Genomic DNA, 142,734 nt, shown 5'->3' with positions numbered 1-142,734 from the left:
CCCTTCTTTCAGGGTATGGAAAGCATTTTTTTTAAGAGGGGTCAAGATAACATGTTTTAAGTTAGGCCATAAAGTAAAGCAAATGGTTTGCTGCCAAACAATTTGCTTTTACTTTATGGCCTAACTTCAGTTTACATTAATTTAGTCTATGACATCCTGAACTTAGGACATAAAGTAAAGCAGGTAGTTTAGCAGTAACAGTGCACGAACCACCAACTCAAAAGTCAAAACCTTGTTCATTGATCAAGAGATTTGCGAATATTCTAAAGGTCGCTTTTGAAGAACAATTACTAGTATAAATTAGTTTAAATATATTTCAACAACATTCAATAGATTTATCCTTGACAAAACTTTGACAATTTAGGTCCAACAAACGCCCTAATATTATGAATTTAAAATAAAATCTTACGTCTAACCATTATAAATTCACAGGTTAATAATGCTTCGGTCCCATCCATGAATTTCAAAGGGAAAAAAAATTTAATTTTATACTTTATTCAGTCATTTAAACTAGACACTGATTCAAACCCTTTTCTTCAATTACTTCCTTCCAAATGAACCATTGGGTTTTTTATTCAACTCCAATCAGATCATTCCTAGTTCTTTAACAATGTGTCTCCATACCATCTTCTGCCTGCACTCATTTTACCAATATATATTTTCATCACGCCCAACAGCATCTGAATTGTCTTTCATAATCATAGAATTCTCAACTACGTAAATGAAACCCGAGGGCTATAGTTTATCCTAGCCACAAAAGAGATACAACTTTCCCAATTTTATTTAGGCTCAACCTTCAAATAATGAGCTTAATTTACAAGTGGAGTAAATACAGCTTCCCTAATATTTGTTAACACTGCTACACTAAGCATCCATATGACTTTATCAAATTCAAATAGCAGCAAATATCTTATGAAAAGAATTTTTAATGAATGCCTGCAAATAGTAGCTTGCACAAAGTGCCAAGCACCTGCAACCAATTTCCCTGTTTTCACACCATTGCTTACCCAAATTAATGAATGGCTTTATGAGGACTTTCTTAAAGAGAGGGGGCTGGGGATATGACACATAAAAGACAAAGATCTTCTGCATATATGGCCTAAACTGCATGTAAAATTGTAGTCACAATGGCAGTATCAAGTATAACAACATCATCAAATCCTCGTTGCAACCTCAACGTCCTGGAAAAAAAAATTTATAGGTATAGTGGGGGGGAAGGGTAAGTGAGTTCGAACCACAAACATGAAGCACCACAAAAGGTGCCCATTACCACTAGGCTATCACTTGAACTAAACCCCCTCACATCTAGGAAACAAGATTTTATTATTATTATTATTTAACTTGCCTCAGCCTTTTAAAACCAAAGATGCCAAAAATTAGTACCAGCCAATACCAATCAAAAAAAAATTTCCCCCTTTCCCTCCCCCCTGAAAGCATTGACTTAATTAGTAAATAATTTGCTCCAAAGTTCAAACCCTATCTACAACTGAAAGTTAGTATTGCCAAACACTTTTTTCACATGTAAAAAAAAAAAAAAATCAAATCTGTGTGTCATATGTTACATGCCAGGGGCCTTATTCATTCCTGCAAGACAAGCATTCAAAGCCTTCTTTATATTCTGTACTCTGGACTTGTACTTTGATCAAAGCAAGAAGAGTACGATCCCAAGCTGTTAAAACACAAACTTTCAAATCAAAAGATCTTAACTTCCTTAAAACTAAATTAAATAATTCCACATCCATACTCTAGTTACTTAGACGCTACAGACCGGATACATAGTTGGCATAGAACATGATACTACAACGGTATCCAAATCTTCCAGCAAGTAATAAAATTTATAGAACATAACAATTTTCATAAGAAAATCGGATTAAAAAACAAATAAGCGATAAAACATAATTTTCAAAATGTAATTGTTAGCTTCTCCACATACACATAAAACTATCCAAATAGAACCTCATTTGTCAAGCTCCATTGCCTGTGCAGCTTTAGCTTTTGTCAATGCTGTCAATTTGGTCTTCACTTTTCTCTTTCCCACTTGAAACCCACTTCCGCCCTTCTTTTTCTTGTCGCTACGATCAACCTAATCACATAATCAGCCAAAGACAAACATTTTAATTCAAATGGGATAACATTCATAACCACAGCATGCCATTTCAAATTAACTCATCTAACATTTTACTACAAATCTCATCAGACACCAAACTTTATCTATCAAATTCAAACGGACTAACATTCATCAAAAATTAAAAAGAAACACCAATTGTTTTATAATTTTGGAATGGGTTGCTCGGAAAACCCATAAAACAATAAAAAGTACACAATTTGAATAATGGGTTTTCCCAATAAACAGAAAAAATTTCGTTTTAACTGAGCTAATGACAGAAATCACCAACTCTGAACTAAGATTTTCACTTTAAGTATTCCAAAAAATAAATAAAACAATAATAATATTGAAATTAATACCAAAAAATTTAAAAGGAAATAAAGAGAGAGAGAAAGAGGGTTACTTTCATCTTGTTCTTCTTGGCTTGAAGCTTCTTGGCCAGCTTTTCCTTTTCTTCTTTCTCTCCTGATTTACAAAAAGCAAAAATCCAATTAGCAACATAATACAAAATATATAGAAAAATTTGGAGGAAATTGAAAGAGAGAGAAAGAGATATTTGGAGGTGTTATTACTTTTGAGATCGAATGCATACTGATTTTTTCTACGGGTGAGATTGTTCTTCTTCGACATTTTTGCCACACTGTGTCTGTGTATGCGTTCGCAACTTCTTTCGGTTAATTCGGACCAAATGCTTAAAACCCTAACCCTAGGAAATTTTAATAGGAATAGTTTTTTATAAGTTGCCATTTAGCGTGAGTAATAATTAGTTCTCTTTATTTGTCAGGCAAGGGCATTTGGTCTAGTGGTATGATTCTCGCTTTGGGTGCGAGAGGTCCCGAGTTCGATTCTCGGAATGCCCCCCACCTGCTTTTATTCTTGTTTTTTAATTTTTTATTGCTTCCACTGTTTTTTTTTTTTGAAGTTAGAGTAAAAAATTTAAAAAGTATATTGTATTCTTCTAGAAGAAAAGTTGTATTGTTATTGTAGAAATAGTAGGGCAAAATAGCAATTTAGCTATTTTTAGCATCACTAAAATTTAAAATGTACTCTGTAATGGTGGTGGAGTCAAAGCAATATTTTTTTTGACCTTGAAACGTAAAAAGAAAAAAAAAATTATTTATTTTGCGTCCACACTACTTTTCTTATTCTTTTTTATTCTTTTTTCTGCATTTCATTTTTCTCTCTTCATGTCTCTCTCCTCACTGCCTCTCCATCTGATTCTTTCTTCCTCCACAGACCCATCGCCAATCTGCACAAGCCCAGCCACCACAGACCCATCGCCGCTAACCCACGCTAACCCATCTTGGCCTCTCTTCTCTGTTTTCGGCATTTGTGCTTGTGTTTCGACGTGAACTTCGGGCTAAGTTTCAGGCTGTGCTTATGTTTCAGGTTTGTGTTTCGGTCTAATTTTTCTACTTTCTTTTTTTGTTCTTCTTCATTGGTTACAGTGGCGGGGTTGTGGCTGTGCAGTGATTTCTATGACTTTGATGGTGGTTGTGATTGTATTTTAGTGGTTGAATGAAATATTATTTTATTATAGTGTTTATATTATTTTATTGTGTTAAAAGTTAAAATAAAACCACTACTGTTGGATGTGAGAAGGTAAAATAGATAAAGTGACTTTTTGTGGTGCTAAAAAACTAAAAATTTGGCTCCACTGCTATAGATGCTCTTATCGACAGAAGGCCAAGGCACAAAAAGCTACATAACTAGGTTAGTAGGTTACCATCAAAAGACCAACACAAATTGCAACCGGCTAAAAGTGTCTAAATAGTCTTAATTTTTAAACTACATAACTAAATAGCTCATTTTTCAAACCATGTAGCAACGTGTTATTGTTTTTGAAACTCAACATTATTAATGTCGAGTTCTAAGTAAAGTTGAGTTATGTGCGTATTTTGGCACTTAATTTTTTTTTTTAAAAAAAATTGTGCAAAATTCGACATTATTAAGTGGTACTAATGTCGAGTTCTAAAAGAGTGTTATTTTGCTAGATAGTTTTTTTTTTTTTTTTTTTTTTTTTTTTTTTTTTTTTTAATTATTGTTTGTCTACATAGTTTAAAAAATAAGGCTATTTAGTAAATTTCTCCTTGCAGCTGGGGGATGAAATGCCATAAAAAGATATGATAAGACATGGATGCAAATGCTATGGAGAATAATACAAGACAACCAACTTATCACAATTCTCAATCAATTAAGCCATTGTTGAGAATATTCTTTGGATAGATCTATTGTCGAAGACACTTGTTCAATCAATCAAACATCAATTAAAGGAAATCAAAACCATCTAGTTTTGTCTGTTTTTTGTTGCATTTTGAACTTGTAATTTAGAACTTTGATAAACACATTACAGACACAATTAATACTCCATTGTCATGAAATTTTCCAATTTAAAATCTAATAGTTAATAGTTACTCTAATCCACCATTGCTCATTGTGAATTTGTGATTAGGCTGGGCTTTCAATATTGAGAATTTTTTCCCCTATATCAAGTGGGACAACAATCTTTTTTCCTCTCCCGGTCCCATATAACAAGTGGAAAAAGGGATTTTGAATATAAGTCGTCCATGATAAAGACCAAGTAATCTTACTCAGCCACAAGACTTTGGACATATCAATTCAAAACTTATTTGGTCAACAATTGGCTACAAGTTTGTGATAATAGTCCGACTTGCTTTCCACATTACAATTTAATGCCTACTGAGAAACTTTTGAATTTTTCCCCCTGTAGTTCTTCTTATCCTCCATGCCATGAGATACTCTTCATTAATTATTATATAATTTACTTTAAATACAAACAATTTGCACACAAAATATTCCATATTTTAACAATTAAATTTAAAATTAAACTTATGGGAGTTTTAATTAGTTCAATCGGTAAAATATTTTATTATTAATAATTCTACAAAATTTCATTTATTGTTGCGTCTTAATTTATTTGCAATAGTGTTAAATGTTTTTGATTTACACAAACCACAAAAAACATATATATATATATATATATATATTTATATTGTGTATCTATGTTTATTTTATATATAAAATTGGAATATAACATGTTTTGTGTCCACTTCTGTAACTTCCCAAAATGTTCAATATATTGTTAAAAGCAAAATTGTAGAAAAGTACATAAAAAAAAATAAAAATAAAAATAAAAAACTAAAATAGTCAAAGACACATCATATGGCAAAAGCTTGACTCTTTTGCCTCAATCGCAATTAATTTCTTTCATTAACTTTATGGGAGAATAGAAATTGCTGAGATGATAAAAAATGTGTATTTTTCACCATGTGTATTTGACAAAGAGGATAGAAAAGTGGAATGATAAAAATAAAATTACCATAGTACCCTTATAATTAAAAATAGAAGAATGAAAAACTGGTATTAATTTTGTAAATTTTCTTTTAAATACCATTTTCTCTTATCTTTTCTCCCTAATTTGGAGAGAGAGGAAAAAATGGTGAGCTCAAGTGGAAAACTCTACCTACCCCATTTTATTTTCTCTCTATTTTCGCCCAAGCAAACAATAAAAAATCTCATTTTTTCTCTCATTTTTCCTTTACCCATTTTCCATGAGCTTTTCAGTTTTCACCCTAAACCAAACATAGTGTTAACTGTAACAATTTTTAATATATATATATATTTTTTTTTAAAATCACCAAAACTAAAATTATTTACAATTATTTTTATCAACAAATATTCAAATTCTTAATTTTTAAAATCGAGTAAAGCCCTTTGAATATACGCAAAGCAGCATGTAAGGATACTAGCTTGAGAAGAACAAAGCAAACAACTAAAACCTTGACCTTAAGGCATTTATTTCGTCACATTAAAAGGATTGTGATCCGCTCAATTTTTTTAAAAAAAATAGATTAAAGCAACAGCGTGAGTCCATGTGGTGAAGTTTTTTGTTTTTTTGTTTTTATTTATTTATTTATTTATTTTTGAGAAACAAACACATACACACAAGGGAGAGGAAAAATAGATTCTAACATAAAGGCACACCACAAACTCCATTTAAAAGTCATGTTAACTTTTAAGAGAGGGTGGTCCATGCGGTGAAGTTAACTCTTTTTTTTTTTTTTTTTTGGGGGGGGGGGGGGTGTAGAAACTTATTAAATACAAAAATTTTCACAACAATTGAGTTGATAGTTTTTTTTAAAGATTCTCATTTGAGTCAATTATTGATGTCATTTTTTACCTATTAATATTAAATTGTCATCTCAACAATTGTGAAATTATTTGTATCTATAAACTTATTAAAATTTTATTCCACCAAATAATGAAATAACTTTTATCATAAGGATCAAACATCTTATGTATGTGTAAATTTATAATATATTACATTCTTCACCTTGAAATAGAACCTAACTTGTACCAAAGGCAAGTGAAGCAGGTCATTATAAAGTACTAAATTATTGGATTTTTTAAAGAGTAATGTTATGAAACCCAATGAGTTAGTCTAGCGGTTCAAAAAGTCTAATGAGCTTCATGAGGTATTAGGTTAAAAACGCATAGCCAACATCTTAGGGTCCTTCAAGTGATTCCTCCCTGTCATTTTCTTGTATGTGTGGAATGAAAGGACTACACATACACATACCTAGAAGAATAGTTAGGAACTTGAAAAAGTTTGGATGCTATGTTAGTAAAAAGATCAATGCTAAGTTCACAACTTGTTAAGATAACAAGTTGTGATTGAAATAATATCACTTTTTTATAGTTGTTATAAGTTACAGCATGTGAAAAAAGAGGAGGGGGGGGGGATTTGAACTCAAATTTTCTCTATACATGACTCCAAATAATGTCACCAAGTTACATGGCTATTGGTTGGTGAAACCACTTTTGTTATGCACCAAATCAAACATCTCATATCAACAATTGTGAAAATGGTCTAACTAATGGGTGTCCTAGGGCATTCGATAAGGAATCATTTACCACAACATGTTGTAGTTACTTTTCTATGCTTTTTATGACACATGTACACTTGTGCAACATGTTGTAGTTACTTTTCTATGCTTTATGACACATGTACACTTGTCACTCTTTTTTCTTGATCTTATAAAAAAAAGGGCATTTTAGTATATTTGATGCAACATTCAAAAAAAAGTAACAGAGACTAAAGTGGTTTAACAACATGTTTTCAGTTTTTAAATAACATCACACGTATTTTCATACATTTTTTCACCCACATGTATTTCAAAAAAATACAAACAACGTTACTAGAATAACGTTATCAAACGGCCCATGATCTCCGAAAGAAGAAAAAAAAAGAGAGTCATTAAGTAACTAATCTTGACTAATTTGTTGTAAATTAACAACAGATTCTAAAAATTTTTAAAACTAAAATTTTGGTTGTTGTTATTATCAAGTGTCTAGGAGCAGCCATTAACAAATACATTATGAAAAAAAGTTAGGAAAATTCTAGTGTGCTCTACATAGACTACATGATGATTATGGCAAATGAAACTCGAGCAGACGAGCGCGCCGTGTAGTGAAGTTCCTTTTTTGGTTGAAAAGGTCACAAAAATGGAAATGATTACGGCGGGAGTAATGGGAGCACGAGAAAAGACCGAATGATTAAAGACCTCCCTACTTTTCCTTGCCCGTTGGCCCCCCCAAAACCCCACATAGAAATCCAAATCAATTGGCGGTGCTTTTTTTTCAAAATAATAATAACTAAATTTTTACTAACAGCATTAAAAAAAACAAAAAACAAAACAAATGTAACAAGAAACAAACACAGTCACAAACATCTTCATGTGATTACTATTTATATTTTTATTCCAACAATTTTTTTTGAATAAAATAATGACCAGATTCCAGAACTTTGAATAATCATCATCGTGACATGTCGGTAATAATTAAGTTTGTCAAAAAAAGAAAAAGAAAGACCAAATCAAACAGCTATAGAAGAAAACTCAAACACTAGCTGCTGCTTCTTATTATTCATAGATCTTTTCAACCTCCACGTCTTCTCGTTTTTGGGTTTTGCTATTTGTTAATTTGTTTGAATTCTTTTTGTGGGTTTTAAGTTTTAGATCGAGAAGTTGAGGAATTATTGGGTTTTGAAAACTCTCTGAGATTTTTTTTTTGGTTCTTGTTTTGAAAATTTTTAGTGGATCGAGAAGTGGTTGGTTTAACTACTTTGATAACGAGGTTTTGAAGGGAAAATCTGGATCTTGTAAAGCTGTTGATTTGATCGGGGAAAAAAAGGTTGTGGTTTCAGTTGTTTTAATCGGATAGAACTGAAACTCAATCAGGGTTTTTCTTTGCAATTGGAGAAATAAGCTGTTTTGGGGCCAATTGGGAAGCTGAGGTTTACTGGGTTTTAGGTTTTGGAATCTGGGTCATCAAGTTTTTTTGAGTTCGGTCTCAACTAGATTGACTCAGTAAGGAAAGTAAAGCTTTCAAAGGTATTTTCTTTTTGGTGTGTTCTTTTTTTTTCTTTTTTTGTATTTAGTAGTTGGGTTATTTATGATTCTAGTAAAGAGTACGAACTGCAGTTACTGACTTAGTTAGCAATTAATTCTTGGCAGAAAAAGGAGAGAAAAAGAAAAAAGGCTGATAACTGTACAAAGAAATGGAATGTTTTTACTTTAACTACTGCATTGTGTTTATGGTTGCCAATGCAACCAGAAAACTTTATGGCAAATTTGCATATTGATTCAAACAGATTCACTTGGATTTTTTTTTTTTTTTTTTAATTTTTATATTAGTTTCTCATTATCTGATCATTTACTTAAAACCATTTGTGAATACTCAGAAGAATCTAATTGATAATGTGTTTGATCTGAGAGCAATTTGCATTGTTTGGTGCTTATCTCACTAATACAGAACTGTTAAATTTATTTCCAGGGCATTGTGGTTCTGAGGAATTTGAGTAGAGAATTGCCATTTCAACCCGTTTTAGTGTGCTTTTCAACCATTCAAGATCGGGAAACCATAGTTTGGTAGAAGCTAGCTATTGTTGCAATAAGGTTGAATTAGTGCATGTGAATCTGGGTTGCTTGGATGTGCAGCACTCAGTTTAATTACACAGATAGGTGTATCACTGAAAGGTTTTAGCCAAATAAGCTTCGATTTTGGAAGATGGGTTGTCAGTCCTCTAAACTCATGCCATGTTGCTCAAATTCACAAGTGAAGGCATCGGTTCTTGAAACTCCTGATGTTGGTGAGTGCAAGTGGTTTACAGTGTGGTTTGTGTTTTTTTGTGGAGAATTGAGTAGATGGTTGATGGACGCTGATTATTGTGTTTATTGCAGAGAATGAGGAGAAGAGTGAGCTCAACCAGCTGCCTGCATTCCGTGAGTTTACATTTGATCAACTTAAAAATGCTACATCTGGGTTTGCAGTGGAAAATATTGTATCAGAGCATGGAGAGAAAGCTCCGAATGTTGTTTATAAAGGGAAGCTGGAAAATCAGACAAGAATTGTTGTCAAACGCTTTAACAGGATGGCTTGGCCTGATGCCCGGCAATTTATGGTAGATTATTATTTACCTCTAACTGGGCATTTGTTGTTATTTTGTGTTATAAGGCTCTTCACCTTATGCTTCCCATCCAAATCATGATTTTTCCTGCATTAAATGAACACTTAGTGATGGGTCTGTTCTATATTGTCTTCAACACCAATGTTAAATTACAACTTCATTCCCCTGTTGCCACAAGCTTTTATCAGTTCCTTTGGGGGGTAATTAGCCATTTTCTATTTCTTCTTTGTTTATGGCTATATCATTTTGCAGCTATGAAACATGCCTTGTATATTCGGTGATCAAAGGCAATATCTATTTATATGTTTTCATAGAGCTGAATATGATAGCAGGAACAGTTTCATTATCTTTAGCTAAGTTGGTCCTTATAGACTTGTACTAACTCTGAAATTTTTTTTCATAACTGTAGGAGGAAGCAAGATCTGTTGGTCAGCTCCGCAACCAAAGATTGGCAAATCTCCTTGGTTGCTGTTGTGAAAGTGATGAGCGATTGCTTGTGGCAGAATATATGCCTAATGAAACTCTTGCAAAGCACCTTTTTCATTGTAAGTCTTTTGTATTAATGCGTAGTGTACTCAAAGGTTTTATATATTAATCACTTTAATTTTTAAAAGTGCATTGTTTGCCACCATATAGCCAACTCCTATGAAAGGAGCAATGTGATAAGGGTTGTTTAGTTAAAATTGCTGGCTCCACCACCAATTTTCCAAATTATTGTGATGTGAAATGATATGGTGCTATCTTCTATCAGGGGAAACACAACCTATGAAATGGGCAATGCGACTAAGGGTTGTTCTTCATCTTGCACAAGCTCTAGAATACTGTACAAGCAAAGGGCGAGCCCTTTATCATGACCTTAATGCTTACAGAATTTTATTTGATGAGGTAATTATTTTATCATTCCTCTTATTTAAAACCATAATTCTAGTTAGATTTGATATGCAGTCCTCCATTTATCTATTAGAATTTTGCAGGATGGTAATTCTAGACTCTCAACCTTTGGCCTGATGAAAAATAGTAGGGATGGAAAAAGTTATAGCACAAATCTAGCATTCACTCCTCCTGAGTATTTAAGAACCGGTATGTACCTTTTGCAAAAAATTATAATTTTTTGTTATATTATGTAGGGAAAAGTTAAAGGATGGCCTAAGGGCATTGGTTTAAGAATTAAACTTTTTATGGGAAAAGAAAAATAACTAACTTTTTTATAGCTTTTTATATTTCCCATGAAAGTGGTACTAAATTTTTTCTAAAATGGTATATTAACAAATGCTCTAAGGGCGCTCGTTAACAGGACCCTATTATGTAATATCATTTAATGGTGTTGGTTTTGAGTACTTGTCGTCATTTCTGTTTGTGCTCTTCTATGATGCAAAATCTATACTATAATCTATATTGTGTTTTGACACATTACAAAATACTATGACTTGGAAGATTTGATATTTGAAGACTAAATTTCATGGGCCTTGTGTATTGTAGGGAGAGTAACACCAGAAAGTGTAATATACAGCTTTGGTACTCTTTTGCTTGACCTTATCAGTGGAAAGCATATTCCCCCCAGCCATGTAAGTGCTTGTAAGTAATTTTTTTAAGAAAAATAAATGAAATTTTCATTAAAGTTGCGTCTACCCTTAATAATACTTGGAATAAAAATGTTATTAGTCTTGCACTTGACATTTTCTCTGATGTATTTAAAAACAATGACTAATTCTTTAGTGATTCGTTCCAGGCCCTTGACCTGATTCGGGACAGGAATCTTCAGATGCTGACTGATTCTTGCTTGGAAGGACAGTTTTCTGATGATGATGGGACTGAGTTGGTAAGGTTGGCCTCCCGATGTTTACAGTATGAACCTCGAGAACGGCCTAATCCAAAGTCGTTAGTGGCTGCTTTGACTCCACTTCAGAAGGAAACAGAGGTCAGTTTCTCAAGTAGTAAGGCGTTTTATTCTCAACCTCAAAATTGGAATATCAGTTGGCTGCTCTGGATGTTTTAATAAAAGTTTCTAAATAGGCTCTAGATCTATAACTTGGAATGTTGTAGAGAATGGGATAAGCTAGCTCTTGGAATATGTCTATCTGAAGTGAGCTGTCAACTAAAGATGAATATGACTGATAGGGTTACTGATGAGTTTTGAAACCTAGTGATGAAGATTATGACCTATGTAGTATTGAAGTCTTTGAGGTTACCATTATTTTGTCATTCCACTCTTTCTTGATTATATTGTTCAGAAACCTGAGATGTTAGTCAAAGGGCCCAACCATTGAACTTAAGATCCTCCTTATCCTACTGAAAGCTTCACCACCCCCCACCCCGCACCCCCCCCCCCCCCCCCCCCCCGAACTCCCCTCTCCTTCTAGCAGTTGAGTGCCACCTTCAAAGCTCCAATGTGAAGTCGTTTGTAAAACATGCAGACATGCTAACAAACTTGATTGAAGAACAGGCTTAAATAGACTGTGGGCCTTGCACTTGCTAAGAAAAGACAAGATACATGGAAGCCAAGACTTAGAATTAAAAATCTTCTGGTCAAACAGGGCTCTGGTACTATGTTATGAAACCAGTTCTCCCAAAAGCTTAATCTATTAAAATACGAGCCCAGTAATGTGTAATAAAAGCTTAAACTGATACATATTTTCATCATCATGGGGTCATGTCAGGTTACAGTTCTGTTAAACTCAATAACTTCAATGTGGTTAGTCAGGTAAGTCTTAGTTTTAGTGCCTTGATACACCACGAAGTACATTAAAATCAAGTGTGACACAGGCATTTCATTTGGACACATAAAAGAGTAATTTAGCTGAATTAAATTGTAAATTTCTGGTTGACGCGTTTCATGTAGCTGATTTTTGTTCAGAAACACTCCCCATTTGGTTGTATCAGTTCATAGAACTCCCTTTTGTATCATTGTGCTCTTTTTTTATTTAATTTTATTATTATGATTATCTTTGCTATTATATTTAATAAAAATTACTTTCCTATACAGGTACCTTCTCATGTCTTGATGGGTATTCCTCACAGTGCTTCATTCTCTCCTCTGTCCCCACTTGGTGAGGCATGCTCAAGAAGGGACTTGACTGCCATCCATGAGGTCTTGGAAAATGTTGGATATAAAGATGATGAAGGAGTGGCAAATGAGGTTCTGTATATGTTTCAAATGATAATGATTCATTCACTAGGGTCTTTTTTTTTCTTTTTTCCTTTTGCGTGTTTAGCTTTGTCTAAATTTAGTTTCTACTTTCTACAATCATTCTTGGGCATAGCAGGCATTGGAGAAGTTCTAAAGATGCTTGCATGGAGTTATTACTGACAATTTTCATTCTTTAAAACATTTCTGCTGTTTTAACTGTACCTGCTTATGTATCTGTACTCCTGTTGTCTCGGTCTAACATTTCTTATCTTATGTTGCACCACAGCTCTCTTTTCAAATGTGGACCGACCAAATGCAGGAAACATTGAATTCAAAGAAAAAGGGTGATGCTGCTTTTCGTCAGAAAGATTTTAGAGCTGCAATAGAGAATTATACACAGGTGATTTTCTTCTCCCCCCCCCCCCCCCCCCCCCCCCCCCCTTTTTTTTTAAGTGAGTTTTGGCTGAAGGGGAGAAATGAGAGATTCGAACGACTTCCCTTTCATGAGGCATGGTCTCCAGCCAATTGTGCTATCCCTTGGGCTTATACAGGCGATCTTGTTATGGGTGAATCTTCTAGAATATTATTTCTGTTTGGCCGGAGATTTTCTGGAACCTCATCACCTAAGTAGCAGTTGTTTCCAGCGTGATGCCAGTTGGGTGTCTCCTTAGGGTCTATCCTGTTCATAACTGTAGATGGATTATTCTTCTTGCTACTTAAGATGCATGTACTGGTTATAAATGTGCTGATGGTTTGTTGTTTAACTTGCAGTTTGTTGATGGTGGAACCATGGTTTCCCCAACAGTTTATGCACGCCGTAGTTTGTCTTATCTCATGAGTGACATGCCTCAGGAAGCACTCAATGATGCAATGCAAGCTCAAGTTGTTTCCCCTGTGTGGCACATTGCTTCTTATCTCCAGTCTGCTGCCCTATCTACACTTGAGATGGAGAATGAAGCACAGGCAGCACTTAAGGAGGGTACAATTCTTGAAGCCAAGAGGAATGCTACTGCTGGACAGAAGTGAAATTTGAAGTGAAGATTGTCATTCTCACTCTCCCCATTGTGGCAGTTCGCAGATGAAGATTGATTACCACTGTTGTTGATTGCATGGTTTTCACTTCCAGACAAGGCACTCATTCCATAGGGCAGTCATGTTCTAAAGATATATGCTCTTGAGGGTGTCATTGGATTGAAACTTAGGACAAACAATATTTGGATAGGTTTGGGTTTTGGCTTCTTTTTTTTTTTTTTTGGTGGGCTGGGAATTTTTTGTTATTCTGTTTACTATTTCTTCAATTGTGCATTTTGCCTCTCCCTCCATGAAAATGGAAAAAGAAAATGTGAAAAATCAGTGGGAAGAGATTTTACACAAGTTTGTAATTTGTGTATAGATTGCATGCCTGTTTTCTTCTTGCTTATGTAAAATCGTTGGGTTTTTGGATTGTTTTATTCTTTTAACTATTGTGGATGATATGAGAATCAAGATATTACCAAAAGTATTTGATTGATGGCTATTAAAAGCATCTGTGAAAGACATTCTATGTATTTCTTTCCCCTTCTTTTTTCAATCGGAAATTTGATTTTATCAAATAGACAAGCTGATGTAATTTTATGGAAAAGTCAGGCTGGACTAACATAAATCAAGAAAGGGCTAATGAATGTTGTTGAATTTTTTTACTATCATTAGTATTTAGATAAATATTGATTAACATTATTTTAGTATTTATTTTAACTATTAATATCGTACCAAATTCCAACCTATACAAATACAATGCACAATGATAAATTATTTCAAATCGGTAGAGGATTTGGAGGAGAAAATTCCTTATTGGAAAAACTTAAGTACGTGCTTACAATAACCCTAGTTTACAACTACAAAGGTTAGGCCCTTTTGTAGTTGTATTCTGATTATATAATGTATTATAAATCCAGTCTAAAATACTATTATTATTATTTTCGTGTTTGTTCTAATAAATATTACTGTTTACTTGAAAAAAAAAGAAAAAGTAAAGTACATAATTAGGATAATATCTAGGTACAATATATACTCTAAATGCAATATATTAAGTTCCCTAATTGAATTTTAATAGTAGTTATTTATTTATTTATTAAAATTGAATTTAAACAGTTGGTTGTATAAACCAATAAAATTCAAATAGTTTTAAATTCAAAATACCCAAAAAAAGGGAAATATAAGTTCAAAACAACAACACAGATAGTATTATCTTTTCATGGAAAATTTTAATTAAAAAAATAAAATACATTGTAACTTAAGTGAACACATGTTCTGAAGACTTACAAATGATGTATATCAAAAAATGTTTAACTCTTGGTTCTACAATAACAACTTTTAAATACACACAAACACTTTTCTCATCTCAACAGGGAACAAGGGTTTTTTTTTTTTTTTTTTTTTTTTTTTTTTTTTTTTTATATATATATATATATATATAGCTTTTTTTCATCGGGGAAGGAGGAGAAAAAATTATATTCTAAGCTTTATAATTTAGGAAATACAAAGCAAACTTTATAATTTCAAAAGGTAATAACTTAAATTTTGAATTTTCAAAATAAGACAATTTAGCCCTAATTTCAAAAAAAAAAAAAAATTGAACTTTTAAGATTTACGAATTAAACACTCAAACTATATTAATTCTTAAACACAAACATAATGCTGTTGCACTTTTTTTTTTTTTTTTTTTTTGAATGAGCTGAATTTAATTTATAACTGTTTTAAAAAAAACTCAATATTTTTAATTGTTTACTTTTTAAAAATCTTTAAAGGAATTCTTCTCCAAAAATAAAATAAAATAAATCTTTAAAAAATTGAAGTAACGTCCGTTACAAACTTACAAAGAAATAAAGTGTGTGAGCCTAAGAGCATCCACATCCGGATCTCAAATCTTATCTTATTTTACCATCCCAAAAAGTTACTTTATTACTTATACCATACCATTTTTCAATATACCCAACATCCCAACTTTTATTTTCCTATCCTACTCATTAAAATAATATTTTTACACAATAAAATAATATATCCTTAATCCCAAATAAAAACAAAAACCCAATACCCAAATAGCCTCTGCAACCAACTGCTGCTACCACCACCACGAAGAACATACCCAAACTATTCGTTTTCTTGAAACCCCAGAAACACCAGCCACAAACTCATGGCCATCCAAACCCAGAAACCCATAGATTAACAAAATTAAAATCAAAATCAAACCCATAGATTAACCCAAAACTCCAAACCCGCCGATCCTCAGCCCCAGAGCCACCACAACCCACCACGACCCGCCACGATCCACACCGATTCAAAAAAATCGGACTCCATTTCCACACACACACAAACGATTCACAAACACCGCCAACACACACAAACCCAGCAAACTCCATTTCCACCACGACCCACCAACACACACACACACAAACGATTCACAAACGATTCACAAACCCAGCAAACTCCATTTCCACCACGACCCGCCAACACACACACACACAAACGATTCACAAACACCGCCAACACACACAAACCCAACAAACTCCATTTCCACCACGACCCGCCAACACGCCAACACACACAAACCCAGCAAACTCCATTTCCACCACGACCCGCCAACACACACACACACAAACGATTCACAAACACCGCCAACACACACAAACCCAACAAACTCCATTTCCACCACGACCCGCCAACACACACACACACACACAAACGATTCACAAACACCGAAACAAACCCAGCAAACAAACCCATCGGAAAAAGGTGGAGACCCACCCTCTACCCAAACAAACCCAGCAAACACCGAAACCCACCATCAAACCCATCGGAACAAATCCCCCAACCCATCGGAAAAATTCACAACCACCGGACCTAAATCCAACCACCCAACGCCAACCCAAACACCACCCAAACGCCACCCAAATCCGACCCAAACCCAGCAAACCCATAGCAACTCAACCCACCAAAACGCCGGCCACCAAACCCAGAAACCAGCCACCATGTCAACACCACCAAACGCCGGTCTCTATGCCGAGCTCCACATCGGTCTCCACGCCGATCTCCACCGCGCTGACTTCCAACCACCACGCCCATCGCAGCCGCGCCACCAGCCTCGCCACCACGCCGATCTATAAATCCGATCAGGCGTGAGCTCCGATCTGGCTTGGTGATTTGGCGTGAGCTCCAAAAGAGTAGCTTCAAAATGGCGAGAGAGAGAGAGAGGGGATGAGAAACAGAGAAGGCAGAGAGAGAAAAGAAAGAGCAAAAATGAGAGAGGAGAGAGAAATTACCGGGTTTAAAACGGTTGGTGAGTATTAAAAAATTATTTTTTTTTATACCATTCAGCTATAGTACCATCTTACATTTGAGATGGTACTGTAGCTAAATCCCAAATTTAAGAATGACATATTGCATATAGCCTTCCCATTGTTGAGTAGTTTTGGAGCTTAAATGCCAAATGTTCCTAACATTTGGCATATACAAGCCCCACTGCTGATGCTCTAACACCCCTGTCCTGTATTTGGCCTTAGGGATCGACTTCGACAGTTGAACTCAACCCAGAACTCAGAACTCAAACAAGACATCAACAATGGAAGAAGCTGCGGCATCTCAGACCACACCAACACCAACACCAGCACCAACTCCAACTCCAACACCAACTCAAGCACCAGCACCAACATCAACACCAACACCAACACCAACTCCAACTCCAATTCCCACACCAACTCCAACATCAACACCGACTCCAACACCAACATCAACGCCAACACCAACACCATCAACAACGCCAACTCCAACACCAACACCAACACCAACACCAACAACAACTCCAACTCCAATTCCAACTCCAACTCCGACTCAAGTCCCAAACACAGCCCAGTGTCCCCCTCCAAATCCTCCTCCTTCTCTTCCTCCCAAGTCCAAGAAGAGACCACTAGACACTACTACTAGTGTTCATTTCCAGAACTCCAACTACTTTAAGATGCGCTCTATTCTTAGGGATCTTCGTCCTCATTTTCTCGAGGTGAAATTCTTCATACCCACTTGCTCAAAGCTACAAATTTACTTAGAGTTACTGTTAGTTCTTAAGATATTGTGTGATTTCATATCTGGGTTTCTTGTCTCATGCATGTTTGTGTTTCTTTTTTTCCTTTTTCTCTTTTAAGTACATATTGGCACTAATTGGGTACAGGATTTGTGATTGTATTGAAGTTTTCTAGTAATTTCGTTTCTGGGTTTCTTTTCTTGATGTATAATGATGTGATCTTGTTCTTCCTTTTTTGTAATGTTTTGTGTCTTTTTAGTACTTATGAGTAAGAGGTGGGATTGTGGGAATTTGTACAAAATTTAACATTTCTTATGTTAAAATTATGTGCTTTTGAAAAAGGTAATCCGGGCACTGTTATTTGTTATATTAATTTTTTTTTTTTTTTTTGGTGAATGGCTTAGAGTTGCTTGACATGGGATTTGAGGTTAGGAATGACATGGGAAAGTCTTGTTATAATCACAGTAAGGTGTCTTTCCTAATCGTGTGCAGAACCTTAAGTTGGTAAATTTTGATGAATTAAAAAACTGCTGAAAGTTGGTAAAATTCTCAGAAATTTTTGAACTTTTTTTTTTGGTTGCTGTGAACTTATAATCTAAACTAGCAGTAGGCATGCTCTGGTGATATATATGAAACGTGAAGGAAAAAGATCTATTTTTAGTTACTGAGAGATTCTGCTTATAATGTTTTACCTGGAACACTATGAGGATTGAGGAAGTAGAGTTTATTTTCCTTCTTTTGTTGTTGTTTGGCTTGTGTTGTGTGTATGGTATAATATTCATTGGCATAAATTTTGTTATTACCGTCTGATGCAGCCTTCAAGAAAATGAAATGATTTATGGTATAGTACCCTAGAGTATGCTTAATTATTGATTTAAGGCCTATTTGGAAACAGCAAAAAGATTGGTAATTTGATCTCAAATTTTAAACCACGTATGACATATGTATATTATTTTGATGAGTAATCAGAGGTTCTATTGATAAGAGGAAATTGCTTAAGTACACAGTGTGTATAAAAGTTCTCCCAATGCTTACGAGTAATCAGAGTTCTATTGATTAGAGGAAATTGCTTAAGTACACAGTGTGTATAAAAGTTCTCCCAAGGCTTACGAGTAATCAGAGTTCTATTGATAAGAGGAAATTGCTTGTACACAGTGTGTATAAAAGTTCTCCCAAGGCTTACAAGGGATCTATCAGTTTATATTGTACATTGACCTTGAAATGCAGTCTATATGCTTTTTGGTTATGCATTATAAGAGAATCCCCATCGTGTATACGGTATAAAAGTTAATTTCTCTAACCAGTAGGGTGGATAACTTTGATGTTTTGTAAAGTATCTTGGTTTTAGGCATTGCTCTTGAAGAAAAAGCTTTAATCTTTGTATATATTCTCTTTTTTTCCCCTATATTTTGTAATTAATCATCATCATTTCCTGTAATTGCTTACATGGCTGCATTGACTAATGGTTGTGTAGTTATAGTGTTGTTAACTATTTCCATTTCCCCCATCACTGTGCTCTAAAGTGACCTGTGTATTATTTCTTTTGGATTTTTCTCACATTCATTACAATAGATTGTGCATGGATGAATTGAGCTGTCAAGTGCTCCTGAGATTTTTCTCCCCGTTCCTTTCTTTCATTGTGGGATAACAAATACATGATCAAAGGAATTTAAGGTTCCTGACATTTCATCTGAGATATAGCCACTGTTGGCGACATGAGAGTGCTTTGGAACTGCTTCATTTGTGTGATAGATTTTATCAATCATGATAGGCCTGATTTTTATTTTTTTGATTATCATATTGAAGGCTCTCCGGACCCCTGACTTTCGGAAATGCAAGGCAGCTGATGAAATACGAGAACGTAAGCTTATCAAAACACTCTCTATGTTATTCACACAGGTGAACAGAATCATCCCTGTGTTTGTGCAATTTGGTTACCTAAACATTAACTCCATGTAAAAAGGTTAATAGAGGCATCTTCCATTTTGTGTGCCAGTCTCAATCTTTTAGGCATCACATTTTTATCTTTTTTCTGTAATTATAGTACTTTATCTTCTCTTATTCCAAATTAGTATCATCAAATTATTCTTTTAAATTATCTTTGCACAATAGATATGTAAATGAAAAGGTTTATTCATTTTGGCTTGGCTGAAGATCTTGAAATCTAAGCTGGTTTGTCACCCTGAATTAATGTTGATAGCGTAATGAGATGGATTTGCATCCATACTAAAGAGCCATTGGTCTTATTCATGACTTAGAATTACTGATCATAGAGAATGAATATTCTGTCCTGAGTTTCTTAGGCAGCACCCTTTCTTGTGCCCATTCACTTCCAGCAATTATAGAATCTAAGATTCCTGATGACAGAACCAAGTCCTTGAGATGTTGCCTGTTGCTATTTATTAAGGTGGACAAGAAGAATGTAATTTATGTTGATTCATGAGATTTGCTTTGCAATTTGCAGAGATGAAGCTTCTGGTGGAACTACACAAGGAGTTCACAGCAGAAACAGCTTCCTTGGGTAAGAATAAGAATGTGCCAGAAGGCCAAAACCAGGATGGTCAAAAACCACAAGAGCAGCCCAAGGATGTTAAACCAACAACAGAGCAGCCTCAACCAGATAGGGTATTTTCAAAACCGTCTGAGAAGCAGCGGGCTGAAGATGGTCGAAGTCAAGGGATACACATTGTTGGAGGATCAGCTTTTGGCTGGAACTTTGTCACTTATTCAGCCAAGGAACCGGCCTATTATGGAGAAACGAAAGAAACATTTCGATTGAGGAATCCAATAAAGTAATTCCCTTCACACTGTAGCTGGCTTAAGGAGTCTATGTGCGTGTGCGCATGCGTGCGTGTGTACACTAATTTATTCAACATTGACAGCTGAAACTTTGCAGAACCTACCCCAATGGATGTAATAATTTTATTGTTGCATATTTTAGGATCAACTAAGTTGTCATGGGGATCGGCAGAAGTGATAGCTTAGTATTTCTTGTTGTCTGTCTGTTTCTGTAATATTCTTTCTAGGCGCCCCTATTTCTTTCGTTAGTGTTCCTTAAGCGGCTTTGATGCATGGGCTTTTCTTTTAATGTTTTGTTTTATGCATATATTTGATAATTGGGGGATGAGATTTGAACCCTAAACGTTTGTTTGTTTGTTTTTTTTTTTTTTTTTTTTTTTTTTTTTTTTTTTTTTTTTTTTTTAACATCAAGAAGTGTCAATTGAGTTATAAAGTTCTTAGTGATGAAATTAGATATTATTTATATCTTTTCGACTTCTTTCGAGATAATGACCATCGCAAGCCACCAAGATTCATACCAGTGGTGTATGGCAAAACTTTGGAAAGACAAGATTGCTCGAGTTTTAAAAGTAGATGTGAAATCCTTAAAAAGATTGATTGCTTAGAGTTTTCAAAGTAGAAATGAAATCTTTAAAAAGTTTTAAAACAATCCAATTTAGGATCTTTCTTTAATTTACAATTTGATCTTTAGAGTTCCATAAGTTTGTAAAATGATTATATTTTTCCTTTCTTTTTTTTGGGGGGGGGGGGGGGGGGGGGTGAGGAGGAGGTGGTGGGTGGGGGAATACAAAAATCATACTATCAAGACCGAGACACTTAACACTGTTTTTGCATCCCCCACCAAAAAAAGAAAAAAAAAATTGTGGTCTCTATTTTTTTTTTGGAGAAAAGAAAAAAAAATTGGGGTCTTAAATTAACTAATTTGTGTATTTTGGAGCTTCAATATTAGGGAACTTAATGTATTTATTTGTTCCCTTATTTATTTATCTGTATTATGTTTAATATAAAATCAATTATTGCATCATAGCAATCCAACCTCTATATTATCTCGTTTCAAGAACCTTTTTCATTTTATGGTTTTTTAAACAATCCAATTTTAGAACATTAGTTAAGAGCAAAAAGCTTTGTATCTTAATGACATTGCTTGGTGTGGGATAAAATGCCCTTCCATTTAAATCATTCAATTTCTTCGAATTTTTAGTATGATATAAGGCACGTGGCATTTATTTGATTTTATGTGATTTACATAAATTTATTAAAACTATTTGTCTATTTCAAATGTCTTGTGTCTTACATTTTAAAATTGAAGGATTTAAATAGGAGGAAATCTTTTAAATGTGTGATGTTTCTAACAATGAAAAATGTATCTTGAATTAAAATAATAATAAGAAGAAGAAGAAGAAGGCTAAATTGCAAAATATACCCCCTAAAATTTGGAAGTGTTTGAGTTTTACACCCTAAAAAGTTCTAGAATTTAAATTTTACCTCATAAAGTTCAATTCTTTTTACATTAGCAGCTTATCTGTCCATATTTTTAATTAAGTGCCACATAAGTTTGCTACTTGTATTTAGTTTATTCAATAAAATGATGTGATGTCATTTTTAATGCTACAAAAATGATGTGGCATGATTTTATTGGATAAACTAAACACATGTGACAATTTTATGTGACACTTAATAGAATATATGGATAAAAGAGCTGTTAATGCAAACGAAATAAAAATTCAAGGGATAAAATCTAAATTTTGAAATTTCAGGATGTAAAATTTAAATTAATTTAAATTTAGAGATGTAGTTTGTAATTTAGACTTGGTATGAGGTAATTAGCTATAAGCTTATTTATAAAATAAAATGGAAGATGATAGCCACAATCAAGGGTCCATAGCTCAGTGGTAGAGCATTTGACTGCAGATCAAGAGGTCACCGGTTCGAACCCGGTTGGGCCCTTTATTTATTTATTTTTTAAGTTTAACTGCTGTGCAATTTTTTAAAGTTTCAAACCAGTCTCTCACGGTCACAGAGAGACCAATGATATATTGACACACATCGAGGTCGTTTCTGATATTAAAACCCAGCTTCTTCCAAAATCCTCTTCTTATCTAAAACCCTCTCTCTCTCTCTCTCTCTCTCTCTCTCTCTCTTTTACGGTCTTTAATGTGCAAAGTTGAAGTAGAAAAAGCATGGTGAACCCACAGACAGACAAGCTTGTGAGAAGGACAACTATGGTGGCCACTCTGACTGCTTCCTATTTTCTTTTGACTGCTGACTATGGCTCCGAACCCAATGTTCTCGACCCTGTATGTGTGTTTCTCTCCTTAAATCATTTATCTTATTTCCTTATTGTTTTTAGTCTGAGGGTCTAGTTGGTTGTGAAGAATCTATAGGAAAAAAGAGATGGAAACTTTATGGGAGACTTTACAACAAAAAAAAAAAAAAAGTTTGGGTTTTTTGGGCTGTTGGACGTATGCTATTCTAGAATATGTTAGCATACAAATGGAGCAAATGCCTTTGGATGGTTAAATTTTGAAGCTTGTGATGTGGGTTTTCTTTAATTTCCTTTATCTTGTTATATCTTGAATGCTTTCTTATCTGATATCATATTCATTTCTTAATTTCCTTTACTTAATTACAAATGTTTTTGCTTTTAATTTTAATTTTTCTTTGATTGTTTGTTGCAAAATCTGGTATATATTGGCTGAGTAAGATATCTTCCCTTTGCTCAATTTAGTCAATAAAAAGATAATATTGATTTCTATCATAATTTGTCTATTGTTAAGTTATACACGCACCTGATGGATCTTGAACCCTCTGATCTCACCCTCCACCTTGCCCATACAAGGGAATGCGGTGCTATTTTAGCTAGACTTTATTGGCATATTGATTCTCATCATAATGTGAATACTTTGATTGCAATACGCTTACATTGGGGGTTCTGCACCTGGCCTTTATAGAATACTTGACTGCAATGCTTCAATTATTGTTAGCCATGCCTTGTGGTATAGAATCTTACATTTTTCAGAAAAAGAGAAACTGAGTGCTAAGGTGAACAAGTGGCAAAGACAGTTTGTGTGGAGTTAGAATGGATGCGTCCATACAAGGGGTGAGGTGGTAGGAGGTTATTCTAATGATTTGGCTATGTCCAATGAAGACCCAGGTGAGGGGAGGATCATACAAGGTAAATGTAGAAAGAAGCATGGTGATCTATAGAGTATTAGTGTTCTGCCTAAACATCTAAGCTCAAAGCTCAAATCCCAAAGGTCCAAGCATTTTACTTGGCCTTGGCCGAACTAAAGCTCCTTTATTGAAGCATGCCTTGGGCATGCTTTTCTGATGCTATTTGAAGAATAACAAAGCACGCTTTCTGGTGCTTACTAAAGAAGTACAAATTTTGGATATGCACTTCTTTTTTTCTATTTATTTATTTTTAATCTTGTTTTGGCTACAAAAATATGAATTATTTAAATTAACTGCTTGACCTTAAATGAATTACATGGATATTTGATTTTTTATACCAACACAACTTCTAAGGTGTTGTACTACACAATTTTTTGCTTACATATCAAAGGACTCAAACGAGGATTATGTACTTTTCTTGTTCTGGTCTTCGCCTTTTAGATTTATTTTTATGGAACCGTATACTTTATTTTGATCATAGCTATCACAGCTATGTATTTTTATGTAGTACATGAGAATTGTATAAAATGTTATGATTAAACTTATATGACTAGATAAGTCATATAGTCCATTGATAATTGTTTCAAATTACCATATAAAAAATTTAAGAAATTGAAGTACCTTGTGTAGAATTTGAACTAACAAACTTTGTGCACTTGCACTATCCATTTGAGCCTACAGAAAAAATATATTACTATATCGAGTTCTTTAATTTTTTTAATTATTTTTTATGGATCTTTCTATTAGAGGTTATTACTTGTTATACATCATATCTGAAAAATGTGTGCTTTACTTCATTAAGCACTCTTGTTGTGCCTAGGTTCGAAGAAGCTTGTGTGCTTAAGTGTGATTGATGCTATTACCAATCCTGCATAGGATGAAAGATATGACCTGTTCTTAGTAGGTAAAACATAGTCTTGGAGTAGAGGACATAGTTTTAGAATTTAACGTTAGAACATCTTTTCTGGGATAAGATTTAGCAGTTTCTGTTCTATGAAGACACAAATCAGTGGAAGGATTTACATTTAAAGAGAAAACCAGGGAATTGGCAAAATGGTTATTGTGTGTAGCATGTTTGTCTAAAGAAATTTTTTTGTAAAGAAACTATTTGCATATGAAAAAGAAGCATAGTACTTAAACCCCCCCCAAAAAAAAAAAAGAAGCAGAATTGGCCCCCAGCCCTCCTCTTTTTTTCTTCTTCCTTGTATGCAGTGGAGAATGCATTGCAAAGTTTCATCCTGGCATATAAGAAATGTTACTCAGCTGGAAAAAAAAAAAAATTATCCTCAATTTGACCAGAATAATAAGTATGTGTGCGTGCATGCACATTCTTGCACAAATACAAACACCCAATCTTCTGGGTTATACACTTTTAATTTTTCTGGACTCTTTGTAAGGTGATTTTTTTTAGCCTTTTGTAAAATTACTTTTGACTACTGCATTAGGGGTAAGAAGTAAGAGAACTATGGATTACTTTTGGATTTTTATTTGTCAAGTTGAAAAATTTAGATCAGTGCGTAATCTATATTCATGAAATAGTAAGTAGAGCATGTACAACAGTGTAGACCAGAAAGTTAACCCTGTGTTCCATATTGTAGAGTAATAGCCATATTGCTGAGGCAATCCTTCAGCTAATAAAAGATAATGTATGTGGTTGCTTTTATTGTTGACAAGAAATTGATTTATCTATTTAATTGTAGCGTGGTTAACTCATACTCATACTATGATAAAGATTGGTATCTTCTGGAGTTTGTGATGACACAAATTTGCAATGGCAGATTAAGAAGGTGATAGTGTCAGCAGAAAACACTGTGAAAGAGTTCATATTTGGAACAAAGAAGTAACTTCAAGAGAACCAAATGGTGAAGCTGGGATCCAACAGTGCAAAGGAAAATTCTTAATTGATGGGCAGTTCACTTTGTATAGGAATATCATAGACTTGAGTAAGGATTTTACAACCTGTGTTGAATTTTTGAAAGTTGTAATGTGGGACCTAGTTTTTTTAACACACGTTTTATTGTTTTGGAAATTTCATATTGTTGGGCCTCTTGCTGCAATCAAATACTTTGCATGATGGATGGTTATATACTTGTATTATTGATTATATAAAAAAAAAAATGATGTTCTCCAAGCTAGCTTGGATGGAACCTGGAAATAGCTCACGCTCAATCTAAGAAAAGCATGTGAAGATCTTGAGCCCTGCCAAAATCTGATATGTTTTTAGTGCTTGTGGTTGTGGGTTGCAACTTCAAAAAAATAGGAAGTCCCTGATATGCCACCAGGAGATGGACCCATTTGCATGGTCTTCACAAGTTGATTCCACAAAATTTTCTGTGTCTGTGTTGTGGTACTGAGGGGTTTCAAAGCTCTTCTTACTGATCCTGTTGTGGCAAGAACTACTACTTTGATCTAGTTAATTTCTTCTAATATCTCTTTGTGACCTTGTTTTGTGGAGATTTCATCCCCAATGTGACATTTTTTTTTCACGAGTTTATTGAAGGGATATAAAAGGTCATGCCCAATGCAAGCTCTCGCTTTTGTGGGGGTTTACAGTTAATTGTGTGAGAGCCATAACTATAAATTTGTTCAATGCATATTGTATTTGGTATCTAATTTTTTGTCCTTGTTAACGGATCGGTTGACATTGCAAACAATAAATAATTAGCCTCTTAACTAACAAGGCAGAATTTATCCCAAATTAAACACACTTGTATTGAATCTAACGACACGCATAAAGAAATTGAGAATTCAATCAATTGAGGGTGTTATATATATATATATATATATATATATAATCTTTGAATGAAATCGATCGAAATATTATTGCTAAGAAAATATTTACGAGTATGAATAGTATAATCTAGAAAACATGAAGAGGTGACCAACACAACCACAACCCTATGATAAAGAACTCTTCTTCATTTACAGAGAAAAGAGCATAAGATTTCCAAACAAAAACTCGTTGCTATCAATAAGATACAAAAAAGACTACGCAAATAACCTACTTTCCAAGCTAAATATCTGGAAGGGACGACCACTCACAAAAGTATAGAGGAAAACTTCCACAAAGAGCAACGAGAGACCCATGCAACATATTCCAAATCGCTATGGATACCACAATTGATCACCATTAATTGTTTTAAATCACTTCAGGTTGGTAGGACTTTCAAACATTTGGAATACATTGGAGTTGTAAATGACATTACGTTCTTCACTAAAAATAACGACTTCTTTGCAATGGCGGCTGCACAGAGAGAGAGAGAGAGAGAGAGAGAGAGAGAGAGAGAGCTATTTACCTCCCTGTGACACACTTGTAGTTCACTAGTTTTTCTTGCTTGTTTGCTTTTTATTTTTTATTTTTAATAAATTTCAAGAGACAAAAACGACAGTCGTTTTATACCTATGTTGACTACATATTTTTATCCAAAAAAAAAAAAAAAAACATTTGAACATGTGTAAAAACCTCCATCACAAAATAACCGTTTCCAACTAACCCATCTACTCCCTTCTCTTCCCTCTCACTCACTCACTCACTCAGTCTTTTTTTAAGTCTCTCTGAAACCCTAACATGCTCTCTCTTTGCCTCTCCTTCAAAGCCCTAACTCCCACAAATGACTCAAACCGCCACAAACCCTATCAAACCCATCTCCAATCTCTCTCTCTCTTCCAACTTCACCCCCAAAATTTTCCTCAAACCACACCCAACAACAACAACTACCCTTCCCTCCATTTTCAACTCCAAACCCAAAACCCTCTCTTTCAAAATCCACTCCTCTTCAAACTCCCCACTTCCTCCTCCTTCCTCCTCTGACACTGAGTTCCTTATCTCAATCCTCCACGCAATACCCGACTGGGCCGACCACATAAAAGAGCGAGGAATGCGAAAGAAACGAACTCTTTACAACCACGAGAACTGGATTCAACATAGGAGCTCGCTTCGCCATTGGCGCCACGTCTCGTCGAGCCTCTCCTCCCGTGTGATCCTATCTCTGTTCCCTCCGGTGATCGTCTTCACTTCCTTTGCGGCCATAATTGCAGGCTACAATTCTGCTGTGTCGCTGCACTGGTTGCCGGGTTTTTTCCCAGTGTTGAGGGCCTCAACGTTGCCGTACCAGTTGACAGCACCGGCGCTGGCGCTGTTGTTGGTGTTCAGGACGGAGGCTTCGTATTCGAGGTTTGAAGAGGGGAGGAAGGCGTGGATGAAGGTGATTGCCGGGACCAATGATTTGGCGAGGCAGGTGATTTCTGGGGTTGAGAATTCAGTCAATGCGCCGCTCAAGAAGGCGCTTTTGCAGTACATTATGGCATTTCCGGTTGCGCTTAAGGTTAGTGATGGACAGTCTCTGTTTAATTTGCTATTTTTGGTATGGTATTTTGCTTCTGTTCTAGCTTAGTGAGGGAAAGAAGTGATTGTATTTGAATTTGTACTTAATTAGAAGGTCTATTAAATTGAATTTTGAAGCAAGTAATGTACTGATGCAACAAAATGGAGAATGAGAGTTTTGTGATGAGTGATGACTTCTTCTTCTTCTTCTTTTTTCCTGAGTAATATGATATGCTGGGAAAAGGTTCAATGTTTTTTTTTTTTTTTTTCCTTTCTGTAATTTGGAGAATGTGATTTGGTCAGGTTTAGCTTGGTGATACAAACTTACTGATGTGAACAGTTTAAGTGCAGTGTCATTTGGTTTATGGCCTAGATGTTAGGCAAGAGCTCCAGAATGTGCTTGAAGTAGATGATCTGGCAATAGTACTCAATTCAAAGCATCGGCCACGTTGCATCATTGAGTTCATCTCTCAAAGCCTCCAGATGCTAAAGTTGGAGGAATCAAGGAGAAATGCACTGGTAATTCCCTTCTTGGGCTATCTAAGAGTTTCCAAAAGTGATCCCAGGGCTTTTCCTGTTTTGTTTTGGTTATTTTATTCCATTCCAAGAAGTTGGATAATGGTTACACAGTAGTGTAAATTAAATTAAAAAAATTTATAGACAATCAGGTGTAAAATTGGCAGATTTTTTATTCTTACTCTGCTGAATATGAAGAATCAAAAGTCACCGGTATCAAGTAGAGACATTTATGCAGTTTTTACATTCTTGAAGCTTTCCTGAAACATTTACATTAAAACTATAATGTTTCTATATGCCAATACATGCTCAAAACTACAAAAATTATGTGCATTGTGTAATTTTTTTTATTCAGGTTGTAGTTTTCCAAATGTAATGCAGGAGTCAAAGATCTCTGGTTTCCATGAAGGAATTGGTGTTTGTGAACAACTTTTGGGTATCCCCATCCCCCTGTCCTACACTCGCTTGACCTCAAGGTTTCTAGTCCTCTGGCATCTCACTCTTCCTATCATACTCTGGGATGATTGCCATTGGATCGTGATTCCCGCTACTTTCATGAGTGCGGCTTCTTTGTTCTGCATAGAAGAAGTATGTATTGCTTCTGTCTGCCTTATTATGCATGTGATTGTATTTGTATATGTGTGCTAGTAAAGCAATAGGAAATACTACTTTGAATCATAGAACTTTAAGGAAATATACAATTAACAAACATGTTTCAAATTTGAAATTGACCCGGAAGAAATGGTTTTATCCTTATTCAGTTATTCTCATGTGATATTCACTTTCCATTATTTTGAACATAAAGACCAAATCTGGATTTTTTGACTAGTTTTTCTACTCAGTAAAAAAGCTCGTTCCCAGTATTTCTACTCTCATTATTATAGAAAATTCCATTGTTTTATGACTGAATCGTTCATCCCTGACATGACTGATGTGGCAAGGGCACTTAAGAAAATAAACCCATTAATGAATTTCAATTTTGGTATAAAATGAAAAAGAGAAGTGAAGGCTCATGTTAGTCAGGATTGGGAGTCATGGATGAGAAACAAATTATCGCAAGTCTTATGTTTTATCCATTGGCTTCCCCCACACCCCCCCCCCCCCCTTTTTTTATTTAAAAATTCAGTCTTCCTAGTTATGAAGTTAGAAATAATGGATGCTAAGGATTCCCATATATGACTATTAATAAGACAAATGGAAAAAAGTGGGAGTCTACATCAAGGCACATGTTTTTTTTATTTAATCTTTAGCAATTGGTCTTCAGTCATGCAAGTCTTCTTTCTTCTTCTTTTTTTTTTGGTGGGGGTGGGGGGGTTAAAATTTGTTAACTTGAAGTTGTATAGTGGTTCAGCTACATGTTCTCTCTCTCTCTCTCTCAAATGAATTAAAAATGTTGAAACTGTCACATGTATTTACCTTGTGTCACCAAGTGGCTACACAAGCGGTTGAATATTTTGCAAACAAAATACAGTTTCCATATTCTGATATGATGATAATTGATTTCTATAGGTTGGTGTTCTTATTGAAGAGCCATTTCCAATGCTGGCACTGGATGAGCTTTGCAAGCTGGTTCACAATAATATTCAGGAAGCAATCGCAACCGACAAAATAATTCAAGCTCAGTTGACTGCAAAAATGAGGAGCCACTCTAAGGAGCACTCACCAAATGGTCGTCCTACTTCTTAGGTTGATGGGAAGCTCATTTTTATTTTCACAATTTAGGCTACTAGGCATGGTACCCATATATTTCCCTGTTTGCGGAGCTGGTGGCTAATTACACGCATCATCTGTCATATAAATCGCACATTATAGTTGAGCTTTAGCATCAAAGTATGTAGATATGAAATTATTTACTCCCATGAAATTTGTTTTCTTATTTCATATGTATATAATAGACTTGTTTTGATGATAGAATTAATCACCAATTTGGGCTGCTCTGCATTTCTATGTTGAATGATTCTTTAGATGACTCAGATAGTGTCAAAGTACATATACTAACAGTACTTATCAAAAAAAGTTTTTGTTTTCTTTTCTACTTCTTATCTTGATGAAGGACAAGATGTTGATGTAAGAGGGCTAAATCACCCTATTCTTCCTAACCAAAAGAATGAGATATGAGAGCTCAGTCACCTCATCTTCAAGAGATTTCCACTAGACCAATTGAAAACAAGTTGGGAGAATATACATTTGCATCCTACCCTTGCAATCATTCTCATTAAAGAAAAGTATAATGCTATGACAAAGGCTCTTGGCTATAAGATATTCACTTTTAGTCCTTTTCATAACTTCAATGCTGCCAATTTCCCACCAGCATATTCCTCCTAAAGCTTCTACAACAGTCCTATGATCCTTTCGTTGACCCTTTAAAAAGCTTCTATAAATTGACAAAACCTCTCTAACTCGTCAAACCACTGTACCATTCATCGCACTTGCAATTAAATTCATTTGAACCAAAATCGCCATCCAAATCCCTTTCTAGTCAATTAAATTTCTCTTTGTATTTTGATGATGGTTATATATGCAGGTTGAAGTTGTCATTTTTTGTCCTAATATGGAGACAATTTCTAATCATGTTTGCAATGTGTGAACTAGGGAGGCAAGCCTCAAACCAAGCATTCTTAGTCAGGTAAAGTTTGTCAACACAATTAACTATTACTACTGTCTATTGGGATTAAATTCCTTCTTCTTCTTTTTTGTTAAGTGTCTATTAGGATTAAATTCAATTGCGGTTGTGGTGCACATTTTATGTTCGTACGAAAATAATTAGTTCATATCCCTGTGTTATCATTTTACAGAACTTTGCATACAAATGCAAAGAAAGACAACATGTAAAGCTAGCCGGGGCAACATTTTGAGGTTAGAGGACTGTGATATCCTTTTTTTTTTAATTAAAAAAAATGGATAAATAAAGCAAGAGTGAGGTGTTAAAACCAAATAAGCTGTAGTAAAATGGAATCTTAGGTAAAATTTCCACGACGGCAAAAAAAAAGAAAGAAAACCTAAACAACTTGAGATTTTACTGTTGTAATAGTCAATATCTTGAATTCTAAGTTAGGGACCATTTTGATTTAGAGTAATAATAGTCACATACTCTTTATTATACAATTACCTACACACTGTCACAAACAATTTTAGTTAAAAATATGAAATTGTGTGCCTTAACTAAAATCATGTTTTGCAACCTCAAAAACACTATTTTAAAGTGGAACATGCAATAGCAAGTATATAATAAAATTTTCCATTTGGTTAAACTACTAAAATAAAATACTTGGATATCAGTCTATAACGATATATATCAATAATTTTATTAGAAATCCAGAGTCAAGTCATCTCATTGACCAAGATAAATTCATAAAAAGATTTAAAACATTTAAAGACATAGCACAAAAGTTCATAAAATATTAAAAACTCATAAATAACATGTTTGGTAAGAGCATTGATGTTTTTTTTTTTTCAAACAGTGTAAATAGTTTTCAAAAAATTGGATTGGAAAACTATTTTTAGGCAACTTAATATAATGCAAAAAATGTGTGTTTGACACCATTTTTCTAGAACAGTTTTTTAGAAACCTAAACACAAGATATGTTGTTTACGACAGAATGTGTGGTCCAATTTTTCAAAATATTTACAAACATGCCATTGAAATATGTTTTTAAAGCTCACATAGTTGTGCCGGAACAAAATGGCCATTATTCAAAATTTTGGCTGTAGCACTTATGTTGTGTCTGCAACGAGTTCCAATCACAGAATCACTTAATTAAAGATAACCCTCTAGCACTATTTTCTTATCAGAGATTATGGGTTGTAAATTCTTCACTTTTAGTCCTCTATCCAGACTCTTAATTGCCACTTGCAAATTCTCATTATCACTATCACTTCCACCCCAAATTGGCAAAATTTCCATCACAATTTTTTGCAACAAATTTTGCTTAATACTCTCTTTTAGAAGCTCTTCAAGATCTCCAAAGCTCCCCCTCAAATCCAGCAAAACACTACAAAAACCTTGGCGCTTACAATATTCCAGAATTGCATTCAGATTTATCTGATCCAAAACCACTGTTTCAATTCCCTGTTGAGCTGTTATGTCCCCTACATCCATCTCTTTGTCAGTGAAGATAATCACATTAGCAGTTTCTTCAGTGGAGAGAGCTGGGATTCTGGTCAGAGGACTAGGATTTCTTGCTATTGTAATCAAAAGGGGTTGCTTGGCTCCAGGTTCTTGGGATGCCGGAATGGAGAGCTTATCAATTAATAGTGTGGGAGACAGTATAACTGCATCATGCTCCTGTAACAATTGTGAGTAGTATCCACCAGCCTCTGTCACTCCTTCACCAAGCTGATCTAAAACATTGCCATTAACTGAGAGAGAGTATCTGCAGGTCACAGAGAGTTCTTTAAATGGAATACATTTTTGTTTATATTTACTTAGAATAAAAGCTAGAACAGCAAGTTTTCAAGAAAATTCAAAATATAATAACACCCAAGCAACATTTTTTAACAAAAAAAATTAAAGGTTTTACAAAAAAACCAAGATAAAATAGTATGACTATAAATAGATATAAAAACATTTAACGATCAATGGCATTCTTTCTATTATATAAAAAATGTGGTAACTTTACCTGAGTGTTAAAAAAGGTTTTCCAGTCAGCATTTGATGGATATAGGCCTCATTGAGCCTCTTGCACAATTCTTCTTCCACGCCCACTGTCACATTGATTCCTGCATCTCTCAGTTTATCCAGTCCCTTTGAAGCCACTATTGGGTTTGGATCAACCATCCCGACCACTACCTTTTTTACTTTGGCTTTAATCATTGCTTCAGTGCAGGGAGGAGTTCTCCCATAGTGGTTACATGGTTCCAAGCTCACATATGCCGTTGCATTCTCAGCCAAATCCCCGGCATCTCTCAGAGCAAAGACCTGCAAATTTCACCACTTGACTTCATACATTCAGCAAAGGCTATACATAAACAAGATATTATAATTCTCTCTCTAATTTCCAACTCTATCATTTTTCAGAGAATAACATTGAATTTCTAGATATACATGAATGGTAAATTACATTTTACAATACTAAACTATTTCTCCAAACCAATTTACTACCTTAAACTACAAATCTGAAGAAATAAGCCCATAAACTATATTGCTTATTTTTTTCACCATTAGTAACCCATAAACCAAGTGGCCCTTAACTGAATTGATGAAACATACCTGGTGCTTGTAATGTAAGTTATATTTCTCCTTATCATGGAACCTTTTCTATGCAACTTACAAGATGACAACATTTTCCTGGTCACAAATGTTCTCTCTCTCTCTCTCTCTCTCTCTCTCTCTCTATATATATATATATATATATATCCCCCTCTTTAGAGTGAACATTGATTTTTTGCAATGACAGCTATGGCATCCCACAACTGGTTAACTAGTCTTGCAATGGAGAGAAAAATTTTACTCTTTTAATTTGCAATCATTGTTTCATAAGGTCACTTCAGGTTAAGGCTACCTGACAAATGGATTAACACTGCTAAAAGAATAGATTTAAGGCTCATTTATTTGATTTGTCTTTTATATATATATATATATATATATATAAGTAATAGAAATTTTATTTTATTTGTAGCTCATGTTAGTAAATGTTTTTGCAAAATAGTCCAGTGTAGTAATCTTTTGATTAGTAAGTTTCACAAGCATCTAATGGTTTTTTTTTTTGATAAGTAAGCATCTAATGGTTTTTGAATTCATGACTTACCACCTCCATCCAATGTTGTGATAGGAGGAACGGACTTTGGAGCCAGAGTTCATTGACATAGTTTAGGTCCTTTAGTATAGTAGCATGTAATAACCCAACACAAATACCATAAGAACATAACTGTTTATAAACTACTTATTCCAAAATACAATAATGCATAACCATTTTTACGTTAGCACATTCAAAATCTCTTACCGTCAAAACAAATCATAAGTTCAGAATCAGTTTATCAAATTGGTAGAGAATTACCCAAACTGCCAAACATGCTTATCAAACAGTCTTCTTTTTTTCCCTCCATGCAAAACAGAGTTTTAAGGTCGAACTAAACTAAAAATAGATAATAGGCGTTTCACAAACTTAGACAATCTACAAGTTAGAGCCTTTATCACCACCTTCAAAGTGCTAAAACAATATTTCCACAAAGTTTTCACAAACTTAAGTACCTACATTACATATAATGCTCAAAAAATAAACACACAAATCTGAAGAAAAAAAACACACACACAAAACCATCTTTCATTCTTATTGCACATGAGAAAAGAGAGAGGAAAGTGGGTTTTACCTCACCATGAGGCTGTCCAGCTTTAGGGTGAAAGCCTTCACCAACAATTTTGCCATCCTTGACAATAACACAACCCACCATGGGATTGGGACTGGTACGCCCAATTGCCTTCCTGGCAAGCTCCACACACCTCCTCATGTAAAACCCATCATCATCATTCTCATTATTTTGTGCCATTCCACCACATCTGACCTTAACCAAACCACCAAGATTCTTCAAACCAGTGGGTGATTTGGACACCCTTTTGAGTGAATTGCAAAACCCAGATTTGGACACAAGTTTGGTGGAGTGGTGGGTGGAATATGGGGGAGGGAAAGAAGGGAATATAATATGAGGAGCCGGCGTGAGAGTGTGAGTGGGAAATGAAAGACTTTGAATTTGAATATTCATTGGAAAATGAAAACCCAGGTGGGGAGTGAGAATATGTTATGTAGCAACAGCCTCTCTAACTCTAAAAATTTTTTTTAGAGCCACAGTAGTTTTCTTGAAGAAGAGAACACTGTAGCAATTACCATTAAAATAATCCCCGGTTGAATAAAAGATTATTATTTTTCCTCTTTCTTTCTTCAGTCAGGAAGCAACTCTCTCTCTCACAAAATCAACCCAACTTTCTCTCATAAAAACGATATGGAAAAACCTAAGCTCCAAAACAATCTAAATGATTTTAGCAATTGGAAGACAGAAGAATTTTTACAACCAACACAAGAGTATACGCTTGGCTGAAGAAAGAAGAAGAATCTGCTGGAGAAGAAAGGCAAAAGGGAAGGAGATATACTTTCACTGTGAAAAAAGAATGCTGGAGGCTTTACTAGTACTAAGAAACCTTTTTTTTTTTTTTTTTTTTTTTGAGAAAGTAGTACTGAGAAACGTGATTTGGCCTTTAAATTAAGTTTTTATTTTTAAAAAATTTAATTATAAGCTTTTACTAAAGAATCTGATAAGAGTACATTTTTAAGGAAAAATAATTACTCCAATTTAAGAATAATAATCACTTATCCTTAGATTAAGATTAGATAGTTTTTTTTAATGAAAAATTAATGAATATTAAAAATTAAAAAGTAGAAACTTTATTTTTCTCAAAAAAAAAAAAATAGAAACTTTGCAAAAACTAATGTATAAAATATTGTCTGAGCCCGGGTTCGAACCGGGGACCTCTAGTGTGTGAGACTAGCGTGATAACCAACTACACCACCCAGACAGGCGGCTTGATTTATAGCTGTTATTATGATAACTAGAGCTGTTATTATAAATAATTAGGGTTTTTTTTTTTTTTTTTTTTTTTTTTTTTTTTTTTTTTTTGTGGCAAGCATATATTCAAAAGGCAAAAATATAAAACTGACTCTCTAATTTTTAGTTTTTTTTTTTCATTTCAGTCCTCTAACTTTCAGTTTTATCATCTTAGTCCTTTATCTTTCAATTGTTGTCAATTTGGTACTCCGTTAAACTCCAATTATGTCATGTCGTTAATTGAGCCAAAACGACGTCGTTTTGGCTCTTTTAAAAAATAATAATAAATTTCAAAATTTAAAGAAAATTAAAAAAAAAAACTGATATTAAAAAGAAAAAAAAAAAAAAAAAACATTTAGGGGAACGACGATGGCCTCGTTCCCCTTACCTGAAATCAAAACCCATGCAATGAGAGAGAAGCATTTGTGGGGTTGTTTGTGGCGCAAAGAATGCAAGTCACCGCCGTAGCAAAACTCCATGACAATGCAAGAGAAATGGGAGGCTTCGAACTCGACGCGAAGCGTAGACAAAAAAGGATGGTCCAGCATCTTCAGAATCTTCCTCTCCATCTCAGCTCTCTGCACCTTCTTCTTCTTCACCAAGGCCTCTTTGTCCACTGCCTTCATTGATTTATTTGATTTAAGGTAGCCACATGCGTGTGCGTGTGGTAGTTCGTTGCGTGGGTTTTGATTTCAGGTAAGGGAAACGACGTCCCCTAAACGTTTTCTCTCTTTTTTTTTTTTTTTTTTTAATTTCTTTAAATTCCGAATTTATAAAAAAAAAAGTCAAAACGACGTTGTTTTGGCTTAATTAACGGCAGTACATAACTGGAATTTAACGGAGTACTAAATTGACAACAATTGAAAGTTAGAGAACTGAAATGACAAAACTGAAAGTTAGAGGACTGAAATGAAAAAGACTGAAAGTTAGAGGGTTAATTTTGCATTTTTGCCAATTCAAAACTAAAGAACCACAAATCTGTTACTGTACGGCACTGAGATCCTAGGCCCATACAGGCCCTGGGCCCAATCCCACACAGGCCCTGGGCCGAGTCCCATACCAGCCTTGGGCAAAGGTCCAGCCGTCCTGCGCCCTTCTTGGAGCTTCCTTCATGTACGAACAAGCGCAGGGTATTGAATTCCGAGAGGTGATCGGACAAACATTCTCGGTCAAATATACGAACTGTTCCCGGGAAATTGTGATATTCCCAGGGAACTGAGTTGCCGAACATAGTCGGTCAAGATGGAGCCAAGTTCCAAGATCATAAATGCTGCACCGCCCTTTCACCTAAACATCCACTTTAATCAGATAATATTGGACCTCCAGTAGCACTAACGGTGGCTGTAATCATAATCTTCCCACTAACCTTAGCTATAAATAGAAGAAAGTTGGGAGAAGAAGGGGTTCAGAAAAATGGAGAGAAAACAGACAAGGAGAGAGTATAAATTGAGTGTTGCTTTGAGTCTCTCTGCCGAGAACAACCCATTGAAGGAAATCCTTAAGCCCACTACAAATAAATTGTGAGCCCAAGTAACCTAAGGCCCAGAAGTCTTGTACTTGGTTCCTACAATTGGCACCCACCGTGGGGCCCTCCTACGAAGCCGTGGTTCGACTGAGACTCAAACGAAAGGAATGTATGAGGAGCGTTCAGGAGGGCATGTTCTGAGCAATTCCATAGGATCTTCTCGGGGATCGACGTGGAGGGAGAGAAGGCAGAAACGGCTGGAGGATAGGGAGCATCCAAGAGGAGAGGAAAGGTCCGGATTGGGAGAAGGATCGGCCCATACACACCGGACGATTTCAGGCGTCTCAGCACATCGGCAGTATGATGATAGAGACCGAGAGCTGGAGCGGTTACGCAGATTGGTAATGGACTTGGAGCTGGAAGCAAGGGATCGGCGCCACGAAAGGAACCGCAACCCCCAACCAAGGAGAAACCGGGGCGAGAAGGGTTCCAACCGATCTGTTACGCAACAATACCGAGACCGATCACGCTCCCAAGAGTCACATCGACACTCCCTGGAGACACGTCGTAGACGGGACCATTCCCGATCGCATGGGTATGATGACCAAGGATCAGAGTCTCCAGACGAGCGGCGGCACCACAACGCCGCAATGGACTCCATGAGCAGAGCCCTGCAGATGGCAGCCCGGTCTCCATTCTCCGATGAGATTGAACGGGCACCCATGCCGAGCAGATTCACGCGACCATCATTCAATTCCTATGAGGGGAGGACAGACCCTGTGGAGCATGTCAGTCATTACATCCACATGATGTCTTTGCATGCGCACAACGATGCGTTGATGTGTAAAGTATTCCCCTCCAGTCTCGGCTCTACCGCACTGAGATGGTTCAATGGGTTGCGGAAAGGTTCTATACACAACTTCGCCGAGCTGATTCAGGAATTCGGCAGCAGGTTCGTAACATGCAGCCGGGTGCAACAGCCGGTCGACGCATTGCTTTCCATGAAAATGAGGGTCGGGGAAACCCTTCGGAGTTATGCCAGCCGATACTGGGAACTCTACAACGAAATTGGTGGAGGAAACGAGAAAATTGCGGCAAGCACCTTCAGGATGGGGCTCCCCGAAGATTCTGAATTGCGGGAGTCGCTGACGAGAAGACCCCCGGAGGACATGAGGCAACTGATGAAACACATAGAGGAGTACAAACGCCTGGAGGATGACCGGTTGCAAAGCAGGGGGAAAGCTCCTTTTACGAGGAGATCTCGGCAAAGCATTTTGCCGCCAAAGCCGAAAAGAGATTTCAGAATGCAGGAACCGGAGGTGCAAATCGAAGGGGTTAATGTGGTGTTCAAAAAGCCCGTGCACAAAATCCTGGAACAGATCAGGAACGAGCCATTTTTCAGATGGCCGAACAAAATGGGGGGCGACCCATCTCGGAGGAACCAAAACCTATACTGCACCTATCACAGAGACAAGGGGCACACCACCGAGCAGTGTACGGTATTAAAAGACCATCTCGGACAGCTAGTGAAGGCAGGGTACCTGAAAGAGTTTGTAGCAGATTCCATTGACCGAGAACCCGGGCAGGGGGCCCAACAGAAAAGGAACCCCCTTCCACCACCCCTGGGGGTAATCGACGTCATCCATGCCGCACCAAGAAGAGCAGCAACGGCGAAAAGGGTAATGACAGTGGCTTGCGCGGAGGGAGAATCATCGAAGAAGAAAAAGAAAGTTGGACGGTTGGCCATCTCGTTCGGAGAAGATGATTTGGAAGGGACGATCCAACCTCACGACGATGCTTTGGTGGTGACAGCCCGGATAGGCTGATTCTTGGTGAAGAGGGTGATGATTGATCAAGGTAGCGGGGCTGACGTCATGTACCCGGACCTCTTCGAAGGGCTCGGGTTAAAGACCCAGGATTTGGCGAAGTATGACACGCCATTGGTCTCGTTTGACGGGAGAGTTGTGATTCCCGAGGGGCAAATCTCTCTCCCAGTGGACATGGAAGGCAAGGGAGTTGTAGTTACATTCATAGTAGTCCGATCATTCGCACCTTACACCGCAATCCTGGGAAGGCCGTGGATTCACGCCATGGGGGCTGTTCCGTCCACCCTTCACGTGAAAGTAAAATTTCCTACCGAGTATGGAGTTGCAGAGGTAAGGGGGAACCAACAGGTGGCGAAGCAATGCCTTGTAGCCGCGGTCAGGTAGGAAAAGGAGCAGCTCGGTCAGGCTGAGCATGCCGAGAAAGAGACTGCATAGCAATTACAGAAACCCCCGGGGGAAACTGGGGCGGACGTTGCTGAGGAGGTGCTGAAGGTAAGAATTCTCCCAGATACTGACAGATATTTCCAGATAGGTACAAGCATGAATGACCGGGAAAGGGTAGAGATGTTGTTGTTCCTGTTGCACAACATAGATGTTTTCGCATGGAGCCCTTATGAAGTGCCCGGCGTAGATCCCGAATTCATTGTCCACAGACTCAACGTGGATCCATTATTCCCCCCGAAGAAGCAGAGACCGAGAAGAGCGTCAAAAGAACACGTCGATGCAGTAAACCTGGAGGTACAGCGGCTAAAGGAGGCAGGAGCCATAAAGGAGATATTCTTCCTGAAGTGGTTGGCAAACACTGTCGTGGTGAAGAAGAAGAACGGGAAATGGAGAGTTTGTGTGGATTTCATAGACTTGAACAAGGCATGTCCCAAGGACCCATTCCCGATGCCCAAGATTGACCAGCTAGTAGATGCAACATACGGGCACCCGAGGATGAGCTTCCTAGATGCCTTCCAGGGCTACCACCAGATTGCCCTGGCGCCCAAAGACCGAGAAAAGACAGCATTTATCTCCCCGAATGCGAACTATCACTACGAGGTCATGCCGTTTGGATTGAAGAACGCCGAGGCTACATATCAGCGAATGATGACGAGAATGTTCCGAGAAAAAATTGGATGCACGGTTGAAGTTTATATCGACGATATGGTGGTAAAAAGCAGAATTGAGTCACAGCATACCGAAGATCTTCGGGGAGTGTTCGAGATACTACGTCGGCACAAATTGCGCCTGAATGCCGAGAAGTGCACTTTCAGAGTGGGGGCTGGTAAGTTCCTGGGATATCTGATCTCTACTCGGGGAATAGAAGCTAACCCCGATCAAATAGAAGCCGTGAACCGCCTCAAACCACCAAGCAATCCCAAAGAGGTACAAGTGCTCACTGGAATGTTAGCCGCCCTGAACCGATTTATCTCCAAGTTTGCCGATCGCTGCCGGTCGTTTTATCAGCTTCTGAAAAAGTGGAAGGGATTTCGATGGGACGAAAGCTGCGAAGAAACTTTTCAAGAACTAAAGGAATATTTGGCAAAGGCGCCGAGGTTGACGGCCCCGGAGCCCGGGGAGGATCTGTTTATGTACCTTGCAGTCACCGATCATGCCGTAAGTGCTGTGTTACTAAGGGACCGGGGAGTGTAAATGCCGGTGTATTACGTGAGCAAAACCTTGGTCGATGCCGAGACAAGGTACCTGCCTCTTGAAAAGTTAGTTTTGGCCCTGGTGCACGCCACGAGGAAGTTACCACATTACTTCCAGGCACACACAGTGTTCGTCCTCACCGAGTATCCATTGCAGTCACTGTTGAAGAGATCCGACTTCACAGGACGGATTGCCAAATGGGGGACTCAGTTGGGATCGTTTGACATAAGATACCGACCTAGAAGCTCGGTGAAGGGACAGGTTCTCGCCGATTTCATCGCAGAATTTACACCCAAGAATGAAGGCAAGGTAATCTGTAGTGCGGAGATTCGGCCGTGGAGGTTATTTGTGGACGGCGCATCAAATGCTATGGGGGTCGGGGCTAGTATTGTCATAATCACCCCTGAGGGTATACGACTGGAACACTCCTTTAGATTGGGGTTCAAAGCCTCGAACAACGAAGCCGAATATGAAGCCCTACTGGCCGGGTTGAGGGCAGTATTGCATCTGGGCGCAAAGGACGTGGAGATCTACTCAGACTCTCGACTGGTTGTTTATCAGATCACTGGGGACTTCGAGGCTCGGGACCCCCGAATGAAAGCTTATCTAAGTACGGCAAAGCAAATTATCGGTCAGTTTGGAACGGTAAAAATATCCCAGGTAGCCCGGTCACAAAACAAGCACGCTGACTCTCTTGCCACGTTAGCTTCATCGGCTACCGAGGACACGCCAAGGCATATCACAATAGAACTTATAAGGGAGCCAAGCATCTGTGTGAAGAGTGTTCTCGACCAGGCCGGAGTAGAGGTTGCACAGGTGGCGGTGGCCGGGCCTTGTTGGATGAACCCGATCATAGACTTCCTTTCCGAAGATAAAGTTCCAAAGGGTGAGGCCGAGACCAACAAGATTCGACAAATGGCTCCCAGGTACTGGCTGTCTTCGGACCGAAAGTTGTACAGAAGGTCCTTCGCGGGCCCTTACCTCTTGTGCCTGCATCCCGAAAGAGTCAAGGAGCTTCTGACCGAGCTGCATGAGGGAGTGTGCGGCGGGCATGCTGGGGGACGATCTTTAGCACACAGAGCAATGACACAGGGGTTTTGGTGGCCACAGATGCAGAAGGACGCCGCCGAATACGTTCGGAGTTGCGAACAATGTCAAAAGCACGCCCCAATGATCCATCAGCCGGCAGGACGTCTAAATCCTGTCAGCAGCCCGTGGCCATTTGCACAATGGGGGCTTGACATCCTCGAGCCATTCCCCCGAGCAACGGGGAACCGCCGTTTTGTATTGGTGGCTGTAGATTACTTCACAAAGTGGGCTGAAGCTGAAGCCTTGGCTAATATCCGGGATACTGACGTGAAAAAATTTGTATGGAAAAACATAGTTACAAGGTTTGGGGTGCCGAATTCGCTAGTGACAGACAATGGGCTACAGTTCGACAGCAACGCTTTTCGGACCTTTTGCAGCGAGCTCGGCATCAAGAACAAGTATTCAACCCCGGCATATCCACAAAGCAACGGCCAAGTTGAAGCAGTGAACAAGACTATTTTGAACGGGCTCAAGAGAAGGTTGGATGGAGCGAAAGGAAGATGGGCAGAAGAGCTACCCAGTGTTTTATGGGCCTACCGCATGACCCCCAGGAGATCCACGGGGGAAACCCCGTTTTCTCTGACATACGGAGCAGAAGCAGTGATACCGACCGAGGTGAGCTTATGCAGTGCACGGGTCACCGGGTTTGACCCCGTACAGAACGCCGACCTGATGATAGAACATTTGGATTGGCTAGAAGAATGCAGGGAGGCCGCGACCGTACGGCTTGCCGAGTATCAGCAGAAGTTGGCCCAAAGGTATAACCGAAATGTAAAGGCCAGGGAATTCCGTGCTGGGGAACTAGTGTTAAGAAGGGTAGTGGGGAACATGCGGGACATGGCTGCAGGGAAGCTTGCTCAGAGTTGGGAGGGACCATACAGAGTCACAGCCATCGCGGGTGCAGGGGCCTACTACTTGGAAGACCTTGACGAGAGGCCGCTCCCCCGACCATGGAACGCCAACAACTTGAAGAAATTCTACGCATAATCATCGGTGTAAGCAAGAACTTGTATCCCATTAGAATTAAGAGCATGATGAACTTTTTTGTATATGCTGTTTTTGACTCTGTAACCGCACACCAAGAGAATCGCCAATAAATCTCTAATGACAGAAACCTAACCCTCGGCTCGATCAATATCGCCGAGCAGGTGGAAACCTTACAAATAAATCCTAAGGACAGAAACCTGACACTCGGCTCGATCAATATCGCCGAGCAGGTGGAAACCTTACAAATAAATCCTAAGGACAGAAACCTGACACTCGGCTCGATCAATATCGCTGAGCAGGTGGAAACCTTATAAATAAATCCTAAGGACAGAAATCTGACCCTCGGCTCGATCAATATCGCCGAGCAGGTGGAAACCTTACAAATAAATCCTAAGGACAGAAACCTGACCCTCGGCTCGACCAAAATCGCCGAGCAGGTGGAAACCTTACAAATAAATCCTAAGGACAGAACCCTGACCCTCGGCTCGACCAAAATCGCCGAGCAGGTGGGAACCTTACAAATAAATCTATAAGGACGGAAACTTGATTCTCGGTTAAAATCAAATATCCGAACAAGTGGAAACCTTACAAACGAATACTCTAAGGACGAAAACACAATTCTCGGTTAAACCAAAACTTGATAAAAACCTAACCCTTTTACAAATACTAAGTCCAATAGCGCTCTCAAATTACCCACAGCGCCGCACAACAGGTTTTCGGGGGTACCATTCTATTAAGTGGCCATAGCACTGGTATGATTCAAGCAAAACACAAATAGATATAAATTCATTCAACAAATTGAAACGGAAAAAGAAAACGGACTACTAATTAAACAAATAAAGGCAATCGTTTAGCCACCACACCCCGGTGACGTGGGCAAATAAAACCAATAAATTAAGGCAATTGTTCAATCACCACATCCCGGTGACATAAGCAAATAAAACCAATAAAATAAAAATAAGCTAGTAAATAAAAGTAAAATCAGCTGGGAGGTTGGGTCGGCGGTGTCACTTCCTGCTGGACGGTCAGGAGAAAAGGCTGGCCCTTACCGAGAAGCTCCTGCACAGTCGGGATGCTCGTGGCCTTCATTTCCTCGGGCTCGGCGTGAGAATCGATTTGCTCAACCAGCTCCCTCATACTGGCCGTCTCCTCCTCGTCAAAAGCAGCCGGGGCGTCCTGGACGGCAGGTACAGGGTTCGGAAATGGAATTTGGCCGGGGTCTCTCAGCGGCAAATCTTCAGGAACTCCCATTGCCTGAAGAGCGGCAAACCACCCGGCCTCGAAACCCATATTCCGAGCCCGAGCCACCACCGGCTCTGCGGAATTCTCGGCATCGGCAAAACCTATGTCATACCACTTTTGTTCCGCGGCCGCCAAGCCTGCCCTAAGATCGGCTATCTCATCGGCATTGGAAGTGTTAAGGCTGATGGCCTCGGCTAATTTGACTTCCGTCTCATTTTGCTTGGTCAGGAGCTCCGCATACCTTTTTTTGGCCAATGCCCGGTACTTCTCCGCAGCAGCAGCCTTCTTCTCAGCAGACTCAGCAATTTTCAGCTTTTCCTTAGCCGTTTTCACTGCTGACTCCCGCGCCACCTTCTCGCGCTCGTTTTCCTCATCAAGCTCCCGTGCCCGGGCAGCCACAATGTGAGCCAGTTGAACGGCCTAGCAAGCACGGAGGTTAGAAAAGAAACAAAAGGAAATCTATATGAAGGAGTAGATAGACAAAAGAATTACCGCAATGGCGTGCCACTCTAACCGGCGCCCCACAGACTCCTCGGACCCATCCTCAAAAGCATGCTCGTCCTCGGGAAGTTGGAGAGTTTCAGCCAAAGTTTGGGCAATACGACCGCCCTCGCCCTTATCCCACATTCGAACAGAGGCGGTTGAGGGCAATGGCTTGCCGTCCAGAAGGAACTTTGGCTCCCACGCTGGAGCCACTTGGGAGGAGGACGCGCCCCCCGTGCCAGCTTCGGTTGGCGGCTCGCGGATAACGATTCCACCTATTGGTCGGGGAGGAGTCTGGACTGCGGCATCCCCCGGGCTCGTGGAAGGTTGCTCGGTTACTTTCTGCTTCTTACGGGCCCGTCCGGACTGCGAAGGGGGAGGAGGCTGAGACGCTTGACCCCGACCCTGAGTAGGCGAGGGCTGGTTGGGCTGCCAGGCACCAGGCACGAACCGGTCGAGGGTCATGACTCTCCTTGCCACCATTCTTGCACCGGGTTGGATCGCTTCAGCTAGCAAGGCAGCCGCTTCTATCACTTGCTGTTAAGGCTCGGCGGGTGGATTCTCGGGATGGGGCTGCTCTTGGGATTGGTCCCCTTGCTGTATGGCTTTGTGGGCTCTCTCTCTAAGGCACTGAGATACCTGTTCCGCGGACTCGTCTCGCAGGGGAGCTAGCTCGTCCGAGGCAGTGAACCGCCGACCAAATTCCCTCGCTTCCCCAGTTGTAAACTTCGGCGGCAAAAAATTTACGTACCAGACGTCTATGTATGATAGCAGGGGGCTGTCAACTATCAGTGCCTGCTTGAAAGGCTGCCAAGTAGAATAAACCGGCTCCACTCCGAGGATCAAGTGTGAGGCCTGGAGTTGTCCGTCCTAATGCACGTATATCTCGGAACGGAGGACGAAGTTTAAATCCTTGGCGTGGACGGCTCTGAGGTCCTGAACAAACACTTTGCCGTCTGCAAAAGAACAGGTGATGCATTAGCCTTTAACAATAAAATTTTTTTACTCCAATAAGAAGAAAAGAAGAGGCAGAGGAAAGCAATTATATGAAGGGGATGGTACGAACCCACTTCATGCCGTGTAAGGGGGCAAGGGATCTCCCCGGCAAACCAATTGCCGCGCATCCTGACGAACTCCCCGGCGGAGTTCCTATTCGAATCGGGTAGGCACGATATCAGCCGTACCCGAGCATCCCTTGTCTTTAGGTAATAATTGGTGGATTTGCTCCCACAGAGGCTGTACATTTGGTTAATATCATGGTGGTCTAACTGTAAGTTAAAGGTGTGGTTCAACTTACTGACACAACTAACTACCCGGTAAAAATTGGGGGGAAGCTGGTCAGGGCACAGCCCATAGTAAGTGAGTGTGCTTATCAAGAGGGGATCTACGGGGAACCTGACCCCACCTTCTAAAATGGACATCAAAGGAAAGAAGGCTGTACCCTGCCCTCGGTGGAATTCCATATCACTCTCATGGCAGTAAGCCATGTCCACGTCATCGGGAATATTAAATTTACTCCTAAAGGTGGCCAAAGCAGCCGGGGATTCTAGAAGGTAAGAGTAACCCATCTATAAAGCCTAAAACTACAAAAGTGAACTCAAAGAAACAAAGCTAAAGGAACAGGAAGGGGAAGAAAGACTTACTTTGGGTTCTAAGGAGGAAAAGAACACTGAGCAAGCGAGCGCACAGAAATGTGGTCGGCAGAGAGTAAGCACTAAAGATCAGAGGCGAAGGAAAAATGGAATGGTGTTCAGAGATGGACTATTTACAAAGCCAAAAAGAAGTGGGGGGAGAAGAAACGTTTAATCAAGCAATAAATGGGCACAATTTACGAGCGACCCAGCGACTGCCAAACGTAACCGATTCGCGCGCCGCTTCGGTCCACGAACCGTCAGGCAATAATGACGACTGCGCCTGGCGCCGCGAGACGGCGCGTCTTTTGAGAATATTAGTAAAAAGTAACAGTCATAAGTCCCAGACGAGAAGGTTCCCGAGGTTAAAAGGCCCAAACAGCTCCTTGATTCTTCTCGGCGACCGAGTATGAATCAAGGGGGGGCTATTGTACGGCACCAAGATCCTAGGCCCATACAGGCCCTGGGTCCAGTCCCATACAGGCCCTGGGCCCAATCCCACACAGGCCCTGGGCCGAGTCCCATACCAGCCTTGGGCAAAGGTCCAGCCGTCCTGCGCCCTTCTTGGAGCTTCCTTCATGTACGAACAAGCGCAGGGTATTGAATTCCGAGAGGTGATCGGACAAACGTTCCCGGTCAAATATATGAACTGTTCCCGGGAAATTGTGATATTCCCAAGGAACTGAGTTGCCGAACATAGTCGGTCAAGATGGAGCCAAGTTCCAAGATCATAAATGCTGCACCGCCCTTTCACCTAAACATCCACTTTAATCAGATAATATTGGACCTCCAGTAGCACTAACGGTGGCTGTAATCATAATCTTCCCACTAACCTTAGCTATAAATAGAAGAAAGTTGGGAGAAGAAGGGGTTCAGAAAAATGGAGAGAAAACAGACAAGGAGAGAGTATAAATTGAGTGTTGCTTTAAGTCTCTCTGCCGAGAACGACCCATTGTAGGAAATCCTTAAGCCCACTACAAATAAATTGTGAGCCCAAGTAACCTAAGGCCCAGAAGTCTTGTACTTGGTTCATACAGTTACAAATATGGCTAACTTTATCACTAGCCAGCAGGTCTTCCACCAAGTGGTGGGTTATATAAAATAAAGTGGTTTGATTGAAGATCAGCCCCCATCCTAACTAGTTTATCAGTACATTTATTAGCTTCCCTGTACACATGCGCCACAATGCAGTTAGGAAACATCTTCATCAAGTTCTTGCAATTAGATAACAATGGTTCTAGGATAAGATTTTCTACAAATAAATTAGATAGTAAGTAAACAAGAAATTCAGCATCCATTTCTACACAAATATTTTCTAGATTGAGCTGTTTAGCCAGGTTCAGTCCGTCCCTGAGAGCTTCACCCAGTCATAAAAGAAAAACAAATTATATTATAACATATATTTAAATAATAAGTAATTACAAGAATCTTATTTCTCCAGTTGAAACCCATAAAATAATTAAAATAGTACATAAAAAAAGTTGTATATTAAAAAAAAAAAAAAAGACATATTGAGCTTTCCTAGTCAATATTGCAATGAAAGTAACATTACAAAGAAGATAAAACCAAGATTTTCAGACCCGGATCGTTCATTGAACCGTAAAAGGGAGAGGTTCAAGGTTTTTGAGGTCGAATCGAGGTTGAACCGGGGTCGAATTGTGATGACGTCATAATTAATTTAATAATTAATTAAAGTCTAAATATAGATATTAAATTTATAAAACTAGCAAAATTGACAATATATTTATATATGTGAGGGAAATTTAATGATTTTCAAGCATATATTTAATAATTAAATAAGAAATTTAATAAAATAAAAATCATGAAAACATTAAAATTTATGATTAATTTTTGAAGTAAAGTTGAATATCTTTGAAGGATTTTAATTATATATATATTTTATTCCTTGTAAGAGATGGATAATTTAATTAAGTAGAATAAAATTGTGTTAAGTTGTTTTTATTAAAAAAAAAAAAAATGCTAAGGGGTTCACGGCTCTTGTCACCGGTTCGTGCGGTCCAACCCCAGTTTTAGGGGTTCATAGAATTAACAAAAAATCCGGTTCTTTATGCTTAAAAAACCGATTTTCATCCTGGTTCCTGGTTGTCACGGTCCGACCTCCCAGTCTAGTCCAGGTTTGAAAACCTTGAATAAAACCTGGGAAGTTTTGCAATGCTAATTCAGGCTCCAATACTAATATTCATCAATACACATGCCTCTTTCCTTGAGACGGATTTTTCAAACTTTACTGGAGTTAATTGCAAGGTGTACGTAACCAAAGGAATCCTAATGATATTAAGCAAATTTCGAGTGCATACTTAAGTTTATCAAATCTACATATTCGTATAGGTTAATTATAAGAAGAATTAACTGAGATGACAATAAGTTTATTGCAAATTGTAGGAGCTTTTTAATTTGTTAATAGAGTTTTTGATCATTCATATCATAGGTGAATGTCATATATGCATACCAAGATAAGAAAGGACTTTTAGAATAAATTTGAACATATAGATAGGCATATTAAGTGAATTGTAATAATTTATTATAAAAAGAATTTAAGTAATTAGTCCATTTTTTTACAAGGTATGAAATATGCAAAAATAACCCACCAATCTAATCCAACCCAACCTATCCTAACAAGGTAAAATTGGAATGAAAAAGACACTTAAACCCAATCTATGCACACCCTTACTTGAAAGGGTATTTGGCCATTGAAAAATATAATAAGGGTAAAATACAAAAACAAACCTTGAGTCTTTAGCTAATATCGTATATGAGAAATTCAAATTCCAAACAGTGAAAGAAATTAAAACATACCACCAATCATTGTTGTTCAAGTGTTTTATAGAGAAAAAAAAAAAAAAAAAAACCAAATGTAAAATAATGAATTGGAAAAGAATTTTTTGGTATATAGCCTTATTTTCCTTATAAACACTTTGATGGAGAATACTTGTTTTTTCAGTGCTAGACTAGAGTCCCTTCAATTTAACGTTAGTTCTCAATTTATAGTTTTATACTCTTCTATCAAGAAGTACATATGTTCACCAAAAAACATTTACCAAACAACCTTATAAGCATTTGTTTACAAAAAGACTCTTAATAGGATGAGTATTTATCTATCAATCTTACTATTAAACAAATAAAAATAAAAATGAATATATCCGCTTGGAAGGAGGGAATGGAATGGAATGAAAAGGAATAAAAAGAATAATTTTAAAATATTCTTCCCTTCTCTTTTGGGAGTTTTAATGGAGGGAATGAAAAGTCCATTCCCTTGTTTGGGAGTTTAAGTGAGAGGGAATGGAATGAGTAGGAGGGAACACTCATTTCTCTCGATTCCCTTAAAACCTCAAATTTTCATTCCCCCCGAAATTGGGAGGAATGGGAGGGAATGAAATTAGATTTAATGATTTTTTACTAAAACTCCCAAAATACCCTTATATATTCAACCCTTTATTTTAAAATAGGGATCTAATAGTAATATTGTCATAAAATGATTCCATTCCATTCTCTCTATGTTGCTCCCAAACAGGATTACTTACATTCCATTTATTTTCATTCATTTATTTTAAAACATCCAATCAAGGTTACTTAATTCCATTCCATTCCATTCCATTCCATTCTTTTCTATTCCTTTCCCTAACTTAAATACATTCCTTTCCATTCCCTTATGACCATCTCATTCCATTCCATTCCATTCCCTTATGAACTCCCAAGCGGAGCAAATGATTTGGATAAAAACTATATGGACCACATTTAGGGTGTGTTTGGATAGAACTTATTTTGCTGAAACTGAAAACTGAAAATACTGTAGCAAAATAATTTTTAAATATGTGAATAGTATTGTGGGACCCATTTTTAATGAAAAAGTTGCTGAAAAGTGTAATTTGTGGGTCCATGAACAGTGCACAAATGCATTGTTCACGGACAAAAAGTCAACAAGTGCGGCTAAAAAAAAAAAAAAACAGCTGAAACGCGTGAAACGCTAAACGTGGACGCAGAAGCTGAATACAAACACACACTTAGTCTCCCAATGGGAAAAAAATCTTACAGTAGATAAAAAATATACATATATTAAATTTGCACCAAACTACGCTTAACATCTTTTGAAAATTCCTTACTTCTCAAAATCTTTCATTTCCATTCAACAACACATCTTGATTGCATAGGTCTTATAGTGTCTAATTAATAGATGTCCTTAGAATATTTGTCAATCGACCATTTAAAGATAGTTTTAAGTTTTATGAGAAATATTAAAAACAGTTTAAAAAATCAATTTTAATATCATATTTTTTCCTTTTTCTATAAAATTTGTATAAAAATACTTCTTAAACCAATCTCTTTAGCACTTAATGGCATCGGTTAACTTTTCTAATGTTAATAATAGTCGGCATTAATACAAATCTAAGCCATAAAATAAAATAAATGAAATAAAAGAAATTGTTCCTTTTGGCCGTTGTGTAAGTTGTGTATAGCCGAGGAACGGTGTGCGCTGTAAGCCTCTCTCCATCAGATTCACTTTACATTACATTACATTACAGTCTCCACTACTGCATACGCGCGCTACGCTCCCAAAATTAAATCCCCAACTGTTACTTTTTTTCAAAATTTGAAAAACCCTAACCTCCCAACAACACACACAGAGAGAGATGAAGAGAAGGGTGGGAAGCTCGGAAGAAGAAGAAGAAGAAGAAAATGAAGAGTTGGAGAGAGATGTGAAGCAAATGGCTGAGAAGCTTCTACAATACAGAACCACTCTACCCGACCACCTCAGGTCCACTTTCTCTTCCGTCCTCACCGCTCAGAGACCCGTTTTACCTCCTCCATCCGAATCCGCTCCCTCTGGAGCTCCGATTCCAGGTACCATTTCCCACTTCTAGGTATCTAAGAGAGAAGAATTTTGGCTTAATTTTCTCAAAGCAAAAATAGAGGGGGTTTCTCGAATTTGAGCTCTTTTTTTTCTTCTGTATAATTTTTTTTTATTTTAAATATTTGAAAATTTCATCTCTAGGTTTAATATGTCTATAGCTCAGGAATTCAGTGGCTTTATTTATCTATTTGATAGAATTTTAGGGTTTTGAATGATGAAATTTTGTTTCAAATTTTTTAGAATGTGGGTATTTTTTATTTTTAACCTGTTTGTCAGTATGGTGTAAGGATGATACATTGTTTAGGTTGGTTGATTACTGCACTTTCTCGGCAACAAAGAGGCTCGGTTAGTCATTTGTCTGTCAAAAATTGAATTTGTAGATTTGTTTATCTAAAAGACAAGAAGGAATTATAGAATTCTTGCTAGGGAAATGACAAAAGATGGATTGTATGTTTACATGATATAAGCAACGCGTTAGTGTTGATTAGTAGTATTTTTTTTGTTATGCACTTGGGAATAACAATGAAGTCTGTTATTAGATTTGTATTTATAAAGAGTAGTTTACCCTCAAATGATGAAAGATTATGGATTGTAATCTGTAGTGAGTTTGAGAGGATTACCAAATTGTAAGTCATGAGTGGGACCAAAGATGAAATCATCATTCTTGGGTTAGTACTACTTCCAAATGAAGAGTTAACCTACAAGAAAAAAAAGTCTTCATTGATCAAAGTTGTGCTTCCCTGTGTGTTATCTGGTTTGATAGTCATGTCTTGTATCCTAGCCCCATGCAGGGGGTGTTCATGGGTCAGCTGGGTTTGGGTTTAGAGTCAGCCTATCACTTGAATCGAGCATTTTGGGTTTGAAACTTTTCCAACCATTGCCAATTTGAAAACTTGGTTGAAGTCAACTGCAATACATTCTCCGGTGAGTGGTCAGTTTTCAGTTGGCAATTGGTGGTACAGCCATAAGCAATGAGGGGAAGTGATGATGGCGGCACTCAAGGTTCAACAGAAAAACCTGGATTTACTCCCATCCCCTTTAAAGCCAGACCCTCTCACTAGACTGCCCACCAAACCCGTATGGTCTGACCATGTTGGTTGGGTGGGTTTGTTTGGCTAGGTTTTTTTATCACCCCTAGTCTTATGCAAATAATTGTTTATTGAACGTGATGATTCATTTTAGTATCCTCTTAAATCCACCTTGGTTACCCTGAATCCCTTTCTTATACATGCGCATACAAAATTACAACGCAAATGGGTTGTAGATTGCACAGACACCCTCCTAATCATTTCCATATGGAGTTACTCTCCTTACAGGAAACAATGTTATGATTGGATTACAGGCCATTGGTTGACATTGCGTGAATATGTCAGATAAACACGAGTTGGGGACTTGGGGTTATGGCGAAGATGAGATTAAAGCTTGTGATGATATAAATTTAAAGGTGAATTTGAAAGCTAATTACTCTGATTTGGACACATGCATCACAAATTATTTCCAAAGTCATATGCACTCTGTTCCTTATATGGGAGCACTTTTTCTGTCTTTAGCCTTGAAGTGTAGTACTTACAAATAGAATTGCTAACACTATACTTGGAAGTTTACCGGAAAAGACTTCAAAGGAATGGGTAAATTAAGATGAATGGAATAGAAAGGATTGAGGTGTTCTCTTGTCTTTTTTTTTTTTTTTGCTAATGAGGTGTTTTCTTGTCAGTATGTTTGTAAGTTTATAAATTAAGGAAAAAATGAAATTAATATATAATTTTACTTTTTAAACCCTTTACCTTTTTATTTATGCCTTTTATCAAGTTTTGGTCATAAATGGTAGTTTGCTTGAATTCATTGAAGCATTCTGCCCATTTTTGGGTGGTATGTTGATAGAGAAATCGTTGTTCATTTCCATTAACAGTATGTCCAAGTGTACTGTAAATACCTTTTTTTACCTTCTTAGTCTGTTGATGGTCCATAACCGACCCAAAATTTTTGGATTAAGGCTTGATTGTTGTTGTTGCTTGCTTGCTTTCTTTATTTCCACACTAAAAATGGTCCTATTTAATCTTTCTTCTATCTTTTGAAACTTGTGAACCACTTCAGTAGCCTCTATTGTTTGTAGTTCAGTATATCCATCTGTTGTTTGAGGCAGTGATCTTGTATCCATTATACAGATGCAGGAGGACAGGTTAAATCTATTGAGGGGCTACAAGATGCAGAACAGGATCAAGAGATTGCTGAGAAATTACAATTACTTAAAGATAAAATTTCCAGTAATGTCTCTGCTATGCCTATTGTTTTGAAGAGGATGAAAGAGTGCATTTCTAAGATTGACAAATTGGATTCTTACAACGGAATCATACATCCTGTATTTAAGAGGAAAAAGACTAGTTGACCAAATCTCAGCATTCTCACGTTATTTTTGTATCAGTTGATGATTTGAAGATTAATGACAAGGGTGTCTCCCAATGGTTGATCAACTTTTTTTGCTCAATGAAGACATGCTTACATTTGGAAGGAAAGGGATCTAATGGCAAGAGTTCTCACCTAGAATGGATTTGGAATTTCACATGTACCTGTAATTAATTCAAAGGGCATCGCTTATGATATGTACCGTAATATGTTGTTAATATTCACAAAGCACCACCTGCAACCATCGAAGCATTACAAGAGAGGATGCTGCATTCTCAAATGTTTATATATTTTTTGAACTTTCCTTTTTTTTTTTTTCCCTTCCCCTTTCAATTTTTTTGGGTTGCTTGCTTCTGAAATATATTAAAAACTAAGAGCAGTCTGTGAACTAGTCAGATCATGTATCTTTGCATTTTCCCCAATTTACTATTTCTGTTCGTTTTCCATTTGTCTATGGAACGTAGCATTGGGTTTTCAATTTTACTACAGTTCGTTGGCTAGCACGTACCTATGAGAATCAGAACCCGGGTTGTGGACTACTGGGTCATTCTGAAGACATGCTCACTAAATATGTAATGATTCTTTTGTAAAAGTTTTCTAAAAAATGAGTTGTTTTCGAGCAAACATTTGTTCAAAAATTGACTAATTTTCTTATTTGATTGAACTTGTTACTCTGAAAATGAGCCCAAAAACATTTTTTGTTATTTGACTGCATAGAAAATCATTTATATTTCTTGTAATTTGAAATGATTATATAAACAAAAACTTTTATTCAAGAAAATATACTTGAAATAAGAAATTATCTCCAGTTTTTTAGGTTATTTGAGAGGTCTAAATGACAACTAGATTTTTTATTTGGAATTGACAAAAAATAAAGTGGGAAAAAGTTGCGGTCAATCCATGTTGGTCTGCAAAAACAAAGGAAGAATCAATGTTGGTCTGTAAAAACAAAGGAAGAGGGAAATTACCATTGGTTCTATTGGACTTGTTTTTTGTTGATCAGGGAAAATATTTTTTGTTGAACTTGCATTTTCTGCAAAGTGCAAACTGCTATATCAAACACCAAAGAGTACTAAAAAACGTTTTTCAAAAAATACCTTTTGCTGAAACAAACCGAATAGCAATCATCTTTTGTCTCCCCCTCTTAAATGAAAAAAATTATGTCTGAGCGGGTGATCCCTCCCTAAGAATCAATGAGCATTCCTACAGAGGCCTCTTATAGTTGACGGTCTTGAGTCTCTTGACAGTGTTTGAACCGAAGGCTTGCAAATTTATACAATATCAGAATGATAAAATTCGGCAACAAACTTGACTGGAGCCAATTGCACATGACATGGACACATCATCTTCCTATTGCGAGTTTATAGCCCAAGGCTCTAACCATGTTTATAGCCAAACTTTGTTCATGTCAAAATCGTGCTGCACAATGTCACCACACCCACCCGAAAGAAACCAAAAATACCCCACAGATAGAGAGGACCTGGGGTTCCACAGATATGGTGAAACGAAAAAAGAAACCCAAAAAAACTACAGATAGAGAGAGACTGGGGTTCCACTGATATGGCGAAACGAAAAAAGTTTTCACAAGCAATTTTCTAAGTATTACACACCAATTAACACAACATGAACAATGTCCACATGGGACAAAAGTATGAATACAATATAGTCTGAAATCCAATATTCAATCAGATACAGTGTTACATCTTCATTTCTGATGGGCATCCAAATGTGCCCCTAAACGTGTAATTATGTAACACATTCAGAGTCTCACAGTGGTTAGTTTAAGAACAGCTACAACAGAATCTCAAATTGCTAAACATTTACAGCTAATTACATCATCATCAGAAGTAATTTTAGAAATAGTAGAACTCATCATCACCCCTCCCATATTCCCTGCATTACCAACATCAATCACAACAGTGCTAAGCCCCTTTCCTACAACAAAAATGGTTGTCCCAATAGCAACCATCTGGCAGGGTGGTCTTGTACGCAAAGTTGACAACCTCCCAACTGGTAACCATTCCCTAGTCTCTTTTTGCCACATTATCAGCCTGGTTCCTGAACTCTGATCCAATACATATAGGGTCCCATCCACAACAACTGCTGGACCCCGCCATCCAGATACCATGTCAGCATCTGCATGTTGCCACGTGCCGCTTGATGGTTCATAAACTACTGCATACACATGAGAAGTTACAGCAGAAGTGCCACATCGAATATAAATCTTCCCATCCATGACTATAGAATCTTCAATTTCAGGAACAATGTTTGGATCTGAGTGAGACTTCCAATTATCTGTGCAAGGGTCATAAGTGTCCCAAGAATTTGGATTGCTTGAATTTGAGCCTAGCCCACCAATGGCATAAATTTTCTCATCTAGAACTTCACAAGCAAAATAACACCTGAATACATAGAAACTAAAGGATGATTTACTGTATCCCAGTGCGAGGAAAAAGAAAATGATCTATAAGGAAGAACAAAAGTGATGAAAAAACATACACCAGTGTGCATGCATTAATAGGCAAGTAACTTAAAAATGCATAAACATTACATAAAACAAAAATAAACACTAACAGTCTATAACCAGAGTTTTTTGGTCATAGCAATTAAAACTTTTAAAAACTAATCCTCAACTAACCTTGCACAACAACCCCCCCGTGCCGCTCCCCCCACCACACACACACACACACACACACCGGGGTTCTTCTCTTGGTCCCAAACCCTTAAAACAGGACTTTCAAAGGAAAACTTGCCCAATTCATTAATGGATCATTTTGCAGTTCTGACCCCCAAAAATTAAAAAAGAAATACCTACTAGTAATTATATATGGCAAAATACAAAAAGGATGTAACAGGCTGTCCAATATTCTCCCCCGCAGATTCAAGAAAATAAAGGTCTTTATTTTGTGAATTTACAATCAAAAGAATGCAAAAATTCAGCATTTCTCAATGTTGACAGAAGTCACAACTCACAACTGGCCAATGCTATTACCAATGAAGAACAAAATGCATAAGGATTCCATAAATCCATGATAAAGTGTTGTTTCAGAAAGTGAAGATCAAGTGAACCTAGAGAAAACTTCAATTGCCACTGTGCAAAATGACTTTGTACTGCAATAAAGAGTATTACCTTGCAGTTGATAATGGAGCAACATCACTCCAAGTGTTCCTCGAAGTATCATAGCAGTAAACTTCATTGGTAGCATCTTCAGACCATCCACAGCCACCCAACAAGTAGAGTTTCTTACCCAAAACCTCAAAACCAATGCCTTTTCTCTTCAAACTGCGAGGTGGAAGTTCTTGAATGGGCTTCCAACATCTTCTTGATGAATTGGGGTCCAACACATAACAGCAAACCTGCTCAAATTTGTCTCGACACAAAGCATAAATCCAAGTCTCATCAAGTTTATGCTTTCGGCGGTAAGAATGCCACTCTTCACTGCACACTAGGTCTCTCCATCTCTTTGAAACACACCTAAGGAGCATATGGTACTTTCGAGGAACCCTTGCCAGGCAAAAAAGAGCAATGTCATCTGGAAGTCCACATATTAGAGGTGTCAATTCCACTTGACTGACACTGTCTGATCCACTATCAAAATGTTCCATATTCAATCTTCGACACCCTGCCTAAGTGAAACCCTGCAAAATGTATAAGAGAATCATAAGACTCTCAAACATGCAGTAGCATTACACACAAACTGGATCCAATTCCTAAACTAGTATTTGCAATTTGACTGTCATACCTAAACTTGTGCAGATCATTTCATGGCCTATGTATACCCTTGATAATATTCACTGAAGCAAACATTATTTAGATAAAAAAAAAATTCTAGAATTTGAAGCATACAACTTTCCTGTTTCTTTGATTCTCAAAAAAAAAAAAAAAAAAAACCTTCCCGTTTCTTTCTATAAAGGAAAAATAATTTTTCAGTACCCCACTGAAACCATGATCATCTCTCTTGCTCCCCTAATTTGAGAATCCCAATTTTGAACAAAAGGAATTATACCCATGTAACAAAACAAATCCTAAGTAAATGGGTATTAAACTATTAATAATATAATAAAAAAAAAAGGATAAAAGAATTAATGGGTTTTTCACATTTCAGCATTTGGACATACCAAGTATAAAAAAATACGATTGTCAACATAAATGAATACTGTCATACCCAAATGCATAAACTCCTTTAAATGCTAAGAAAACCTAAATACAATAACATTCTTGACATGATTTCATATCTTCAGCTCAACACAACAAACTCATTTCATTTTCCACAATTCTAATCAAAAGGACTTAAAAGAAAATTACAGTATTAAAGACTACAATCTCCAATATGAGTCAAATTGTTTCAACAAAATTTCCCTTTAAGAAAAACCCAAAAATAAATAAATAAAAATGAAAGTATATGAGTTTCATCCCAATCAAAGACACCACTCTTTATCAGATCCATTGAAATTGTTCAGTAAAGTAAAAATTAAAATTAATCAGAACAAACATAAGAGATCAAACGAAAATGAATGTGGTAGGTTGATTTCATTTTCAAATCCAATAATGTTAGAATAAGAAACAAACAGCCGAGTTGGAAAGAAATCAAAGGAAAAGATTTTCAAAACCAAAAGAGACAATTTAGAATGGACAGAGAGAGATTAGTGAGACCTGTGAGTGTCTTCGGGTTCGGGAAATGAATGAGGCTGCCGAAGTGGTAAATAGTATTTGCCGTTTGCCGATGCGTGAAGCTATTAACTAACACTGTCTTTCCTTTTTTTTGGGATTGAATAACACTGTTTTTTCTGATTACTCTAAATCTAATTCTTTTTATTGTATTTTTTGATTTTTTTTGAGCAACAAAAGTATTTTTTGATTTGTTTAGCAATTTATTTTGATTTTAAGAAACTAAATTAATAATTTAAGCTAAATTTAGTTTTTTTTTTTTGATAAGTAGCTAAATTTAGTTAAATATTGCATTAGCTTTGGGGCCAACAGGGGCGGCTTAATGTATTTGGAGTCTAAGGCAAAAATTGATTATATGCAAAATTACTACTAATTAACAAAAACTACGAAGGATTTTTTCTTTTTTTTAGAAATTTTATAAACAGAAAAAATTTGACAAAATATTTCATACTTATTGATATGATAGATTGATAATAGTAAGTAAAAAAATGGTGTTAATGGTGGACTTAGAGATGAGAACTAGTAAAAGTTTGCTAATTAAATTCTTATTTTTTTTAGAAGTACAACATTTACAATATTTTTTTACAACAAATTCTAGGTTTTAAGTTTTTTTTTTTTTTACAATATTATTATTCTTTTTTTTTTCTCTCTTTGAAAATATCACTATAATTATTTTTTTGCCATCAATAACAGGTTGTAACAACCTACTACTTAGCATAATTATAAAAGTGTTGTAAAAAATATTGTGGACATTACATTTTTCTCTATTTTTTATTTGTTATTCATTTGGTAAAAAAATATTATTTTATTTATTGATTATAAATAACCTTATTGGTTAAAATTTGGCGGTCTTTTTTTTACTTGGGACCTTAGGCGACCGCATTTCCTGCTCCACTGTTCAGCCAGCACTGGGGGCTGGCCCAATCTTCTTTTATTTGTTGCTCCTTTGAACCTCTCTTTCTCTTAGTCAACGTTGTTCTGAAATCAATGTAAATATGTTGATGATGCCTGAAGTTGCTTTTCCTTTTAACTCATGTTTCGAAGTAAAATACTTTTAATAAAAGATTTTACGTGTTTAGTATGGTAAGTATAAATTTTCAAGCAAATCACCAAAATGGCAAAATCAATGGCTCAGCACCGAAGTTGCTAGTGCCAGAGGTCTGGTGACTAGACCATTGGAATTGGTAGCCAGAACGGTGGCTTCAACGACCAGACAATTGGAACTGGTAGTCATAACAGTGGCTTCGGGGACCAGACTGTTAACGATCACTATTGGAGTGATATCTCGGTGACTGGACTGCCAACACTAGTCAACAAAACAACGTCTTCGGTTATTGGATCTCTGACACCAGTTGCGGCACAACATCTTTGGCCACTGGACCACCGACATTGGACGTTAGTGTGGCATCTCCAACCATTAAATCACTAGCACAGATCACCAATGAGGTGTCTCATACCACTTGATTGCCAGTGAGACGTCTCTTGCCACCGAATTGATAGCACTAGTCACCGAAAACCAAACTGGTGACCTAGCGACCAAATGGGAGGGGGGAAGCCACTATGTGTTTTTTGAAAATGTTTTACCAAATTTTCAAAGATAAAACATTTTACAAATTTTTATAAAGGTTTTTACTATCAACGGAAAATATTTTATAAGTTTGACTATGATTTACCTGTAAACAAACACTTGAAAATAAAAAAATATTTTCTGAAAAATATTTCACTTTAAAACATCTTAAAATCAATGAAGTTTGGGACTGCATCAACTGAATTATATAACATCTCAAAATCAGCATATAACATTTGTTTTGTTGAGGAAAGTATTGGCATATGGCTCAAAATATTTCACTTCAAAACATCTCAAAATCAATTAAGTTTTAGACTGCATCAATTGAATTAGATAACATCTCAAAATCAGCATATAACATTTGTTTTGTTGAGGACACTAATAGTCAGGTTTGTGAGTGGCTCCAACATCAATAGAAAAACAAACTGGAAACTACAAGATTCATACACTCTCAATGTCCACAAGTATGTGTATATATAAATGATCTGTATATAATTTAATCTTTTTGTATATAGCTTAGTATCATCTCTAAAATGCTAATATATTCATTTCCTTCATACTTTTACCATTGCCTCTCCTCCTTCTATCTCATTTTTCTTATTTTCATAAGAACCAATACTAACTCATTAGGGATGACAAAATGTTTTCACCCTGTTTTGCTCTTGTCCAAAGAAGGGACAAGATGGAGAAAGGATACCCATAACCTAATCCTATCCATGCCCTCCCTATGTGTAATTATATTGACATTCTAGATTTCTCTTCTTTCTTTTTCTTTTTTTTTTTTTCTTTATAAATTTTTTATATAAAAGCCCTCGTGGATTCCAAATCCATCCACTTCTCATAATCTTATTAAAATTGTTGATAAAAATTGGTCACATGAGAATAATTAGAGACCATAGGGAGTATGATTAGGTGGGAGGGGATGGTCATATAGTGTTATAGATCACTTGCAAGTAGTGAATAATTTCCATTAATGAAGTATAAAAAAAGAAGTGAAACGAAATATTGATTTAAAAAAAAAAAAAAAAAAAACCAACTAGATTGAATAGGGAGTATGATTAGAAATTGAAAAATGGTTTAATATAATTTTAAGAGTAATAATTATCATACACTGGCTAAGTTGCTATTGCACACTCATTACACATTCCTTTCAAATCTTGTTTCTATTAAAATCGTGAAGACATAGAATGTATACGGAATGTGCAATAAAAAGTGTACCAGGAGCGGCACTACATGGCAATGAGGGGGCTCAAATGAACCCCACTTATATATATATATATATATATATATATATATATATATATATAATATTCTTTTACTTGTTTAATTTACTTTTAAAAATATTTTTGCACTTGCACACCTAATCACATTAGCCTAGCCTAAAATCAAACAACAACATATATCACAGATCACAAATATCTCTCTCTCTCTCTCTCTCTCAGAGTAAAGAGCGAGTGTTAATCCGTTATGAGTGTGTCTATTTTTATTGTAAATTTATGTCAGGTGTGTGCGTGTCCAATACTAACTGTGTGCATTATTTATTTATTTGTTTTGTTTTTATAATGTTATTTGTGTGAATGTGTGCTTGTATAGTATAAATATAATATAACTTTATATAATTTAATAATTAGGAAATACAGAGAGTTTATTACATTTATGTATGGACAAACTTAGGTACAGTACCTTAGATGATGTTTCTTAAGTTCTCATTTTAAGATTCAGCCATGTGTCTACTTAATTAAAAAATACACTTTCATCTCATGAGAAAAAATTCACATGACAGAATTTTAAAAGAAGAACCTAAGGAACAATACCTAAATACTGTACCTAAGTCTTGCTCTTTGTGTATATTGTTATCATATTATAATAACCTTTTGTTATAAAGTTAGTGATTCAAGACAAGAAAATAGTAAGGCTTGTGATCGTTCAAGCATTTGATTGGCTAAGTAGACACTTAAGGTGCATTTGTTTTGGCTGAAAATGGATTCACGAAAACAATTTACACCCTGCCGTGTGTGTTTGGTTGCACATGAAAAATTTGGTCAAACGGAAAATCATTTCCGTTGACCGTAAAATACCCACCCCACAAGTGTAAATCATTTTACACTTTCATTTTACCTTCAAACCATTTCCATCCTCAGAAAATTTCTCTCCTCACTCACTCCCATCACTCACGCCAAGCCCAAGCCGAAGGATGGAGAAAGCTATCGCCGGTGAAGCCCAGATCCAGTCCTCGACCCACAGCCCCGTCGGTCTGATCGCACCGCTCAAACCCATCGCCAATCTGATCGCACCGCCTCCGCTTCTCCGTCGTGCTCAAACCCATCTCCGATGAACCCAACTAAACCCACCCCGATTTCACTACATCTCAGTCCCCGACCCACGGCCTCACCGTCATGCCTGTGAGCCCCTCTGCCGGTGAAGGTAGTTTCTCATCTACTTCACCTTCGTCCTCTCTCTCACTCTCATTAGACCCATCATTCTTCTACCCACGTCGTCGCTGCCTTAAATTTTTTTTTTTTTTTTTAATTGTAAAATAACATTTTTGCTTGGGTTTTGAAGGATTGGTGGTTGGGATGATTCATGGGTTTCAGTGGTGGTGGGTTAGGGGTGAGTTTAAGTGTTGATAATGTCGATTGGGGGTGGTGGATCGTCGGCTACGGTGGTTTGTGGGTTTCAATGGTTTTGATATTGATTTCTATTCTACCTTAATGGGTTTTGATTTTGATTTTTATGATGTGGTGGATGATGGCTGGCTGGGTTTGGGAGCTGAGAAAATGTGAAAATTTTGTAGAAAAATAGCATTTTCAAAATGTTACTAAATACCGAAAATCATTTTTTGGACTATTTTTCATTGCAGAACCAAACTCTCGGATTTCATTTTCCTTAAGGGAAAACAATTTCCCCTGAAATCATTTCACGCTTGGAATTAACTTTCCGTTGAACCAAGCGCACCCTTAGTATATTATTTATGAATGGATAAGTGTAGTTGTATGGTCAATAATTAATACAATGCTAGTGAGTTGGTTTTTGTCATTTAGTTTAAAACATTTTCATATGAAAATAGCAACAAATAGATAACGACAACAGAATAAAAATAAAAATGTTATACAAACTTAACAAAATAAAATGGTCACATCTACCTATATTGACAATAGATAATAACAACTGATAATGAATTAAAATATAACAATTTTAATATATGAAAATTAGTAAAATGAAATTATAAAACTTCATATATTTGCTTGATCTTTTCTTCTTTTTTTTTATTTTTATTTTTTTTTTAAGTCAATAACTCAATATATTCAACTTCTTTTTTTTATTTATTAATTTTTATTTAACATAAGTTTTTTAATGACCCCAAAAAAAAAAAAATTCTGGAACCCCTGTTGTGTGTAACAAGATTAAGCTAGGGAGTGGAGAGTCGGAGGCCAATCAATGTATTCGAAATTTCAAACTGAGCTTTCTCCCACAAGATCCACGATATTGAAAGTTGTAAATATAGGGGAATACGCCTCGAATAATTACTAGGTTAGCCAATGGCGTAGCTTCAGAGTCTTGACTCATGTAACGGGACCAGCAGACTTATAGTGGGGGCTCTGCTTCTGGTTTATGATGCATGTGAATGTGATTGCCTTTTATCATGATAAAATTTTACAAGAGAAAAAGAAAAGAGAAAAATCAAATTTTAAATGCTACAAAGTTGGAATAATTGATTTTCGCCCTTTTTCATTTTTGTTACATCTGCACAAATCATTATTGAATATTTAATATAAAAGGTAAATATTGGGGGAACGGGCAAAATCTTGGCACCTAAACCTGATGGATCACCAAAAGTTTAGCATAATACTCCATTGGCATGGCCGAGCATCAACAAGTTCACAGCTTCGACGCCGCAGGTGGAATTGTACTTTTAAGCACCCTAAGTAGGCCGTCTTGAGTTGCCGATGCAACATGCTGCTCATCAAGACATGCATAAATCAGTTCATAACACAGACATCACTTGGATGGAGAGAAAACAGCAAAAAGCAAAGAAAGAGAGAAAAAGAGTAGGAGGTAATTAAAGAAGAATAAAGAAGATTGTTTCTGCTGTTTATGAACATATAATGAAATCTCTACCTCTCCCTTTCTATTGAAAATTTCGCCAGAAACAAAGCCGCGTGCATTGTAGGCAGCAGGACTGTATATCTGGGGGTAAAAATAAACCCAAACAAACTTGCATGCATAAGCATTTAAACAAAACTAAACATGAGAACTAAACACTTTATGGCACGTACCGCAAATAATAGCCAGTCATCAGCTCTGACAGGCCGGTGAAAGTGCATCCTAAGATGGAAATGAAAACAAGCTTATAGTAATGAATTAAAGATTGAAAAAAAAGTGGCAAAGGAATGCTCTTAAATCAACTTTGACCGTGAACTTAAATGCACATACAATATATAGTTGACAACATGTATATCAGGATAATTAAGTTTGCCAACAGAAATACTACCAAGACATGACCAGAAACATCATTTGATAAATGATAGTAGCAGTGCATCTAGTCAACAATACAAAAGGAATTGTCCTTTTTTTTTTTTTGATGCAGTTTGCTACAATGCAATAGTTACCTGAATTCACTTCATGCTTCTCGTTTAAAATCTAAAACCATGTTAGCAAAATATGATTTGGTCATCTTTTTCAGACATATAACAGCTTCAAGTCCATTATAAAAGCAGGGCCTATTTTCAAACTGAGACTATATATAAAAGTACTCTATAATTTTGACATATTGGCCACACACTTTGGTGTTTAATTATCTGGTAATATGGGGCAGATACTTACGAGTGGTCCAGACTAACAGCACTTGTCTTCAAATTCTTCCTACGGTGGGGATTCATACTAACTTGAAGAAATATCAGATCTGAAGTATATGCCACTACGCATCTGCAAATGACCAAAAAAGCATATTAAAAAAAAAAAAGGAACAAAACTAAAGCCAAGTAAATTGGACCTTTATCCAGATATCATTAATAATATTTGAATTTATATTTGATTAAGAGTACAACAAACATCGCATAGGGGCATTATTTGTGCTGGTAAACTGTCCAAAGAACTCTTTTATATATGCCAACTAAACATTTCTTGGGGCAAGGCCCAACAACAAAAAATTTCATCCTGACCTCTACGAAGGGTCAAAATAACAGTGCGGTTGATTTTTAGTCATGTAAATATAACAGATAGATGATATGGCATGTTAACTTAATTGGAATATCAATAATTACAGTATAAGGCTCCCTCAAAAACTACGCAGAACAATACAAAAGGCCACATTGCTCATTCATTATGAGATACTCATTCTGCTCAGCTTTTATTCAATCAAAGCAGAACTCACCTTGGATATATATTTATAAAAAGGTTTTGCTTACCTATGCAAGGCCTGATCATCAGAGAGTTTGCCTTTTGCTCTAAACCAATACCTCAAACTGCAATACAAATAAAATGTACTCAAAAGATGTGGTGTGTAAACATGGATTTGCATGCAAGCAAAAACCATATCCATATTTCTAGAATAAGTGATGTGCATATTTAGCCCATAGGAAAAGATGAATATCCAACACAATAATCCAGGCTAACCTTGGAGGAGATTTAGTCTGATTGGTTGAAGTTCTGGGCTCACAAAACCGTAGCTCTATGGGCCAAGGGATGAAATTTTTAGCAGCCACCTTGTTCCGATAAGTCCTGAATCAACCAAATACCAACATTTTAGCTATGTAAGACGAAAAAATTAGAGTCAATAATCTAACCAAACAGCAGCTTTCATTCAGTTATTAGGCTCATAATCAAAAGATGATCTTTAGGTACAATAACAATGAAAATCCATCCAATTTCACAATTACTGCAAAGCACACATCACCCAGGAAAACCAGCAACAGTACTCAAAACAAAACATAAGCAGACAGAACAGAACTACGAAACAATGTCCCATGCTTGTCTCTATCAATTCCTAAAACTAGCAGAAAAATATTAATAGCATTAAATAAAATTCAGTTTAAACAAGTTGACAGGTCACACCTATATGGCAGATTTTCTGGTGCCTATCTTCAAGTGAAGCCGAATACAGACATAATTATGGTTCACTTTATTCTTAGGCTCTAACTGGAAGGCTATCCTGGTCTACTTTACTGGAGGCTCACAAGCTTATATCAAATAGGATCTGATATAGAGAAAGCACTGTGTCCGTGTAGGTTCGCTTGCATGCATTTGCTGCCAGTGATTATTTTTCTTCTTTCTACCTTGTCTAAATTTTTTTATTTTTTATTTGTTTTTTAAACTTATTATTGACTCTTTGGTGTATCTCTTGTATACTTCCCATGGGTTGTTCCCCTTTGCACTCTTAATGAAATTTGTTTCCTCATAAAAAAAGAACTGAATTTGTACTCATGAATGTATAATGAACATGTAACATTTTTTTTAATAGCCTGGTAGAGAAGTATACTATCAACCATACCACGTATATCCTAAAACTCCCATGTACCACAGATAACTATAACTATATAGTGAGTTTGACAATACCAAAAATAGCATCTTATCTTCAAAGCAAGTAAAGGTGGACATTCATCCTTAGCCTTATATCTTTAAACACTTGCACAGCCTATGGAATGGTGAATTCCTATATAATATATAACTTACTTTATTTTTTTATTATATAATATATAACTCACTTTCTTTTAAATCCTAAAGATGGTTTTGCTTGCTAAATGAGGCAGCCTTGTACCGAACCTAAAAGTTATGGAACAACAAATAAAGAATTTAGTAATTCTCCTATATTTTGAATTTCTTGATTCATAAACAGATTCTTCAAGTCATTCTTCTTAAACCTAATACCTCCGAAAGATGGGATCACAGTATAAAGCTCTCCAACAAATTTATGAAATTCCAATTTAACAAGAACTATAGTTTTGGACTTTATAAGTTGTCTAAGACACATATAGGTTTGCCTAATAGGATTTTCCTTGTCAAATAACCAAACTAACTTCCATTTTGGATTGGTAGGAAGGGCCGTGGGGGGAGGAATGGAATGGCACAATTCAAAGGGATTTTAAAGAATATTCCATCCATTTTCCAGTTCGGAGTTTAGAAGGAAGGAATGGAATGATTAGGATAGAATGCTCATTCCATCCCATTCCCTTCTAAACATTCCTTCCAAAAGTGGGAGGAACACTCAATCATTTAATGAAATGGTGGTAAATTATCGATTTTATCCCTATTTTGAGACAAAGAAAAAATAAAAAAGGAGTTGGGTATAATAATAAAACTATATATTTCTTTCATTTCTGTTCCTTCTTTTAAAATTTCCAAATACAATATATTCCATTTGGTTCCATTCCATTATGTTCTTTTAAAAACTCCCCAAACTAGTGTTTACTATGATCGTTATAAAGTACATAAAAGCACATCAGCAAGAAAACAAATAAACAAAACAATAACCAAGAACCAATCATTTATAGAATAAAATGCAATACGCGAGGAAAGATGAATCATTTATATCTAACTAGTGGAGATATGGAATGTCCATATGCAAGGGTAGATAGCAATAAACTGTGAATTGCGTAGTACAAATCTTACCTCGGTAGACGTGGATCTGTGAGACGTCTCTCACGTAGCTCTTCCATTGATGGAAGCTGCAAGTTGGAGACAATAATTAAAACAGCAAGAAATGGGAAATTGTCTAATAAAAAATGGAAAACAAATATTAGTTACCATCTCTGGAGCAGGTACAGAAGGCATTGTTGCTTCCTGGTGGTCAAACCCTTCTTCTTCTTTCTGTAAATTCAACTTAATCGAACGTTACATTTGCAACACTAAAATATTTTTAAATATTTTTTTTCATAAGTACGATCTTTAAAATAATTTTAAATATTCACACCTTCAAAACCACATAAAAAATCATGGCAACGAAAATGCATCATGATCAAAAAGTAACCAATGGCCAAACCCAACTCAGGAAAATTTCAATAGCATGCAATTAACTCATACCTGAAATGAAGCAAGTAATGTGAATACAATGTTTCCCTTCTGTATTGCATCTACTCTTCGGGTAGCAAAGCTTTTCCCATCACGTACTCGTTGAACTTGATATATGATTGGCACTACAAAGGCATAGTTACACGCGTACCATTAATACCTTTCTCACTAATTTTAATCCATGAAAGAAATAATGGGTTAGGGTACCAGAAATTTATATCATTGTGCAAAAATTTAAGTTATAGTTCCATAATCATGAAGATATAATATTAGTTCCTGTAGCAGAAATGCAGAACAGTATATACTTCAACATTGCATGAATCCATAACATATTGAATCAACAATTTGACATGAAAACTTCAAGCACAAAACCATTTCAAAGCCATAATTTGTTCGAACTTTTACTTCTTTATGCAGTCACTAAAAATGAAGAATATTTTGGGCTTTCTATGCAGACAACAAGAGGCTTGGAGACAAGCAACTTAAACATAAAAAGAAACATTTTGAAACAGGGCCTAGACTTGTTACACCTCCAAATCCAATCACTTTTTTTAGTCTAATCAAGTCATACTTTAGTATTTCTGTCAAAATGGATGCCACTGTTTAGGGTTACACACACACACAAAAGGCAAGGGCAAAATAAACAGAGGGGAAAAGTACTGTATAGGATGACTCCACCTGATTTTTTTTTTGGCTTTTCTCAAGAATGTAAGGTAGAAAAGTCTTAAGGAAATTGGGAATATAAAGTCTAACATAAAGTTGGTAGGCAACAAATTTGTTTCTCTTATTACTTATTTGTTACTGCAGTTGAGACCAGACAAGTAACAATTATCTTTCAATTAGCTAGATTAGAGACCAACATACATGCTCCAGAAATAAAAAGTCAAAATGATAATAATAATAATAATAATAATAATAATAATAATATTAACAATCCCTCTATCCCTTTTTGTTTTTCAATCTTCATAAATTGAATGTCTCCAGGAATCTATATATTTTTATATAAAATATTAAAGTTGAAGCTAAGAGAATGTTCAATGTTGAAACCCCAAGGTGACTCACATTACACCAAGTGACATAACTAATTTTGCGCAAATTTTGAGTCCTAGAACTAAAAGACTATCTCAAAAATAAGATAATGGATAATGGATATAGCTTAATTACAAATGACAAATATCCTTATCAAAAAATAAGTGTAATTTATATATATATATATATATATATATATAGAAGTAACTACTGAAATTTAAAATCTATGAAATTTAAAAAGCCTTAAAATTAACAATGCTTTTATTGAGATTCTTTTTCACATAGTTAACTATATATTTCAATTTAAGTTGTCAATAAAATTAATTATAAAGAAAATCAATTGAATTTGAAGTTTTAAACAAAGTTTTGTGAATTGAGGAAGAAAAAAACCAGAAAATTGCCTAAGCTTTGTTTACTATTTGATGGCAGTTACATGCAATTGATATCTGCATAACTACTGCCTTTATATTTATTATTTTTACTGCATTCCAATTCAAAAACGTAAAGGTAGTATCGGGAAGTCCAATGTATGCACTGTTCTGAGACATCCTAAAGAAAGATGGACAAAAAATGGAACAGAGTAATAACATTGGAAAGAAATGCTATCCACAGAAGTTTAACACAAGGTGACAGAAATGTACTTACTGTCAAAATCCCCAACAAGAAGAAAATACGCATGCAAACTATGGACAACCTTTAAAAAATCAACAGTTTTTGACGCCGCAGCCAATGCCTGCACAGCACACATCATCTTAAAGACTGAGTATGTTAAAAGCTCCAGCCATTATTGATTCCAAGTTGTATTCACTGTCTGTGTCCGATAAAAAAAACTCAATCTATATTTATAAAATATACTTGTTTGAGTTGCACAAGTTATTTCAAAATGTAATAAACTGTGGAAAAAAAGGATGAGTATTCTTATAGCAACTACAAAAAATTACTAATAAATTTTGATGGTAATAAATATTCAAATTGAACTTAACTTAAATTCATGCACAGAGAAATCCAGATGCTGCGGTATCCCATGAAAAGAGTATTCTACATACAGCATGATGCAGTTTTTTGAGTATTGTTAAAATTATGATATTAGAGAAAAAGGTTTTGAGTTCGTTCCTAGTCTCCATTTTACCTCCCATTTTAATTGTTCAAAATCCCATGTGTTGGCACCCACTCATTAAGGAGGAGTTTAGGCCCACAAAAAAGGGAGTGTTACAATTATGGTTAAGTGGTTAAATTTCCTACTTTCTAATAACTTAAATTTTTGGGAGAATCGGTAATTCAAAAAGTATATGAAGGCAATATAGAAAATTGTTTAAAGAAGTGTAAGTCACTCTATAATCTATTGACATAAGTGTCTTGAAAGTTCTCAAAAGATAGTCTAGAGATCAAGTGACATATTGACATTGAAAAAAACAGCAAACATTAAACCATACATTGGCATGTTCAACATTCAACTTTAAAGACTACACTCCAAGAAAGTAATCATTTTTCAACTTCCACAAACACATGATGTAGTGAATTTGCAAGTGATTAGATGTGTATAGATCTTACATGCGGATGAATAAGAGGAAGATAGATAGTGCAACCATAGCATGATTACAGAAACAACATCCTCTTTGGAAGTCGAAGGTTAAGACAAAGCCCAAGACTAAGTGTCCATGGTAGCTAATTAGATTTTATAATTTAATTCTTATTTAGCCATTCTAGAGTCAAGGGTATCTTAGTAATTTTACAATTGTTGGGTATGAGCCATTATTATGGGCCTTGGGTTTTCTTCTATTAGTAATTCTTACGTTGTTTATGGGACTTTATGTGTTGGCTTTGGTTCAACTCAATTAGGGTTTAGTTTAGTAGTCAAAGTAACAGTCCTAGTTCTTTTTTTGATAGGTAAAAAGTTGCATTACACTCCTAGTTCTACTAAGAGAAGTTAAAAGTTAGGATCTATATAACTGTACTCAAATAAGTTAGAGTTGATCGATAAAATATTGAGTGTTTTGAGTATTATATTGAGTGTTTTGAGTATTGAAGCACATTGGCCTTAGTATTCTTTTGCCTCCATTTCTCTTCTTTATTTTCTTCTTTTCATTCTTGCAGTACTGTTCACAGTATTATTCACAGGTAATGTTCATGGCCACTGCTTGCAGATTTGAAAATTTCCTTTTCCTTTTCTTCTTCTCTTTTCAAACATAAAACAAATATTTTCTATTTTGAACCCTAAACCTTCTTCTAAAAGGTTCATAACTATCATTGGTAAATCTTCCCAAACGTTGACCCACCATAAGCACATGCATACAAGTTCTCTAATATGTAATAGTTCAAAGATTCTGCCCTAGTACAGGCTATTACAATATGCAATTATCTATTACTTGTTTTTTACTGGAAACTTGTTTTACAAAACATGCCAGTATGAGAAAGAGACAGAGAGCAGCTTAATCTTGCCTGTCCAATAAATTGTCCTCCAAAAACCTTTCCAAACTTTGGTGCATCTGGCAAGGTGATCCCCCGGAATATGTTTACCTTAAAAGGGAAAAACAAAGTTGAATCTTTAGCATAAACCAAAAGTTCAGAGTTTTTCTGTATAAGAATATGGCAAGCATTTCTCATTACAAAAAACAAAATGTAGAAGGTGATACATGAGAAACTCAGGGTTAGTCTAATAAACTTTGTACAGACAATGCTAGATCAAATTATTACGAAAATGAAATTCACTATCCCTAGAATAAAAAGGTCCAAAAGGTGGTAAAGGCAGAGGGATCTACACATTAGCAAAGAATAAAAAGAAGGATGTGGCATTAGCCATGAGGAATGACAAGAAAGGAGTCGTGCAGCTGAACGCCCCATGCTTGGAAATGAGGCTCCAAAGCATTTGTCTGCCAGTTGAGATAATTTTTCACTATTTCCAAATTTGCATAATAGGCTTATGAATTTTCTTCTTTTGATCCTCTTAAAACTATACATCCACAATTCTTTGTATTTGATCTGACAAGTATAATATGATTTACATAAAAATGTATGAGCTTTCATAAAATAATTTCATAAGGAAAAATTCATTTGTAATGCTTAGCATGTCAACATAAAAACAAAATAACCAGAAGTAATCAGGAATACAATAACAAGAACACAATAAGCATAGTTGTACTTGTAGAAAGCTTGAACAAGATATGCTAGCAAGAAAAATCAATATGAAAAAGCTCTATGCAGAAGCATGCACACAAAATCAAAACAGAAGATTCTCAAACAACAGTTTAAAAACACACTTCTATTGGCTCCAAGTGTAATATACTCTCCACAAGTGAGCATGTCTCGAGGGCTTTTTCCGCATTCCAGATTGACTTTGTCTGCAGCAAACTACAATGTTCACGGGGTAGCACCAAGCATGTCAGCTGCCATGACAAACAAAACATTAGAAACTCACTACAGTCATACACAAAAATAGCTTCTGGAGATAAATCTCAATAAGCTTGAGCAGTCTGCATGACGTATATGTTATGGGAAAGCAAAAGACAAAGATAAATGATATACATGTGGGTGTATTTATTTTGCAGCTACCTTAGTCAAAGCAATTACATTTGCCTCATTAACAAGTGTAGACATGCCTGCAACAAAAAGTTCGCATTATTCCCATAATTTTTTGGCAAAATTTTAGGCATATATACAGAGATGCAAATAACACAAGAAGCAACATAGAGTTAAGGCCACTTTTTTTTATAAACTAGAGTAAAGGCCACTTTGACCATCATTGCCACCAATTTGTTATAAATAAGGTACCGATATAGCAAATAACAAACAACTTTATGCACCCTTTTGTGAGAAACATGTCATATATAGAGATACTTTGGAAATATTAACACCCTCCATTGCACCAAAACCCATTTATAATATATAAAATCTTCAAAAATGAACCGGTCAACATAACTCTGTAGATGATAACAAGAATAAACTAAATTACCAACAATTTCATATTTGGCTGAAAGAGGCTGAAAGACAACAATAAATAGCTTACAAATTAAAACAAAAACAGAATACAGTTTCTCACCATAACCAAAATAATCATATCGCTTCAATTGGAACTCTGTACGACTTTCTTCATCAGCAGCAACAGATCCGACAGCCTCAGCCTGTAAACCAGGAGATTAAACATTCAGCCTTTCAAATTTATCATCCTTCCAAGGATTTTTTTTTTTTTTTTTGGGGTGCGGGGGATAAAAAAACTATATTCATCACTCTAAGAAAGAGATTATCTCAGGTAAGCTTACCTCTCCATCCCATATAAAGTAAACTTCATCGCCACTTTCACCCTCACGAACAACATGCTCTCCAGGATCTACAACCCAACACATTAAACAAACAAACAAACAATTGTTGCTAACCCTGCTCAGTAAAGAAAATTCCAAAAAGGGCATGGGTGGAACTAGGTGCAGGGATTATGGGTTGCCACTCCGCCCAAATTGTATTAAAATTTATTAATCTTTTTTATAAATATTCAAAACCCACGAATAAAATTCAAATATTCATGAAATTGGAACTTTCAAAACTCTGTCATAAAATGCAAATAAAGGTATAAGTTTATCACTGAGACAACACATTATACAAACTTTCAATATTGTATAAGAATTCTTCATTAATCCTTATACAATCTCATATGAAAAATAATTTCTAACTACAAAAACTTAACATGTAAGGGTCATCAATGGGCTTGGCCCATGGGCATAATGTGCTGGGCATAATAGGCTATTAACTAGTTAATGGGTCGGGTTGGGATTGGCCGAAAGAGAAAACCTCAGCCCATGACCCTACCCATGGGCAATGCCCATTTTATCTTTAGCGAGCTGGGCTATCGGGTTGGGCCTAATGGGCTACCCATGGGCTTGTTTTAACATATTATTTTATTATTTTTATAAGGAAAGAATCAATTTTTTATAAGGGAATCATCAATCTATTTTTTTTGTAGGAAAGAATTAAAGAATTTAATACTTAATTACAAATTTTTTTACAATCAAATCTATTTAATTTTTTGTTTTGTTGATGAAAACCTATTTAATTTTTTTTATTAAGGCTTTAAATAGTTTTTTATTTTTATCTTTAATAAAAAAAAAATGTCAAATGGTTAATTCAAATTTGCTTGACTACTAGAAAAATATATATCTAGTAAACTAAGTTTAGCATAATTACTTTGAGTATCTTAATGGTTGAGGGTGTTTTCTTAAGAAATTCCTCTATAATATCTTAAAATCAATCTTCCATACACTTCCTATATATTTTTGTTATGAATTATGAGTTATTGGCTGGGCCAACAGGTTAGGCCAACGGGCTGGGCAACGGGTTGGGCTACTGGGCTAGTCCACCGGGTATTCATGGGCATAAAAACTAACCCACGGCCTCAACCACTGGGCTAGCGGACTACTCATGGGCTTCAATAACAACGGCCGACCCGTCCATTAGCCCAATGGGCCGATGGGTTTCGGGGTCGGGCTGTGGCCTATTTGATGACCCTTATACATGTTAAAAATTCCAAAAGAGAAATTGAATCAAGAACCTTCATTGTGGTATTAGTTTAATAATCCCTTGTTAGAAAGCATTAAAAATTTCATAAATTGGCACTGAAATGAACAAACTCTATGAGTGTCTTTACTGATTAGTAGCTAAGAAAACTTACTAATTCATTATAAATGGATAAACAAACGTTTCAATTTATAACTACAATTACGTGCTAAAAGTAATAGTAATAATGAGAAATGGAATAGTAATACTCATACCATAGCGTTTGACAAAGACAACTTCAGCGATTTTCTTGAGAGACAAGCCTGGTAGCCTCTGTAGCAACGGGACACAGCTCAAGAACTCCATCACTGCCAAACCAATTCCAATTCAAAATTCAAAATTCAAAATTCAATTCAATTATTCAAACCAAGACATTGTTTTTTTTTTTTTTTTTTGGTATTAAAATTTGAAATTGATTGAGTGATTGGTCAGCGATTTCTCTGACCTGATTCGGTGTCGACTGCGGCCATCGGAAATTGATTGAGCAACGGAAAATTGTGAAAGTGAGAGAGAGAGAGAGAGAGAGAGAGATGTTAAAATAAGAAAGCGATAGACACTTAACAGTGGTTCCGTTCCGGCTTTTTATAAGAAGAAGCAGAGAAATCATATACCATGTAGGGAGAAAAGGTTAGGGATTTGGTGTTTCGCGGTGTAGGATAACAGTTTGCACTGCCTGATGTGATCTAGCCAATGGAGGTGGATGAATTCTTCGACCGTGTAGGCCCCTCTATGTGAGAGAGTTTTATTTATTTATTTATTTATTTGAGAATGACTTATCACTTATGTGAGAGAGTTGAAGAGAAATCAATCATTCCTTCTCAAAAAAAAGAAAAAGAAAAAAAAGAAGAAAAATCAATCATTGGTGATATTTTTAGTGCTACAAACTTTTCAACAACTTTACCACAATTTTGATATATGACAATTTGGGAGTGGTGAAATTATGAATTCATGTGGACTCACTATTTTATTTTCATCACTTACAAAAATTATTGCAGTAGCTTGGGGGCCGGCCCAATCTTCTTTTATTTGTTGCTCCTTTGAACCTTTCTCTCTCAATCAGCACTGTTCTGAACTCAATGTAAATATGTTGGTCTAAAATCAATTTGGTGACTAAACCACTGGAACCGATAGCTAGAATGGGGGCTTTAACGATCGAACCATTGGAACTAATAGTCAAAACGGTGGCTCCGAGGACCAGACTATCAACGATCACCATCAAAGCGATATCTCAATGATTGGACCGCCAACACCGGTCAACAAAACATCGTCTTCGGTTACCGGACCTCTGACACTAGTTGCGGCACAACATGTTTGGCCATTGGACCACCAATATTGGACATCGATGTGGCGTCTCTGGCCATCAAATCGCTAGCACAGATCACCAGTGAGGCATCTCCTACCACTTGATTTTCGGTGAGACGTCTCTTGCCACTGGATTGACAACATTGGTCGCCGAAAACCAGACTGATGACCTAGCGATCAAATGGGAGAGGGGAAGCCACTGTGTGTTTTTTAAAAATGTTTTACCAAATTTTTAAAGGTAAAACAATTTACAAATTTTTATAAAGGTTTTTACTATCAACAGAAAATATTTTATAAGTTTGACTATATTTTACCTGTAAACAAATACCTGAAAATAGAAAAACATTTTTTGAAAAATATTTCACTTCAAAACATCTCAAAATCAATCAAGTTTGGGACTGCATCAACTGAAGTAGATAACATCTCAAAATTAGCATGTAACATTTGTTTTGTTGAGGACACTATTGGCATATGGCTCAAAATATTTCACTTCAAAACATCTCAAAATCAATGAAGTTTGGGCTGCATCAAATGAATTTAATAACATCTCAAAATCAACATATAACATTGTGAGAGTGCTTTTTCTTTAGCACACAGGCCCAAGGATCTTGGGCTAAATGATTATAGTTTGGTGGACTGGGTTTTGATTCATCGCAGCTAAAGGGCTGTTTAAGAACCAAGTGGTGCACAGGGCATACTTTCTACAATACACATAAACTAGCAAACAAGGATATTTGTATTGAACAACAATCAAAACAGCAAAAGTAATGCAAAGCAAACAGTAAATGTATAAAGTTATGGTTAGGGATCCTCAAATTAATAAGAAATATTTCATTAAATTTTCTCTATTATGATTACAGTGTGCTCACTAAGACATGATACAAGGTTCAAGTAAGCTCAAAAATCACAGACTTAGATGGCTATTCAAGTCTCTAAGACTTGCAAAGTTTGAATCTTTTTTAATCCGAGTATGTGCTATAGTGACTTTTTCTAGGATACCGGGAGATGATTTACTAATTTCTCTGTGTTTTTCTCAACAGATTTTTCTCAAATGATTCTTGTTCTGATTTCTGTTGCCTTCTTCACGATCCTCCCCCCTATTTATAGTGTTATTTTTAGGGTCCCAGGGAACCATTGATTTCCCTGTTTTGCCCCTTAGGTACCAGAGCCCGTTTTGTGCCCATCGCCCAGAAGGTCGAGTTTTCCTTGTTTCTCATTTTTTTTCTTCCTTTTGGTGTTGTTTCCTCGAAAGCCCATGGCTGACTATCTATTTCGGAGTGCACTGGTTTCTGATGTCACGTTCCTCATGGTTCAACTTTTGGCCATCCTTCCTCTTTATCTTTTTTCTCAAATGGGCGAAATCCCACTCTGCCGGTTCGAAAAACCTTTGCTGCTACTCCCCTTTTTATAGCCCTTCATTCTGATTCCCCGAGGTACCGTCCATTTGCGCTGTGAGAGATCACTCCAGGTTTTCTTCTTTTTCTTGCTGGATCTCTGGTACCTGAGAAGGATGTATCCATCCTCTGTTTCTTGTGTTCTTTTGGCTTTCCCTTTGAGCTGTCTTAATCCTCTCTTAGTTGTGCTACACACCTCGGGGATCCCGAGCCTTTGGCAGCCTCTAAGGATCCCGACTCAGCTTTCTTTTTACGCTGGTAATTTTCCAATCTTCTGATCTGGGCTTCTTTTCTTTTTCTTCTTTCTTTTCTTATAAGCTTCCGGGCTTGTCTTTTTCTTTATGTTTTTGGGCTTCAAGCCTTTTAGGCTTACCATCTCTTTTCATTTTCCATGGCCCCTTGTGTTTATTTCTTTGGGCTTGGATGCTGTGATTTTTTGGACCTCAACATTTAGCCCTCCGAGCTCGTGGGTTGCCTGAAGCCCACACGTGAGTACTTCAAGGTTTCTTAGATTCCGTAGGATTTCCTTTTAATCATCCCTGGGCTCCTTTCTTCCTTTTTCAGGATTCGGGCCTTTCTTGTTGCTTTTTGGATATCCTAGCCTTTTCTGTGTGTCGTGTTTCTTTATTTTGTAATTTCCCCTTTGCACGAGACGTGGCAATTAAGTATTTAGAGTAGAACTTCCTTCACCCACTTTTTACGTTCCCCGTAACTTCCTTTAATAACTGCTAATTAATCTCTCATTCAAAATTAAATATTTTGGCAACTGGCGCATCTTTCTATACATTGTCTTCTCCAACTATTCTTTGTGCCTTTATTGCGGGCGCTTCACATTATCTCTTTGCTTCCCTGAGTCTCCTATTCTTAGGTCTCTTTTCTCTCTTTCAATCAGTCCGCTACTCCCGTTTCCCTTTTCCATTCTTCCAATCCTCCTTACTTCTCATCATACCCATTACTTTAATGGCTTCTTCTTCTTCTCGAAAAAGAAGAGAGCGTACTCCCAGCCCTTCTGAGGGTGAAAGCTTTTCTAGTTCTGCTTAGAGCAAGTCTCATGAGGTCACTAAGCGCCCGGCTTTTCCCTTACGGGACCCCTGGTACTCTCCTAGTCTATCTTTCCCTTAGGTGTCTCATGGTGAGGCCCCTCTATCCCCTCATGCTTGGGTATTTTCTGGTCAGGCGGGTTTCATTGGTTCTGCTCAAGTTCCAGACCCTAGAGAAATTTTTGATCTTCAGATCAGGTAGGGACTTTGAGAGGCGGTGCCTATCTTCTTTGATTTCGTTCTTGGGAAAATCCAAGGTTGGCCTATCTGGGTGGATAAGGAACTATCTGATGAGGAGTTCGTGGGTCGCTTGGAGCGCGTTGGGATCCTGAAAGCGGTGGCGATTTTTAGGAATCTTGAAGGTTTCAGAGACGCTAAGGGTCTCAGGCATCTGGTACATCGTTGGTGCCCTTCTCTTCACACCTTTTTCTTTTCTGTTGGTGAGTTGACAATTACCCTGGAAGATGTGGTCAACAACTTCCTTCTCCCGGTGTTTGGGGATGAGAATCCTTTTGATATTATTCTTTCTGAAGAGGATCTCTCGAGGTAGAAAACAAGTTGTTTAGCCATTTTGGTGGTCGCACTGTTTCTCCTGGTGGTAAGCCGGCCAAGATGGGGAGATGGGTTATGACCCTTTCTCGTGAGAAAGATAAGGAAGTTAGGCGAGCTGGTTTCCTAGAGTTTTGGCTTAGTAAGTTCCTGTTTAATGAGTTCCCGGGGTACGGGGTTAAGTCTACTTTCTTTCCGTTGGCAATTAAGTTGGCTTAAGGCACTCAGTACCCTTTAGCCCCCTTGTTCTTGGGTCATGTCTATTCTCAATTAGATCAGCTTCACGGAGATGAAGCCGAAGGTGACTCTTGTTATGTAATCACTTCATCTCTTCACTGTGCCATCCTTCAGATATTTATGTGGGATCGTTCTTCAGCCACTTTGGCTAAGTGTAGGAATTTAAAGTTTGTGAAAGACAAATTCCAAGGATCCCTCGATATAATTAAGGGTCTTTGTGGTAATTCAACTGATACTTTTCCCATCATCTTTCACTGGATTAGTCTGAAAGGTTGCGGTCTCAACCTAGTTGAGTTGTTTGATCAAGCAGGACATTTACACTAGAGATCTCCCCGGGAGTTTGGTCCTGGCTTTGCTTGCGATTCTGTGTTGTCTTCTTTTCTTACTTCTACAGGAAATACTTTTGATTTGCACCGCGGTGATGAGGGCAATTTAGCCTACCTGGCTTGTATTAGTCCCTCTTGGCTTCCTGTGCCTTCTTTGAGCGGCCTAAGGTATACTCATTACTCAGCACACTGGGTACTTTGGCAATTCGGTTTCGATCAGGATATTCCCCCAGTGTTTAAAGATATAGTACCGTCTCTTCCCTTTTTGGATCCTTTTTTGAGACTGCAGGCCTTCTCTTATTGGTCGTGGAGGAGCCCTCAGTTTGCAGTGCCCAATTCCCAAAGAGGAGTTTTTGCCTCCATGGTTTGGTTATATTGGCTATTGGAGGAGAGTACAAAAATCTTTTGTTGATTACGTTGGTTCTGGCATAATTAGGGAAACCCCCAATCCTAGTATTTCTTCTACTCCAATATCCAATAAATGCCTATCCCTGCCTACTGCTGGAATTGTTTCTACTGCTGTGAGTAGTAAGACAGGGTTCGTGGAATGGCATGCTTCCAGGGGAGGTTGGCTAACTTATGCACAGGATTTTCCAGCAACTTGGTCGGGCTGTGGTCTTATCATTGGTACTTCTTCCGGGGTACCCATTAAGAGGGGTGCAATAGAGGCAATAGGTGCTGCCACTCCCGCAGGTAAAGGCAAGGAGAAAGGGATTAGGCCGAAAAAATTGAAAGCAACTGATGTTGAAGAAAGTACAGAGGGCACGGAGGCTGGTCCTAAGGCAAAAAAGAGAAAGACTGGGAAATCCCAGAAACAATTGGTGACTCCGGAGGAAAAGGAAGTCGGGCAACCTTTGGTTACAAGGACCCGGAAGAAAACTAAGGTAGAGTCTTCTTTTTCCCAGGTTTCTGTGACTTCTTCAGTCCATGGTCCTTTGGGATCCTCTGATTTTGTATCTCAGCCCCCTTTAGGACTCTCTGGGCGTACTCGTAGTAAACAAAAGACCATCAAAGAATTTGTAGAGAGAGAGAGAAAGGCAAGACCTCTTTCCTTCTTCTTTCTTTTATATTTGTCATTATTGTTGTCGTCACTTCCCCCTTTTAGCTAATGAGTGGTTGTTTCCTTTGCAGTCCAAACGCAAATCAGATTCCAAGAAGGGTAGAAGTTAGTCATCCGGTGATGATGTGGTATGGCCTTGCCTTATTCATGCCTCTTCGTTTGCTCTTATTCCTTTCTCTGGTACTGTGTGTTTGTGACACCTAGTTGTCTACACTTATTATTGTTTGTCTTCCTTTTTTCTTTAGGTGGAGGTGTCTCCTCCCATGGCTGGTAGGGTTCTGGAGGAAGAGACGGTTACAGCCCTTTCTGTTGCGTTTCCTAGTATGAAGGAGGAGCCCCTTAGTGGTGGCATGGCTGAGGAGACTGGGCAGCCAATGCAGGGTGTCCAAGCTACCCAGGATCCCGAAACTTCCCAACTCCCTGCATCCCAAAGTCCTCAACTTGAGCAGACTCCTAATCCCATCAGAACTGTGTTTCCTCATATGATGTTAAGTAAAGAATTTTTGGGAGGCACGCCTCTGTCTAAACAAACGGGTGAGCCATATTTTCCTTTATAATAGTGTTTAACTCTATTTCTCTTTTGTCCCATTTTTCTGTCCTTCCCTTTTTTGAGTTCCTTCTTTCCTTTCTCTTTTTAGGTCAAGCTAGTGTGAGGTCTGTTCCCAACGTTGCCTCTTCTTTGAAATCAGAGGATTCTGAAGGTAGGTATAGATCATTCTTACTGTGTTTCCTTTTCTTTCTTTCTTTTTATACCTTTTCCCCGCCTTCTTCTTCTATGGCAAAGCACCCTACATCTCTACCTTTTTTTAGCCGTTTTGCTACAGTTTCCTCATCCTTTCTTCAACTTGTTTTGTGTCCTTTTCCAGAATCTTCCAAGAAGCCAAAGGAGCAAGAGGAGGAGGTTCCGCCTCAGGAGGCCGATACTGGTTTGCTCTTTTTCCTTCTCTCTTTCTTTTTGCCACTTTTTTTTTTTTTTGAACTAAGTCTGTTTTTCCCTTTTTTTGTGAGTGTTGATACAGGTGTTAGGGATTCTGAGTTTGTGGTTCCTGAGGGAGTTGTGGGAACCGTTCAGGTTGCTGATCTTCAAACAAACCAAAAGGCTGAAGGTTCTCCAACTCTTGCAGGTGGGGATACAGTGATGGGGGACGTTCCGGGAGTGATTGCATTAAATCTTGATTCAAGGCTTTCCATCTTCTTGGCTCGTTTTGATCTTATGAAGTTCAACAGCCTTCCTGCTAGCCACTTCCATTCCTTTGGGTCCTCTTATGACAGCTTCTTGCGTTTCTCCGTGCCTGTGGAGGGTCTGCCGTTGCTAGAAAGTTTGCTCAAGAGTCATGGAGACTTTACTAGCGGTTTTAAGGGAGGTGTTTTTTTGGGTAACATCCTGATGTAGTTGCTGTGTGCTGTGCTGATTTCTTTGAGAGATTCTTCTGTAGACTCCTTATCTGAAGAGAAGCTTTTGGGGTGGAGAGGAGTGGTTCAGGACCTTTTAGAGGCCAAATTCAACCTGTCCTTCTTGCTGGATCATTTGCGTCTACTGGCCCACGTGCTATTCTAGAGGCAGGCTTCCAGGAGTATAGATGCTGAGATTGCTGCTGCTGAGGAAGTTCTAGCTTCTGCTCACAAGGCCTTGCAAGATTTGAAGGTTAAAAGGCAGAAAATTCTTTCTTCTTCAGCTGTGCCTGCTATTTCCCCAGATGGTTCTCTGTTGACTGACCTCATTTCCTAGCTTTTCCCCTCTCCCTTTTTAGATGTGTATAAACAATTTGGGGCTGTATAAGTTTCTATTTTTTCTTCTACTTGAACACTACTTTTTTTTTTTTTTGCATAGATTTGTATTTGTGTTTCGAGGCTACTTTTAAGTGTTTGCATTTTAAAACTGTTTCTCAGTGTTTGTGTTTCAAGACTACTTCTAATTTTTCTTAATAGCATGTGGATTTGCTTGTTTCCCTTTGATACATTGTTTTTCTTTCCCCTCTTTTCTCTTTTACTTATTGAGTCCTGGGCCATGGTTCCTACAAGCCTTACTGTAGGTCCTAGATCAGGTACCCGGTGGTTATTTTGTTGGCAAGTACTGAACTGGGTACATTGGGTATCCCCTCCTCTTTTTTTTTTTTTTTCATATATTATTTATATATATATGATCCCAGTTCATGAACTTGACAAGTCCCCTTTTTGTCAAGTGCTAAGCTAGGTATCCTGGGCACTTACTTTTGCTTGTGATCCTAGACCATGCATTTGAAACTATCTGTGAGGTGGATCCTGGGTCATGTGTCAAAAGGTATTTATTATTATTTTTTTCTTTTGTCTTGACCTAGATATCCTTCCTCAATTCTGTCCAAACTTGGACTTTGCAATATTTAGGACTCAAAGGCTGAAGGAAAAAGAAAACTTCATTGAATTAAAATACAGTCATCATTTAAGGAACATAGAAAAAGTCATTAAAGATAGTACGGACCACAGAGTGTCATTCTATCATAGGTTCCTGAACAAAATCATTTAGACAAGAATTCATAGAAAAAGCGAAGAAATGATAAAAGAAAAAACACTTAGCAAGTTATGGAGTTGGCAAAAGGATCTTGGTGTGCTGAGACCTCTTCTTTCTTATGCGTAGTACTGTTTCAGCCATTTCCCATTTATGGGTTATGTCAGGACTGTTCCATCTTCTTTTGTAAGGTAGTAATACCCACTTTCATGAGCTGTCCTGATGATGTAGGGTCCTTCCCATTTTGGGGCGAATTTGGAGGGCCCTAGAAGATTCCTCCTTACGTGTTCTGTCATCCTTAGTACCAGCTGCCCTTCAGTGAAAGTTTTTGGGCGTACTGTTTGTGCGTATGTTTTAGTCATTCTTTGCTGGTACCTCTGGCTTCTCTTCTTGGCTAGTTCTCTTTCTTTCTCTACCCCTTCCAGATCTGCCAATCTCCTTTCATTGTTTGTGTCCTCAGTTTCTTCTTGGCTTTCTTCAAGGACCACTCTTGGTGTAGGAACAACTAATTCCACAGGGCTGATAACTTCTGTTCCATAGACTAGGGAAAATGGAAAAAATACCGTGGCTGTTTTTACAGAGCTCCTGCATGCCCAAAGTACATCTGCCAAATGGTCACTCCATTTCCCTCCATACTCGTGCTTCATCTTTTTAAGCATCTTCAGCATCACCCTATTAGTGGCCTCAGTCTGGCCGTTTCCTTATGGGTAGTGTAGGGGCGGTTTTTGGGGCCCAGGCCCAACAAGTAAGTGGTTCTGGCCCAAAAGTCCCCAGACAATGAATTTGTAGAGAGCGGGTTACAGAACTAGGGTTAGACGAAGTGAATGTCAGTTAGAGGTGTGCCATGCTACATATTGAACGTGAGAATATTCCATTTTAGTTCACAGGATATCGATCCGAGGAGACGTATAAGTGCACCTCTTGCTCTGGTTACAAACTACAGAATTCTTTCACCTCTCTCTCTTTCTCTCTTTTTTCCTCCATTCTCCGATCCCCTCTTCATGGGGATTTCCTTCTCTTATATAGCCTCCTTAAATTGATAAGGACCTTACACTTGTTAACCATCTGGACCTTCACTTGAGTGCCTGTCCCATCGGACATCTTCCTTATCTTTCTTTGAGTTGCACTGGCCAATGTAACACTGTTCGCCTGTCTTCTCCACATTAATGCGGCTGAAAAAGTAGTTTTCTTGCATTTAATGCGGCAGTTGTGGCTTCTCCCTGACATCTTACATTTTTCTCTTTCTTGCTGTGTGAGGCTCATCCTACTACCCACGTTCGTCTAGGATGGTTCTTCACTGTGGAGGGGACGCACATTGGGCCTATATTTGTGTGTCCGAGGAGAAATTCCTCCTCGGACGTCTTTTAAAACAAACTGGGCTCCACAGGATTGGGTCAGAAGTCTTTTGGGCCCCTATTCCCCTTTGGGTCATGGTTGGGCTTCATGTGGGGCCCCAGGCCCATTGTTGACTTTGGGAATTTCACCCCTACAGGTAGTATGGGGTGGACCTTCTATACTTGATGTAATATGCCTCAGTCAACCCCTTCATGTCTTTGTTTATGAACGGGGTCCCATTGTCACTAATCAATCTCCTGGGATCCCGAACCTTGTAATGATATGTTCTCGAATGAAGTTTGCTACAGTTGCTCCAGTGGCTTTTTTCAAAGGGATGGCCTCTACCCATTTTGTAAAGTACTCTGTGACTGCTAAGATCCATATGTAACCATTGGATGGAGGGTTTATAGGCCCTATGAGATCGAGCCCCCAAGTGTGAAAAGGTCATGGTGTCGTCATATCCTGCAACACATTTGGGTGAGTATGGATCGCATCTCCAAGGACTTGACAGGTGAGGCAGGTTTTGACTAGTTCCTCGGAGTCCCTTTTCATCGTTGGCCAGTAATATCCCAACAGTAATAACTGTTTATAGAGCCTTCTCTTTCCCGGGTGACTCCCACAATCACCAGAATGGACTTTCCTGACTACTTCTCTAGCTTCCCTTGGCCCCAGGCATCTTAGGGAATCTCCACTGTATCACTTTTTGAATAGGATCCCGTTCTGCAAGAAGTACCTGTCTGCAAATTTCTTGAGCTGGTGGGCTAGTGTCCTGTCAGTTGGTAGGATCCCTTGAGCCAAGTATTCTATGAAGGAAATTCTCCAATCTTCTATAACAAACACAGCATAGCTTTCTTCCTTGTTTATTGCAAGCCGACACTCTTGACATTTTTCCTGTATAGTTGTTGCCTCTTTGTTCATATTCGGCCAGTAGTATCCCATGCATTGCATTCTTCTATATAGGCTGATCTTTTCTGCGATCCCACAGGCTTGGGTATGTAATTCTTCTAACCTCAATTTTTCTTCCTTCTCGTTGATACACCTGGATAGGATTCCTCCAGGCAGCCTTCTGTACAATTCCCCTTCTATCAGAGTGTAATCCTTCAGCTCTTTGATGTTCCCTCCGGATCCTGCCTTTTTCATTTTTTCTTTGACTTCGCTCCTTCAATCCCACTGCTTGGACTCTTCGGGGTACATCTTTTGGAGGATCCTTATGGTAGAATGTTCCTACTTTCCTATCCTTACCAGCGTGTCTCTTCCTTTGAATGGTATTTGGGTTCCCAGGGTGGCGAGCGCATCAGCAAACTTGTTTTCACTTCTTTGAGTGTACTCTATGCTAAAGGTCTGGAATTCCAGCTCTAGCCTTTGCGCCCAAGTCCTGTAGGCTGCTAAACTTTGTTCTCTTAGCGCAAAGTCACATTTCACTTGGGAAACTATAAGATTGGAGTCTCCCAATACTCTCATATGCTTTACTCCTATACTGAGTGCTATAATTAGCCCGGTCAAGTTCGCCTCATATTCAGCTGCATTATTAGAGTATGAGAACCCAAGCTTGAAAGACAAGGGTATGGTGTCCCCATTCTCATAGCTTAGTACAACTCCTACCCCATTTGAAGTTGTTGTAGCTGACCCATCGAATCTCATTGTCCATTTCTTTCCTGAGATCTCTGCCACTGCCACATCTCCTGGGATTTCTTCACTCAGTGGGCTTTCTTCCTTTCCTAGGAACTGAGCTAGCAGATCTGTTATGGCTTGACTTTTGACAGCCTTGGAGGTCTTGATGCCTATGTCACATTGAGAGAGCAAGACCAGCCACTGTGCTATCCTTCCCATGAGAAGGGGCTGGTGCAGGAGTGCCTTTATGGGGTGGGACTTGGTCACCAATAGGATCTGGTGAGCTGAGAAATACCTTTTCAGCCTCTGGGACACGAAGATAATTACTAGGCAGGCTTTCTCTATTCTGGGGTACCTAGTCTCGGCGTCTTTGAGTGTCCTACTTATGTAATAGATAGGTTGCTCGTTCCTATAGTCATCTCCTTGTGCTAGCAAGGCTCCTATTGCCTAGGAGTTTGATGCTAAGTACAGCAACAGAGATCGCCCACGCACTGGTGCTTGGAGGGTGGGCAAATGATTCATGATCTGCTAAATCTTTTGGAAGGCCTCCTGTTGTTCCATTCCCTAAGTGAACTCAGTTCCCTTTTTCAACGGTTTGGATAAACTCGTCGTAACTGAAGCTAACCTAGGCACAAATCTCCTAATATAGGAGACCCTTCCTAGGAAGCTTTTGAGCTCCCTTACCATTGCCGGTCTTTTCATTGTGGCAATGGCTGTAACTTTGGCTGGATCTATACTTATACTTTTGTGATGTACCAGAAACCCAAGGAACTTTCTAGCAGACACCCCGAAGGCACATTTCATGGGGTTCATGCGTAGTTTGTACTTCCTGCATCTTTCAAAAACTTGCTCAAGTACCCGAAGGTGTCCTGTCCTAGTTTTTGATTTGACCACAATATCATCTACGTAATCTTCCATCTCCTCATGCATCATGTCATGAAAGATAGTTGTCATGGTTCGCTAGTACGTAGCCCCTCGTATTTTTGAGGCCAAAAGGCATTACGGTGTAATAAAAATTTCCAATTGGAGTTCTGAATGCCGTTTTCTCTGCATCTTTGGTAGCCATGCGAATTTGGTTGTACCCACTGTACCCATCCATAAACGAGAACATAGAACTTCCTGCAGCTGAATCTACAAGGAGGTCGATATTGGGCAAAGGGAACTCATCTTTTGAGGCACGCCTTATTCAGGTTGCGAAAGTCCACACAGCAACGGATCTGACCATTTTTCTTTTTCACAAGTACTATGTTAGAAAGCCATTTGGGGTGCTGGATGGGTTTGATAAAACCAGCTGTTAGCAGCTTTTTGACTTCTTGAATTATCTAAGCTTTTATCTCGGTGTGAAAGACCCTAGCCAGCTGAACTACTAGTCTTATTCTTGGGTCCACGTTAAGAGAATGAACTACCAATCTCGGGTCTAAACCAGGCATTTCATCATAGGTCCATGCGTATACATCCCTGTACTTTTGGAGTAAGGCCACTAATTACTCCCTTTCTTATGCCATCAGCTGACTGTTAATAAAGACAGGCTTCTGGGATCCCAGCTCGACTCCCAAATTTATTTCCTTTAATTCTTCCTCAGGCTGAATCTGGGCTTCCTTGACTGGTTCCTCTAGGATTTCCTCTTGGGCCATCATGCAACCTGGTGGTCCGGGACCTTTCTGCTTGATGCATTCAGGTCCCGTGCGCCTTCACAAGCGATAAATCAACCTTCCCCCGGGTTCTCGCACCACCACACATTCTCGGGATCCTAAAGAGCTGAGCTCCCTCTTTTACCTTTTTCTTTCCTGAAGGTTTCTCAGGTCAAGGGTGCTCTTTCCTCTTTCTTCTTCTTCTTCTTCCAGGATAGGTACTCCTAGAGTACCTGGCGTGGGGCTCTCATCATCTGGCTCTAGCTCATCATAAAATATTGTTTCTGCAAAGTTCACTTCTCCTTGGCTGAAAGGGTTACGGTTGGCAGGGATCCTCACGGACCTCCCGTTCAATCTCCCTTTAATACACTGATGGTACGTAGACGGAATAAGGCGGTGTTTATGGAGCCATGGGTGTCCCAACAGTACATGGTAGGATACCTCTACATTAATTACATGAAACCTTGTCAGCGCCACTATTGGTCCTACTCTCAAGGCTAGCTGCACGTACCCTTCAGTTGATTCCACTGACCCTCCAAATCCTGTTATCTCCATGGGAGTCCACAGGATCCTTCTGTCAACCAGGCCCACGGCTTCTAGGGTGCTTAAGGCTATGAGGTTGAGTGATGCCCCTGTGTCCACCAATACTCTTCTGACTTGGACACCATTTATTGTGGCCATTAGATAAAGTGTTCTACGGTGGTCTGGATGCTCAACCTCCATGTCCTCATCGGTGAAAGTTATTGCATTGGTTGTCTCCAGGAAAGCTCGACTAGCATGTGACTCTGTTGTGAAACATTCCATTCCCGAATCAGCTGCTATGCTCATGAGAGACTCTGTGGCCACCCTTCTTGCTTCTGGTCCAAATCCCAGTTGGTTAAATAGTGACCTGAACTTGGGATTCTTCTGGAAGGTCCTGGCTGTGCTTGGGTGGAAGGATCCTTCAGATTCTCCCGCTTCTGCCGGGTTCCCATGGATTACTACCGCTACCATCCCTTTCCCTTTGTGGTTGGGCAAGGGGTTCCTATGCACTTCTGGCTCCTTCTAAGTGAGCTCTAAGGTTCCTTCTCTTAGCTTTTTGTGGAAGATTCTACGGAGGGTCCAACAATCCTTGGTGGAATGCTTGATATAATTATGGATCCTGCAAAACAAATGGTTATTCCTTTCTTCCTCAGTTGGTGGCTTGGACACAGTAAATGGCCTAACAACTCCATCTCCGATCTATTTGTCCAGGACATGGTTTAACTCCTCAACTGTACATGGGATCACTGGTGGTTCCTCGAACACCTTACAGTTAGGCCTTTTCCTTTTCTCTCCCACTGATGCTGTCATGGCTAGGGATACTAGCATCCTTTTTGTCCTCATAGTTTGTGTTGTCCTTCTAATTCTCTGTAACAGGTTAGCAAACTGTGCGATGCATAAATTTTCGAGGTTGAGTTTGTAATTGAAAAGCATGTTGGATATACAGGTTTCTACAAGTTCTTTTTCTTCGGGGTCCTCATAGCAATCTAGGGACACATCTTCAAATCTTTTAATGAACTGGACATGATCCTCCCTAGGCCTTTGCCTTACCATTTGGAGGTTTTGGAAAGTGGTCTTGTTCTCACCAGGGTAATACTTAGCACAAAATCTCTCCATCATTTCATCCCAGGTTTTAATGGACCCAAGTCTCAGCGTGGTGTACCAAGTATATGCTCTATCCACTAAGGATTTAGCAAATTCTCTTAGACATAGTTCTCTGTCTCTTGCGTAGGGGGCCTATAGTGTGAATGAACCTATTCACGTGTTCCACAGCGCTTCCATTTCTTCCGTCAAAAGGGTGGAACTTTGGGGGTTCATACCCTTTGGGGTATGGCTTGCCAAGAAGTTCTGGAGGAAACGGGAGATCTCGAGAGAATTGTTTGGAGATCCCCGAAAATTTTTCCCTTTCTTGCTCCAGGAGGGCACTGACATCTGCCAGTGTTAAGTACTGAGGGTTGGTTCTCCCTTTCACTGCTGACTCTCCTTCTGGTTGAGTTCCGTCTTGGTTACCAACAGGGGGAACATTGTCTCTGATTTCCTGTGTCCTGCCTTCTTTGAAAAGGTAAACTTCTTGCTCTAAATCCTTCAACATCGCTATCATCTGAGCCATGGGGTCTGGTTCCTGCCTTGTGTGCCTTTGTTCTGACATGACCTCCTGCTTTACCAGGGGTACCTCGCCTCTCTGTCTGGAAGCTACCTCGTTTTCTCCCACGGACTCAGAGGCCGTAGATGGCATATTAGTACCTTTGCTGTTCCTTTGTCTTGGAGGCATGCTATGCAAAAGGATTGCTTCTTCCCTCTTCTTTACCCAATCCCCAGTGGAGTTGCCAAAATGTGAGAGTGTTTTTTCTTTAGCACATAGGCCCAAGGATCCTGGGCTAAATGATTATAGTTTGGTGGACTGGGTTTTGATTCACCGCAGCTAAAGGGCTGTTTAAGAACCAAGTGGTGCACATGGCATACTTCTTACAATACACATAAACTAGCAAACGAGGATATTTGTATTGAACAACAATCAAAACAGCAAAAGTAATGCAAAGCAAACAGTAAATGTACAAAGTTATGGTTAGGGATCCTCAAATTAATAAGAAATATTTTATTAAATTTTCTTTATTATGATTACAATGTGCTCACTAAGACGTGATACAAGATTCAAGTAAGCTCAAAAATTACAGACTTAAATGGTTATTCAAGCCTCTAAGACTTGCAAAGTTTGAATCTTTTTAAATCCGAGTATGCGCTATAATGGCTTTTTCTGGGATATCGAGAGATGATTTACTAATTTCTCTGTATTTTTCTCGATAAAGCTTTCTTAAATGATTCTTATTCTGATTTCTGTTGCCTTCTTCATGATCCTTCCCCCTACTTATAGCGTTATTTTTAGGGTCCCGGGGAACCATTGATTCCCCTATTTTGCCCCCTGAGTACCAGAGTCCGTTTTGTGCCCATTACCCAGAAGGTTGAGTTTTCCCTGTTTCTCATTTTTCTTCTTCTTTTTGGTGCTGTTTCCTCAAAAGTCCATAGCTGACTATCTATTTCGGAGTGCACTAGTTTCTGATGTCACGTTTCTCATGGTTCAGCTTTTGGCCATCCTTCCTCTTTATCTTTTTTCTCAAATGGGCGGAATCCCACTCTGTCGGTTCGAAAGTCCTTTGCTGCTACTCCCCTTTTTATAGCCCTTCATTCTGATTCCCCGAGGTACCGTCCACTTGCGCTATGAGAGATCACTCCAGGTTTTCTTCTTTTTCTTGCTCGATCTCTGGTACCTGAGAAGGACGTATCCATCCTCTGTTTCTTGTGTTCTTTTGGCTTTTCCTTTGAGTTGTCTTAATCCTCTCTTGGCTGTGCTACACGCCTCGGGGATCCTGAGCCTTTGGTAGCCTTTGAGGATCCCGATTCAGCTTTCTTTTTATGTTGGTAATTTTCCAATCTTCTGATCTAGACTTCTTTTCTTTTTCTTTTTTCTTTTCTTATAAGCTTCCAGGCTTGTCTTTTTCCTTATGTTTTTGGGCTTCAAGCCTTTTGGGCTTACCATCTCTTTTCATTTTCCATGGCCCCTTAAGTTTATTTCTTTGGGCCTGGGTGCTGTGATTTTTTGGACCTCAACAAATATTTGTTCTGTTGAGGACACTAATAGTCAGGTTTGTGAGTGGCTCCAACATCATTAGAAAAACAAACCGGAAGCTACAAGATTCATACACCCTCAATGTCCGCAAGTATGTGTATATATAATTTAATCTTTTTGTATATAGCTTAGTATCATCTCCAAAATGCTAATATATTCATCTCCTTCATACTCTTACCATTGCCTCTCCTCCTTCTATCTCATTTTTCTTATTTTCATAAGAACCAATACTAACTCATTAGGGATGACAAAATGTTTTCACCTTGTTTTGCTCTTGCCCAAGAAGGAACAAGATGGAGAAAGGATACCCATAACCTAATCCTATCCATGCCCTCCCTATGTGTAATTATATTGACATTCTAGATTTCTCTTCTTTTTTTTTTATATAAAAGCCCCGTGGATTCCAAATCCATCCACTTCTCATTAAAATTGTTGATAAAAATTGGTCACATGAGAATAATTAGAGACCATAGGGAGTATGATTAGGTGGGAGGGGATGGTCATATAGTGTTATAGATCACTTGCAAGTCGTGAGTAATTTCCATTAATGAAGTAAAAAAAGAAGTGAAACGAAATATTGATATTAAAAAAAAAAAAAAAAAAAAAAAACCAACTAGATTGAACAGGGAGTATGATTAGAAATTGAAAAACGGTTTAATAGAATTTTAAGAGTAATAATACATATATCACAGATCTCTCTCTCTCTCTCTCTCTCTCAGAGTAAAGAGCGAGTGTTTATCCGTTATGAGTGTGTCCATCTTTATTATAAATTTATGTCTTATGTGTATACGTGTCTGATACTAACTGTGTGCATTATATATTTATTTATTGTTTTTATAATGTTATTTGTGTGAATGTGTACTTGTATAGTATAAATATAATATAACTTTATATAATTTAATAAGTAGGAAATACAGAGAGTTTGTTACATTTGCATATATTGTTATCATATTATAATAACCTTTTGTTATAAAGTAAGAGATTCAAGACAAGAAAATAGTAAGCTTGTGATTGTTCAAGCATTTGATTGGCTAAATGGAACCCACGTTGTGTGTAACAAGACTAAGCTAGGGAGTGGAGACCAATCAATGTATTCAAAATTTCAAACTAAGCTTTCCCCCACAAGATCCACGATATTGAAAGTCTTGTAAATATAGGGGGATATGCCTCGAATAATTACTAGGTTAGCTAATGGCGTGTAGCTTATGAGTCTTGACTCATGTAAATGGACCAGCAGACTACCGTTTGCCTTGATTTATTATGAGGGCTATGCCTCTGGTTTATAATACATGTGATTGCTTTTTATCATGATATAATTTTTCAAGAGAAAAAGAAAGAGACAGAAAAATCAAATCTTGAATGCTACATAGTTGCAATAATTGACTTTCGCCCTTTGTCATTTTTGTTACAACTGCACAAATCATTATTGAATATTTAATATAAAAGGTCAATATTGGGGGAACGGGCAAAATCTTGGCACCTAAACCTGATGGATCACCAAAAGTTTAGCATAATACTCCATTGGCACGGCCTAGCATCAACCAGTTCACAGCTTCGACGCCGCAGGTGGAATTGTACTTCTAAGCACCCTAAGAAGGCCCTCTTGAGTTGCCGATGCAACGTGCTGCTCATCAAGATATGCATAAATCAGTTCATGACACAGACATCACTTGGATGGAGAGAAAACAGCAAAAAGCAAAGAAAGAGAAAAAGAGTAGGAGGTAATTAAAGAAGAATAAAGAAGATTGTTTCTGCTGTTTATGAACATATAATGAAATCTTTACCTCTCCCTTTCTATTGAAAATTTCGCCAGAAACAAAGCCGCGTGCATTGTAGGCAGCAGGACTGTATATCTGGGGGTAAAAATAAACCCAAACAAACTTGCATGCATAAGTATCTAAACAAAACTAAACATAAGAGCTAAACACTTTATGGCACGTACCGCAAATAATAGCCAGTCATCAGCTCTGACAGGCCGGTGAAAGTGCATCCTGAGATGGAAATGAAAACAAGCTCATAGTAATGAATTAATGATTGAAAAAAAAGTGGCAAAGGAATGCTCTTAAATCAACTTTGACCGTGAACTTAAATGCACATACAATATATAGTTGACAACATGCATGTCAGGATAATTAAGTTTGCCAACAGAAATACTACCAAGACATGACCAGAAACATCATTTGATAAATGATAGTAGCAGTGCATCTAGTCAACAATACAAAAGGAATTGTCACTTTTTTTTTTTTTTTTTCGATGCAGTTTGCTACAAGGCAATAGTTACCTGAATTCACTTCATGCTTCTCGTTTAAAATCTAAAACCATGTTAGCAAAATATGATTTGGTCATCTTTTTCAGACATATAACAGCTTAAAGTCCATTATAAAAGCAGGGCCTATTGTCAAACTGATACTGAATATAAAAGTACTCTATAATTTTGACATATTGGCCACACACTTTGGTGTTTAATTATCTGGTAATATGGCGCAGATACTTACGAGTGGTCCAGACTAACAGCACTTGTCTTCAAATTCTTCCTACGGTGGGGATTCATACTAACTTGAAAAAATATCAGATCTGAAGTATATGCCACTACGCATCTGCAAATGACCAAAAAAGCATATTAAAAAAAAAAAGGAACAAAACTAAAGCCAAGTAAATTGGGCCTTTATCCAGATATCATTAATAATATTTGAATTTATATTTGATTAAGAATACAACAAACATCGCATAGGGGCATTATTTGTGCTGGTAAACTGTCCAAAGAATTCTTTTATATATGCCAACTAAACCTTTCTTGGGGCAAGGCCCACCAACAAAAATTTTCATCCTGACCTCTACGAAGGGTCAAAATAACAGTGAGGCAGATTTTTAGACATGTAAATATAACAGATAGATGATATGGCATGTTAACTTAATTGGAATATCAATAATTACAGTATAAGGCTCCCTCAAAAACTACGCAGAACAACACAAAAGGCCACATTGCTCATTCATTATGAGATACTCATTCTGCTCAGCTTTTATTCAAGCAAAGCAGAACCCACCTTGGATATATATTTATAAAAAGGTTTTGCTTACCTATGCAAGGCCTGATCATCAGAGAGTTTGCCCTTTGCTCTAAACCAATACCTCAAACTGCAATACAAATAAAATGTACTCAAAAGACGTGGCGTGTAAACATGGATTTGCATGCAAGCAAAAACCATATCCATATTTCTAGAATAAGTGATGTGCATATTTAGCCCATAGGAAAAGATGAATATCCAACACAATAATCCAGGCTAACCTTGGAGGAGATTTAGTCTGAATGGTTGAAGTTCTGGGCTCACAAAACCGTATCTCTATGGGCCAGGGGATGAAATTTTTAGCGGCCACCTTGTTCCGATAACTCCTGAATCAACCAAATACCAACATTTTAGCTATGTAAGACGAAAAAATTAGAGTCAATAATCTAACCAAACAACAGCTTTCATTCAGTTATTAGGCTCGTAATCAAAAGATGATCTTTAGGTACAATAACAATGAAAATCTATCCAATTTCACAATTACTGCAAAGCACACATTACCCAGGAAAACCAGCAACAGTACTCAAAACAAAACATAAGCAGACAGAACAGAACTACGAAACAATGTCCCATGCTTGTCTCTATCAATTCCTAAAACTAGCAGAAAAATATTAATAGCATTAAATAAAATTCAGTTTAAACAAGTTGACAGGTCACACATATATGGCAGATTTTCTGGTGCCTATCTTCAAGTGAAGCCGAATACAGACATAATTATGGTTCACTTTATTCTTAGGCTCTAACTGGAAGGCTATTCTGGTCTACTTTACTGGAGGCTCACAAGCTCATATCAAATAGGATCTGATATAGAGAAAGCACTGTGTCTGTGTAGGTTCGCTTGCATGCATTTGCTGCCAGTGATTATTTTTCTTCTTTCTACCTTGTCTAAATTTTTTATTTTTTATTTGTTTTTTAAACTTATTATTGACTCTTTGGTGTATCTCTTGTATAATTACCATGGGTTGTTCCCCTTTGCACTCTTAATGAAATTTGTTTCCTCATGAAAAAAAAAAACTGAATTTGTACTCATGAATGTATAAAAAAACATGTAACATTTTTTTTAATAGCCTGGTAGAGAAGTATACTATCAACCATACCACGTGTATCCTAAGACTCCCACGTACCATAAATAACTATATAGTGAGTTTGACAATGCCAAAAATAGCATCATATCTTCAAAGCAAGTACAGGTGGACATTCATCCTTAGCCTTATATCTTTAAACACTTACACAGCCTATGGAATGGTGAATTCCTATATAATATATAACTTACTTTTTTTTTTATTTTTTTAATAAGTAATATATAACTCACTTTTTTTTTTTTTTTTTGATGAGTAAGAAGAAATATTATTGATAAAAGAATAGCAAGAGAAACACAAAGAGTTCACAGTAGCGAACAAAGGAAAAGAAGAAACAAAAAAACAGAAGCAACCCCTAATCTATTTTAATAGATTAAAGAAAATCCTAAAGGGTGGAACTATCCGAATAACCCCAACATCGAGACCAATCAAAGAGGGTCCGCTGTCAAAACTCTAATAACTGAACCACAGTTTTCCCTCATCCTCAAAAGACCGCCTATTCCATTCAGTCCAAATAGCCCACATTAAACAACCTGGAACCAAATCCCAAATATCTGAGCTATGCTTCCCAAGCCAATGATACCAGCAAAATAATAAGTCCACAACTGAACTTGGCATGACCCATTCGATCCCAAACAACCGAATCATATACATCCATAAAGAATGAGCTATCGGATAGAAAAGTAACAGGTGATCCACAGATTCCGCATTGTTACAGCACAAACAACAAAGATTCGCCAAAGGGCGACCAAGAAGCATAAGGTTATCCAAAGTTAGAATCTGACCATGGGCTGCTGTCCACATAAAAAAAGCCACCCTTTTAGAAACCTTAACTTTCCAAATTCCCTTCCAAGGGAAAGTGGAAGGAGCTGCATTTCGAATCTTCTGATAAAAGGACCGAGTATCAAACTTCCCACTGCCATTAAGATCCCAACAAAGTCTGTCACACCCACCACCCCTTGGAATTCGGGTTTGGATGAAATTGAGAAAGGAGTAGGAAGCCGCCAACTCCCAATCATTGAATTCCCTATGAAACCTTAAACTCCACACTCTATCATTATCACCCACTGGAGGGCTTAACACCTCTGAAATGCAAGCCTCCTTATTAGTTGAACACAAAAATAACTAAGGATACAAAATTTTGAGAGGAACATCACCAATCCACTTATCGTGCCAAAAAAGAATACAAGAATCATCCCCTACCACAAAAGAGAAATGCTAAGTGAAAGTTTCCCACCCTTCATTAATACTCCACCATAACCCACAACCATGCTATGTGACACGGACACAGGGATACGGCAATTTTTGAAAAATAAGGACATGACACGGCGGGGATACGGCGGTTAAATAATTAATTAAATTTTATATTTAGGCATATTTTTTAATATTTTTAGACATAAAATACGTTTATGTCTAGAATTTAAATTATGTAAGAACTATAAATAAGTAAACTAACACCCAAAGTAGTACAATAATACACATAAAATGTTTAGAGTACAAATCATAAAAGGATAACAAGTTCAACATCAAACTAAAAACATAAAAGGATAACAAGTTTTAAACTTTCAATTCAAAAGTTTGAAGCTAAACTTAAAAGAGATGCAAACGTACATAGAAGCGAGACAAACGTACCACTCGAGCCCAAAGTAAACTAGAGCATTCTAATTGGGCTCTGTATTTTTCTCTTTCCCTTTCCTTCCTTTTTTAACTTTTGGCCCAGAAGACCGAGGCCTTGTTTGATACGCATATGCCGATTAGAACTAATTTTATTAAGAGTCAAGACTAGACACTTCAGCCAGGGGAATCAGGAGATAATCATTCATACAAAAAATCTGTACTTCTCTAAGAAACCAAAGAGGAAAAATGGCTCCTCTAACTCTAATCACCTCCCAATCCAACCTCCTCCTCCCACCACCAAACCTCACACCCAATATTCATACTCACTCCTCTCCCCTTTCCCTTTCCCTAAACCAAAACCCCAAACCCTTCTCTCTCCGACCTGTTGTCCACACCAAGAGAGAGAGAGAAATTGGAAGGGACAGAGGACAGAGAGCACGGCGTCGACGTTGGAGCTTGCTAATCGGCCCAATCTAACTCCGGCGAGGGACAGAGGGCAGCGGCAGCGACAGAGGGAGGGTGGGTTGAGAAGAACTTGAGATGTGATTTCAACTTTCAGTCTAAGAGACTCTAAACTTGCTTTATCGTTTTAGGGTTATTACAAAATCAATGGTATTGGTAAGTCCACTTGTCAAAATCTGTGATTTTTTTTTTTTTTTACTGCTGGCTTGTCGGAAGTGTCGGAGTCGTGTCGGAGACGCCAAAAAAAAAAAAGAAAAAAAGAGACACCGCCGGACATTGGAATCCAGCGCGTCATACCCGTTTCGGTGTCCGACACCGACACGATGCCAAAAATGGCGTGTCCGTGCAACCTAGCAACCATGAGCCCTACTACAAGCTCTAGTGCACCAACCCCCTTTTCCTTCCCCATATTTCATGGCAATGATCCTACGCCACAAACGCAAGGTTTCATGGCCATACCTCCAAAGCCATTTCCCTAATAAAGCTTGATTAAAAGGCACCAACTTCCGAACTCCCAAACCACCCAACTCACATGGCAAGCAAACCTTTTCCCAAGCCACCAATGGAAATTTGAAGCACTCAACTGTTGAACCCCACAGGAAGTTCCTTTGAATGCGTTCCAATCTAGTCGCTACAGCTTTAGGGATAGTAAAAAGGGAAAGGTAATAAGTCGGAAGGCTTGAAAGGGTACTCTTCAGCAAGGTGAGTCTACCACCCTTTGACAAATAAAGTCGCTTCCAGCCTGAAAGCTTCTTATCCATCCTCTCAAGGATCGGATTCCAAATAGAGGGTGTTTTGTGCAAAGTACCCAAAGGCATACCCAAGTAGATCATAGGCAAACTTCCCATCTTTATACTCTAGTCCGCCATAACTCACTTTCTTTTAAATCCTAAAGATGGTTTTGCTTGCTAAATGAGGCAGCCTTGTACCGAACCTAAAAGTTATGGAACAACAAATAAAGAATTTAGTAATTCTCCTATATTTTGAATTTTTGGATTCATAAACAGATTTTTCAAGTCATTCTTCTTAAACCTAATAACTCTGAAAAGCTCTCCAACAAATTTATGAAATTCCAATTTGACAAGAACTATAGTTTTGGACTTTATAAGTTGTCTGAGACACATATAGGTTTGCCTAATAGGATTTTCCTTGTCAAATAACCAAACTAACTTCCATTTTGGAGTGGGGGAAGGGCCATGGGGGGAGGAATGGAATGGCACAATTCAAAGGGATTTTAAAGAATATTCCATCCATTTTCCAGTTGGCAGTTTAGAAGGAAGGAATGGAATGATTAGGATAGAATGCTCATTCCTTCCAAAAGTGGGAGGAACACTCAATCCTTTAATGGTGGTAAATTATCGATTTTATCCCTATTTTGAGACAAAATAAAAAATAAAAAGGAGTTGGGTATAATAATAAAACTATATATTTCTTTCATTTCTGTTCCTTCTTTTAAAATTTCCAAATACATTATATTCCATTCCATTATGTTCTTTTAAAAACTCCCAAAACTAGTGTTTACTGTGATCATTATAAAGTACATAAAAGCACATCAGCAAGAAAACAAATAAACAAAACAATAACCAAGAACCAATCATTTATAGAATAAAATGCAATACGCGAGGAAAGATGAATCATTTATATCTAACTAGTGGAGATATGGAATGTCCATATGCAAGGGCAGATAGCAATAAACTGTGAATTGCGTCGTACAAATCTTACCTCGGTAGACGTGGATCCATGAGACGTCTCTCACGTATCTCTTCCATTGATGGAAGCTGCAAGTTGGAGACAATAATTAAAACAGCAAGATATGGGAAATTGTTTAACAAATAATGGAAAACAAATATTAGTTACCATCTCTGGAGCAGGTACAGAAGGCATTGTTGCTTCCTGGCGGTCAAACCCTTCTTCTTCTTTCTGAAAAATTCAACTTAATCATTTGCAACACTAAAATAATTTTAAATATTTTTTTTCATAAGTACGATCTTTAAAATAATTTTAAATATTCACACCTTCAAAACCACATAAAAAGTCATGGCAACGAAAATGCATCATGATCAAAAAGTAACCACTGGCCAAACCCAACTCAGGAAAATTTCAATAGCATGCAATTAACTCATACCTGAAATGAAGCAAGTAATGTGAATACAATGTTTCCCTTCTGTATCGCATCTACTCTTCGGGTAGCAAAGCTTTTCCCATCACGTACTCGTTGAACTTGATATATGATTGGCACTACAAAGGCATGGTTACATGCGTACCATTAATATCTTTCTCACTAATTTTAATCCATGAATGGCATAATGGGTTAGGGTACCAGAAATTTATATCATTGTGCAAAAATTTAAGTTATAGTTCCATAATCATGAAGATATAATATTAGTTCCTGTAGCAGAAATGCAGAACAGTATATACTTCAACATTGCATGAATCCATAACATATTGAATCAACAATTTGACATGAAAACTTCAAGCACAAAACCATTTCAAAGCCATAATTTGTTCGAAAGTTTTACATCTTCATGCAGTCACTAAAAATGAAGAATATTTTGGGCTTTTTACGCAGACAACAAGAGGCCTGGAGACAAGCAACTTAAACATAAAAAGAAATATTTTGAAACAGGACCTAGACTTGTTACACCTCCAAATCCAATCACTTTTTTTAGTCTAATCAAGTCATACTTTAGTATTTCTGTCAAAATGGATGCCACTGTTTAGGGTTACACACACACACAAGAGGCAAGGGCAAAATAAACAGAGGGGAAAAGTACTGTATAGGATGACTCCACCTGATTTTTTTTTTTGGCTTTTCTCAAGAATGTAAGGTAGAAAAGTCTTAAGGAAATTGAGAATATAAAGTCTAACATAAAGTTGGTAGGGAACAAATTTGCTTCTCTTATTACTTATTTGTTATTGCAGTTGAGACCGAAGTAACAATTATCTTTCAATTAGCTAGATTAGAGACCAACATACATGCTCCAGAAATAAAAAGTCAAAATGATGATGATAATAATAATAATAATATTAACAATCCCTCTATCCCTTTTTGTTTGTCAATCTTCATAAATTGAATGTCTCAAGGAATCTATATATTTTTATATAAAATATTAAAGTTGAAGCTAAAAGAATGTTCAATGTTGAAACCCCAAGGTGACTCACATTACACCAAGTGACATAACTAATTTTGCACAAATTTGAGTCCTGGAACTAAAAAACTATCTCAAAAATAAGATAATGGATAATGGATATAACTTAATTACAGATGACACATGTCCTTATCAAAAAATAAGTGCTATTTATATATATATATATATATATATATATGGAAGTAACTACTGAAATTTAAAATCTATGAAATCTAAAAAGCCTTAAAATTAACAATGCTTTTATTGAGATTCTTTTTCACAATGTTAACTATATATTTCAATTTAAGTTGTCAATAAAATTAATTATAAAGAAAATCAATTGAATTTACAGTTTTAAACAAAGTTTTGTGAATTGAGGAAGAAAAAAACCAGAAAACTGCCTAAGCTTTGTTTACTATTTGATGGCAGTTACATGCAATTGATATCTGCATAACTACTGCCTTTATATTTATTATTTTTACTGCATTCCAATTCAAAAACGTAAAGGTAGTATCGGGAAGTCCAATGTATGCACTGTTATGAGACATCCTAAAGAAAGATGGACAAAAAATGGTAGAGTAATAACATTGGAAAGAAATTCTATCCACAGAAGTTTAATACAAGGTGACAGAAATGTACATACTGTCAAAATCCCCAACAAGAAGAAAATACGCATGCAAACTATGGACAACCTTTAAAAAATCAACAGTTTTTGATGCTGCAGCCAATGCCTGCACAGCACACATCATCTTAAAGACTATGAGTATGTTAAAAGCTCCAGCCATTATTGATTCCAAGTTGTATTCACTGTCTGTGTCCGATAAAAAAAACTCAATCTATATTTATAAAATATACTTGTTTGAGCTGCACGAGTTATCCCAAAATGTAATAAACTGTGGAAAAAAAAGGATGAGTATTCATATAGCAACTACAAAAACTTACTAATAAATTTTGACGGTAATAAATATTCAAATTGAACTTAACTTAAATTCATGCACAGAGAAATCTAGATTCTGCGGTATCCCATGAAAAGAGTATTCTACATACAGCATGACGCAGTTTTTAGTTGAGTATTGTTAAAATTAAGGTTAAGTGATTAAATTCATCATTTCCTAAAAGTTTAAGTTTTTGCAAGAATCAGTAATTTAACATGGTATCAGAGCAAGAGGTTTTGAGTTCATTCCCAGTCTCCACTTTACCTCCCATTTTAATTGTTCAAAATTCCATGTGTTGGAACCCACTCATTAAGGAGGAGTTTAGGCCCACAAAAGAAGGAGTGTTACAATTATGGTTAAGTGGTTAAATTTCCCACTTCCTAATAGCTTAAATTTTTGGGAGAATCGGTAATTCAAAAAGTATATGAAGGCACTATAGAAAATTGTTTAAAGAAGTGTAAGTCACTCTATAATCTATTGACATAAGTGTCTTGAAAGTTCTCAAAAGATAGTCTAGAGATCAAGTGACATATTGACATTGAAAAAAACAGCAAACATTAAACCATACATTGGCATATTCAACATTCAACTTTAAAGACTACACTCCAAGAAAGTAATTATAGGGATGACAGGCCCAGTAGTGCATATTGGGCCGTGGGCCCTGTCTGAGGACACCTAGTAGCCTGAAGACGGGTAAACGTCATCGCGGAAGTGTACATTAGTGAATGAGGAAAGGGGTCTGGTCATGAGGGTTCAGGAAGAAGATGCAAGGACAAATGACACCTTGGCTTGTTAGAGCAAAGGTCAGAAGGGTGGACCTGCCATCAAGAGCAGCGTTGTGGGCAATTCTACTAGTAAGAATAATCATCGGGAAGGGATAAGGTAATGGGAAAATAAGAAATATCTAAGGGAAAGCTGCTGCCATCGCTTAAATGCTTTGTAGCTAACTCTTTGGCCACATTAATGTGGAGGTGATACCTAAACAGTGATATTCAGCTTTACAGCTACCTCTAAAAACTTCAAGAAGGTGTTGATGGGACAAGCATAAGGGCTAGCCATCTAATCAACACGTGAGTGGCTGAGATGAAGCAAAGAAGGGCAATATAAAGAAGGAAAATCCCATTGTAGAGGGGCATCTGAGAACTGGTAAAGAAAAAACTGTAGTATTGAGAACTAAAATTGTACTCAAGTCTAAGAATAATATAATCCAGGACTACTCTTCTTGGACGTTGCCGAGGAGGAATTTCTCTGCAAAAGACTTGTTTTTCTTTGTCTTTCCCTTGCTTTCACCTAAATCCTTTTACCTTTTGGGCTTAGGATCCAAAACTTGCCCTTACAATAATCATTTTTCAACTTCCACAAACACATGATGTGGTGAATTTGCAAGTGATTAGATGTGTATAGATCATACATGCGGATGAATAAGAGGAAGATAGATAGTGCAACCATAGCACGATTACAGAAACAATATCCTCTTTGGAAGTCGAAGGTTAAGACAAAGCCCAAGAGTAAGTGTCCATGGTAGCTAATTAGATTTTATAATTTAATTCTTATTTAGCCATTCTAGAGTCAAGAGTATCTTAGTAATTTTACAATTGTTAGGTATGAGCCATTATTATGGGCCTTGGGTTTTCTTCTATTAGTAATTCTTACGTTGTTTATGGGACTTTATGTGTTGGCTTTGGTTCAACTCAATTAGGGTTTAGTTTAGCAGTCAAAGTAACAGTCCTAGTTCTTTTTTTGATAGGTAAAAAGTTGCATTACAGTCCTAGTTCTACTAAGAGAAGTTAAAAGTTAGGATCTATATAACTGTACTCAAAGAAGTTAAGAGTTGATCGATAAAATAGAGTGTTTTGAGTATTGAAGCACATTGGCCTTAGTATTCTTTTGCCTCCATTTCTCTTCTTTATTTTCTTCTTTTCATTCTTGCAGTACTGTTCACAGTATTATTCAAAGATAATGTTCATGGCCACTGCTTGCAGATTTGAAAATTTCCTTTTCCTTTTCTTCTTCTCTTTTCAAACATAAAACAAATATTTTCTATTTTGAACCCTAAACCTTCTTCTAAAAGGTTCATAACTATCATTGGCAAATCTTCCCAAACGTTGACCCACCACAAGCACATGTATACAAGTTCTCTAATATGTAATAGTTCAAAGATTCTGCCCTAGTACAGGCTATTACAATATGCAATTATCTATTACTTGTTTTTACTGGAAACTTGTTTTACAAAACATGCCAGTAGGAGAAGGAGACAGAGAGCAGCTTAATCTTGCCTGTCCAATAAATTGTCCTCCAAAAACCTTTCCAAACTTTGGTGCATCTGGTAAGGTGATCCCCCGGAATATGTTTACCTTAAAAGGGAAAAACAAAGTTAAATCTTTAGCATAAACCAAAAGTTCAGAGTTTTTCTGTATAAGAATATGGCAAGCATTTCTCATAACAAATAAAAAAAAAAATGTAGAAGGTGATACATGAGAAACTCAGGGTTAGTCTAATAAACTTTGTACAGAAAATGCTAGATCAAATTATTACAAAAATGAAATTCACTATCCCTAGAATAAAAAGAAGGTCCAAAAGGTGGTAAAGGCAGAGGGATATACACATTAGCAAAGAATAAAAAGAAAGATGTGGCATTAGCCATGAGGAATGACAAGAAAGGAGTCATGCAGCTGAACCCCCCATGCTTGGAAATGAGGCTCCAAAGCATTTGGCTGCCAGTTGAGATAATTTTTCACTATTTCCAAATTTCCATAATAGGCTTATGAATTTTCTTCTTTTGATCCTCTTAAAACTATTCATCCACAATTCTTTGTATTTGATCTGACAAGTATAATATGATTTACATGAAAATGTATGAGCTTTCATAAAATAATTTCATAAGGAAAAATTCATTTGCAATGCTTAGCATGTCAACATAAAAACAAAATAACCAGAAGTAATCAGGAATACAATAAAAAGAACACAATAAGCATAGTTGTACTTGTAGAAAGCTTGAACAAGATATGCTAGCAAGAAAAATCAATATGAAAAAGCTCTATGCAGAAGCATGCACACAAAATGAAAACAGAAGATTCTCAAACAACAGTTTAAAAACACACTTCTATTGGCTCCAAGTGTAATATACTCTCCACAAGTGAGCATGTCTCGAGGGCTTTTTCCGCATTCCAGATTGACTTTGTCTGCAGCAAACTACAATGTTCACGGGGTAGCACCAAGCATGTCAGCTGCCATGACAAACAAAACATTAGAAACTCACTACAGTCATACACAAAAATAGCTTCTGGAGATAAATCTCAATAAGCTTGAGCAGTCTGCATGACGTATATGTTATGGGAAAGCAAAAGACAAAGATAAATGATATACATGTGAGTGTATTTATTTTGCAGCTACCTTAGTCAAAGCAATTACATTTGCCTCATTAACAAGTGTAGACATGCCTGCAACAAAAAGTTCGCATTATTCCCATAATTTTTTGGCAAAATTTTAGGCATATATACAGAGATGCAAATAACACAAGAAGCAACATAGAGTTAAGGCCACTTTTTTTTATAAACTAGAGTTAAGGCCACTTTGACCATCATTGCCACCAATTTGTCATAAATAAGGTACCGATATAGCAAATAACAAACAACTTTATGCACCCTTTTGTGAGAAACATGTCATATATAGAGATACTTTGGAAATATTAACACCCTCCATTGCACCAAAACCCATTTATAATATATAAAATCTTCAAAAATGAACCGGTCAACATAACTCTGTAGATGATAACAAGAATAAACTAAATTACCAACAATTTCATATTTGGCTGAAAGAGGCTGAAAGACAACAATAAATAGCTTACAAATTAAAACAAAAACAGAATACAGTTTCTCACCATAACCAAAATAATCATATCGCTTCAATTGGAACTCTGTACGACTTTCTTCATCAGCAGCAACAGATCCGACAGCCTCAGCCTGTAAACCAGGAGATTAAACATTCAGCCTTTCAAATTTATCGTCCTTCCAAGGAATTTTATTTATTTATTTTTTTTTGGGTGGGGGTGTGGGGGGGATAAAAAAACTATATTCATCACTCTAAGAAAGAGATTATCTCAGGTAAGCTTACATCTCCATCCCATATAAAGTAAACTTCATCGCCACTTTCACCCTCACAAACAACATGCTCTCCAGGATCTACAACCCAACACATTAAACAAACAAACAAACAATTGTTGCTAACCCTGCTCAGTAAAGAAAATTCCAAAAAGGGCATGGGTGAAACTAGGTGCAGGGATTATGGGTTGCCACTCCGCCCAAATTGTATTAAAATTTATTAATCTTTTTTATAAATATTCAAAACCCACCAATAAAATTCAAATATTCATGAAATTGGAACTTTCAAAACTCTGTCATAAAATGCGAATAAAGGTATAAGTTTATCACTGAGACAACACATTATATAAACTTTCAATATTGTATAAGAATTCTTCATTAATCCTTATACAATCTCATATGAAAAATAATATCTAACTACAAAAACTTAACATGTTAAAAATTCCAAAAGAGAAATTGAATCAAGAACCTTCATTGTGGTATTAGTTTAATAATCCCTTGTTAGAAAGCATTAAAAATTTCATAAATTGGCACTGAAATGAACAAACTCTGAGTGTCTTTACTGATTAGTAGCTAAGAAAACTTACTAATTCATTATAAATGGATAAACAAACGTTTCAGTTTATATCTACAATTACGTGCTAATAGTAATAGTAATAATGAGAAATGGAATAGTAATACTCATACCATAGCGTTTGACAAAGACAACTTCAGCGATTTTCTTGAGAGACAAGCCTGGTAGCCTCTGTAGCAACGGGACACAGCTCAAGAACTCCATCACTGCCAAACCAATTCAAATTCAAAATTCAATTCAATTATTCAAACAAAGACATAGTTTTTTTTTTTTTTTTTGGGTTTTAAAATTTGAAAGACCTGATTCGGTGTCGACTGCGGCCATCGGAAATTGATTGAGCAACGGAAAATTGTGAAAGTGAGAGAGAGAGAGAGAGAGAGAGAGAGAGAGAGAGACGTTAAAATAAGAAAGCGGTAAACACTTAACAGTGGTTCCGTTCCGAGCATAAAAATAATGTTATGTTTTCTTATAGAGTTTATTCATTAAATTTATGGTGAAATTTTCTATGAATATGAGATGCTCCAGAGCACCTAAAAATATTCCTAATTTGGGAGGAGGGAAAGTTATGGAAGGGATAATTTTAGATTTTTTTTTCTTTATTTGAGAGATTTATTAGAGGAAGTGAAATTAGGAGTAAACGTTCTTTAGTCATTCCTCTTTATTTCCTCATAATCTCAAATTTTCATTCCTTCATAATTTGGAGAAATTTGAGGAAATTAAATTAAATTTAATGAATTTTTACTAAAAGTCCTGAAATACTCCTATATTAGTATTATTCCTATGCGATACACAATTTAATGAAGATTCATATGTAGGCTCAAAAAGTTTAAAATAATTAAAACTAAATTATTAAATAAATAGTAATATTAAATTATAAAATAAGTAAATAATTTTAATAAAAAATTTATTTTAAGTTTTGATTGTTTAGAGTTTAGACTTTATTAGTATTTATCTATTTTCATATTTTAAAATTCTCTTTATACTTTGTGTTAATTTCTTAATATGAGATATGGAATGAGTTTGCTCATTCTTATTTAGGTAATATTTAATCTTTGACCTAACAAGCACAAAATAGTTTCTTAATACTGATTTTCTCCTAGTGATAGTCTAATTGAAAAAATCAACATACTCACAAATTAAATACAATAACCAAAACCAAAAATCAAAACATATACAAAAGAGTTCAAAATTTGAGAATATAAAAAAATAAATAAAAATTTACTTAAGAGAACTAAGAACTTAAATAGGTGTCTATTGTTTTGCTTCTTTATAGTAAACCTCCTTTGGCATAATATCTGGCACTCAAATTTAGAAGTAAAGAACAATAAGTAAGATGAATTTTTTAGATTAAAACATAAGTGTAAGTTGCTTTTTGAAAAAATAAAATAAAAATACAACAACGTGGGGTGTATTGTGTGGGATTTAATTATAGGGATGATTTATTGGTTAAGAGGGATTATATTGAAAAATCATGACTGAATATATATAAGTTCTAAAAATGATAATAGATTTTTAGTTGGAGTAGAATTTAAATTTTTAAAACTTAAATGATAAGGCTTTATTTAAATTAAATTATTTTTAAATCTTATCTCTTAGTCAAAATTTTTGTAGCTTAATATCCTAATAAAATATTAATTCAATAAGATGCAACTTGAGAAAAAAAAATGTGGGTTGTGTGGGATTTAAGTTTATAAATTTTATAATAAACTTTTAGTTTGAATAGAATTTAAATTTGTTTTAAATTATTGTTAAATCATGTAACTTGGGGAAAAAGAACAAAAACAAAAACAAAAAGCATGGGTTGTGTGGGATTCAAATTTAGAAATTTTTGATAATAGACTTTTAGTTTGAATAGAATTTAAATTTGTTTTAAATTATTTTTAAATCTTGACCCTTAATCAAAATGTGGGGTTTTTTAGTTTTAGAAAGAAAAAGTGGGTTGTTGTGTTGGATTTAAGTTTAGTTTTTTTTTTTTTAATTTTTTTTATATAATAAACTATTAATTTGAATAGAATTTAAATTTTATAAAATTTAAATGATAAAGTTTAACTTAAATTAAACAATTGTTAAATATTATCCCTTAGAGGAAATATATCCTAACAAAAAATATATAATTAATTTACTAATTAGTGAGAGTAGCCACTTGGTGCAACCATAGCTCCTAAACCCTACTTTTATTATATATCCCAATAATTAATAAAAATTAATTTAATAATGAATGAGAATAGTTGTTTATTATGAAAAAAAAATTGTTCCACAGAGAGAGAGAGAGAGAGAGAGTATCATATAAATTTATCAACTCCTATGAATCTATATAACATGTATATCATTCTAATACAAATACATATGCATAAGTTACAACTCAAAAAAAAAAAAAAAAAAAACAAACAAACAAAAAAACAAAACAAAAATGTGGGGTACAAGCGAGATTCTATGGAAAGACCATTGGTGAATATATATAAGTTTTGAAATTTTGATAATAGATTTTTAGTTGGAGTAGAATTTAAATTTCTGAAATTTAGATGCATGTTGCATATATTGTTAAAACACTTATTATTACTTTATTTAAAAAATTTGATAAAAACAAATAAAGTGTTGTCTTTATCAACTGAAATTTAGATGTATGTTGCATGTTTTGTTAAACACTTATTGTTATTTTATAGATGTATGTTGTATGTTTTGTTAAACACTTATTGTTATTTTATCTAAAATGCAAGTTGCATGTTTTATTAAAATACTTATTGTTACTTTATTTAAAGAAATTGATAAGAACAATAACTTAGATGCATGTTGCACATTTTGTTAAAATACTTATTGTTATTTTAACTAAATAAATTAATAAAAATAAATAAGTAGTTTTCTCCATCTAAAAAATTGTTTCTATCCAAAATATCGTTATAATTTAGTGAAGCCACTTGGCGCAACCATGGTTTTTAAGCCCAACTTTTATTATATAGTAAATGATATTTAGCTCTTTATTCTAAAACAAAAATATAATAGTAATATTATCATAAAATAATTTCATTAGTTTCCCTCTACATTACTCCCAAATAATATTACATATCTTTCATTCCCCTTTCATTTATTAATTTTAAAATGCCCAAACAATATTACTTAATTCGATTCCATTTTTTTCCTTTACTTAAATACATTAAATTTCATTTCATTCTTTTATGAACTCTAAGGCCTCGTTTAGGGGGAGGGAATAGAATAGAATGGAAAGAAATGAAAAGAATAATTTTAGAATATTCTTCAATTCCCTTATTTGGAAGTTTTAATAGAGGGAATGGAAAGTCCATTTCCTTATTTGGGAGTTTAAGTGGGAGGGAATGAAACGGGTAAAAGGGGACGCTCATTCCTTTCTATTCCCTTAAAACCTCAAATTTTCATTCCCCACAAAATTGGGAGGAATGAGAGGGAATGAAATTAGATTTAATGATTTTTTTTACTAAAACTCCCAAAATACCCCTATATGTTCAACCCTTTATTTTAAAATAGGGGTCTAATAGTAATATTGTCATAAAATGATTTCATTCTATTCCCTCCATGTTACTCTCAAATAAAATTACTTACATTTCATTCATTTTCACTCATTTTCATTCCTTAATTTTTTAACATTCAATCAAGGTTACTTAATTTCATTCCATTCCATTCATTTTTCTTATTTAAATACATTCCATTCCATTCATTTCCATTCCCTTATGATCATTCCATTCCATTCTATCCCTTATGAACTTCCAAATGAAGCCTAAAACGAAGGCTTAGGAGCATAGACACCATGAGTTGTACAACTTATAATTTTGTGGTTTTTATTTATTAAAAAAAAAAAGGCTCTTGTTAATAAACAAAGTTTGTGAGTTATACATTTATTCCCAAAAGGTGTTAAGCTCTTGTATCTAAATAATTGAATTAATTAACTTTTTTAATGATTTAACATTCGGGGAGGGAGGAATTAAAATTTTAAAGCCCAAATGTCTTTATTGGAAATATACAAGGAAATCATTTCAAACACGCCCAAATACACAATCTTTGACATAAAATTTGCATGGACCATGGTGAAAAAATTGTTTCGGATCTTTTCCTTTTCTTTTATTTTTAAACGTCACCCTTGTCATTATGCAAATGGAGTATCAAGTATGTAGCTTTTTTTATTTATTTATTTATTTTTTATACAAGATAGAAAATCTACTTTAGCCTAATCTAAGTATATATGTGTGTGAAGCTCCCTCCTAGATATTTGAATCTTGGCCATTGCCCCTCATACCTCACAAGCACTTATACTTGTAAAGTGATCATCGCACCAAGGGTGTGTGGTGGTGAGTATGTAGCTTTTGTGTGGTAACTAAATGTAATAGTCCATTGATTGCATAAGTTCTAAGTTTTATTAGGAACTCAAAAAAAAAAATTATCAAAATTTGAAACACAAAAACTTGATTGAAATCAATAATACAATATGGATGATAATGGAATAGGAATTGTATTCTTTTTTTCTTTTTCTTTTCTTTTCTTTTTTTTTGAGAGAGAGAGAGAGTTTCACAACCTATGGCATTCGCTTATGATGATAGCTCTTTATCATCAAACAAAGACACCAATTGGTTTTTAGTATAGGCAGAGATTGAACCTCAGATTTCTTATTTAACCATCAGAGACTGTACCAGTTGAACTAACTGAAACCCACAGAATTGTATTCTATTTTGAACCATGAATAAGGCTTGCATTTAATTGTTTATACCTTTTTTAATATATAAGTTAATTGTTTATACCTTATCAAATACTCATGACCGTGACTTGTATATAAGCAAGAATCTTAGTTGTAATAGCTTAAGGTTGTGTAAACCTAAAAAATTAGACCCCGACTTATTAGCCTAACTTGAACCCGAGAGTTTTTTTACCCAAAGTAAAAATGGTTTGACCTAACCCAACCGAAAAAACGTTTAGGTATGGGTCAACTTGCCTTTACTTTGAGTAAAAAAATTTCGAGTTTTAGTCGAGTCAATATGTCTAATTTTGCTAGGTCAAAGGCTGTGTTGATATGATGCATTATATATATACATGTATATAAAAGTCATACTACAGTTTACAGCCATAAATTATTTTACAATATTTTTACAAAATATTGAAGTGACCAACCTCTTATTGGTTTTCATTTAGGCTCACCATTAATATCATTTTTTCATTTACCAATAATCACTCATCACATCAACAGTTTGTAAATTTTTTATATAAAATAGTTTGTATCTCTCTCTCTCTCTCTCTCTCTCTCTCTCTCTCTCTCTATATATATATATATATATATATATATATATATTAATGAGACTTGCATTTATGTCAAAAATATTAATTTATTGACATGTAATAATGACACAAATTGCATTTATTATCTATAGGTTGTAGACTTCCAACTCAATATATATAGTACTTATACCACCACACACTCTTAGGGTATGTTTGGTACACTGAATGTAGATTACATTAGGAATAGTAATCTTTATTACTGGAAATAGAAGACATTGTAATAGAATAACTATTACTATTCATAAGTTTGGTTATTACATATGGAAAGCTTGTAAAAGATGATATATAAGGAAACTTTATATTTTTAGAAATATATTAATTTTAAAACTTATTATATGCAATAAGGAATAGCTATTACATTCATTTTAAAGAGGAATAGCTATTCTTCAATTTAAAGAATAATTATTTCAATGTAACAACTAATCCATGTAATAAAGATGCAACCAAATGACTGAATTGATATTACACATGAATAACTATTCCATTACAGGAGCTATTACAACGTACCAAACGTACCCTTAGTGTAATGATCACTCTACAAGTATAAAGTTTTTGTGGGGTATTGGAGGGGGAGTAAGGGTCAAGGTTCAAGTTTCCAGGATGGAGATTTACACATATATACACTTGGATTAGACTAGAGTATAATTTTTATATTGTATAAATATATATATATATATATAATATTTATTAGTGAGATTATTGCATTTATGTCAAAATATTAATTTATTGACATGTAATAATGACACAAATTCATATATTTTCATGTATTTATTAGGCTAAAATGCAAATTGTGCCATCTAAATTTGAATGAAATTCATTTAAGTCCTCTAATTTTACTTTCGTTCAATTAAGTCCTCTAAATTTTTAAATTTATTCAATTCAAGTTTTTTGTCAAATTCGATTAAAAATTTGCCATTAAGTATACAATTGACTAATATTAAAAAAAATGAAAAAAAAAATTCTCTCATAAAAAATCTATAAAAATACTTTCATTAATATTATAGTAATTTTCATGTGTGAAAAACTTTTTTTTAATGGCAATTTTTAATAAAATTTGTCAGAAGACCTAAATTGAATAAATTTTAAATTTTAAATGACTCAATTGAATGAAAATAAAGTTAGAAAATTAAAATGAATTTCAAGTAAATTTAGAAAGTGCAATTTACATTTTAGCTTATTTATTATCTACCATTCTATAGGCTATGCACTAATTATTTATTTCAAAATAATTCATAATACAATTTATTGCTCACATTTAGTTGTCTTTGCAAACAATTGAAATAAGGTGAAAAATACTGTGAGGTCCAATAATTTATGGGCCAGGCCCACTTACTCATGGGGAGTCCAAAGGCCCAAGTCAAAGAAGGCTATGGCCCAAGCTCAATAATATAAAGCACAAAATGGCCCGGAGATGCAGCCGAGGATAGTTCAGTCCTCGGCAGACCCAAAGTTCCACCGAGAAGAGGGGCAAAAACGGTATAGGAACAAACTTGAAGGAAAATCTAAAATATCTAGGGAAAGATGCCCTTACTACCCTTCCCATACAAGACTCTGCACCTAACAGAGCCGGATTCTTCGGCTTTTTCAACCACCCCCAACGACTTTGGGGTTGGACTGACGGGACAAGTATCAGTCTTGTAAAGGTCGACCCTACACGTGGACGAAGGACAGCGAACGCAGGCTAGTATAAAAGAAAAAGTAAGTAATCTGGATAGGGGGCTGGGAAAAATAGCCAAAAAAGCAGGGCCTCCCATCCCACCTCCAGGAGAAAGACTCCAGGGGTGAAAACACCTTAACGATGTATGCACACCACAAAAAACCCACCGCTGGGTAACCAAGGCCTAGCATTTCAAACCCACGCTCTACAAATGATTTTGTCTGGGCCTTTTCACGTGCGAACCCAACACTGTTGTGGTTCGTTGCGAATCGTGTCCTTACAAATACCATTTCAGTCCCCTACATTTTAAGGTAACTGTCAATTTGGTCTATACATCTTGATAGCAATTTATTTAGTTCCTATCATTTTCAACTTGCAATCAATTTATGTTAAAACAAGTCTTGTAGCTCAATTGTTGACATCTTCTGGCGTTTATAGCAAAAACATATGGGGTTCAAATCCCTTCTTCCCAACTATTAAACTATTAAAAAAAAAAAGTCAAAAGATGTACAAATAAGCCATGCAATAAACATATCACTCAAGTAATATGTTCATATTCTTGATTATATATATATATATATGTATGTATGTATATCAATTCACTCAACTTGTAGTATATCATAGATGATTTTAGGATTCAAAAGAGTATCAAGTTCCATTTTGATATATCATAATTGATTGAAGTGATATGTAGTAAGAAACATTTATATGTACCTTTTGTTTTGTTATATCTTATTAATACTAAATGTAAGAACCTGATTTGAACTTCTAGCCCAACGGATGTGTGGACTTAAGCCCAAAGTAGCCCAACACAATTAAATTTGTAAAGAATGGGTTAGGGGACTAGGCTCCTGTGAACCAAGTGGTAGAAGAACGGGTTTTGATGCCAAAAAGAGAAAGATGACAAAAGTCTGTTAAAGAATAATGCTCTCGGACTGGTCTGAGGACATTGATTCTCAGATATTCTGTACTTAAAGCTTTTTGATAGATTTCATTACAGTTTTTTCTCTCTACCCTTTCATGGAGGGTTTTTCACATTATATAGTCCTCCCCGGACCATCTTCATCTTACACTTGTTGGCCATCTGAACCCTTACTTGAGTACTTGTCCCATCTGGCATCATCCTTCGCTTTCTGTGAGTTGTGGTTGCCAAGGCATTACTGTTTAGGAGTCTTCTCTACATAAATGCAGTCAGAAAAGTAGTTGTGGTGCCTTTAATGCGGTGGCAGCAGTTTTCTTTTAGATATATTATATTTTTCTTTTGGGGTTTTCTTCTCTCTTGCACGTTTCGGGGGTACGTCTTTGTCATCGATGCATCCTGGGGGGTAGCTTTGATCATTAGGTCCAGTGTTTGACCAACTCTGAGTTGGTCTGAGGAGACACTCCTCCTCGGACAACCTTCAGTTCCATGTTCTACTCGTAAAGTTTGACTTAAAACAATTTGTACTGCTTGCTTGTCTTCGGATCACTTACCTCCTCGGACAGGGCCCAAGGCCCAGTATGTGATCCGGCCCCCTACCCCACACTAAATAAGTGAACATATACTTATTTTAAAAAAAAAAAAAAAAAAAAAACATATACTTATTTTACTTTTCAGTATTAAAATATTCCTCGTTTCCCAAAAAAAAAAAAAAACTTATAACATTAGCATATCCACACATCATACTCACATAAACTCTTTTTATTTTATTTTTTTACAAACGAGGATGTCTAAACTTTTTTGAGTATCGGATTATTCTCCTGAGTGCATGCAATCCTTCCATCTCACACATACCAAGTTATTACAGGGAGAAATCTCATGAGAATAAGCCCAAGATGCTAGTAAGAGATTTCAAACCCAAGATTTTATGGATATCATAAATTGTTAGGAGTCATTTCCTTCATTTTGATGATTGGGATTAAATTTTGGTGGATTTTGTTTTAGATCCTTATATTGAAGTAAATTTTTTTTTTTTTTTGAGAAAGTTATATTGAAGTAGTTTCTAGGAATAAGTGGACAACTGGTAATTTCATAATTTAGGGATAGTTGCTCAATGCTTCCAAGGTTGACAAGGCTTAGTTTAATATTGACAAGCCTTGTCAAGCATAACTATAGTATATTGATTGACCAAGCAGTAGCTCACCAGATTCAACAAGAGATCAATCGCGATGCAGCAAAATTACTCATGGGGTAGGTTATATCCGGGTATTCAACTGGTATAGAAACTACAAACTTGACCTACATCAAAAATAGTAGAAAATTCAACATCTTTTGGCAAAAGTCAGTCGACAATTTGAATCAAGTCAAACTGTTGAGCAAAATTCCAAATATTTTAGCAGCCAAATTAAAAAAAGAAAAAAGAAAAAAAGAATTGAGAGTCCACAAAGAGATCTTGTTGCAGCAAAACCCACTTCTTCCAGCTCCAGAAATGAGTAAACATCCCAGAATAAGCAACAAAATCTCATTACCACAAAAAAAAGAAAAAAAGAAAAAAAAAGGAACAAACAAAATATAAATTTATAATCAACATATGAAGAAGGCAAAATCATAATAAAGATATAAAGCAGCAAAATGAGCAACAGTTGCAATGCAAGAAATCAAGCAACCACAACCTACACAATGGCAGTAATTACAGAGTACGCCGTCATATAACTATCCCAATAAAGGTTAACTCTTTTATGAGGATTTGATTGTAACATAACTATCACAATAGAGGTTAACTCTTTTATGAGGATTTGATTGTAACATAACTATCACAATAGATGTTAACTCTTTACTAAGGAATGAGGATTTGATTGTAACCAATTACTCGTAACTCGTAAGTTGCATAAAGCAATTGAGCTTGCAATAGTGCTGCAGCAACTTGAAAAGGCCCAAGCACAAGACAATAGAGCAGGAATTGCTTAGGAATCCAAATGTGACAGTAAGTAAGGGTACGTTTGGTAGACTGTAATAGATACTGTAATATGATAATTATTCCTATGGTTTAGCTATACGGCTGTTTGGTTATGTTTTTATTACAGGAAATAATCATTCCTTATGAAAAACTATTCTTTAAAATAAAGAATAGTAACTTCTTATTAAAAGCTTTGAATCCCTATTCCTTCACTAAACGTAATACACACTTTTTTTTTTAAGAGAGTTTCAACTTATGACGTCCGCTTCTGATGATAGCTCTTTATCATCAGATCAAAACACCAATCAGTTTATGGTATAGGTGATGATTAAACCCCAGATCTCTTATACAACTATCAGAGATTTTACACATTATTAAAAAAATTCCCAAAAAATTCCTTATTATTTGCTTCTCCAAAATTTTTATCTCCCTCCCGTTTCTTCAAAAAATTTTATGTCCCTTTTTTCTCAAAAATTTTAATCTCTTGCCACTAGAGATTTTCTATTTCTACAGCTACTAGTATTGCCTTTCTCTTCTCAAGAATTTTTTTTCTCCCCCTGAGCTCTACAATTCCATAGGTACTGCTCTCTCTCTCTCTCCAAAAGCTTGATGGCTAATACTTTGAATTGACCCATGGCGAAACATGATTGGGTATAAGGCTTACGAACCAATAGCTTCCGCAAAGCACTCAAACACGCACTTGAATCACTCTAGCTATAAGCTTAGTAGACCTTTGTTTCTTCAAAAGCAAAGGAAGCAAGGTAGAGATTTTTGACTTCTACGAATCTGGCAAAGGAAGCAAGGTAGAGGGTTTTTTTTTTTTTTTTTTCTTTTTTTTTGCAAACACTAAATTTCATTATTCCTATTCGGATCTGGTAATTATGATCTAGTAAATACAATTACAACAATATTTTCAATTGGTATCATCACATGGCAATGAATCAATAGGGCTAAAATCACATTCATGCGCTACACTCCAAAACTTTTAGATTTAAAAGCTTGTTTTATGCGCTGCTTTTTCGCATATTATTTACATTTTATTTATCAACTTCCCAATTTATTTGTTAATATTTTAACTGCATTATGATTTGCCTTTTCAAATATAATTCAAATACACTTGATTCTCAAGATCATTCTAAACGAAAGTGGACTCCTATTGAAGATTTGAAACTAATGAAGACTTTGGTAGAATATCACCATGAAAGGGAAGGTAACCCTGAGAAAAAGTTTAAGCATGGATATTTGAAAGTCTTAGAAGAAAAGATTTCTACCAAATTACCTAATGCTGGATTAAGAGCAAAACCAAATATTGAATCAAAATTGAGGACTTTGAAAAGATTGAGGATTTTACAGTTGTTCAAGTAAGATTGTCATTTGTAGGTCAAATTTTATAAGTGCAAGACACTTGATTGAAGACCAACAAGATTTTTTTAAAGACAAATTGATTACTGATGTAGCTACTCCTTAATTTTAATGCAATGAAAAAAAAAAAAAGAAAAAAAAAAAGAAAGAAGAAAGAGAGATTGGGTTTGTTGGAGGTCCTCTGTTCAAGATTAAGTTTGTTAAACCAATCCTTATCAAAAGCATATTTGTAATTTTAGAATAAGAGTATTTTAGACAATTTGATTTAAAATAATTTTATTCCATTATTTTCAGGGTTTTATTATTGTGTTGTCACTAAACAAATGAATAGTAATAAGTATTACATTACAACATCTTATATTACTTGTTATACCTATTCTTATTCCTATGTAATTATCATTAGAGTCTACCAAATGTGCCCTAGGTCCACATACACACAGATTTTCAAACAGGTTTAACAATACAATCATCTATGCTCATGCCATGTCAGCATGAAAAAAGAAAGAAAAAAGAAAAAAAAGAGAGCAATTTTTGGTATTTGCACCTATCCATTCTAAAAATTCTTTTTCTAGAAGTATTACAACTGATAGTGATGAGTAGGCTAAAATCTAGTCGTGATGAGGAAACCAACCAAAAATAAAAAATAAAAAGCTTCAGGTAAAGCTGTTAGTGAAATGAATTTATTAAATGAGACTTATCATAAGATATATCCTAATCTTTTTCCTCCCAAATCCGACATGTCATTTTATCAGGGACACTAAATAATACAAATTTTGCACCTTATAAGAACATTAGGCATAAACAACACAACCTTACCCTCCATCATTATTTATGGGAGAAGGAAGTGCCATTTGAGCTAGAGCTAATTAGCATAATTAGTCACAAAAAATAGATCAAAGGGTAATAAAATTCAGCTAATCTACTTTTTTAACTTTAAATATTTAACCTAATTTGATCAAATATATAGAATAGATGATAGTTAGATGGTTAAAACTTAAAATGCAAGATAATTCTGAATTCTCCTCCACTGGTTGTAAGCAGTCCCTTTTTCTTCATATAACATAGCATAAAAACCTAATTGCATAGTTAGAACTTAGAACCATAATTGATCTACACCATAAAATGATTAATAAATTCCACAAAGCCTTCCATCAACTCTAATAGAATGTTTTAAAAAGTAACACTTGGATAATCATAAAGGGTTCATAATTGATTTCAGGAAAAAAAAAAAAAAAAAAAAGAGCAGTACTAGTACCACAACATTTTACACAACATTTGCCACAACTTGTCACATGACGAGTTGTGAGTGGCGAAGAAAAATGGTGGGTCCATGTAGGTCCACATCTCCACCACTCACAACTTGCCACGTGGCAAGTTGTGACAAAAGTTGTGTAAAGTGTTGCGGTACTAGCATTGCTCGAAAAATGGTGAAAACACATTGCATGGTTGGGGAAAATATAAATCAACCTAGAGCAAATATTGATAATATTACAAACCACCACTCTTATAGGTCAAGAACACGCACTTTTAAGGAGGATCAAGGATCATACCTTCTTCAAGAGACTCACATGTCAAAAGACCGCGTGTGTCCAATACGATTTTAACATAGTTAAACACTCAATATATTGTTAACACATTGGATATGATGTGATCAAATCTTGCAACCCAAATACATGCTTTACAACAAAAACAATTCCAACATATAAGAAGAGGTTCATGTAATGGAATTTGGCTATCAAACTTGACCATTGGATAGCTCAAACTATACAAATTGTCCACAATGACATGTTCGTATGAAAAAAGGATTAGAATATAATCGCTACATTTGGAAACAAGAAGCATGCTAAAAACAAATGTTAATTTGATGAGTTTTAACCAATCAATTTGAACATCCTTTCCAAAATAATCCAAATTTATGAAATTTCAATGTAAAGATCTTCAAATTAAGTTTATGTTTAGTAGACTTGATCTACTAAATGAGACCCATCATGACCCTCTTTTTTTAAATATTTTTGTTGACATCATGTATCATATCATGTAGATATTACAAAAAAGGATTGCGAACCCATATGATGAGTCCCACTTAGTAGATCAACTGTACTAAAAATCAGCTAAATTTGATTTTCGACATTAAATTTTAAATTTGGATATTCAAAAATCAATTCTATAAATATATTTGAGATATTAAAACAATAAACTTAGATGGTTAAAACTCATCAAATTGAATTGACTTCTAAGTTCTAACCAATCCTTTTTCTCAAGCTGACATTGCATGAGAACCTATTTGACTGTTTAGTTGGAACAACTGCAGGTAAAAATCTTGATCTTGAAGTAGACATTAGAGACCTTCCCATTAATTCACATATGAACTTGATAGTAGTCCTGTACTATTCTTTTCCCTTAATATAATGGCAAGGAACAAAAATTATCATCAACCAAATTTCAAAAATAAAAAAAATGAGTACATTCTTTTAATGTGAAATAGATTGCATACCAAAGATTAATAACTATACCCCATATGAAATTGACTAAGCATGTTCCAAAGAAAACTAGCACAAGAAAACTGTGAGTGTTTCAAATCAATGCTAATAAAATGAAGCCTAAATAGAAAGGATCTCGAGAAAACAGAAACATTAGGTGACCCTACTTGATTGCCAATGAAAAAGAAATAAATTAAGTCAAAATTATGAATTCTCCGGAATTTTCATCATTTGGAAGCCATGAAAACTTGAACCCTCCATCCACCCAACCCATCAAAAACTTCAGGTTCAGTCGAGTAAGGCTCTAGTTTTTATGCAACCAAATCGAAAAACCATCAAAGCCATAATTTCACTTCCTTTACTTTCCTCGACTTTCTGAGCAACCAAACAGGAACAAAAGAACAACATTATTAAAGCGACCCTTGAGATCCTGCTTGATTGCCAATGAAAAAGAAATAAATTAAGTCAAACTTATGAATCCTCCGGAATTTCCATATCTTGGAAGCCATGAAAACTTGAACCTCCACCCAACCACCCCATAAAAAATTTCGGGGTCAGTCGAGTATGGCTTTCGTTTTCGTGCAGACCAAATTGAAAAACCCATCAATGTCATAATTTGACTTTCTTTATTTTCCTCAACTTTCTCAGCAACCAAACAGGAACACAAAAACAATATAAGACACAAGAGATCACAACAAACAAGCAGAATTGAACCATAGAAGAGAAAAATATAGACAAAAGTGCTTTTATGCAAAGACCCAGATGAGAATCAAGCCAAAAACCCCAACATAAGAAAATCCCCATTTGGTAGCTGTAAAGCTTTAAACATTGGAAAACCATAAACACCAAAACCCCACAATACTAATCGTAGCTCCAATTAAAGTATCTTTCTAAACTAAAACTAACACGGGTCTGAGAAAGCATGAAAGATTTTGAAATCCAAACAGAGCTAGCTTAAAAATAACATAATTAACAGTAAATGCGTTACCAAACAGGGACCGAAGCAATTGGAGCATATTTTCTCACCTTGCAAACGGCTCCCGCGAAGATTCTCCGGGAAAATTTGAGATCTGTGAAAATTAGTTTCAGAATCAAAAAGGGGAAGTGTTGAGAAAAGGGTTTGGGAAGAGAGGCAAGGTGCTCACTGCTCACCCTCGCAGAATAGAAGATGCTGTAGGGTTGAGACTTGAGATAAGGAACCTTGGGATTAATTTAATATTTATAGCCGATATTTGGGGGTAAATTTTGTAAAATAATATTATTTTTTAATAATAAGTGATCATTTAAATTGATACGATTATCAAATTATTTGGAAACTTTTATAAAAAATAAATAAACAAATAAGCCGTGGAAAGGGAGAAAAAAAAGGGGAAAGAAAACACTTTAAAAAAATTGTTTTTAGATCTAAAAAGGAAGAGAACAAAAAATAATAATAATAAAAGATATTTTACTATTTTATCTTTATAAATTTATATACTATACGGTAATTAATTATGACAATATAAGAGCATTCTCATCAGCCCTCTCATAAAAAATGTCATTTTGACACATCAAAAATATACTTTATCATTTTAACACATCATTTTACAACATACAATTTATCAGATGTTCTATACTTCAATTCTATACATTAAAATAATATTTACTACATATTAAAATAATATATTAATTACTCCCTATCATCCTCATCCTCATCGTCAACAACAATGGCACAACCACTACTGTCGCAACAACACTGACAACCACCACCGGCACAAACCCACATCCACCAACGCCAACTTAAAAAAAAAAAAAAACACACACACACACACACAACCAGAGTGATCGGCACGACAAATCAAACAAATCAAAAAGCAAAACCCACATCAAACATAACTAGAGAGATCGGCACGACAAAAAACACAACCAAATCAAACAAACCCACATCCTAAATCAAACAAACCCAAAAGCAAAATCCACCACTACAAGCCGATTGAGAGAAATCCGATGGTGGGAGATTCCGATGACGTGGTGGATGGCACAACAAGCTCGGCGGTGTGGTGTGGCGTGGTGATCAGGCCATGGGTTGTTGTGGATGTGGTAGGTCGGGTTTGTGTGGCTGTGTTGGCGGACGGCGATTTGAGAGTGTAGATTGGGTTTGTGTGGCTGTGTTGGTGGACGGCGATTTGAGAGTGTAGATCGGGTTTGTGTGGCGTGGCATGGCGTGGCTTGATGCTCCGGCCTGGGTTTCGTCGGAGAGGGAGGTAATGACGTGGAGTAGAGAGACAGAGAGAGCAAAGAAATTAAGTGAGAGAGAGAGCAGATACATTTTGGTGAAGGAATGAGGATACAGAGGGAAGAAAGAGGAGATGAGGAGACAGAGGCAGTGTGCCAACGAGAATAAAAAAGTAATATAAATTATGGTAAAGGTAAACAGTACGCTCTCAAATTTGAGAGCGTACTGTAGCATGTTCTAAAAAAATGGCACATATAGAACACCTGATGAAGCTCATATTTTGGAGTTTGATGTGCCAAATGCCAAATATTATAGCATTTAACACATTTAGCACGCCTGATGAGAGTGCTCTAGCATACCTGATGAGAATGCTTTAAAAGTAATATCACAAAAAATTCAAATCTTTCAAAGATTTGGAGGAAAAGTAAAAAAAAAAAAAAGGGTGGGGGAATTCATGGAAACTATTTCTTTCCACATTTCCTTTGATTCTTTTTACATTCTTTCTAACTAAGCCATGGAAAATGAATCCCTTTCTCTTCCCTTTTCTTCCTATTAAACAAAGTACAAAACTCAATTTTTAGTGTTGAAATTATATTTTCAAAACATGGTTTCACTTAAAATTTAGCTAAAGCAATTGAAATCATGTTTTGAAATCACTATTTTAAGTGACGAAATTGTGTTCAATATTTAAAAATAATAATAATAATAATAAATTCCTAAATAACTTCAAAATAGTATCAATTTAAATCATTAATATTAAAAATTTAACCATTGGGTTTCCTTAACCAATAGCTTATATAGTTGGATTTAATAATAATACTAAAAATACTAAAAATAACAACAAAGTTTTTACTCCATTTGTTAATACAAACATTCTACTTAATTAATTCAATTAGAGAACCTAAGTTATAGCACTTAAGAAAATATACTTAAGATATAGATTACAATATAAATTATACCCTTAGATTTTGAGATAATTTTAATTTTGCCTCCTAAAGTTTCAAAATTTGATCTACTCTCCTAAGAGCATCTCTAGCAGAATCATCAAATTTTTGTACTGTTTGGAGAATGAACAGTGACTTTTACCTTTATTTATCCATTTTTTCAAATACACTTTCCAACAGACTCTCTATCTCATTTAAATATTATTTCTTCATTAATTATTTATTCTTTTTTTAACAACTACACATCTTCCAACATTTTTTTATTTAACACCTAATTATTATAATAGTAAAAAAGGATTTGAAGAATGAACAGTAGCTCATTAGACTTGATGAGCTACTATTCATGAGCTAAAAAAAATTTCATGTATAGAGAGGCCATTGGAGCAGCATTTTGTGGTTATACTCTCTAAAATAGAGAGTATTTTGTGTTTGCTAATGCTATTAGAGATGCTCTAATATTAGATAGCATTTGGATTTGTTCCCTTTTGTCCGCATATATAAATATAAAATTTCATTTTATTTATCATTTTTTTTCTATTGCAAGAACTACTCTTTTTCCCATAAAAATTAATTAAAAAATGGAAACGAACACACACAAAACTTATATCTAAATACAATTCACCTCTATGGATCTCACCCTCACTTAACATAATCCCATCCTCTAAATTTAGTCAAATGAGGTTCATAGATATTGATTATTAAAGGTTTTAATAGCTTTAAAGTACTTTAGAATTGTAGATTGCCACACTTAAAAATATGCTCATTTGGCATTGCTGTAAAAAACAAAGGTTTAGTAGGAGAACTATATACACACTGCTTACATACATACATGTATGATATATAAAATTTTTAAGGACAGTAGTAGAGCTTTTGTGATATAGAAATTTAATTGAAAAAAATATGTAGTGTCTTGAGTGTTTAGTAAATTAAAGTGAATAGTGATTTTAAATTATGAATTTATAAAAGCATGAATAGTAAATTTTAAAGTTTTTTATTTTTTATTTTTTTTTAAGAACAAAATTTAGCTACAAAATTAGTTGTAGCCTTAGTTTACAAACTTACTTAATATGTTTTTATTAGAGGTAAATTTTGCCAAATCCACCATTGGATTACATCTTCTTCTTATATCCTCCATGCTTGCAAAATTTTAAGAAAATTAAAGATCAAAAGCTATGTTATCAATAAATTTTTTTAATTGCAAGTTTTTGTAATTTAAAATTATGTACAAAATATAAGCTTATAAATTATATAGTAAATAATATCCGATTGACACAAAATTTAACATATGTATTAAGAGCGTAAAGAATATGCAATTCAACGGTTAGATTTTTAAAATATGTTATAAAATTTATTTTATTGAGTGAGTATGTAACCTTAAGTTACAACCAATTTTTTAGCTAAACTTTATCCTTTTTTTAAAGCTCCAAATTTCAACTTTAGCATTAAAGTTATTTTTAGTTTTAAAGACCCCTAAAAAAAAAATATTTAGTGGGTTGTGAAACATTTGATTCTATTTATTTATTTATTTTTTTAAAAGAGATCTAATAAAGCTCATAATCCTCTTTTAAAAGTTAAAAATTGTTTAAATAAAATTTATTTTGAACACAAGCCGAGCTCAAGATAATAACCAAACTAAATTACATGTTCAAATTTCATTTATTTTATTATCAAACAAGATTGATTTTGTTACTTACAAGCTTTTCCCAATTCAGCACCACCAAAGCCTCTGTTTGTTATTAACTTCCCAGTCTTCTTTAATCAAAATATGTTTTTCAAAGTGTTTTTATAATATTTTGTAAGGGGTCCAAGTAATTATGCCTGTGTCTGTGTGCAGCTGCTGATCATTGTTGCTTTTGTTCCCAAAAACCCTATGCCCAAAAACCTAATAAGTCTTTATTCCCAAACTCACGGTAATGAAATCGAAACTAGATTAGATAACATCTCAAAATCAGCACATAACATTCGTGGCAAAAATGACCCATTACCATCAATTTTGGAAATAATTTGCCCAGAAACACTGTTTCTGAACTATATAGCAATGTAGCACTTTTTCGGGTACTCGAGCTTGGCGAGCTCGAGTACCATGTTTTTTTAATCCACTATCGCCCCATATTCAAGGAGACCTATAGTGGCGTTTTTAATCCCTATAGTGACGTTTTCGGTCCCAAAAACGCCACTATAGGGTCCCTTGAACCTGTTATGGGACTTATAAAAAAAATTTTGCAGGAAAACGCCGCTATAGGGTCCAAAAACGTCACTATAGGGCTTAAAAACGCCACTATAGGGCCCCTTGAACCTGTTATGGGGACTTATAAAAAAATTTTGCAGGAAAACGCCGCTATAGGGCCCGAAAACGTCACTATAGAACTTAAAAACGCCACATAGGGCTCCTTTAATATGGGGCAACAGTGGATTAAAAAAACATGGTACTCGAGCTCACCAAGCTCGAGTACCCGAAAAAGTGGTACATTACTATATAGTTCAGAAACAGTGTTTCTGGGCAAATTATTTCCAAAATTGATGGTAATGGGCCATTTTTGCCTAACATTCGTTGAGGACACTGTTGGCACATCAACAAAAGGCCCAAAACCTGTTAATATGACTCATGAGATTCGGCTGAAAGCCATGAAATGTAGCCCAAATAAATTACGCATACAAAGAGATCATACCAGCAAGAGGAGATTGCCAAACTTGGGCCCATGAAATGAATAGCAGCCGAGCAAGGGTCCCCAGCTACGCTACGCTATGACATTAACCAAAGATTAAATAAATTTTCTCTTCCTAAAGTGGACCAACCCCATACCCATACATACAAGGGAGTAGTGGAATCTGGAGGGAAAAAGGGTCGTTCTCGTTCTACTCAAAATCTGAAAAATGAGCTTTGAACACTTGTGGGATCATTCACTGGGTCTATGCTCGATGCTGTGTACGTAAAGGAACTAACTCATGGACACCAGAACATATCTGCCGTGCAACAATGTTTTATCTAACATTACAATTTTCCTCCATGATATGAACATCAATGCAAGGCTATTGTTGGGAAGGGAGTCTTCCTTTTGAGGAAGCATTTTTTATGGAGCTCAAAAAAGAAAAAGAAAAAGAAAATACAAACCGAAAAATCAACCGTAGTTCATCCTTTTTAGGATTAATAAAGCTATAATGTAATGAGTGCTATCACCTAATAGTTAGGTTTTTGAGCGACTCCAAAATCATTAGATAAACAAGAACACCAATGTCAAAAGGGGAAAATGAGATTGACTCCAATCCAATAACTACAAGATTCACACACGCTTACTGTCTATAAATATGTGTATAAGTGATTTATATATAATTTAACCTTTTTGTGTACAGCTTAGTATTATCTTCAAAATACTATAATCTATTTCCTCTTTCGTCTATCTCATTTTTCTTACTTTCATCAAAATTAATACAACCCTGTTAGGGATGGCAAACTGTTTTCACTTTTCACCATGTTTTGCTCTTCAATGCTAATCCATTCCTCTCCTAATTTAGGTGGGAGGGGGGGGGGGGGGTGTCATACAGAGTTCTAGAACACTTGCCACTTGCAAGTCTGTGAATAATTTCTATTAATGAAGGTAATAAAAAAAAAAAAAAAAGTGAAAGGAAATATTGATATAAAAAATAAAAAAAAAACCTACTAAATCGCACAATGAGTATGACTAGAAATTGAAAGAACCAAGATTGTGTCATAGAATTTCAAGAATAATGATTATCACACACTTGTTATTGCACACTCAATACACTCCCTTTCAAATGGTGTTTCGAAATCAGTAAAACCTAGGAGGGCATAGAGTATATACGAAATGTGCAATAACAAGTGTGTGACAAGAATTAGCCAAAGCTCAAATCACAAGCAATGCGAGTGCATTTTACCCTTAATAAATAGCAAGCTCACCCTCTTCTCTTTAATTTACTTCAAAGAGCCGCGGGGAGTGGGGACCAATATATTCAAAATGAGCTTTCTCCCACAAGGCCACAAGATCCACAATATTGAAAGTAATATAGGAAAATATGCCTTGAATAATTACTGGGTTAGCCAATGGCATATAACTTAAGAGTCATAACTCATGTAAAGGGACCAGCCGACTACCGTTTGCCTTAACATATTGTGAGGGCTATACCTCTGGTTTATGATGCATGTGATTACTTTTTGTCATGATATAATTTTTCAAGAGAAAAAGAAAGAGACGGAGAAAAAGCAAATCTTAAATGCTATGTAGTCGGAGTTATTAACCCTTTTTCATTGTTGTTACAATTGCACAAATCATTATTGAATATGTAACATAAAAGGAAAATAGAGAGAGGCCCCGGGGGGGGGGGGGGGGGGGTTTAATCTTGGCACATAAACCTGATGGATAACAAAAAGTTCAGCATAATACTCCATTGACACGACCTAGCATCAACCAGTTCACAGCTTCGAAGTCACAGGTGGAATTGGACTTTTAATCACCCTAATTAGGCCCTCTTGAGTTGCCGATGCAACATGCTGCTCATCAAAACATGTATAAATCGGTTCATGACACAGACATCACTTGGATGGAAAGAAAACAGCAAAAAGAGTAAGAGGTAATTAAAGAAGAATAGAGAAGGTTGTTTCTGCTATTTATGAACATATAATGAAATCCTTACCTCACTCTTTCTATTGAGAATTTTACCGGAAACAAAACCGCGTGCATTGTAGGCAACGGGACTGTATATCTGGGGGAAAAAGCCAAAACAAACTTGCAAGCACAAGCATCTAAACAAAACTAAACATGAAAACTAAACACTCTATGGCACGTACCACAAATAATAGCCAGTCATCAGCTCTGAGAGGCCGGTGAAAGTGCATCCTGAGATGGAATTGAAAACAAGCTTATAGTAATGATTGAAAAAAGTGGCAAAGGAATGCTCTTCAATCAACTTTGACCATGAACTTAAATGCAAATACAATAGTTGACGACATGTATGTCAGGATATTTAAGTTTGCCAACAGAGATACTTCCAAGACATGGCCAGAAACATCATTTGATAAATTATAGTAGCAGTTCATCTATTCAGCAATACAAAAGGAGTTGTCCAATTTTTTTAAAATGCAGTTTGCCACAAGGCAATAGTTACCTGAATTCACTTCATGCTTCTCGTTTAAAATCAAGAGCCATGTTAGCAAAATATGATTTGGTCATCTTTTTCAAACATATAACAGCTTAAGCTCCATTATAAAAGCAGGCCTTACATTTTTAAACTGACATTGATTATAAAAGTATTCTATAATTTTGGCATATTGGCCACACACTTTGGTGTTTAATCATCTGGTAATATGACGCAGATACTTACCAGTGGTCCAGACTAACAACACTTGTCTTCAAATTCTTCCGATGGTGGGGATTCATACTTGAAGAAATATCAGATCTGAAGTATATGCCACTACACATCTGCAAATGACCAAGAAAGCATATTAAAAAAAGGAACAAAAATAAATCCAGGTAAATTGGACCTTTATCCAGATATCATTAATAATATTTGAATTTATATTTGATTAAGAGTACAACAAACATCACATAGAGCATTATTTGTGCTGGTAAACTGTCCCAAGAACTCTTTTATATATGCCAAGTAAACCTTTCTTGGGGCAAGGCCCACCAACAAAAATTTTCATCCTGACCTCTACGAAGGGTCAAAATAACAGTGAGGCTGATTTAATTTTAGTCATGTAAATATAACAGATAGATGATATGGCTTGTTAACTTAATTGGAATATACCAATAATTACAGTATAAATTTCCCTCAAAAACAACGCAGAACAATACAAAAGGCCACATTGCTCATTCATTATGAGATACTCATTCTGCTCAGCTTTTATTCAAGCAAAGCAGAACCCACCTTGGATATATATTTATAAAAAGGTTTTCCTTACCTATGCAAGGCCTGATCATCAGAGAGTTAGCCTTTTGCTCTAAACCGATACCTCTAACTGCAATACAAATCAAATGTACCCAAGATGTGGCTTGTAAACATAGATTTGCATGCAAGCAAAAACCATATTCATATTTCTAGAATAAGTGATGTGCATATTTAGCCCATAGGAAAAGATGAATATCCAACACAATAAACCAGGCTAACCTTGGAGGAGATTTAGTCTGATTGGTTGAAGCATTGGGCTCACAAAATTGTATCTCTATGGGCCAAGGAATGAAATTTTTAGCCGCCATCTTGTTCCCATAAGTCCTAAATCAGCCAAACACATTTTAGCTATTTAAGATGAAAAAATTAGAGTAAATAATCTAACCAAACAACAGCTTTCATTCGGTTATTAGGCTCATAATCAAAAGATGATCTTTAGGTACAATAACAATGAAAATCCATCCAATTTCACAATTACTGCAAAGTACACATTACCCAGGAAAAACAAGCAACGGTACTCAAAGCAAAACATAAGCAGACATAACAGAACTACGAAACATTGTCCCATGCTTGTCTCTATCAATTCGTAAAACTAGCAGAAAAGTATTGATAGCATTAAATACAATTCAGTTTAAACAAGTTGACAGGTCGCATATATGGCAGATTTTCTTGTTCCTATCTTCAAGTGAAGCCGAATACAGACATAATTATGGTTCACTTTATTCTTAGGCTCTTACTAGAAGGCATCCCGGTCTACTTTACTGGAGGCACACAAGCTTATATCAAATAGGATCTGAAATAGAGAAAGCACTATGTCTGTGTGTAGGTGTGCTTGCATGCATTTGCTGCCGGTGATTATTTTTCTTTTTTCTACCTCATCTAAATTTCTCGTTTTAAAAAAAAAAAAAAACTTATTCTTGACTCTTTGGTGTATCTCTTGTATACTTCCTATGGGTTGTGACCCTTTTCTCTCGTAATGAAATTTTTTTTACTCATAAAAAATTTATATATATAAAAAAAAAAAAAAAAAAAACTGAATTTATACTCATGAATGTATGTAGATTTTTTTTAATAGCCTGGTAGAGAAGTATACCATCAACCATACCACGTGTATCCTAAGACTCCCATGTAGCATAGATAACTATATAGTGAGCTTGACAATACCAAAAATAGCATCTCATCTTCAAAGCAAGTAAAGGTGGACATTCATCCTTAGCCTCATATCTTTGAACATTAAAACATCCTACGGAATGGTGAATTCCTATAATATATATATATATATATATATATATATATTTTTTTTTTTTTTTTGAATGGTGAATCCTATATAATATATAACTTACCTTCTTTTAAATCCTAAAGATGGTTTTGGTTGCTAAATGAGGCAGCCTTGTACCAAACCTAAAAGTTACTGAACACAAAATAAAGAATTTAGTAATTCTCCTATATTTTGAATTTCTTGATTCATAAACAGATCCTTCAAGCCATTCTTCTTAAACATCCAAACAAGATTACTTAATTACAGTCTATTCATTTCCCTTACTTACACATTCCATTCCATTTCCTTATGAACTCTCAAACGAAGGTTGAAAGATGGGATCACAGTATAAAGCTCTCCAACAAATTTCTGAAATTCCAATTTAACAAGAACTATAGTCTAGGACTATATAAATTGTCCGAGAAACATATAGGTTTGCCTAATAGGATTTTCCTTGTCAAATAGCTAAACTAACTTCCATTTGGGAGAGGGGGGGGGGGGGGTGGGGTGGGGTGAGGAATGGAGTGGCACAATTGAAAGGGATTTTTAAGAACATTCCAACCATTTTCCTAATTGGGAGTTTAATAAGAAGGAATAGAATGATTAGGAGAGAATGCTCATTCCATCTCATTTCCTTCTAAACATTCCTTCTCAAAGTGGCAGTAACACTCAATCCTTTAATGAAATGGTGGTAAATTATCAATTTTATCTTATTCCTATTTTGACACAAATAATGCGTTGGGTATTATAATAAAACTATATATTTATTTTATTTCTGTTCCTTCTTTTAAAACTTCCAAATACACTATATTCCATTCTGTTCTTTTAAAAACTCCCAAACCTAGTGTTTACTGTGATCATTATACAGTACATAAAAACACACCAGCAAGAAAACAAATAAACAAAACAATAATCAAGAACCAATAAATTATAGAATAATATGCAATACACGAGGAAAGATGAATCATTTATATCTAAGTAGTGGAGATATGGAATGTCCATATGCAAGTGCAGATAGCGATAACCTGTGAATTGCATAGTACAAATCTTACCTTGGAAGACGTGGATCAGTGAGATGTCTCTCATGTAGCTCTTCCATCGATGGAAGCTGCAAGTTGGAGTTCAATAATTAAAACAAGAAATGGGAAAATGTCTAATAAAAAAATGGAAAGCACATATTAGTTACCATCCTTGGAGCAGGTACAGAAGGCATTGTTGCTTCCTGGTGTTCAAACCCTTCTTCTTCTTTCTGTAAAATCAACTTAATTGAATGTTATATTTGCAACACTAAAATAATTTTAAATATTCACACCTTCAAAACCACATAAGAAATCATGGCAACCAAAATGCATCATGATCAAAGTAACCACTGGCCAAACTCAACTCAAGAAAATTTCAATAACATGCAATTAACTCATACCTGAAATGAAGCAAGTAATGTAAATACAATGTTTCCCTTCTGTATCGCATCTACTCTTCGGGTAGCAAAGCGTTTCCCATCGGGTACTCGTTCAACTTGATATATAATTGGAACTACAAAAACATATTTACATGCGTACCATTCACAACTTTCTCACTAATTTTAATCCACGAAAGGTGTACGTGCCCGAACTCCCTTAATGGACTGGATTTGGGATTGGATTGACAATTAATTTATAAAATGGGTTATGGATTTCCTATTATGGGTAATTCCTAGCCGAGCTTAGATTATGTGTTGCTTTTTCTTAGTTGAACTCTCTTCCCTCTCCCTCTAAGTTACTCTCATTTTACTGGTGTTCTTTCTCTTGCTCTATCTTTTGCTCTGAATGGACCCCCCCCTTTCTCTACTCCCTTCTCCTATTTATAGCATGAGGTTGGTGGGGTACTCATGATTACCTTCTGGTCTCACTCGTGTGGGTTGAGCCCAATTTAATTATTCCTGACAAGGAATATGCTTCCTTGGAAACAGTGGCAATGGCGTTGGAATTGGTTCCAACCTCCAAAAGGTTGCTCGACAGTGGTAATCCCCAAGGCAATTCCAAGTTGCTGAGGTCACGGGCTGCCCCTGGTAAGTACAGCCCCCGACCAATCCATACATGATCGGCATGAGCATTTCTAACTTGCGATCAGTGGAATGGGCGTACCATTGGGCTTGGGCTTAAGAACATTTTAGGGGTGTGTCTATGCCAAGGCCTAAGGCCAAGTGGGCCTGAGGCCGTATGCCGTACTATAGCCCCCCTTGATTAGTGTTTGGCAATCGGGAATGAATCAAGGACTTACCCTGGCAAACTAGGGATTCCTCGGGAAGCTTAACCGTTGGTCATTAAATGGGGGATAAGACAGTTATTAATGCCCCCTTAAAAGAAGCGTTATGTCAACCTGTCAAATCCAGCCATAATCATGACCTGACGGTTCATGAACCGAGGCCACGCGTGTGGGAGTTACAAAAAGAAATTTGAAAAGACTTTTTCTGCCCTTTTTCCATTAAATGCCTTCTCCCTATAAATAGTGTCTTCCTACTCTTCATATCATTTTTTTACGTCCCTACTCTTTCAAATCTTTCCCTGCCGAGCATATTCTTCCCGTGCATAGATTCTTCAACCAAGATCATAAATTCCTAGAGCCCATAGGAAGTTTCTTCGCTCACTGCTTTTCTTTTATTCAATTTCTTTTTCTTCCTCTAGAATTAAGAATGGGTTTCTCTCATCTTCTTAACACCAAGGTAGCCTTAGCCAATTTTAGGGCAAGTTATGATATCCCTAGTGATGTAGAGGTAACATATTGTCATGATGGTGATATTGTTCTTCAGCGACGCCCTCAAGTAGTGTTTTTTTCTATTAATGACTATCTTAGAAGGAGGGGTTAGATTTCCCATAGACCCTCTAATACTTAGGACCCTTAGATTCTATGGTTTGTGTCCCAATCAACTCCCCCCTAAGTTTTACCGAGTAGTGAGTTGTGTTAGCCAATTAAATCACTTGTACGGGCTACAGCTGAACCACTATGACATAAATTTTATGTATAATTTGTGCAGTAACATAAGAATAGCATATTATCTAAAAGTTAGGGATGTATGGGTACAACTAATATCATGCCTTCCTAACTCTAACAGAAACTCTATGGGAGAGTACGCTTGTGTGAGCGGCAATTGGCATGCCAACAAACTCACCTGCTCGACTTCACCTCGGGATGTTGGTTGATACCATGCACATTTAATTATGTTTTTATTTTGGTGTGGTTTGTTTGTCTTTGTTGTCATTTAAACATGTACTAACCAATTTTTTGTTTCGCTCTGACACAGAGGGTAAAAGGTTTAAACTAGACATCAGAGTCGTGTATGTGAGAGACCTGAATTTTGTATTCCGGTCAGAGATTTTCGTCAACTTCGACCGGAAACTTCGGGCATCCCACCTTATACTCGGCTGCACCCTGGTTTATTCTACCTACCAACCTTTTGGACAGGCTCTACTAGTGGACATCTCACTATTGTCTTATATTGATGTATGGCATCCAAACTTCCTTCCTCCAAACCTAATAGTAGGCGAAGTTTAGGACCTCGGCCCCCGGTTGATTAGTGTAGATTCGTTGGTACCTGTGAGGGACGCCAAATCTGTTTTTCAAGGTTGTGTCGTTCACATACCAGTTGAGGAGCCTCGTGCTAAAGTCCAACCAACCGATCAAGCAGAGGTCGAGTCGGTAAATTCCTCAGAAGCAGAGGTCAAACAAGGAGAAGGTGAGATGGACATTCAGAGGACAATGACAGTTGACCGATTTCTGCTTGGTGCCCGTCCTACGGCACAGCAGCAATAGACTCAAGGCGAGAATCAACCCCTTCCAACTACTCGTACTTGGAAGAGATAACGCACTGCCGACAAGCCCCTTAGAGGGTCAGATAAGGCTCCCCTAAGGATTCCCCCGGTTTCTACCCTGGCTGTTGTGGTCATTCGAGAACCAACAGGTGGCACACGCCCAACCGTGCAGGTTAGATCCAACGTGGCGTCTTCCTCTTCCCACCCCACCGTGGGATGGCACACGATCTTTAGGCTCGAGAACGAGCCACTCCTGGTGACTTCCAGCGCAAAAAGTTGGGCTCAGGGCGAAGGTGGCCGGATTGCACAAAGTCTTGGACAAGGCCTGTAACTTCCCGAGTACGTTTACTTTTTCTCCAGCGGGAGTGTTGAGTCCTTAGCTACTCGGTTGCAATGATACTCAATCGTAGTAATACACCTTGTCCTTTTCCTTTTGTTACACAAATATATGCATATTTTTTCCTTTTTATATTTATCGATATTGTTGTAACAGACAGTGCAGTTGGCTTATATAATTGAAGACCGATTGAAGGATGCCGCTGAGGAGGCTGACAGAGAAAGAGCCTTGAAGGAGGTTGCTGAGGCCACGGTAAGGGATAAGGGCAAGGCTGTGGAGGATGTCGAGGAAAGGACGCGGGCGACTGAGAAGGCCCTAATGGAAACGAATAAGAAACTAGGGGGAACGGAGCTCAAGCTAGCTAAAGCCTAGAGTCTAAATTTGGCACAGGACAATGAAATTGCTGAGCTGAAGGCGGCCCTAGAAGCCCATGACGACAAATGGTACAATGCGGGCTTCATAGATGCCAAGAACTCCACGAAACCAATCATCTACCAATCACGACAACATGGGTTCGGCGAGGGATGGATGGTTGCTCTGCAAGTGATAAGGGTTTCCGATGATTCCCCACTGAGGAACCCCAAGCAAATACGCTACCCGGAGCCTCCTCCCCTAGTTTAGAACCCCACTGGCACCAAAAAAGAAGAAGACACTCCTAGTATAAGGGAATTGGTGTAGGAGATTGACTCCCATGTGGAATTGGTTTACCTCGAGATCACCAGTAATCCTGGTGTTGTGCCAAACTTGACTCAATCACAGCTTCCGGACTTTGCTGCCCAACCATTCGTGGAAATGACCCTAATTCAACCAGATCAACCCTATGACCCTACTGCTTGAGAAAGAAAATTTTCTATTTACTTTATTTGCTTTACTTGGTTTGCCCATGGTCACAGGATGTGGTGACAAGACATTAGTTTTACTTTGGTTTTTTGTTTGCTTTACTTAGTTTGCTTATAGTCACCAGGATATGGCGACAAGACACTAGTTTCAGTCATATTTGTGAACAATTCTCATTGCTATTACTTTTTGTTGAAGTTAAATCATTTCTGCCTTGTTTTTACTCTATTCATTTATAGATGTTATATGACTGAATTAAGATGTGCACTTGGTTGGTGACCGGGATCGAACCAAACTGGGCTTGTGTTCTTAACTAACTTGAGAAAGTAAGGTTTCCACTTGTTCGGCGACTAAGATCATACCGAACAAAGGCTTCTGTCCTACAGGAAAATAGAGATAAGGTTTCCACCTGTTTGGTGATTGGGATTGAATCGAACAAAGGCTTTTGTCCTACGGGAAAATAGAGATAAGGTTTCTACCTGCTCGGTGATCGAGATCTAACCGAGCACAGGTTTCTGTTCTTAGATAAAATAGAGATAAGGTTTCCACTTGTTTGAGTAATGCATACTTAGGGGAACATCATAGGGAATTTTGAGCCTTTTTATCATTCAACCCATGAATAAGCCCTCCTTGAAGTCTTGCTAATTGTAGGGCGCATCTTAAACTCTAATAATATTTTTCTCTTGAATTAAAAAGGAAAAATGCTTAAAATTGTCAAACCCCATAGGATGATATGTCTGAGGACAAAATTTCTCAAATTCTCAAAATGACTCAAAAGAACTTCTAAACCTGGAGCACTCTCCTTGTTTGTACCCAACAATGTGATTCATAAATATTATCACATTTCATTTCTTGATTGCCTTTGGAGACTTAATCTAACGATGTTTAAAAGGATGATGCAAATTTGATTACATGAGTTTAATGATCTTGATCCTTCCTAATCAAGGAGATTTATTTGATTCTTAAAAAAATGGTTGTTCAAAGGATCACCTCTTGTTCATAAAAAAAAATAAAATAAAATAAAAAGAGAGAGAAGAAGAAAGAAAGAGAAATCTCATTTCCACAAAAAAGAAAAAAAAAATTCATTCTTTTTCAAATTCTAGTTCTCTTGAACTACGTCTTGACCTGATCCTTTATGAGAGAGGTATGTAGGCAACCTTTCAAAGGACCAGTCCCAATCACTCAAACAACCTTGGAGAACAAAGTCAAAACAACATGACAAAATTGTTTGGGTGCATGTTAGGTTAAGCCCATTTGTTTGCATTAAACATGTTTAAACTTGGAGCATTGGCCTATTTATATTGTGTGCAAATATGTTCTTCTTGCATGGAAGTATGTTTTCATTTGAGTCATTAATCCATTTGATTGCAAGCATGTCCACACTAAGGACATTGGCAAAAAATGTTTTCACGATAATTGGTTTCTAACAAGCTAGAGAAAGAAAGCCTTTTTGCAGGAACCAAGGATGGCAGACCATGATTTTCTTTCATGTTCCCCAATGGCCACAACATCAAATGAATTCAGCTTCAATCTAAGCGTGGAATATGCCCCAAACTAGGGGCATTGGGTAAGTACTTCCAATTCATTTCAATGAATAAGTCCATTACTAATTGAAATTATCTTTTTGTAAGAATTAAGCAAGGACTTATCCAGCAATCTGCATCAACTTCCAGCCAAAGTTATTCTCATTCAAAGGATAGGTTTTTCAAAAAAAAAAAAAAAATTCATCATGAATAAATCTTCATCACTTTTACTCCATCTTCATCTTCATCTTCTTCACTTTTTGATAATGAACAAATCTTCAAATCTCCAAAAAAAAAAAAAAAGATTTTCAATTAAAAAAAAAAAAAGATTTCCATATCTTTCAAAAAAAAAAAAAAAAAAAGAGAGAGAGAGAGAGAGAAGAAAAGAAAAGAGAGAATTTTCAAAAAGCCTTGGGACTAGGGGCGTTGGGCTCATGCTTCTTGATTCGCTTTCAAAAAAAATTTTCAAGATTTCCAAATCTTTGTAAAAAAAAATTTGAGAAGTCCCAGGAAAAATCTTCATTAAATTCTTCCTTAGGAACCAAGAACAAAAAGATATGATCCTCTTCCATATTCTCTAGTGGTGCAACATCAAGCATGAGATATGTCCCAAACTAGGGGCATTGGCTAGGTAATGTCAAATTTTCAATGAATAATTCTGTTACTAACTGGAAATATTTATTTTGCAGGTACTAGGGTAAAAGGCCCACACACATTGGTAGGAATTATGCCTTCCAAAAATCCATCAGACCTTTGGGAAGCATGTCCAAATTTCAAATCCACGGACCTCTGGGAAGTACATTCAAAATTCAAATCCTTGGGCCTCTGGGAAGCATGCCCAAAATTCAAATCCTTGGACCTCTGGGAAGCATGTCCAAAATTTCAAATCCATCGGATCTCTGGGAAGCATGTCCAAAATTCAAACCTTTGGATCTCTGGAAAGTACGTCCAAAATTCAAATCCATCAGACCTCTGGGAAGCACATCCAAAATTCAATTTCAATGGACCTCTGGGAAGCACGTCCAAAATTCAAATCCATCGGACACCTCTAGGAAGCACATCCAAAATTCAAATCCATCAAAGCTCTGGGAAGCACGTCCAAACTTCAAACCATCGGACCTCTAGGATGCACGTCCAAAATTCAAATCCTTGGACCTCTGGGAAGCACGTCCAAATTTTAAATCCTTGGACCTTTAGGAAGCACGTCCAAAATTCAATTCCATCAGACCTCTGGGAAGCACGTCCAAACTTTAAATCCATCGGACATCTAGGAAGCACGTTTAAAATTCAAATCCTTGGACCTCTGAGAAACACGTCCAAAATTTAATTTCAATGGACCTCTGGGAAGCATGTTCGAATTTCAAATTCAAGGGACCTCTGGGAAGCATGTCCAAAACTCAATTCCTTGGATCTCTGGGAAGCACGTCCAAAACTCAATTCCATTGAATCTCTGGGAAGCACATCCAAACTTCAAAACCATCAAACCTCTGGGAAGCATGTCCAAATTTCAAATCAATGGACCTTTGGGAATCACGTCCAAAATTCAATTCCATCGGACCTCTGAGATGCACGTCCAAACTTTAAATCCATCAGACCTCTAGGAAGCACGTCCAAAATATAAATCCTTGGACTTCTGGGAAGCACGTCCAAAATATAAATCCTCGGACCTCTGGGAAGCACGTCCAAAATATAAATCCTCGGACCTCTGGGAAGCACGTCCAAAATTTAACTTCAATGGACCTCTGGGAAGCACGTTCGAATTTCAAATTCAAGGGACCTCTAGGAAGTATGTCCAAATTCAAATCCTTGGATCTCTGGGAAGCACGTCCAAAACTCAATTCCATCGAATCTCTGGGAAGCACGTCCAAAATTTAAAACCATCAAACCTCTGGGAAGCATGACCAAAATTCAATTTCAATGGACTTCTGGGAAGCACGTCCAAACATCAAATCCATCAGACCTCTAGGAAGCATGTCCAAACATCAAATCCATCAGACCTCTAGGAAGCACGTCCAAAATTCAAATCCTTGGACCTCTGGGAAGCACGTCTAAAATTTAAGATCGTTGGTCCTCTAGAAAGCATGACTGAAATCCTCATTTTGTCGTGACCACTGGTAAGCATGTCTTGTACTCATTTTTTTTTTCCAAAAATAAAAAAAGGCTGCATGTATGAACTACGTTTGGACCTGATCCTCTCACCAAGAGGTACATAGGCAATCTCCCCTGAGATTCGATCCACATTTTAATCCACAACATGACCGTCTGCATTTTTATCTACATGCATCATATATTCACCACGATTAAATATTGATTGCAAAGTTAGGTGTCTCTTTCATACATTGACATTCGCTTTTCAAGCTCTGCCGATGAGAGACATTTTGTTGACACCCCATTTTGCAACCTGCATTTAACCTCAAATTAAGGGTAAAATGGTAATTTCACATTGAAAATATGCATCTTGATTCTGGTCACTAGATCCTTAATCTCATTTCACCAAACTGATCTTGATGTTGTAACGATTAAATCGACTGGTCATAAGCCTTAATCGAACGAACAGATTGAAAGTTATCAACAAATCAAGTTTTAATGGCCGAAATGCAGTATCATAAATTGAGTTCGACTATATGTGATTATGAACAATTGATTCCAATTGGTTATAATTATAATCAATTTGAGATTAATGATGTGTCATAATTTGATTGGTTAGGACTACATTTTATGGTAAAGTTGCACACACCTAATTAATTAGATAGTTAAACATTAATTATTCAATGAGTAATTTTTATAATTATCTTTTAATTAGGGTAAATTTGGAACTAATTAAGTCTAAAATGGGAATGATTGGAGCCTATTAATGTTAATTGGAAACTGTAAGGGCAGGTTTTTGGCTCCTAAGCCCAAATGATGAAGGGGTTAAGGCGCAAAGAGTCCCACATAATGAATTTGTAGAGAGTGGACTTAAAAGCTAGGCCTTAATGAATCAGATAACGTGCACAATGGATCAAGGATATTAAGACAGTAAAGAAAGACAAGTTTAAAGCAAGGAAAACCTTCCTTGGCAAAGTTCGTGGAGAATGATTCTTGAATTTAGTTCTTTTGGACTTGGATACAATTTCAGCTTTTATTGCTACAATGTGTTCTCTACAGATTATTCTGATCCCCTCTCCTTGGAGGGTCTCTTGCACTATATAGCACCCTTTAGATGATCTTATCCCTCCATTTGTTGAACGTTTAGACCACTACTTGAGTGTTTGTCTCATCAAACACCTTCCCAAACCCCTTATGAGTTGGCGTAGCCAAGGCAGCACTGTTCAAAGATTTTTTCCACATAAATGTAGTCAGAAGTTTTGGTGGGATGCATTAAATGTGGTGGTAGCCACCATCCCTTCAATTATGTCAGGGCTAACCCTCCTTCCCGAAACTCTTTCTCTACAATATGACCTCCCCTGATAACGTGCCATTGATGTGGCCTTATTGTTCGAGCGTGTGACCTCCTCAGCCATGGGTATGACACGTGGCACAAATACTTTATTCAAATTCTTGTACCCCATAGGAACTAATTTGGGACCTATTAATGTTAATTGTGCTGAAATTATTTTCTAACAAATGATCTCTGCTCACCATTTCCTTGATATCTCTTAGAATATTTTGAATTTATGAATAAGGTTAATTTTCCCAGAAACTAGATATTCGGGGCTTCGATTTGAGTATAAGAATGAGATAATTCCGATCATAATTGAGTAAAATATGATTTTTTGAAGTTGGCTCTACAGGTTGTTACAGTAGTTGTGGGAAAACCGAATTTCGCTTGCCCCTCACTCCCACCAATCTCTACATTTAATGCACTCGATTTTCCCAAAGGCTAAAATAAGGTCTAGGTTCATGATTCTTTGTCAACCTTCATTAAATGACCTTCCATTCATATTTTCTCCACCACTACTATATAAATCCCCCTCTCCTCCATTCCAAATGACACAAAAAAAAAAAAAATCTCTCTTCTCCTCTCTTAAGTAGTGAAGTAGAGTAGTCTTATCATATCTTGATCTTATTTAGACTCAACGTATTGAGTGAGACTCACTCTCCCTCTCCTAACTTTTCTTTTCCTCCACCGTTGGGACCTCTACCAAGAGTCTCCTCCTTCATCGTATGAATCTTGCATGAATGTATAATCTCTTTCCCTAACTTGTTTTTTATGTTTTCATAATGAGAATTTAAGATTAAAGCATGATAGTAATTATTGAAATTTCCTTGAATATGCTTGAATGTTTTTAAATGTTCTTATGTGTTCTTCACATGTTCTTAGTTATTCACCACATGTTTATGCATAACACTAGTTTTAATCTTAAATCCATATCAAAAATATGAAAAAGATGTTTGTTTAATAATTCTTTCAAATCCTTGAATCTAGAATATCACCATCCACACATATTCACTAGAATTTATTTTTCAATCCAAATGAAATACTTAATAAATTGAATTAGGGTTTATCACATGTACACACATTAAATTCAACATGCAAATTGATTGACGATATATTGGAGGATGTGGTATGAATGTTGGTCACCATAGTCTAGAAGACCAGTTTCACCGGGTAAGGTGGGTGCCTAACACCTTCCCACCTTGTAATATAGCCTTCAAGCTTAAATCAAGGGTTAGTAAATAAAATGTTTATCCATGTAATTTTCAATTTCTAGATTATAACTAGGAAACAAAATCATGTATTTTATCTTAGATTGTATCTAGGACCAAAGTCATGTAATTTCCTATGATCAAAGTCATGTAATTTCCTATGATCAATGTAAATTCAATTTCAAATTAATAAAATGAGGAAATTTTCAATTTTGATTTTCTTATTTTTTCCAATAATTATATAAGTGGTGACTCTATTGTAAAACCCTTAATCTAAATGGAAAAATATAATCAGTCGAACCTCCATTTTGAGAGGTAATAACACGACTCCACCCATTCACATGGGTTTGGCCCAACACCTAAAAAATGGGCCAGGGGCGCGGTCTCTCACAGTAACAACATATTTCAGTATTTTCTATTTTTTTCTTCAAAATTTTTTTTTTCAACTAACCAAACATGTTTCTGATTTCAAAAATATAAGAAAATAGTTTTTTCTTTCAATTCTCATAAAAAAGTTTTTGAAAATAGAAAACAAAAACTGTTACTAAACATAACCTGAGTGTTTAACCATGTTAAAATCACTGCGGCGCACCCTTGGCGCGATGATTACTCTACAAGTATAAGTATTTGTGGGGTGTGGGGGGCATAGGCCGGGGTATAAATCTCAACGAGAAAGTTTCACACACATATACACTTAGATAATTCTAAAGTAAAATTTCTATCTTGTGTGTATATATATCTAAAGATTGGTTCAAGTTATACTTGGTGTAACGTTTGTAAAGTTACACATTTTTTACACCGTAAATTTTTAAAATATCCAACAATTGAAAAAACATTATTAAATGTTATTCATTTTCCCCTCATTACCTAATTAATACTATAATTTTTTTTTCTCTCTTTCCATATTCATTTCTTTCCATTTTTTTTTTCCTTTTTCTTTCCACCTGTACAGCACAATATCCTTTTTTTTTTTAATTTGAGATTTTTTGTTACTTTTGTACGAGACTTTGCTTTATTTCTATCACTAACAAGTAGCACATGCATAGTCTTTGCATGCTAGTATGAGTCTTAAATACACTATATTATTTAAAAAATCATACTAAACTTTCTGTTGTATGCCTGTGCCAACAACGAAACTATGAGATGGGTTAAAATAACTGTAAGCTCCAAGGACAGGCTTGATGGGCCAAACCAATATTTGGGCTCACAATCTATTGATTTGGTGGGTCTGAGTATCCTACCTTGGGTTGTCCTAGGCTAAGGGACCCAATGCAAACACTTTTCTCCCTTGTTCTCAACGTTAACTCCTCTCTCTCTCTCTTTCTTTCTTACTCTCTTCTTTCCCTCAGAATTGCATCCCCCAACTATCCATTCATTTCTCCTATTTATAGCTTCGTTAATGGGGTGATCATCATTATCTTCTCCCTTAGTGCAAAGAAGGGTCCAATGTCAATGGGCTTAAAGTGAGTTTTTAGGTACGA

The 142,734-nt window shown here is 36.3% G+C and overlaps 10 protein-coding genes, 1 long non-coding RNA gene, 3 other non-coding genes and 1 pseudogene across 19 annotated transcripts; 8 read left to right on the top strand and 7 right to left on the bottom strand.

Moving 5' to 3' along the window:
* Positions 1-1,685: 1,685 nt before the first annotated feature.
* On the bottom strand, positions 1,686-2,847 carry LOC126696935 (uncharacterized). The gene is made up of 3 exons (XM_050393699.1): positions 2,680-2,847; positions 2,511-2,572; positions 1,686-2,083 (listed from the first exon to the last, which is right to left on the bottom strand). Exons 1-3 carry the CDS (start codon positions 2,735-2,737, stop codon positions 1,958-1,960), a joined length of 246 nt encoding a protein of 81 aa, XP_050249656.1. The 5' UTR covers positions 2,738-2,847; the 3' UTR covers positions 1,686-1,957.
* A 48-nt stretch (positions 2,848-2,895) lies between these two features.
* TRNAP-UGG (transfer RNA proline (anticodon UGG)) lies at positions 2,896-2,967 on the top strand. The gene has a single exon. It is a non-coding gene; the product is annotated as a tRNA-Pro (tRNA).
* Positions 2,968-7,962: 4,995 nt separating this feature from the next.
* LOC126696934 (serine/threonine-protein kinase BSK3-like) lies at positions 7,963-14,261 on the top strand. The gene is made up of 11 exons (XM_050393698.1): positions 7,963-8,520; positions 8,963-9,278; positions 9,370-9,590; positions 10,006-10,141; positions 10,348-10,481; positions 10,571-10,676; positions 11,076-11,161; positions 11,326-11,514; positions 12,580-12,732; positions 13,010-13,123; positions 13,495-14,261. The coding sequence occupies exons 2-11, from the start codon at positions 9,197-9,199 to the stop codon at positions 13,747-13,749; spliced, it is 1,476 nt and encodes a 491-aa protein (XP_050249655.1). The 5' UTR covers positions 7,963-8,520; positions 8,963-9,196; the 3' UTR covers positions 13,750-14,261.
* Positions 14,262-17,195: 2,934 nt separating this feature from the next.
* Positions 17,196-20,864, top strand: LOC126696933 (uncharacterized). The gene is made up of 3 exons (XM_050393696.1): positions 17,196-17,755; positions 19,583-19,637; positions 20,241-20,864. The coding sequence occupies exons 1-3, from the start codon at positions 17,321-17,323 to the stop codon at positions 20,570-20,572; spliced, it is 822 nt and encodes a 273-aa protein (XP_050249653.1). The 5' UTR covers positions 17,196-17,320; the 3' UTR covers positions 20,573-20,864.
* Positions 20,865-22,450: 1,586 nt separating this feature from the next.
* On the top strand, positions 22,451-22,522 carry TRNAC-GCA (transfer RNA cysteine (anticodon GCA)). The gene has a single exon. It is a non-coding gene; the product is annotated as a tRNA-Cys (tRNA).
* A 58-nt stretch (positions 22,523-22,580) lies between these two features.
* Positions 22,581-25,837, top strand: LOC126696931 (uncharacterized). Of its 3 annotated transcripts, none has more exons than XR_007646117.1 (2): positions 22,581-22,876; positions 25,528-25,837. XR_007646117.1 is itself a non-coding variant. In XM_050393695.1 (2 exons), the coding sequence occupies exons 1-2, from the start codon at positions 22,756-22,758 to the stop codon at positions 25,591-25,593; spliced, it is 183 nt and encodes a 60-aa protein (XP_050249652.1). In that variant the 5' UTR covers positions 22,612-22,755; the 3' UTR covers positions 25,594-25,837. The 3 variants fall into 3 exon arrangements, 1 of the variants encoding a protein (XP_050249652.1); XM_050393695.1 differs by having other exon boundaries at positions 22,612-22,872; XR_007646118.1 differs by having other exon boundaries at positions 22,734-22,876; positions 25,450-25,586.
* On the top strand, positions 22,883-24,892 carry LOC126696932 (uncharacterized). The gene is made up of 2 exons (XR_007646119.1): positions 22,883-23,750; positions 24,570-24,892. It is a non-coding gene; the product is annotated as an uncharacterized LOC126696932 (long non-coding RNA).
* A 1,422-nt stretch (positions 25,838-27,259) lies between the features above and the next one.
* On the top strand, positions 27,260-30,530 carry LOC126696929 (UPF0187 protein At3g61320, chloroplastic). The gene is made up of 4 exons (XM_050393694.1): positions 27,260-28,074; positions 28,425-28,592; positions 28,971-29,177; positions 30,099-30,530. The coding sequence occupies exons 1-4, from the start codon at positions 27,361-27,363 to the stop codon at positions 30,273-30,275; spliced, it is 1,266 nt and encodes a 421-aa protein (XP_050249651.1). The 5' UTR covers positions 27,260-27,360; the 3' UTR covers positions 30,276-30,530.
* A 1,661-nt stretch (positions 30,531-32,191) lies between these two features.
* On the bottom strand, positions 32,192-35,727 carry LOC126696928 (riboflavin biosynthesis protein PYRD, chloroplastic). Its single transcript, XM_050393693.1, has 3 exons — positions 34,899-35,727; positions 33,209-33,507; positions 32,192-32,962 (listed from the first exon to the last, which is right to left on the bottom strand). The coding sequence occupies exons 1-3, from the start codon at positions 35,286-35,288 to the stop codon at positions 32,347-32,349; spliced, it is 1,305 nt and encodes a 434-aa protein (XP_050249650.1). The 5' UTR covers positions 35,289-35,727; the 3' UTR covers positions 32,192-32,346.
* Positions 35,728-36,022: 295 nt separating this feature from the next.
* TRNAV-CAC (transfer RNA valine (anticodon CAC)) lies at positions 36,023-36,096 on the bottom strand. The gene has a single exon. It is a non-coding gene; the product is annotated as a tRNA-Val (tRNA).
* A 14,871-nt stretch (positions 36,097-50,967) lies between these two features.
* Positions 50,968-54,203, top strand: LOC126696927 (uncharacterized). Its single transcript, XM_050393692.1, has 2 exons — positions 50,968-51,346; positions 53,522-54,203. The coding sequence occupies exons 1-2, from the start codon at positions 51,136-51,138 to the stop codon at positions 53,740-53,742; spliced, it is 432 nt and encodes a 143-aa protein (XP_050249649.1). The 5' UTR covers positions 50,968-51,135; the 3' UTR covers positions 53,743-54,203.
* A 1,169-nt stretch (positions 54,204-55,372) lies between these two features.
* LOC126696926 (F-box/kelch-repeat protein SKIP4) lies at positions 55,373-58,553 on the bottom strand. 3 transcript variants are annotated; one of them, XM_050393689.1, is made up of 3 exons: positions 58,414-58,553; positions 56,890-57,398; positions 55,373-56,161 (listed from the first exon to the last, which is right to left on the bottom strand). In XM_050393689.1, the coding sequence occupies exons 2-3, from the start codon at positions 57,363-57,365 to the stop codon at positions 55,564-55,566; spliced, it is 1,074 nt and encodes a 357-aa protein (XP_050249646.1). In that variant the 5' UTR covers positions 57,366-57,398; positions 58,414-58,553; the 3' UTR covers positions 55,373-55,563. The 3 variants fall into 3 exon arrangements, with proteins under 3 accessions (XP_050249646.1, XP_050249647.1, XP_050249648.1); XM_050393690.1 differs by lacking the exon at positions 58,414-58,553 and adding an exon at positions 58,253-58,407; XM_050393691.1 differs by lacking the exon at positions 58,414-58,553 and adding an exon at positions 57,503-57,617.
* A 5,113-nt stretch (positions 58,554-63,666) lies between these two features.
* On the bottom strand, positions 63,667-75,169 carry LOC126696924 (acyl-CoA hydrolase 2-like). Its single transcript, XM_050393687.1, has 17 exons — positions 75,018-75,169; positions 74,788-74,880; positions 73,288-73,355; positions 73,068-73,149; positions 72,581-72,627; positions 72,289-72,414; positions 71,471-71,548; positions 69,677-69,764; positions 68,015-68,127; positions 67,739-67,801; positions 67,604-67,659; positions 65,612-65,716; positions 65,404-65,460; positions 64,820-64,921; positions 64,273-64,321; positions 64,115-64,183; positions 63,667-63,952 (listed from the first exon to the last, which is right to left on the bottom strand). Exons 1-17 carry the CDS (start codon positions 75,040-75,042, stop codon positions 63,875-63,877), a joined length of 1,299 nt encoding a protein of 432 aa, XP_050249644.1. The 5' UTR covers positions 75,043-75,169; the 3' UTR covers positions 63,667-63,874.
* Positions 63,667-106,584, bottom strand: LOC126696925 (acyl-CoA hydrolase 2-like). 2 transcript variants are annotated; one of them, XR_007646116.1, is made up of 18 exons: positions 106,448-106,584; positions 106,262-106,354; positions 105,588-105,655; positions 105,355-105,436; positions 104,868-104,914; positions 104,576-104,701; positions 103,751-103,828; positions 101,183-101,270; positions 99,537-99,649; positions 99,269-99,331; positions 99,134-99,189; positions 94,475-94,579; positions 94,267-94,323; positions 93,684-93,785; positions 93,131-93,179; positions 92,973-93,041; positions 92,675-92,812; positions 63,667-63,814 (listed from the first exon to the last, which is right to left on the bottom strand). XR_007646116.1 is itself a non-coding variant. In XM_050393688.1 (17 exons), the coding sequence occupies exons 1-17, from the start codon at positions 106,470-106,472 to the stop codon at positions 92,735-92,737; spliced, it is 1,299 nt and encodes a 432-aa protein (XP_050249645.1). In that variant the 5' UTR covers positions 106,473-106,584; the 3' UTR covers positions 92,415-92,734. The 2 variants fall into 2 exon arrangements, 1 of the variants encoding a protein (XP_050249645.1); XM_050393688.1 differs by lacking the exon at positions 63,667-63,814 and having other exon boundaries at positions 92,415-92,812.
* Positions 106,585-127,195: 20,611 nt separating this feature from the next.
* Positions 127,196-132,008, bottom strand: LOC126696455 (acyl-CoA hydrolase 2-like; annotated as a pseudogene).
* Positions 132,009-142,734: the final 10,726 nt, after the last annotated feature.

Source organism: Quercus robur, chromosome 8, assembly GCF_932294415.1.
Source record: "Quercus robur chromosome 8, dhQueRobu3.1, whole genome shotgun sequence".
Taxonomy (NCBI): domain Eukaryota; kingdom Viridiplantae; phylum Streptophyta; class Magnoliopsida; order Fagales; family Fagaceae; genus Quercus; species Quercus robur.
Note: the sequence above shows the minus strand (reverse complement) of the source record. Positions and strands in the feature narration are given on the sequence as shown.

Excerpts from the sequence above, each read along its gene's own strand:
- LOC126696927 (XM_050393692.1), top strand. The coding sequence starts at position 51,136 with ATGAAGAGAAGGGTGGGAAGCTCGGAAGAAGAAGAAGAAGAAGAAAAT. Across the intron at positions 51,347-53,521 it reads CTCTGGAGCTCCGATTCCAG|ATGCAGGAGGACAGGTTAAA; the intron begins GTACCATTTCCC and ends TCCATTATACAG.
- LOC126696929 (XM_050393694.1), top strand. The coding sequence starts at position 27,361 with ATGACTCAAACCGCCACAAACCCTATCAAACCCATCTCCAATCTCTCT. Across the intron at positions 28,075-28,424 it reads CATTTCCGGTTGCGCTTAAG|TGTCATTTGGTTTATGGCCT; the intron begins GTTAGTGATGGA and ends GTTTAAGTGCAG. Across the intron at positions 29,178-30,098 it reads CTTTGTTCTGCATAGAAGAA|GTTGGTGTTCTTATTGAAGA; the intron begins GTATGTATTGCT and ends TGATTTCTATAG.
- LOC126696933 (XM_050393696.1), top strand. The coding sequence starts at position 17,321 with ATGGAAGAAGCTGCGGCATCTCAGACCACACCAACACCAACACCAGCA. Across the intron at positions 17,756-19,582 it reads TTCGTCCTCATTTTCTCGAG|GCTCTCCGGACCCCTGACTT; the intron begins GTGAAATTCTTC and ends ATCATATTGAAG. Across the intron at positions 19,638-20,240 it reads AGCTGATGAAATACGAGAAC|AGATGAAGCTTCTGGTGGAA; the intron begins GTAAGCTTATCA and ends TGCAATTTGCAG.
- LOC126696925 (XM_050393688.1), bottom strand. The coding sequence starts at position 106,472 with ATGGCCGCAGTCGACACCGAATCAG. Across the intron at positions 105,437-105,587 it reads ACTTTATATGGGATGGAGAT|GCTGAGGCTGTCGGATCTGT; the intron begins GTAAGCTTACCT and ends CCTGGTTTACAG. Across the intron at positions 93,042-93,130 it reads ATGACTGGCTATTATTTGCG|ATATACAGTCCTGCTGCCTA; the intron begins GTACGTGCCATA and ends TTTTACCCCCAG.
- LOC126696935 (XM_050393699.1), bottom strand. The coding sequence starts at position 2,737 with ATGTCGAAGAAGAACAATCTCACCCGTAGAAAAAATCAGTATGCATTC. Across the intron at positions 2,573-2,679 it reads GTATGCATTCGATCTCAAAA|GAGAGAAAGAAGAAAAGGAA; the intron begins GTAATAACACCT and ends TTTGTAAATCAG. Across the intron at positions 2,084-2,510 it reads CCAAGAAGAACAAGATGAAA|GTTGATCGTAGCGACAAGAA; the intron begins GTAACCCTCTTT and ends TTATGTGATTAG.
- LOC126696931 (XM_050393695.1), top strand. The coding sequence starts at position 22,756 with ATGGTGAACCCACAGACAGACAAGCTTGTGAGAAGGACAACTATGGTG. Across the intron at positions 22,873-25,527 it reads AACCCAATGTTCTCGACCCT|ATTAAGAAGGTGATAGTGTC; the intron begins GTATGTGTGTTT and ends TTGCAATGGCAG.
- LOC126696924 (XM_050393687.1), bottom strand. The coding sequence starts at position 75,042 with ATGGCCGCAGTCGACACCGAATCAG. Across the intron at positions 73,150-73,287 it reads ACTTTATATGGGATGGAGAG|GCTGAGGCTGTCGGATCTGT; the intron begins GTAAGCTTACCT and ends CCTGGTTTACAG. Across the intron at positions 64,922-65,403 it reads GATGATCAGGCCTTGCATAG|ATGCGTAGTGGCATATACTT; the intron begins GTAAGCAAAACC and ends GGTCATTTGCAG.
- LOC126696928 (XM_050393693.1), bottom strand. The coding sequence starts at position 35,288 with ATGAATATTCAAATTCAAAGTCTTTCATTTCCCACTCACACTCTCACG. Across the intron at positions 33,508-34,898 it reads CTGGACAGCCTCATGGTGAG|GTCTTTGCTCTGAGAGATGC; the intron begins GTAAAACCCACT and ends TGAAATTTGCAG. Across the intron at positions 32,963-33,208 it reads AAACCTTTTTTAACACTCAG|ATACTCTCTCTCAGTTAATG; the intron begins GTAAAGTTACCA and ends TGTGACCTGCAG.
- LOC126696934 (XM_050393698.1), top strand. The coding sequence starts at position 9,197 with ATGGGTTGTCAGTCCTCTAAACTCATGCCATGTTGCTCAAATTCACAA. Across the intron at positions 10,142-10,347 it reads TGCAAAGCACCTTTTTCATT|GGGAAACACAACCTATGAAA; the intron begins GTAAGTCTTTTG and ends ATCTTCTATCAG. Across the intron at positions 11,162-11,325 it reads AGCATATTCCCCCCAGCCAT|GCCCTTGACCTGATTCGGGA; the intron begins GTAAGTGCTTGT and ends GATTCGTTCCAG.
- LOC126696926 (XM_050393689.1), bottom strand. The coding sequence starts at position 57,365 with ATGGAACATTTTGATAGTGGATCAGACAGTGTCAGTCAAGTGGAATTG. Across the intron at positions 56,162-56,889 it reads GCTCCATTATCAACTGCAAG|GTGTTATTTTGCTTGTGAAG; the intron begins GTAATACTCTTT and ends CTATGTATTCAG.